A 127,190-nucleotide genomic window follows, 5' to 3' on the forward strand; every position below is an offset into this window, starting at 1 on the left:
AATGGGTTTGTGTTCATGAGCGTTGTTTTTCACGCATCACTTGTGCGTTGCGTGAAAATCGCAGCATGTTCTATATTCTGCGTTTTTCACGCAACGCTGGCCCCATAGAAGTGAATGGGGATGAGTGAAAATCGCAAGCAAGTGCGGATGCGATGCATTTTCACTGATGGTTGCTAAGAGATGGTGTTTGTAAACCTTCAGTTTTTTTATCACGTGTGTGAAAAACGCATCAATGCGGATTTCACCCGTGTGATAAAAACTGAACAACTGAACGCAATCACAGGTAAAACTGAATGAACTTGCTTGCGAAATCACGCATTTTTTACTGAACGCACCTGGAATGCATCCGTACCAAATCTGTATCGCTCATCTGCAAGGGGCCTTAAAGTGTATCTGTGCTTTTAAAAAAACGTTTGAGAAGTCATAGCGACATATTAAAGGTTTTGACCAGTGGAGACGCTGAGAGCCGTGCTAAACGAGAAGAGACAGAATCACTCACACAGAGCACTATCTCTTTGCTGCTGAAGATCCAGTCTATGAACCTATTTAAAGTTCTTCTCTAGCACCAAGGAGAGACAACACTGTGTAAGTGCTCCTTCCTCCTCAGTTTAATGATCGGTGAGGACACAGCACTCAGACTCCCACTGATCAAAACCTTTGTCACCATGAAATATCAAAATGTTTTTTAAAAGTACAGATACACTTTAACTTTTGCCATCCTTCAAACCTGGTTGCTGCATATAACAGGAATGTACGTTATAATATGCCTCTATTAGAGATGGGCGAATTTCATATTTTGAAATTCGTTCACACTAGTAAAAGGTGAATTGCGTTATGGATTCCGTTACCACGGACCATAACGCAATTCTATGACTGAAAGCATAACGGAATACCTTTAGAGGCATCCCGTTATTCATTCCGTCATAATAGACATCTATGGGCTGCAAAACGGATCCGTCCCGTTTCTGTTATGCAGGGGAGTCCTCTCCTGCGTTATGCAGCCCATAGACTTCTATTATGACGGAATGAATAACGGAATGCCTCTAAAGGCATTCCGTTATGCTTTCCATCATAGAATTGCGTTATGGTCCGTGGTAACGGAATCCATAACGCAATTCACCTTTTACCACCAAACGAAGTGTGAACGAATTTCATAAGAGGAAATTCACTCATCTCTAGCCTCTATATACTGTATGTAGATTTAGGATTTTCTTTCATTTTTCCTAGGGCACTTTGGTGTCGGTCTAAACCATTGTGATACAGTAGGTTAATATAAGCCTATAATAAAAAGTGAATGTGTGTTCTTATATGGCAGGCATCTCAAACTCGCGGCCCTCCAGCTGTTGCAAAACTACAACTCCCAGCATGCCCGGACAGCCTACAGGTATCAGCCTACAGCAGGGCATTGTGGGAGTTGTAGTTTTACAACAGCTGGAGAGCCGCGAGTTTGAGATGCGTGCTATATGGGAATAGATTATAACCATCACTACAATAGAAGCCTGTGTAGCTGGATCCAGTCTCTATATGGATTCATCTGCCTAATATTTGATCTCTGTAATGCATGTTGTCACATCATGAAATACCATGTCACTATGAATCAGAATCTGGAATCTGAAGAATTTTTTTAGGAGTTATTTATGCTGAAAATAAAATGATTACACTACGTTACACCAGCCCAGAAAGAAAGAAGGAATTAGAAGCGAACGCAGTAACACTGCGAGAGGAGGAGGCGAGTACTTGCAGCAGCTTTCATCATCTGTCAGACTGAAAAGGAAAGATGAATTGCTAACATTCCACACATGCCAATGGATCATTACATCAAAGCAAGCGGAGGCATTGTCACCCTCACATGAGTGTGAATACATTTACCACACACACTGCTCTGAAACTTAGGCTACTTTCACACTGGCGTTTTGAATTCCGTTTGTGAGATCCGTTTCAGGGATCTCACAAACTGTTATAAAACGGATCAGTTCAGCCCCAATGCATTCTGAATGGATAAGGATCCGCTCAGAATGCATCAGTTTGGCTCCGTTCAGCCTCTATTCCGCTCTGGAGGCTGACACCAAAACGCCTGTCATTGGGGCAGATCCATTTTCACTGACACAATATGGTGCAATTGAAAACGGATCCGTCCCCAATTGACTTTCAATATAAGTCAGGACGGATCCGTTTTGACTTTGTTCTTCATAATGCAAACGGATCAGTTCTGAACGGATACAATAGTTTGCATTATAGGTGCGGATCCATCTGTGCAGATACCAGACGGATCCGCACCTAACGCAGGTGTGAAAGTAGCCTTACATGACACAGATGATTAGGAAATACATTAGCCTCCTAGAAGCCACCATTAGCCTCATAGCAGCCCCCATTAGTCTCGTAACAGCCCCCAGTAGCCTCATAGCAGCCCCCAGTAGCCTTTTTAGCAGCCCCCAGTGCCTCTCATCAGCACCCAGTAGCTTCTCATCAGCCCCCAGCAGCCTCTCCATCAGCCCCTAGTGCCTCTCACCAGCCCCCAGAAGTGTCCACCAGCCTCATAAATATAAAATAAAAAAAAACACTTATCTCTCCTGCTCCTGCCCGCCGCTCCTCTTCTCCAGCCTCGATCTGCATCCTCCTGCTGTCGGCTGTGCTATGAAGGCGGCGCACAGCGTGATGTCACAGAGCGCCTCCCGCTTGGCAAAGCCCTGCACAACCGACAGCCGAGGACCAGGAAGCGGTGAGTACAAAGCCTTCACCGTTTTCCGGTACTAATGAGCGCTTCCATAATGGAAGCGACTCATTAGTATTTGCCCCATAAGACGCAGGGGCATTTCCCCCCCACTTTTGGGGGGGAAAATGCGTCTTATGGGGCGAAAAAGAGGCAGCTGCCTTGGACCCCCCAGGAGCAACTGGGCCTGGGGCAGCTGCCCCTTTTGCCCTGCGTTAAAAACGACCCTGTAGAGGGTGTAGTTACACCTGGTTATTGAGGGGTCCCAAAGAGATGAAGGAGGCATCTACTGTACCTCCTACCTTTTCTACAGAGGCTTCTTGCCATACACTACCAGTGTCAGACTGGGGTGCCTAGGGCTCACCAGTAAAATAATTCTGGGGGCCCACTGTATAACCACATGTGGCAGCAAGACGCTACAAGATGATTATGGATATTCCTGCAGTGACTTTGTGTGGGCAGGTCCCTGATGAAAGAGGATACTAGTTGGTCTGCCTCTATACCTACAAGTCATCTCAGCCACTGATGTATCTATAATAATAAACTATGTAATTTGTTATGTAACTACCCAATTTTTCATATGAACATAGACTGGTTGGAATGCTATGCACAACATATCTACAGTATATCTAGTGCTGTCAGTCTATTGTGCCATGTGCCACTTGTGCAGGCTATGGGGTCTACGGGCCTACCTTACTCAGGGGCTCAGTGGGGTATTCACCTGTTTACCAGTGGGCTATCCTATCTAGGGTGGCTCAGACCACCCTCAAAGGCCGGACTTTGTTATAAGGGAAAATAATAATGATCGGGTCCCCATCCCGATCATCACCTAGCAACCGTTCGTGAAAATCGCACCGCATCCGCACTTGCTTGCGGATGCTTGCGATTTTCATGCAACCCCATTCATTTCTATGGGGCCTGCGTTACGTGAAAAACGCACAAAGAGGAGCATGCTGCGATTTTCACGCAACGCACAAGTGATGCGTGAAAATCAGCGCTCATGTGCACAGCCCCATAGAAATTAATGGGTCCGGATTCAGTGCGGGTGCAATGTGTTCACCTCAAGCATTGCACCCGCGTGGAAATCTCGCCCGTGTGAAAGGGGCCTAAGAGATCAAAAAAGAGCAGGGAGACAGAATGATAAGAAAAGTAACTCACCGTCCTACATCTCCTCCCTTTCAGCGCCACTGCTCCTCTTCCATGGTGTAATGCTTTGGCTGCAGCAATGAGGTGCCCACACACTCACATGACCACTGCAGCCAATCACTGGCCTCAGCGGTGTATGGCACAAGACTGGCTGAGGCCAGTGATTGGCTGCAGTGGTCACATGTGGTATACAGGCACATCACAGCTGCTGTCAGGACAACAAAGTAGAAAGGGTCTAGTGACGCCATTGTTAATGGGGACAAAACTTAACAAACAGCATTCGGTTCCGTTTATTGCGTTCTCATGGCGGATGGGATACTGTCATGGGATACTGATCAAGACACGTCTTGTTCATTTTGGAGATACGTTCTGAACGGATGCAAACAGTTATTGACCGGATGCGTTTTTGCCTGACAAATCCAGCAAAAATGCAGATCTGAAAGTAGCCTAACACCTGTGCAGTTTGGATCAGATTTGGTGTGGAAATGCAGCTAAATTCACATGGAAATCTTTGCGGAAAATCCATATAGACTACACTGCCTTGTGCATGTAGTCTTAGGCCCCTTTCACATAGGCGAGTATTCCGCGCGGATGCAATGCGTAAGTTGAACACATTGCACCCGCACTGAATCATGACCCATTCATTTCTATGGGGCTGTGCACACGAGCGGTGATTTTCGCGCATCACTTGTGCGTTGCGTGAAAATCGCAGCATGCTCCTCTTTGTGCGTTTTTCACGTAACGCAGGCCCCATAGAAATGAATGGGGTTGCGTGAAAATCGCAAGCATCCGCAAGCAAGTGCGGATGCGGTGCGATTTTCACGCACGGTTGCTAGGAGACAATCGGGATGGAGACCCGATCATTATTATTTTCCCTTATAACATGGTTATAAGGGAAAATAATAGCATTCTGAATACAGAATGCATAGTAAAATAGCGCTGGAGGGGTTAAAAAATATATAATAATAATTAATCTCACCTTAGTCCACTTGATCGCGCAGCCGGCATCTCTTCTGTCTCCTTCTTTGCTGATTGCAGGAAAAGGACCTGTGGTGACGTCACTTTTACCATGGTGATGGATCATGTGATGACCGGAGTGACGTCACCACAGGTCCTTTTCCTGCAATCAGCAAAGAAGGAGACAGAAGAGATGCCGGCTGGGCGATCAATTGGACTAAGGTGAGATTAATTATTATTATATTTTTTTAACCCCTCCAGCGCTATTTTACTATGCATTCTCTATTCAGAATGCTATTATTTTCCCTTATAACCATGTTATAAGGGAAAATAATACAATCTACAGAACACCGATCCCAAGCCCGAACTTCTGTGAAGAAGTTCGGGTTTGGTTACCAAACATGTGCGATTTTTCTCACGCGAGTGCAAAACGCATTACAATGTTTTGCACTCACGCGGAAAAATCGTGCATGTTCCCGCAACGCACCCGCACTTTTTCCCGCAACGCCCATGTGAAAGGGGCCTTAGGGTAAATACACACGTTCAGAATTTATGTGCGGACAATCCACACTGAAGTTTGCAGGGAAATCCATGCAGTCAATCCGCATCAATTAGTGCGGATTTGGTGCAGATTTTCCGCATGCAGATTTTACTGTCCCTATTGAAGTGAATGGAGAAAATCCAGACAAGAAAAATAAAATGAATTGACATGCTGCGGATTTTAAAATCTTCACCGTAGGTCAATATCCGCACAGAAAAAAATGTCAAATTCTCATGTACATGACCTACGGTGCGGATTTCCACACGCAAATCCACGCAGAAAATCCACACACAATCATGATTATTTTTTTATGTGCTTTTATTGTATTGAAAGCTGGTCACAACTTGCTACAAATGCTGTAAGTCTCTCTAACGATGTTGTCATAGTAACAGCTCTGCACAATGGGCTTCTTATCTCACATTCCTGCCATTTACAATGGTAAATTACAGTTTCACTTCCTATCACTGTGTTGGCCTGGAAAAGCCCCAGGGTTAAATAAAATGTGACTAATGTTATTTGCCAGCCATGAGTCAGTCTGGGATAATAATAGAGGAGACGGTGCAGCGGAACCACATGTTTCCCTGCACTTTCAGTCTAAGATGATGTCGCTGCAGGATCAGCTCTTAGTACATGCCCCGTGTCACATACTCACATAATACACACACTGACTAGCACTATGCACATTGATAATACATACAGTACAGACCAAAAGTTTGGACACACCTTCTCATTCAAAGAGTTTTCTTTATTTTCATGACTATGAAGGCATCAAAACTATGAATTAACACATGTGGAATTATATACATAACAAACAAGTGTGAAACAACTGAAAATATGTCATATTCTAGGTTCTTCAAAGTAGCCACCTTTTGCTTTGATTACTGCTTTGCACACTCTTGGCATTCTCTTGATGAGCTTCAAGAGGTAGTCCCCTGAAATGGTCTTCCAACAGTCTTGAAGGAGTTCCCAGAGATGCTTAGCACTTGTTGGCCCCTTTGCCTTCACTCTGCGGCCCAGCTCACCCCAAACCATCTCGATTGGGTTCAGGTCCGGTGACTGTGGAGGCCAGGTCATCTGGCGCAGCACCCCATCACTCTCCTTCATGGTCAAATAGTCCTTACTTTCAAAGTTTTCCCAATTTTTCGGCTGACTGACTGACCTTCATTTCCTAAAGTAATGATGGCCACTAGTTTTTCTTTACTTAGCTGCTTTTTTCTTGCCATAATACAAATTCTAACAGTCTATTCAGTAGGACTATCAGCTGTGTATCCACCTGACTTCTCCTCAACGCAACTGATGGTCCCAACCCCATTTATAAGGCAAGAAATCCCACTTATTAAACCTGACAGGGCACACCTGTGAAGTGAAAACCATTTCAGGGGACTACCTCTTGAAGCTCATCAAGAGAATGCCAAGAGTGTGCAAAGCAGTAATCAAAGCAAAATGTGGCTACTTTGAAGAGCCTAGAATATGACATATTTTCAGTTGTTTCACACTTGTTTGTTATGTATATAATTCCACGTGTGTTAATTCATAGTTTTGATGCCTTCATAGTCATGAAAATAAAGAAAACTCTTTGAATGAGAAGGTGTGTCCAAACTTTTGGTCTGTACTGTACATGATGATGACAGCAAGCTAGCTCGTATTAGTGTAGAGCAGGCAGTGTTGAGCGAATCGAAGTGTCCGAAGTGGACTTCGATCCGATTTTCAGGAAAAATTTGATTCACCCGTGAAGCTGAATTTCCTCATGCTTTGTGGTAACAAATAGATTTTCCCTGAAATGGCGGTAAAAATGTAAAAAAAAAAAAATCATACCTCATCTATGTTAGCGCTGCGGCTATCTTGCTTGAAATCTCATGCGCGGTGATATATAACATCATCACGCACTTGCGCTGGATCTGCAAGCAAGATGGCCATGGTGCCATCTTTGCGCTCAAATGGATGAGGTAAGTATAATTTAAATGTTTTATTTTTATTTTTATGATCAACCCCTAAAATGCTTTAATATTGATCTCAAATGCCATGATCAGCAATGAACACGGCACATGAGGGGTACAATGACGACATTCGCCGTTCCCTGTCATTGCACCTGCTACTTACAAAAAAATGCACTTTGTGACAAAAAGTAATTTGTCACAAAGCTAAATTATTATTTTTTTTAATTCTCAGCGAAGCAGCCGAATCAAATTTTAGAGAACTTAACACTAATAGTAGGCAACTTTTGGCACTCCAGCTGTTGTGAAACTACAACTCCCAGCATGCATACTTGCCCTGCTCTTTTCAGAACTCATAAACATAAAAATCAATGGAGCATGCTGGGAATTGTAGTTTCACAACAGCTGGAGCGCCGAAGGTTGCTGATCCCTGTTGCATAGGATTTCATTATGCAATGAAAAAATTAGGATGCCTGTACAAATAATCTTGGTATAGCAAGTTATTATAAGAAAGTGGTTAAAGTAAGGCAAAAATCACACCACATTTTACTATAGCAACATACAGACATAGGCGTAGATTTATCAAAACTGGTGTAAAGTAGAACTGGCTTAGTTGCCCATAGCAACCAATCAGATCCCACCTTTCATTTTTTGTAGCTCCTTTGGAAAATGAAAGGTGTAATCTGATTGGTTGCTATGGGCAACTAAGCCAGTTTTCCTTCACATTAGTTTTGATAAATCTTCCCCATAGATTATATCGCAAAAATAAACTTCTTTTGAATGGAAGCAAGCCAAAAGAGTAAATGTTTTGTATAGTATAAAAAGGCAGGTTGCTAAACCCTACAAAAAGCATAGACTCTTCACCAGTTTTAGGTCCAATGCACACGACTGTATCTGCTTTGCGGGCCTCAAATACATATGCGGTTTGTGGGCTGACCGCATTTTATTTCCCAACCCATTTTGCGGACACAGTCTATTTTTATTTTTTTTGCTGAACAGACATACAGATGTGGAAAGACACAAAAAGACAGAACATGCCCTATACTTGTCCGCACAATGCAAACCACTGACCCATTGAAGTCAACGAGTCTGCCAAAAATCGGATACAATACGGACCACATTCATATATTTCAGATACGGTCGTGTGCATGGAGCCTTATGCCGCTGTATCTGAGGGCAGCATAAATGTGTGACTAAGAACGATTGGTTTTGAGAAAATCAGTGCTGAGAAGCTCTAACAGGATAGAGATGAAATCCTGATATTCACAAGCGGTGGCTCCTCTGTCCTATTGCAGATCAGTAGCAACCATTTTCCTATAATGTACATAGGGAGAAAGCTGCCAATCAGCAGGGGGGGTTCGGCTTATGAATATGAGAACTCCCATTGAGTGGACTCCAGCGCTCAGGACCCACTGGTGCTGTTCCCAGTGATTTGAGAAAAATGACTGACCAAAAGCTAGAAAGTGACCCAGTATTTTGGTCAGAGCCTAGGCGACAGGTAGGCGAGGGTAACCATAAGAGGTAAAAACAAAAAAGGAAACTCCGGGTGTCCCAAAAAAGAAGGAGGACAGTGCCCACCCAATGTAACCACAGAGGGCACCCGTAGGAGGTAACTCGGTACAAGCTCCGAGTACAATAACGAAGAAAGAGAAATGGAGCTCAAAGTACCGAAGAATAAATATTTTATTGAGTTATATCAAAAACATGATTAAAAGTACATGCAAATATAGCCATGGACAAGGTAGATGGGAGCAGGGAAAGGGAGAGAAAGGCGCCACCCTGGGAGAACACACAGGTCGCAATATCAGAAATACATATTGTATTGCATATTAAATGAAGATCATGGGGAAAAAAACTTGGTAAAATGACCAGCCTATACACCAAATGTACTAAAAAAATTAAAATGAGAGAGAAAGGTCAGCTAGAAACGAACCACGGCAATGATACATAGTATGCTGAAGCAAAAGGCTGGAGGGTAAAGAATGGTGGATAAACAGCAGCTAGAAGTAAGGACCAGGTGTGGAGTTCCAACACCAGTAACAAGAAGCCGTGGAGGTAATGGCTGTGATCTATGCTCACCTGAAATGGACCATGTGTGGAAAGTAACCCAGGATGGCGCTACCCCAACGCGCGTTTCGGCGTGCCTTCGTCAGGGGGTAATGCCATCACTGTGAACCAGATATTTAAAGTCTCCTTAAGCCAATAAGAAAGCAGTACTTACTTGTCCCCAGGTGTGTTTGCCGACTGGCGCGCAAGAATCCCACACAGACACATCTGGCTACCCCGCGGCCGGCAGCCCGCCGGTACGCCCACCACACGTGACAAAGTCACCTGATCGGGCGGCAATGGCGTGAGGACGCTCGGGCTCGGGGTGCCGGATGACGCGCGCACGCATCACAGAAGGGGAGGAGGAACAGGACCGTCAGTATGGCAGAATGCAATCCCCAGCCATGGACTAGATAATCTCCATCGAGAGCAAAATGAAATACAATATGGAGCGCGCCAGCATACATGTCTGTGACGGAGACACCAAAGATATACTTATCATATAATGTGAGATTATTAAATATAATAATAACCAAGTGTATAGATGATAAATAAGAATAAACAAATATATATATAAACAAACAGTGAAAATAGGGAAATACATAGAAACCACTGATCTATAGTTACCACAATCAATTAATCCATAATTAAAATAAAAACATGTCCTAATTAGAGATGATAATAAATCCGGAACATGATCGTGGTGATCAACAGATCAATGATTATATAGGAGAGATAACCAGTGATGGTGAAAACATAATATATGCATAATATGATATGAATAACATACCCTAATTATGAAACTACAATAAAAAATGCAGATAGGCATATAAGTGAAAATGTGAGAATTATAAAAACCACAAATCTATAATCACAATGATAGATAGATACATAATTGAAGTAATGGGACATACCATGACCATAAATAATGATCACTGCAATCAATAGATCCATGATTATAATGAGGGGGACATACAGTGATGGTGCAAATAGGTGAAAAAATAGTGGGAAACAATGACAAGAATAATGGTACTGGACTGGGGCCAGTAGTCCATGATTGGCATAGCCAAAGATAATAATTACAAAAGTGCGGTGGTAAATAAATATAAAGACATAGGCCTACAATGGTGTAAAAATCAGGAGACCATAATATCGGTAAAGTAAAATACACAGTTGCTGCACACAATGTGCATTATATTCATAATAGAGAATAAACAAATGACCAAGATAATGGACACCATGAAAGTATATATATGTAATGCACAAAATAATAAAAGAGTGAGGGTGAAGCAGAGGGGAAAAAGTAAGGAACGGACAAGAGAACAAATCGCAATAGGGGGAAAAAGAGGGGAGAGAAAAGAAAGGGGAGGGAGAAAAAAGGGGGGGAGGGAGGAAAAGGAAAAAAGGGGGGAAAAGGATAGAAAAGTGGTGAATAAAAAAGATGAACAAAAATAGTATGTCAGGCGCGTCATGACAATATGTCGCTATAAATGACGGCAATGTGACGGAGGCTCCCATGGTGAGAACACGACCAGGGGAAGAAAGTCCAATGCAGTAATGGATCAGATGGAAAATGAAAAGATGTGACGTCCTGCAAGAAAGTGATGAAGTGCTGGAAAAGGAGACAAAATTACAAGGAATCAATAAAAAATTGTAAATTGATAACACACAAACTGTTAAAAGAAATGATGGGATCCACAGTTGTGGGCCCAGCGGCTACAGAAAAGCAGAGAATCCCAAGTTGTCATTAAGACCCCTGGGACGTAGGGTCCCCAGGGTCCAGATCCAGCGGCTCTCCCGTTGGGCTAGCCTCTTGGATACATTGCCTGCACGTAAGTCCACCTGGATACAGTCAATCCCCCTCACCTAGAGGAGTCTCGGATTGCATTCAAGATGTCCCTCACGTGCTCCCTCACGTGCTCCCGCACGCGGACCCTCAACTCACGTGTTGTCAAGCCCACATAAATCTTGGGGCATGGGCACTGGGCATAATATACCACCCGCCTGCTGGAGCACGTGAGGGATTGATTAATCCTGAAAGATCTGGTTCCAGAGGAATCCATGAAATCAAAGGAGCGCTCCATATTGGGACATGCGGCACATCTGCCGCATGGTCTGAAACCAGTCTTAGGACCACCCTGTCCAGCAAACAAATGGGGGGAAACTGGTTGTAGATATCCTCTAACCAGATTGTCTCGAAGGGTGTTAGCCCTGCGCGCTGTAACCAGGGGTCGTGTGGGCAAAAGTTTTTCCAAGACTGGGTCAGTCAATAGAATGGGCCAGTGTGAGGCCAGACAATTTCTCATTTCATCCCAATAAGAATGGTACTTGCTTATGAATCTGATCTTTTTATCAGGCACCCTGTCTCCCTTGATTTGTAAAAGTTGGGACTGTCCCTGGGTCTTGGCCCGCCAGTAGGCCTTTTTGATAGACCGATGACTATAGCCTCTCCTGAGGTCCCTCAAATCACTGGCCTGTCTTTCAAAAGTCGCATCGTCGGAACATATCCGACGAATGCGAAGAAATTGACCAAGGGGGATGGCAGAGATAGTGTTCTTAGGATGTAGAGAGGTTGCATGCAAATAGGCATTGACAGCTGTCTCTTTGCGGAAAACATCAGTCCTGAGATGTCCGCCAATATCCCTAAACACAGATACATCCAGGAAATCCACCCTCTGTTTGTGATGTGTATAGGTTAGTTTGATATTTCTGGAGTTGGTGTTGAGTATCTTAAAGAAACCATGGAGTTGTTCCTCAGTTCCCTGCCAGATCAAGAAGACGTTGTCTATGTACCGTGCCCATAAAATGGCGCGGTCCATGACGACGTGTCTGTCTGACAGGAATAGGTCCCTTTCCCACAGCCCCAGGAACAGGTTGGCGTACGCAGGCGCACAGGCCGCCAGCATTGCTGTCCCCTGGAGCTGCAGGAAAAAGGACCCATTGAAGTAGAAAAAGTTCCTAGTGAGTACAAACTTGAGAAGTTGTAATAGAAACGTAGAAAAATCCCTGGGTAGGCTGAATCCCTGAAGCCTATGAATGAGTAGAGCAGCGCAAGAGGTAGCAATGACATCACTTCGACCTCCTGCACTGGGTCTCACATGATCGTGTCATTGTGTGAGACCCAGCGGAGGAGCGGGGATTTTAGCTGAATGGCCTGTGCTGGGATGCGGCAACACAGGCCACAGATCGGAACAGGTCTGCAGCGGGGGAACGGGAGTGTGGTGTTTTTTGTTTTTTTAAACTAAGCAGTGGCAATAGTAGTATTGAGGGCATGAAGGAGCATTATGTACTGGCACTAAGGGGGGAGCATTATATACTAGCACTAAGGGGGGGAGCATTAGTTATTAGCACTGGGATGGGGGAGCATTATATACTGGCACTAGGGGGGCAGCATTATAAACTGGCACTAGAGGGCGGATGGAGGACTATTATATACTGGTACTACAGGCGGAGATCATATACTGTATACTGACATTATAGGGGCATATATATGCTGACACTATGAGGGGCAGAGGAGCCTTATATACTGGTACTACAGGTGGCATATATATTTTGGCACTACAGAGGGGGGTGGAGGAGCATTATATACTGGATCTATGAGCATTGGTACTAATGGGGCATTCTTGGGGAGTATTTTCACTATTGGGAGTACTATTACTAATTAGGGCAGTCTGGAAGCACTATTACTATGGGGGACTATCTGTATGGCACTGGTATTTCTGACAGTATAGTGTTTGTGGGCATGGGGGAGCACAATGGGCACAGTATTGGGAGTAGCAGCAGGATGACAGTGGCCTGTAAAATTTTAGGGCCTGATTTGCAGAATCTTTAATAGTCTCTCGTGTGCAATAGAGTAATACTGGTGTCTTCTTATGTGGCAGAGGGGGCTGCACACAACTGACCAAAGATGTCTGGCACATGATGGTCTGGACCAAATGCAGATGGAAAAAAAAGTGAACAACTGAAATCTGTGAATATGTTATTTGTAAGTCACTGGATCTGCCCCTGACTGCTTCTTTTATATTTGTTGCAATCTCTTTATTAGGAGGAAATGTCACTTTAAATTGATTGGGGGGAGATGGGTGCACAATTTGAATGCTCCGCCTAGGGAGAGCCGAACAAACTCTTCCGGCCCTGCTTTAGATAGTATACCTTTTCTTAACTGTATGGATCAACATGGTGTGAACATCATAATTTGGAAGTACATTCAGGATCCATGAAACTTAAAAACCTCTGTGTTAAACCAGATGGATGCAGACATATCGTACAGGTCCACAGATTCCTATGGGCATCATACTCAGAACACTTGTGACATACCATAATATACCATATAATACAGCCAATGTGTACAGATAAATAGTATATAGCCTCATGCACACGACCGTTCCTTTTTTTGCGGTCCGCAAATTGCGGATCCACAAAACACGGAAGCCACCCGTGTGCCTTCCGCAATTTGCGGAATGGAACAGACGGCCCATTGTAGAAATGTCTATTCTTGTCCGCAAAACAGACAAGAATAGGACATAGAAAAAAATAAGGGGTTGGGTCAGCACAACCTGCCTGTAGGTGCAGATCACTATGGCGAAATACATATACAAACGGAAAATGCAAATGTGATCGCACACTACATCCAGCACTCTGCCCTCCATGCTGGATGAGACATTGGTTTATATTTTGGCCAAAGCATAGTAAGCCACTCACCGCGTCAAGGTTGTCTCATGAGTGGTCCCTAACTCTTGTTCCTACCTGTTCATGGGCCATGACAGCCACATAAAATCCAGGGAATGCAGGTCAGCATGCAAGCCAAGTACACTTTGCTTGTAACCCCGTCCGGTGCCATTACAGCTTTCATCGGATCCAGGGATGCAAGTACCAACATGCATGCTGAACCCACCATATACTTCTCCTGGAGCCAGATGGCTAATGGTAGGTTCTATACAAGCAGACTCAGTTTTATACTGACTTTAAAACCAGCCTCAAGGACAGATTAACTGGTCAGGTGTGCAATGACTCCAAGGAGATCGCCACGCCTCCAATATATACTACAAAGAAAAAAATAAGGGGTTGGGTCAGCACAACCTGCCTGTAGGTGCAGATCACTATGGCGAAATACATATACAAACGGAAAATGCAAATGTGATCGCACACTACATCCAGCACTCTGCCCTCCATGCTGGATGAGACATTGGTTTATATTTTGGCCAAAGCATAGTAAGCCACTCACCGCGTCAAGGTTGTCTCATGAGTGGTCCCTAACTCTTGTTCCTACCTGTTCATGGGCCATGACAGCCACATAAAATCCAGGGAATGCAGGTCAGCATGCAAGCCAAGTACACTTTGCTTGTAACCCCGTCCGGTGCCATTACAGCTTTCATCGGATCCAGGGATGCAAGTACCAACATGCATGCTGAACCCACCATATACTTCTCCTGGAGCCAGATGGCTAATGGTAGGTTCTATACAAGCAGACTCAGTTTTATACTGACTTTAAAACCAGCCTCAAGGACAGATTAACTGGTCAGGTGTGCAATGACTCCAAGGAGATCGCCACGCCTCCAATATATACTACAAAGAAAAAAATAAGGGGTTGGGTCAGCACAACCTGCCTGTAGGTGCAGATCACTATGGCGAAATACATATACAAACGGAAAATGCAAATGTGATCGCACACTACATCCAGCACTCTGCCCTCCATGCTGGATGAGACATTGGTTTATATTTTGGCCAAAGCATAGTAAGCCACTCACCGCGTCAAGGTTGTCTCATGAGTGGTCCCTAACTCTTGTTCCTACCTGTTCATGGGCCATGACAGCCACATAAAATCCAGGGAATGCAGGTCAGCATGCAAGCCAAGTACACTTTGCTTGTAACCCCGTCCGGTGCCATTACAGCTTTCATCGGATCCAGGGATGCAAGTACCAACATGCATGCTGAACCCACCATATACTTCTCCTGGAGCCAGATGGCTAATGGTAGGTTCTATACAAGCAGACTAAGTTTTATACTGACTTTAAAACCAGCCTCAAGGACAGATTAACTGGTCAGGTGTGCAATGACTCCAAGGAGATCGCCACGCCTCCAATATATACTACAAAGAAAAAAATAAGGGGTTGGGTCAGCACAACCTGCCTGTAGGTGCAGATCACTATGGCGAAATACATATACAAACGGAAAATGCAAATGTGATCGCACACTACATCCAGCACTCTGCCCTCCAGCACTCTGCCCTCCATGCTGGATGAGACATTGGTTTATATTTTGGCCAAAGCATAGTAAGCCACTCACCGCGTCAAGGTCGTCTCATGAGTGGTCCCTAACTCATGTTCCTACATGTTCATGGGCCATGACAGCCACATAAAATCCAGGGAATGCAGGTCAGCATGCAAGCCAAGTACACTTTGCTTGTAACCCCGTCCGGTGCCATTACAGCTTTCATCAGATCCAGGGATGCAAGTACCAACATGCATGCTGAACCCACCATATACCTCTCCTGGAGCCAGATGGCTAATGGTAGGTTCTATTCAAGCAGACTCAGTTTTATACTGACTTTAAAACCAGCCTCAAGGACAGATTAACTGGTCAGGTGTGCAATGACTCCAAGGAGATCGCCACGCCTCCAATATATACTACAAAGAAAAAAATAAGGGGTTGGGTCAGCACAACCTGCCTGTAGGTGCAGATCACTATGGCGAAATACATATACAAACGGAAAATGCAAATGTGATCGCACACTACATCCAGCACTCTGCCCTCCATGCTGGATGAGACATTGGTTTATATTTTGGCCAAAGCATAGTAAGCCACTCACCGCGTCAAGGTCGTCTCATGAGTGGTCCCTAACTCTTGTTCCTACCTGTTCATGGGCCATGACAGCCACATAAAATCCAGGAAATGCAGGTCAGCATGCAAGCCAAGTACACTTTGCTTGTAACCCCGTCCGGTGCCATTACAGCTTTCATCGGATCCAGGGATGCAAGTACCAACATGCATGCTGAACCCACCATATACCTCTCCTGGAGCCAGATGGCTAATGGTAGGTTCTATTCAAGCAGACTCAGTTTTATACTGACTTTAAAACCAGCCTCAAGGACAGATTAACTGGTCAGGTGTGCAATGACTCCAAGGAGATCGCCACGCCTCCAATATATACTACAAAGAAAAAAATAAGGGGTTGGGTCAGCACAACCTGCCTGTAGGTGCAGATCACTATGGCGAAATACATATACAAACGGAAAATGCAAATGTGATCGCACACTACATCCAGCACTCTGCCCTCCATGCTGGATGAGACATTGGTTTATATTTTGGCCAAAGCATAGTAAGCCACTCACCGCGTCAAGGTCGTCTCATGAGTGGTCCCTAACTCTTGTTCCTACCTGTTCATGGGCCATGACAGCCACATAAAATCCAGGGAATGCAGGTCAGCATGCAAGCCAAGTACACTTTGCTTGTAACCCCGTCCGGTGCCATTACAGCTTTCATCGGATCCAGGGATGCAAGTACCAACATGCATGCTGAACCCACCATATACCTCTCCTGGAGCCAGATGGCTAATGGTAGGTTCTATTCAAGCAGACTCAGTTTTATACTGACTTTAAAACCAGCCTCAAGGACAGATTAACTGGTCAGGTGTGCAATGACTCCAAGGAGATCGCCACGCCTCCAATATATACTACAAAGAAAAAAATAAGGGGTTGGGTCAGCACAACCTGCCTGTAGGTGCAGATCACTATGGCGAAATACATATACAAACGGAAAATGCAAATGTGATCGCACACTACATCCAGCACTCTGCCCTCCATGCTGGATGAGACATTGGTTTATATTTTGGCCAAAGCATAGTAAGCCACTCACCGCGTCAAGGTCGTCTCATGAGTGGTCCCTAACTCTTGTTCCTACCTGTTCATGGGCCATGACAGCCACATAAAATCCAGGGAATGCAGGTCAGCATGCAAGCCAAGTACACTTTGCTTGTAACCCCGTCCGGTGCCATTACAGCTTTCATCGGATCCAGGGATGCAAGTACCAACATGCATGCTGAACCCACCATATACTTCTCCTGGAGCCAGATGGCTAATGGTAGGTTCTATACAAGCAGACTCAGTTTTATACTGACTTTAAAACCAGCCTCAAGGACAGATTAACTGGTCAGGTGTGCAATGACTCCAAGGAGATCGCCACGCCTCCAATATATACTACAAAGAAAAAAATAAGGGGTTGGGTCAGCACAACCTGCCTGTAGGTGCAGATCACTATGGCGAAATACATTATACAAACGGAAAATGTATATGTATTTCGCCATAGTGATCTGCACCTACAGGCAGGTTGTGCTGACCCAACCCCTTATTTTTTTCTTGCACACCTGACCAGTTAATCTGTCCTTGAGGCTGGTTTTAAAGTCAGTATAAAACTGAGTCTGCTTGAATAGAACCTACCATTAGCCATCTGGCTCCAGGAGAGGTATATGGTGGGTTCAGCATGCATGTTGGTACTTGCATCCCTGGATCCGATGAAAGCTGTAATGGCACCGGACGGGGTTACAAGCAAAGTGTACTTGGCTTGCATGCTGACCTGCATTCCCTGGATTTTATGTGGCTGTCATGGCCCATGAACAGGTAGGAACAAGAGTTAGGGACCACTCATGAGACGACCTTGACGCGGTGAGTGGCTTACTATGCTTTGGCCAAAATATAAACCAATGTCTCATCCAGCATGGAGGGCAGAGTGCTGGATGTAGTGTGCGATCACATTTGCATTTTCCGTTTGTATATGTATTTCGCCATAGTGATCTGCACCTACAGGCAGGTTGTGCTGACCCAACCCCTTATTTTTTTCTTTGTAGTATATATTGGAGGCGTGGCGATCTCCTTGGAGTCATTGCACACCTGACCAGTTAATCTGTCCTTGAGGCTGGTTTTAAAGTCAGTATAAAACTGAGTCTGCTTGAATAGAACCTACCATTAGCCATCTGGCTCCAGGAGAGGTATATGGTGGGTTCAGCATGCATGTTGGTACTTGCATCCCTGGATCCGATGAAAGCTGTAATGGCACCGGACGGGGTTACAAGCAAAGTGTACTTGGCTTGCATGCTGACCTGCATTCCCTGGATTTTATGTGGCTGTCATGGCCCATGAACAGGTAGGAACAAGAGTTAGGGACCACTCATGAGACGACCTTGACGCGGTGAGTGGCTTACTATGCTTTGGCCAAAATATAAACCAATGTCTCATCCAGCATGGAGGGCAGAGTGCTGGATGTAGTGTGCGATCACATTTGCATTTTCCGTTTGTATATGTATTTCGCCATAGTGATCTGCACCTACAGGCAGGTTGTGCTGACCCAACCCCTTATTTTTTTCTTTGTAGTATATATTGGAGGCGTGGCGATCTCCTTGGAGTCATTGCACACCTGACCAGTTAATCTATCCTTGAGGCTGGTTTTAAAGTCAGTATAAAACTGAGTCTGCTTGAATAGAACCTACCATTAGCCATCTGGCTCCAGGAGAGGTATATGGTGGGTTCAGCATGCATGTTGGTACTTGCATCCCTGGATCCGATGAAAGCTGTAATGGCACCGGACGGGGTTACAAGCAAAGTGTACTTGGCTTGCATGCTGACCTGCATTCCCTGGATTTTATGTGGCTGTCATGGCCCATGAACAGGTAGGAACAAGAGTTAGGGACCACTCATGAGACGACCTTGACGCGGTGAGTGGCTTACTATGCTTTGGCCAAAATATAAACCAATGTCTCATCCAGCATGGAGGGCAGAGTGCTGGATGTAGTGTGCGATCACATTTGCATTTTCCGTTTGTATATGTATTTCGCCATAGTGATCTGCACCTACAGGCAGGTTGTGCTGACCCAACCCCTTATTTTTTTCTTTGTAGTATATATTGGAGGCGTGGCGATCTCCTTGGAGTCATTGCACACCTGACCAGTTAATCTGTCCTTGAGGCTGGTTTTAAAGTCAGTATAAAACTGAGTCTGCTTGAATAGAACCTACCATTAGCCATCTGGCTCCAGGAGAGGTATATGGTGGGTTCAGCATGCATGTTGGTACTTGCATCCCTGGATCCGATGAAAGCTGTAATGGCACCGGACGGGGTTACAAGCAAAGTGTACTTGGCTTGCATGCTGACCTGCATTCCCTGGATTTTATGTGGCTGTCATGGCCCATGAACAGGTAGGAACAAGAGTTAGGGACCACTCATGAGACGACCTTGACGCGGTGAGTGGCTTACTATGCTTTGGCCAAAATATAAACCAATGTCTCATCCAGCATGGAGGGCAGAGTGCTGGATGTAGTGTGCGATCACATTTGCATTTTCCGTTTGTATATGTATTTCGCCATAGTGATCTGCACCTACAGGCAGGTTGTGCTGACCCAACCCCTTATTTTTTTCTTTGTAGTATATATTGGAGGCGTGGCGATCTCCTTGGAGTCATTGCACACCTGACCAGTTAATCTGTCCTTGAGGCTGGTTTTAAAGTCAGTATAAAACTGAGTCTGCTTGAATAGAACCTACCATTAGCCATCTGGCTCCAGGAGAGGTATATGGTGGGTTCAGCATGCATGTTGGTACTTGCATCCCTGGATCCGATGAAAGCTGTATTGGCACCGGACGGGGTTACAAGCAAAGTGTACTTGGCTTGCATGCTGACCTGCATTCCCTGGATTTTATGTGGCTGTCATGGCCCATGAACAGGTAGGAACAAGAGTTAGGGACCACTCATGAGACGACCTTGACGCGGTGAGTGGCTTACTATGCTTTGGCCAAAATATAAACCAATGTCTCATCCAGCATGGAGGGCAGAGTGCTGGATGTAGTGTGCGATCACATTTGCATTTTCCGTAAGAATAGGACATGTTATATTTTTTTTGCAGGGCTACAGAACGGAGCAACGGATGCGGACAGCACATGGAGTGCTGTCCGCATCTTTTGCGGACCCATTGAAGTGAATGGATCCGCATCCGAGCCACAAAAACTGTGGCTCGGATGCGGACCAGAACAACGGTAGTGTGCATGAGCCCTATACAGCAGTGTACTGATATGTGTGATACGAGGTGTAATTTATATGTGACCTGTTACATCACACCTCCTTTTATCCACTCCATTCTATCTTCTATCAGACTAGAATGGATTGGTTAAAAGGAGGTCCTCTAGTAATCTAGTAGTCTGAACTGTAACCCGCTAAGACTACCCTAAACCCACTGATCCTAACCTGTTTACCCTTACCTTACCCATCTACCCTAATCCCTAACCCACACAGCCACATTCAGGCTAAAGGAAGCACTTATGTGCTCTACTTATATAGCCTAGAACCACCTGACCGTCAGCATGTGAACAGTGACATCCCACCTCCTTTTACCCACTCCATTCTAGCTTCTACCAGAACTTCAGGAAAAGCTCTTTCCCTCCAACTCCAGCCTCCAGCTCCTGTCCTGCAAGTCCTTAAGAGAGGGGAGACATATGGGGACAATACAGCTGCAGGTGGAGAAGGGCTTTCAGTGCACAATACTGCTGCCAATCTAGCATATTGGGTCTTCAGCTGTCAAGGACACGGAGGAGATAACAGAAGCGGTTTATTATCGCTTCTGTCTTCTTCATTGCTTAGTGCAGGGATGGGCAAACTGCGGCTCTCCAGCTGTTGTAAAACTACAACTCCCAGTATGCCCAGTTTGCCTTCAGCTATCAGCCTACAGCAGGGCATGATGGGATTTGTAGTTTTACAACAGCTGGAGAGCTGCAGTTTGCCCATCACTGGCTTAGTGCATAGAGCACAATGAGCTCAATGTGGAGAATGAAGGAAGCAGCTACACCATTTCCTTCAGTTGACCCAGCGATCACGTGTCACAGGTTAGCGACCATTCAGATTCAACCTTTCAGAGCTCCTTTGCAAAATGAAAGGTGGAATTGATTGGTTACTATCGGCAACTAAGCCAGTTTTCCTTACCGCCAGTTTTGATAAATCTCTGGACATCTATTACATCTTAAACACCTATTTATTCAAGTAAATACTGTCAGGGATTACACATAAAGTAGTCAGTCATATAAAATGTATGACATATTTTAAATTCCATCTAAGTGCCATTAGTCCTCTCTGACTTACCTTTGCCACCCGTCACAAGCTGTGTGTAGCCTATTTCTGAGTCATAGGTTCAAAGAGCAGCATGACGACGGCTACCTTTATATAACATGAAGAAGCAGGTTGATAAGTTATACAACTTTGGCGTCATTTCTATATTACTTCCTGTGTACACATACTAAGATCAGGAAGGCGCACACTACATTGGTGAATTGCTACCTGCTTATTAATAAAATATTCATTAATGTTTCTATTTTGGAACATTTGCTACATTTGTATCCAGTCTATGCAATCCTCTGTTAGTTCAATAGTCTGAACTCCACAAACTGATACGTTATAGGGTCAATGTATAATGTAAACGTACGCCAAAATGAAACACTAAATTCTATGGGCATGTTGGAGTACACATAAGAATATTTTCCTGATGTATATGCCAACAGTAGACCAGGCGAGTGGATTTAGCTTAACTTATACCATACTAGTGGGCATGCAATACAGAAATAAGTACTGGTTATTATGTTGAAAATTACTTGTGTGCATTTCACTTTTAAATACACTTGTAATACCGGTATATACAAAAGGAATTTGTGATATAAGAGATTTTTACTGCTGTACGTCCAGTGATGTGTGTACCTTATCCAGTGCAGTAAGTGTCTCTGAGGGCTGTGTACTGGACAGATATTTAATATTGTACACCAGTGGGACAACACTTCTCACAACTAGAGTTGTATTTAAAGGGGATCTGTCGGCAGATTTCTACCCATGAAACTGTTTAAATCACATTTTTATTTGAAATGTAAAAAAAATTATTTTCCATGTCATTTTCTATAGTTAAAAAATTTATATAATCCTGCAATTTTCACACTGGCCACTAGGTCTAATAGGTCATAAAGAGGCTCTGTTCTCTCTGCAACTGTAACATCACCACACCTGGCCCTGACTTCTCCTAAAAGTCAATCAAAGTAGAGAAGACGCAGCAGTTGCAGGGAAAGCAGATCCTCTAGGTGTAATGGCAATGCCCCCGTTGCTTCTAGAGGCTTATTTTCATGTATTAAAACATAATTTTTCCAAGCAATGTGGGCACATATTACATGGAACCAACACAGATGCCTTCAACTGCCAAGTGTACAAGCAGACGGTCAGCCTGACAGATGCCCTGTAAAAATAAGTCCAAAAAGTGAAGCCTTTAAAACAAAAATTTATGACTGATGTGGCACTAAAAATAGAGTCAATATTCATGGTGGCTTTTTAACTCATCATCAGAGCCATGTTTGAGTATGTTCAGCTCTTTGAGACTTCTATCATCAGTAAGCTCCTCTTCTTCCTTTTCTAGCTTTATGTCCTTGTGTGTCCTCACTCCTTCACTGATTGTTGACCTAGCATTGCTATGGTCTTAAAAGCTCTGGGACACAAGCCTGATTGTAGTATTTCATTTCGCTGTCTTCTCCAGACTTAGACTATGTTGAAGCCTTCATCCAGCTATGACACACATAGAATTGTGACCCCATAATGCCGATCAGAGTGCCCCAAACAATAGTCCTATGGCCTGAGGCACACCTTAGCTAACTTAAAGGGGTTCTCCGGGAATTAAGAAAATGAAAATACTGAAATATTACTTTATTATAAATATATTACCAAATACCTTTCATTTGTTATAATAGCTCATTTTCTGGGGAGCAATCATTAGGAGAAATAAAATGTCCGCCATCCTATTAGTACACACAATCCCACAGCAGGACAAGTTACTTCTACACCGAACTAAAGAGCTGCCTTATCCTCCTCTCTGCTCTACTTGTCAGGGATTATGATCCTGAATACAGATGATAAGATCTCCAGCTGAATCTCTGTAGGAATTGAGTTCATGAGGAGACATGAAGTACAGAGAGGATGGACAGGACAGACTGTATACAAGTGCTGCTGCTCACTGCACTTCATGTCTCCTCATGAACTCCATTCCTACAGAGATAAAATGAGCCATTATAACAAATGAAAGGTATTTGGGAATATATTTATAATAAAGTGATATTTACAGTCATGTGAAAAAATTAGGACACCCTTTGAAAGCATGTGGTTTTTTGTAACATTTTTAATAAATGGTTATTTCATCTCCGTTTCAACAATACAGAGAGATTAAAGTAATCCGACTAAACAAAGAAAACTGAAGAAAAGTCTTTTCAAGATCTTCTGTAAATGTCATTCTACAAAAATGCCTATTCTAACTGAGGAAAAAGATAGGACACCCTTGCCCCTTATAGCGAGTGTTACCTCCTTTGGCTGAAATAACTGCAGTGAGACGGTTCTTGTAGCCATCTACCAGTCTTCGACATCGGTCTGAGGAAATTTTACCCCACTCCTCAATGCAGAACTTTTTCAGCTGTGAGATGTTTGAGGGGTTTCTTGCACGTACAGCCCTTTTCAAGTCACCCCACAGCATCTCAATGGGATTCAAATCTGGACTTTGACTTGGCCATTCCAGGACTCTCCATTTCTTCTTTTTCAGCCAATCTTTGGTTGATTTACTAGTATGTTTTGGGTCATTGTCATGTTGCATGGTCCAGTTCCGCTTCAGCTTTAATTTTCTAACTGATGGTCTCACATGTTCTTCAAGCACCTTCTGATACACAGTAGAATTCATCGTGGATTCTATGATGGTGAGCTGACCAGGTCCTGCTGCAGCAAAGCAGCCCCAAACCATGACACTTCCACCTCCATGCTTCACAGTTGGTATGAGGTTCTTTTCTTGGAATGCTGTGTTTGGTTTACGCCAAACATGTCCTCTGCTGTTGTGTCCAAATAATTCAATTTTGGACTCATCTGTCCAAAGAACATTATTCCAGAAGTCCTGGTCTTTGTCAACTTTATCTCTGGCAAATGTCAGTCTGGCCTCGATGTTTCTCTTGGAAAGCAAAGGTTTCCTCCTTGCACACCTCCCATGCAAGTTAAACTTGTACAGTCTCTTTCTGATTGTAGAGGCATGTACTTCTACATCAACAGTAGCCAGAGCCTGCTGTAGTTCTCGAGATGACACTTTAGGGTTTTTGGAGACCTCTTTTAGCATCTTGCGGTCTGCTCTTGGGGTGAACTTGCTGGGGCGACCAGTCCTGGGCATGTTGGCAGTTGTTTTGAAAGCCCTCCACTTGTAGACTATCTTCCGGACAGTGGAATGGCTGATTTCAAAATCTTTTGAGATCTTTTTAAATCCCTTCCCAGACTCATAGGCTGCTACAATCTTTTTTCTGAAGTCCTCTGACAGCTCTTTTGCTCTCACCATGGTGCTCACTCTCACTTCAACAGTCAGGAGCACACCAAACTAAATGTCTGAGGTTTAAATAGGGCAAGCCTCATTCAACATGCAGAGTAACGATCTACTAATTATGTGCACCTGGTGTGATATACCTGTGTGAGATCTGAGCCAATTTAAGAGGGAATACATGTGAGGGTGTCCTATCTTTTTCCTCAGTTAGAATAGGCATTTTTGTAGAATGACATTTACAGAAGATCTTGAAAAGACTTTTCTTCAGTTTTCTTTGTTTAGTTGGATTACTTTAATCTCTCTGTATTGTTGAAACGGAGATGAAATAACCATTTATTAAAAATGTTACAAAAAACCACATGCTTTCAAAGGGTGTCCTAATTTTTTCACATGACTGTAAGTATTTTTATTTTCTTAATTCCAGGAGAACCCTTTTAAAGGAAGAAAGAGCAGAACATGTTAACTTCAGTTCGATGGTTCGATTCTAGTATAGTTCTCAAATACACTTAAAAGATGCACTTAAGGAAGCTGTACAGGCCGACCATAACCAGAGTACCTGTTGGCACATTACATGGGGCAATAATCAGGCATTAGTGTACCTAGAAATGAGCATTCCCAGAAACACTCATTTCTGATAATTGTCCCAATCCTCATCTCATGTTAAAGATGATTGCTACTAGGCCTAAAATATGTTAAGACTTCCTGTCTTTTGACAGCAGCTCTATGGGCCACAGACACAATAGACTGGAGCTGACCTCATTGACTTCAATGGCACAGTTTTCTAGCCATAACCTGTAACCTGTGCAGAGGTCAGGGTGAAGTAGATAAGCTGTGATATCACCTGTTGTGAATGGTGGATCCTGTATTATCTACAGTTGCAAGAATAAGTATGTGAACCCTTTGGAATTATATGGATTTCTGCACAAATTGGTCATAAAATGTGATCTGATCTTCATCTAAGTCACAACAATAGACAATCACGGTCTTCTTAAACTAATAACACACAAAGAATTAAATGTTACCATGTTTTTAAAGAACACACCATGTAAACATTCACAGTGCAGGTAGAAAAAGTATGTGAACCCCTAGAGTCCTAATGACATCTCCAAGAGCTAATTGGAATGAGGTGTCAGCCAACTGGAGTCCAATCAATGAGATGAGATTGGAGGTGTTGGTTACAGCTGCCCTGCCCTATAAAAACCACACACCAGTTCTGGGTTTGCTTTTCACAAGAAGCATTGCCTCATGTGAATGATGCCTCGCACAAAAGAGCTCTCAGAAGACCTACGATTAAGAATTGTTGACTTTCATAAATCTGGAAAGAGTTATAAAAGTATCCTCAAAAGCCTTGCTGTTCCTCAGTCCACGGTAAGACAAATTGTCTATAAATGGAGAAAGTTCAGCACTGCTGCTACTCTCCCTAGGAGTGGCCGTCCTGTAAAGATGACTGCAAGAGCACAGCGCAGACTGCTCAATGAGATGAAGAAGAATCCTAAAGTGTCCGCTAAAGACTTACAAAAGTCTCTGGCATATGCTAACATCTCTGTTAGCGAATCTACGATATGTAAAACACTAAACAAGAATGGATTTCATGGGAGGATACCACAGGAAGCCACTGCTGTCCAAAAAAAACATTGCTGCACGTTTACAGTTTGCACAAGAGCATCTGGATGTTCCACAGCAGTACTGGCAAAATATTCTGTGGACAGATGAAACCAAAGTTGAGTTGTTTGGAAGAAACACACAACACTATGTGTGGAGAAAAAGAGGCACAGCACACCAACATCAAAACCTCATCCCAACTGTGAAGTATGGTGGTGGGGGCAACATGGTTTGGGGCTGCTTTGCTGCGTCAGGGCCTGGACGGATTGCTATCATCGAAGGAAAAATGAATTCCCAAGTTTATCAAGACATTTTGCAGGAGAACTTAACGACATCTGTCCACCAGCTGAAGCTCAGCAGAAGATGGGTGTTGCAACAGGATAACGACCCAAAGCATAGAAGTAAATCAACAACAGAATGGCTTAAACAGAAGAAAATACGCCTTCTGGAGTGGCCCAGTCAGAGTCCTGACCTCAACCCGATTGAGATGCTGTGGCATGACCTCAAGAAAGCGATTTACACCAGACATCCCAAGAATATTGCTCAACTGAAACAGTTCTGTAAAGAGGAATGGTCAAGAATTACTCCTGACCGTTGTGCACATCTGATCTGCAACTACGGGAAACGTTTGGTTGAAGTTATTGCTGCCAAAGGAGGTTCAACCAGTTATTAAATCCAAGGGTTCACATACTTTTTCCACTTGCACTGTGAATGCTTACATGGTGTGTTCAATAAAAACATGGTAACATTTAATTCTTTGTGTGTTATTAGTTTAAGCAGACTGTGATTGTCTATTGTTGTGACTTAGATGAAGATCAGATCACATTTTATGACCAATTTGTGCAGAAATCCATATCATTCCAAAGGGTTCACATACTTTTTCTTGCAACTGTATATAGAGGTTTTACTTATCATTGTATTTCTGCCCGTGGTGATAACAATAAGGGCTAATGACGAGTTACCTGTAAAGGAAATCATGACCTAATATTAGACTTTGAAAGAAAACAGTCAGCACTCCGTGTTCCAACACGTGTCTCGAGTCGGTGTCTCCGGGACAAAATGTGAAGATAAGACCGGCACTCACTGGTAAGTTGCAATTTATTTTGTCTTTATTTGTCACATAATGATACAATAGTGATGCGTTTCGGCTCTATGTATGAGCCTTTTTCAAACTGAGTTTGAGAAAGGCTCATACATAGAGCCGAAACGCGTCACTATTGTATCATTATGTGACAAATAAAGACAAAAGAAATGCAACTTACCAGTGAGTGCCGGTCATATCTTCACTAATATTAGACTTAGCGGCCAGTGTAAAAATTGCAGAATTATATACATTTTTTAAATATGGAAATTACTTGGAAAATAAATAAAAAAAGTCACCAAAAATTCTAAAAGAAATTTAACATAAAAATGTGATTTAAAAATGTAATTTTTTGATTAAATATTGCCTTTAAAGAGGACCTGTCACCAGTGGCGTACCGCCAATATAGGCAGGCCACGCCGTTGCTATGGGGCCCGTGGCATAGGGGGGCCCGGAGCGCACGGAAGGCCCCGCCCCCTCTGTTTGCTTTGCAGTCTGCACACTTAGTTAATTAGTTAATATGAAGCGCAGCGGCACTTGTGTGTTCTTCCGAACCACTTCCCCCCCCTGTCAGAGCCACTGGCCAATCACTGACCTGAAGGAGCGAGACTCCGGGCTGCATTTCACACTGGCCAATCAGCGCAAAGAGGCTGCTGCTGATTGGCCAGTGTATTGCTGGCACAGGCAGCCATACATACAGTCCAGTGAGGCGATTCGGCGTATCATCCTCTGGAGTCCCTGCGCGCCGCTCATATGTGCTGCCCGCCTGAAGTTATCAGCCACTGTCAGTGCAGTGGCAGACACCCCACCCCCCTCTTCCCGGACTGAAGGACCGCTCCTGACCGGACCTGGGGCCGGTCTATATGGTTGGTTCATCATGTAGTATGCATCAAGGACTCATAGAGAGGAGGGAGGAGGGAGCAAGGAGGTGGAGGGGGGGGGGTTCTCATAAAGGACAGTGTGCTTTCCTCCTACTTCCCCATCCCCTGGGCATTTTGGGGGTCTCATAGAGGACTCAGGAGGGGGGGGGGAGGCTCATATATATGTACAGATGGTAATAGCAGCTGTACATATACAGGGAGTGCAGAATTATTAGGCAAGTTGTATTTTTGAGGATTAATTTTATTATTGAACAACAACCATGTTCTCAATAAACCCAAAAAACTCATTAATATCAAAGCTGAATATTTTTGGAAGTAGTTTTTAGTTTGTTTTTAGCTTTAGCTATTTTAGGGGGATATCTGTGTGTGCAGGTGACTATTACTGTGCATAATTATTAGGCAACTTAACAAAAAACAAATATATACCCATTTCAATTATTTATTTTTACCAGTGAAACCAATATAACATCTCAACATTCACAAATATACATTTCTGACATTCAAAAACAAAACAAAAACAAATCAGTGACCAATATAGCCACCTTTCTTTGCAAGGACACTCAAAAGCCTGCCATCCATGGATTCTGTCAGTGTTTTGATCTGTTCACCATCAACATTGCGTGCAGCAGCAACCACAGCCTCCCAGACACTGTTCAGAGAGGTGTACTGTTTTCCCTCCTTGTAAATCTCACATTTGATGATGGACCACAGGTTCTCAATGGGGCTCAGATCAGGTGAACAAGGAGGCCATGTCATTAGATTTTCTTCTTTTATACCCTTTCTTGCCAGCCACGCCGTGGAGTACTTGGACGCGTGTGATGGAGCATTGTCCTGCATGAAAATCATGTTTTTCTTGAAGGATGCAGACTTCTTCCTGTACCACTCCTTGAAGAAGGTGTCTTCCAGAAACTGGCAGTAGGACTGGGAGTTGAGCTTGACTCCATCCTCAACCCGAAAAGGCCCCACAAGCTCATCTTTGATGATACCAGCCCAAACCAGTACTCCACCTCCACCTTGCTGGCGTCTGAGTCGGACTGGAGCTCTCTGCCCTTTACCAATCCAGCCACGGGCCCATCCATCTGGCCCATCAAGACACTCTCTCATTTCATCAGTCCATAAAACCTTAGAAAAATCAGTCTTGAGATATTTCTTGGCCCAGTCTTGACGTTTCAGCTTGTGTGTCTTGTTCAGTGGTGGTCGTCTTTCAGCCTTTCTTACCTTGGCCATGTCTCTGAGTATTGCACACCTTGTGCTTTTGGGCACTCCAGTGATGTTGCAGCTCTGAAATATGGCCAAACTGGTGGCAAGTGGCATCTTGGCAGCTGCACGCTTGACTTTTCTCAGTTCATGGGCAGTTATTTTGCGCCTTGGTTTTTCCACACGCTTCTTGCGACCCTGTTGACTATTTTGAATGAAACGCTTGATTGTTCGATGATCACGCTTCAGAAGCTTTGCAATTTTAAGAGTGCTGCATCCCTCTGCAAGATATCTCACTATTTTTGACTTTTCTGAGCCTGTCAAGTCCTTCTTTTGACCCATTTTGCCAAAGGAAAGGAAGTTGCCTAATAATTATGCACACCTGATATAGGGTGTTGATGTCATTAGACCACACCCCTTCTCATTACAGAGATGCACATCACCTAATATGCTTAATTGGTAGTAGGCTTTCGAGCCTATACAGCTTGGAGTAAGACAACATGCATAAAGAGGATGATGTGGTCAAAATACTAATTTGCCTAATAATTCTGCACGCAGTGTATAATTATATACAGGAGATGCCCAGGTTACACAAACATGGCCCATATCACTATATACAATAATATGTATACGGTATAACATCTTCTTGTATATAGTGATATGGAGCATGGTGGTATAACATGGGGATCTGCTGTATATAATTATATATGTACATATTGTAACGTATATGGTATAAGTTACACATCTTCTGGTATATTATATACCAGAAGATGTATAACTTATACCAGCTGTACATATATAATTATATACAGGAGATGCCCAGGTTATACCAGCATGCTCCATATCACTATATACAAGAAGATGCAATACTGTATACATCTTCTTGTATATAGTGATATGGAGCATGCTGGTATAATCTGGGTATCTCCTCCTGTATATAATTATATATGTACAGCTGGTATAAGTATTGCCCAGGCCAATGCACTACAGCCTTTCTCGCACTGGCTGCTCTATTGCGCCCCCATCTGCCTGCAGTTCTTCACCCTGTGTCTCCTCAACCTCTATTTTTCACAGGGGCGTCTGACTGCTGACTTTTATCATCCGGGGAAATGCTGTTCTGCTTGTGGCTTTCAGGGGGGCGTATTGTCGTCTTCCCCCTTCCTGTGATTCCAGTTTTCAGAAACGTTTTTGTTTTGCAGAAGGAGGTGACGTCACTGCTTTAACTCTTTATTCTCTGGGGCTGTGTGTAAGCTTGTACCACCTGTGGCCTGCATGCTGAACGTGGGGTACAGGGATGGGCCAAGGGTTGGCTAGTGGGCGGAGTTAGGGGGCCCAATTCAGATTCTTGCTATGGGGCCCAATGATTTATATGTACGCCCCTGTCTGTCACCACAAAATGTTATCAGTGAAAAATATTCTCTGTGTAGGTTTGTATACAGAGATAGCTGTCAGTCACTGATAGTTGTACACAGAGGAGGTGTTATCAATGATTGATAGTATTCTCTGTGTAAGTGTGTATACACAGATAGATGTCAGTCACTGACAGATGTACATAGGGGAGGTGTTATCAGTGATTGATAGTATTCTCTGTGTAAGTGTGTATACACAGATAGATGTCAGTCACTGACAGATGTACATAGGGGAGGTGTTATCAGTGATTGATAGTATTCTCTGTGTAAGTGTGTATACACAGATAGATGTCAGTCACTGATAGTTGTACACAGAGGAGGTGTTATCAATGATTGATAGTATTCTCTGTGTAAGTGTGTATACACAGATAGATGTCAGTCACTGACAGATGTACACGGGGGAGGTGTTAGCAGTGATTGATAGTATTCTCTGTGTAAGTGTGTATACACAGATAGATGTCAGTCACTGATAGTTGTACACAGGGAGGTGTTATCAGTGATTGATAGTATTCTCTGTGTAAGTGTGTATACACAGATAGATGTCAGTCACTGATAGTTGTACACAGGGGAGGTGTTATCAGTGATTGTATACACACTTACACAGAGAATACTATCAGAGAAAGCTGTCAGTCACTGATAGTTGTACACGGGGGAGGTGTTATCAGTGATTGATATATTTTCTGTGTAAGTGTGTATACACAGATAGCTGTCAGTCACTGATAGCTGTATACAGGGGAGGTGTTATCAGTGATTGATAGCATTCTCTGTGTAAGTGTGTATACATAGATAGCTGTCAGTCACTGATAGTTGTACACAGGGGAGGTGTTATCAGTGATTGATAGTATTCTCTGTGTAAGTGTGTATACAGAGATAGCTGTCAGTCACTGATAGTTGTACACAGAGGAGGTGTTATCAATGATTGATAGTATTCTCTGTGTAAGTGTGTATACACAAATAGATGTCAGTCACTGATAACACCTCCGCTGTGAACAATGAAGTCAGAAAAAACAGATGTAAATGTATAAATTAAATTTTACTGAACCTTTTCCCACAAAACTATATATCAATCTGCTCAGCTCATCCTGCTCTATAACATGCTGGCTGCAGATTGTACTGCATTTTTTGGTTATAGGTCTTCATTAAAGGGGTATTTCCGAATTTTGTTGTTGATCGCCTATTCTCAGTCCAACACTTCACATCCCCACCGACTGTTGGGGCTGGTAACTGCAGTGCTTTGGTACCAGCTTTTGGTGCCGGAGCAACATAGAACCCCACCAATGAGATGTTAATGGCCCAAGGATAGGTCATCATAACAAAATCCTGGGACACCCATTTAAAAGAGTTTCCTTACTTCATATTGCTAGGATATGTACTCGCTTTCTTATTATTTATCTGCTGTTGGGACCCCTGCCAATCCTAAGAACTGAGGGACTGCAGCACTGGTTTAGCACTGTGTCACGTGTAAGTCCTTCCTAACATGTGCACAGAACTGCAGCATGGCTGCAAGTAATTTCAGACTCAAACCTCAGCTGTTTTTTTTTCTTTCTTTACACCAAGCATTAGTCTAATATGTATAGCCAAAATAAGCATTAATTTATAAAGGCTTTTAGCATACATGTACAATATATAGCAAACAAGGGCCTCTGTCTGCAGATAAGAAAACCAGCGCGACATATGGCTTCAGATAGAATAACACCACCAAAAATCCAGCCCAGCTGAGCTCACAGGGAGGTGTGTTAATTGCCAGGAGCCTGTTTGCCCAGTCACATAGTGTAGTTCTCCTCCTCTTGGAAGGCGAGAACTGATGTAATGTTTAGTTAAGGCTGAACCTGACTGTAGTCACATAGGCACTTTCTGCAGAAAAAAAATTAATCCACGCTGGCCACAGGCTGCCAGCTGAACTTCAGAATTTCTTAGCAATGCCTAGCTGAACGGTAATGATTTGTATGAAAGCTATTTACCCTTTCTCCTAGAGAACTACTGTATAGTATGTCCACCCATCTCTAACAACTTTTAATATAAAACTCCCTTCCTCAATTTTTTTCAATATATTGGTTTGATATTACTCAAATAAAAGGGCCACAGGGGCCAATTCTCTACTCCTGCACAATCTGCAGTGCACAGATTGCTGCTTCCTACATCATCTTATAGAAACCTTAGAAAAGACTAGGTTGCCCTTATAGTATCTCTCTTCCCACTGACTGCTGATTTTTAACCACATCTACTGGAAGTATTGTTCCAAAGATTTGCTTCTCTTTCCATAAAATAATATTTCTGATATCGCTGCTGATCTCTCCCCCCCCCCCCTTATTATGCCTCCTTGTTCTTGTGTTCTTATTATTAACACTTTCCTCCTGATCTTTATTTAACCCCTTAAGGACACGGCCATATTTCACCTTAAAGGGAACCTGTCACCAGTTTTATGGTGTCCTAACTAAGGGCAACATAAATAAGTGACTGAATCTCTTAGCAAAATGCTGGCTCACTTTCTTTAATTGACCCAGTCAATCTGCCAACATCTTGTATTGAAAAGCTCCAGCTGATAATGATGAGTCCTGAATATCCAAGAGCTCCTGACTCTCCCTCAGTGCGCCTGCGCCGATGACATCACCGAAATAGAAGACGTCATCGGCGCAGGCGCACTGAGGGAGTTCTGAGGAGACGAGCCTCCTCATCTCAGAGCGCCTGCGCCGAATCAACACAGGCGCGTGATTTTTGAAATACTGACAGGGCCGGCCGGAGGAGGAGATCACGGCTGGCCCTGTCAATCAACACGACGAGGGGGCGGATTTCTGCAGCAGCTACCAGCAAGTAGCCGCCCTACTTGCCGGTAGAGACCGAATTTGCATATTATAAAACTTCGTTTTTTTAATAAACTGCTGGATCAAAGTAAGGAACACAATTATATTTTCATATATCGCTATATAACTAATTTAACTAGCCCCCCAAAAAAAAAAAATCACTTTAGTGGGGTGACAGAAGCCCTTTAAGGAAAAGAAGCCACAGCCAAAAGGTAAGAGCCCTATATAGGGAAGTGTCGTTAAATAAGGATTTTAACAAGCCCAAAAAAATGTGTTTTGGGGGTGACAGAAGCCCTTTAAGTTTGTCTCTGCTTTGTAATGTTGTGCCAAATTTATGAAATAGTGCACAGTAATAAAATATTGGGCAAGTGCAATGTGGTGTACACCTATATCTTTAAAAGTATACCAGCGGCATTAGGTGGTTGCCTGGCATAAAGATGTGACTTTTTAAAATGCTCCATGTGAGGGTGTTTGTTATCATACACCCCGATAAGAGTGAATATTTCCAGCAATACCCCGGTTGTCATTATTTTTATACGTTTTCTGGTTTAATGAGGGTCAATCCTTTCTATTATTTTATTTTTAAGTGGATATTTAATAAAGATTTAGGCTGGGTTCACACTTGAGCGCATTTTATATGCGCGTTTAACGCGCGTTTTTGTCGCGCGTTTTTATGCGCGTTTTTTGCAATAGTAAACGCGCGTTTGTGTGATTGACTGCAGTGTCCTATGGCCACAAACGCGCGTCAAAACGCCCCAAAGAAGCTCAAGAACTTGTTTGAGCGTAGGGCGTTTTTCAGCGCGTTCAAACGCGCTGTAAAACGCTCAAGTGAGAACCAGGACCATAGGGAAGCATTGGTTTTCATGTGTTGAGCGTTTTACAGCGCGTTCAAACGCGCTGTAAAACGCTCAAGTGTGAACCCAGCCTAAGAGTTTTAGATTTCAAACGTTCTTGTTGGCAGGGATAGTGACTTTTTAAAAAGTTGCATATCATATATTATATACACACACATTAACATGCATGTGCAGCAGCTCCTGTCCCAGCCACCTGGTATATGCGCAGCAGCAGTTTCCATAACCCCTGATACAAGCCGTGTATAATGTGATGGAAAAAAGAAATCCAGCCAGCAAAGGAGGCAATCAAAATTACATTAGTAAGTGGCTTGCATTAACTTTCTTTTTATGATAAATGTCATTTGCTGAAATGAGATAACCCCTTTAAGATGGGTATTTTGGTGTAATAATTTTAGATAAAAATGGGATCCATTCCAGATGCCTCTCCACTTCCTCTTCTCGGGCTCCAACCACCAGAAACGGTTTAGACTGGCCAATGTTTTTCCATGTCTCCAACCCGATTTTTATTTAACATTATTGCACTGGAATACTGCTTTAAGGTCTTTCCGGATGAGTAATATGTTTTATACCCACCCCCATTTTTTGTAGCCAGTCTTTGGACCGGTTTGATTTTATTAATGTATTTTGTAGGTGAGGTATTTAGAACTGTTTTCCAGAGGTGGTCTTACTAGAGTGCTATACAGTGGGAACACTAGCTCCCTTATTTATTAGTTATATGGTACTTCTAGCTATGAACCAACCATCCTATGTGTCTTCTCTGCCTGTGGTGAGCAAGCAGAACTGCAGGAAAAGGGTGAGGGAGCAGAAGGACCATCATGGTTGCCATAATATCACATTGAAAAGATGTCATACTCCACGACAGCATTGCTCCCTACTGCTGATGTGCTGAACGTGCTGACCTTGCATAGCATGACCATCAGAGTTGTTCTGTGTACAGGATGGGTGAATCCCAGGGCACCAATTAAAAGCAGGGAGGAAGGAGGCAGAGCGGTAGATTGCACTGAGTGCACCTGCACTCCCAAGACCTGCTAGAGTTTAGTCCCACCCAAGGCACTGGCGGATCCGGGACTGCTCAGAGGTGGGGGCGGCGGCCGCAGGGCACAGGGAGATGAGCGCTTCCATTGTGGAAGCGCTCATCTCTATAGCCATCTGTATCGCCGTCCTCAGGACAGCGATACAGATGGCTGTGCTGCAAATGTGAACGGGCAGGGGAGGGAGAGGAGTGTCCCCTTCCCCTGATAAGCTGCCGGCCTAGTGCCTGTAGCCTATCAGAGGCCGGCGCAAGCGGCACGATGACGTCATCGCGCCGCCTGAGCCATACAGCGCGGGACACAGGCCGGAAGAGACATGCATCGCATCGTTGCCATGGAGGTAAGTATAAGTGTTTATTTTTATTTTTTATATGTACAATAGTGTTACTGGCACATGATGGGGGAGGCCCTCTTGTTACTGGCACATGATGGGGGAGGCCCTCTTGTTACTGGCACATGATGGGGGGGGGCCCCTCTTGTTACTGGCACATGATGGGGGAGGCCCTCTTGTTACTGGCACATGATTGGGGGAGGCCCTCTTGTTACTGGCACATGATTGGGGGAGGCCCTCTTGTTACTGGCACATGATTGGGGGAGGCCCTCTTGTTACTGGCACATGATTGGGGGAGGCCCTCTTGTTACTGGCACATGATGGGGGGGCATCTATGGGGGCACATTTTACTGGCACATTATTGGTGGGCACTATAGGGGCATCTACTGAGGCCACAAAGAAGGGGTATTTTATATGGGGGGCTCTGTACAGTAGCATTTTATACTGGGACACATTATGGTGGGTACTATGGGGAAGGGGTAGAGTACTATGGGGTCATCTACATGGGGCCCTAATAAGGGGTATTTAATACTTGCAAATTATGAGGGACACTGAGGGCATCTACTGGGGCACTATATATGGGCCTTTTTATACCGGTACATTATGGGGGCACTAGGAGGAAGGGGGGAGAGGAGCACTATATAGGGGTATTTTATACTGGCACTATGGGGACATTAGCTCAACTTGGGGCATTACAAGGGGGTATTTTTTGCACTGTCTATTATAAGGAGAATTATTACTACTGGGGGGGGGCATTATGGTGGGCTTTATTACTCCTCTATGGTATGACCCCCTAGTAGCAGCACCAGCCCCTCCCTGCTCTGCCCCTTCTCAAAATCCTTTAGGAAATCTTTTTCATTAGGCTAAAACACAACATCAGCTCCATCGAGCCCCCCAGCCAAGTGTTGAAGTGGTGTCCGAGATCCCCAAGGGCCAAGCAATTGTACGTTTTCATGTAAAATATGTTTATGTTATACACATATAGCATACACTGTGCCACACAATATACAGTATACCGCTACACTGTGCCACACATACAGTATACCGCTACACTGTCTAATCTTGTGGCGGCGGACAGAAAATAATCTGGAATGCCCCTCCCAAGACCAGGCTCTGGATCCGCCACGGAACACTGCTCTGTGAGAAAACCCGTGTAAGAAAGGTCCTCAGGGGAGAGCTAAGGAGAGTTTAGAATGGAACACTGCTGGGAAACTGGATGGTTTTTTGGAATGTAGATTGCCTTTGTATTCCCATCATGCTGCCCGACACTGCCATTAGGAATATTGCATAGGGCTCAATGGTTCATATTTATGAAAACTGTTTAACAGGAAGACTGTCTTAGTTGCCAACAGCAACCAATCAGAGCTCACCTTTCATTTCTTTTCAGAACACTAATAAAAGACAAGCTCTTATTGGTTGCTATAGGAAACTAAGACAGTTTTCCTTTTAGACAGTTTTGATAAATGAGGCCCAGTACCCATTACATGAAGAATAGTTACAAGTTCTTCCAGGTGACACTCTTGTATCTGGGGTGTGCTGCAGAGGACAAGCTGTATGAAAGGTGCGGTAAATTCCTAACAGTGGACTTGGCGCTGCACCAGACTACAAAGCCCAATGTAGAGTGTTAATCTGCACTAAAAAACATGCTTAAAAGGGGTTGTGCAAGTGGTTTATATTGATGACCTATCCTCAGGATTGGCCATCAATATCAGATCCCCCGCAGATGAGCAGTTTGAAGGAGGCGGCGCTCATACAAGTCGGACCGCCGTTGATCTGATATTGATGGCCTATCCCGAGGATAGGCCATTAAATACAAAAATCCCCTGCAAAATCCCTTCAAGTCTTAGTTCTACTCACCATAAACTTGGAGACTAGCCAAAATTTGACAAATTGTCATTTCACAAAAGGCGAAACATAAAAATACATTATTCTAAGTGTTTTAATTTTATTGGTCCAGCAACTGCAAAATATACAAATATCTGAAAGACATGTCTTGTATCAGCAGACATAGTTTCTCTTAGGCAATCGTACCAGACAAATACACACACAAAGATATAATTAACATGTCACAAATGTAATGGGAGCATAAGCTGAACTTACAACATTAAATAAATAAATAGCATACCTAAAACAGAATAAAAAAAACTGAGTCTTAATAACAAAACAATTTAAAAAAAATTGTTGGTCTCCTGTAACATTAATGCATTCCAGTACTAGAAATACATAGTTATTTAAAGCCAAGAGCACCTAGAAACTGAGGAATGACCAGCATAAAACACAATAAATGTTAAACCCCCCTGATGGGGGTAATTTAGTTTACTGTGCTGGTCAGACGTCAATACAATGCCACTAACCATTACATGACCCATGTACCCATGGGTGCATTTAAAAGAAAGGTGGACCCAGAGATCACTGGATTATATGTAGAACATTTGCAGATCTATGGATATGGGTAAACAACACCCAACATTAACAAAATCCTTGTGTATGCACATGCACTATCCAGTGGCCTCTGGTGACATTGAGAGTGATCTCCTTATATTTCTATATAACTGAAGAATTTAAATTATCTTAAAGAGGATTTGTCACCAGATTTCACAATGCAAACGGCATACATAGATCCCCTAGACCTGACGAGGCTGGTGTACTTGCTTTGAATATCCACGTCAGAATGGCTGCATAATTTATTTATTTTATTTTTTTACAATTTTTATGACCTGAACTCCTAAAACATTTAATTTTCAAAAACAACTATTAGACAACACATCTGACATGGACTTTCAAAGCAAGTACACCAGCTTCATCAGCTCCAAGATCGGTTTAACAATGTATGCCATTTGCATTGTGACTCCTGGTGACATATCCTCTTTAAAACAAAACATCAAAAAAGTAAAAAAACAATTTTCCAGTCAAACATTATTATTACGCACAGAAAATTCCACACAAACGTGTTATTGCAGGCCACAGTCAACTGTCGTGGACCTGCAAAACTGCAAGTTCCACACTTTTCTATTGGATGACTATATAATCCAAATATGCAGTCCAATAAATCATTCCCAGTGCAACCGCAATGGTGGCTCTCGTAGCAATTTGGATCAACATATGAAAAACACTTTGCCATTGTATTTCTAGGCGTCTGATGGAATATTGGACTTCATCTAAGGCAGGGATGCCCAACCTGTGGCCTTCCAGCTGTTGCAAAACTACAGCTCCCAGCTTGCCTAGACAGCCTACAGCTACTAGGGCATGCTGGGAGTTGTAGTTTTGCAACAGCTGGAGGTCCGCAGATTGAGCATCCCTGATTAAAAGGAGTCAGTCCCGGCACATTTGTCCACGCCATGAATTCTAAGCATCATCTGAAACTCACTACCCTGTCAAACATTAAAGTGCAAATATGCATCTTTGAGATAAAGTCAAACCGTACAAAAATATAATCCTCCCTCCAAACTATTTAGATCATTTTGCTCTTCAAGGATTCAGCCAGAAGAGCACAACGATATGGCTGATCCTGGTGCCACATTTATAAAGTGTGTGTGTGCCTAGAAGTGAAGGCTTTAGCAGTAGAAGCAGCTCCAGAAAGCTCGGGCTATAGAAAGCAGTCAATGAATACGGTTCTCTACTAGCAGCTTTTGGGGAGACATATAAGAGTCTCCATTCTTTTTACCATAGAATATGATAATATTCCCATTGAGGCACATGGAGACATGATATATGGCTCAAAAGGCTGACCACTTCTGCCTATGCATGCATCAATACAGCAAGCTAGACTACCTGGGATAGGGCTGCAAGAGCAGGAAGAGTCCATTTAAGCTTCATGTAAGAGCAATCTGGAGCTGCACCCTGTACCACAGTGTGAATGTCACACATAGGATAGTAGGGTAAAGCATACTCAATATATCAGAATGTTTCAGGGCATTCACAATGGGGAAGGAAGGGTGTTAAGCTTTTTATTCGTTTTTAAGTAATTACTCACTACTCATCTAAAACCGTATAAAATAAAAATCAACTGGGCAATAACTACAAAATGGAACATTAATAAAAACAGAAGTAAAACATAATTACACAAGACGAGATTTGTCGGCGTACAAGCAGCTCCAGCTGTGCACCCCATAACTGAAATGACTCGGAGGCTCCATGCCCAACTCTTGGTAGGAGAAGGAACTAAGAACAAAACAAAACCCTTTGGTGTTTATCTGCTTTTCCAGTTTGATTTAATGCGTTCAGACATAAGCAGCTGCAGGCTCGAACACTTGAGTCCAAAGAGAAGAAATCTGCAGACAAGCTTTAGTAATGGAGCACGGAACGCAGAAAGGGACAAGATGATCACTTGTTGACTTGACAGGTCTTAAACTGTCCGTGAAGATCAGGTTCACTTATGCCCTGCAATAAAAAGGTAAATGCATCATTTCACATATTAATGTTACTTATTTTATGCACAAAGCATGCAACAAGAATTACAGCACACTAGAGCAACAGTCATATACACGTGAACAACGGTGCACCTACGACCATTGTGCAGTATTTATTATAATCCACTTCTGGGTTCTTTATGTGACAGTTACAGTGTCAGCGTGATCTGCAATGGAGGAGGCTAATAGTAACTTGTTTGAAATTTAAAGTTGGATTCACATCTCCTATTGAAGGGGTATTCCCGTTTGGGACATTGATGGCATAATAATAGAATAAGCCATGTGTCAGATAGGTGTGGGTCCCAGCTCTGGGCCCCTGAAGTAAGAGATGCACGACTTGCTCTCCATTCACTGGTAGCGTGGCCACCTCTCCGAGCGGTCAATGGAGGTTGGTTGCACATGACCGACTGCTCCCCTTTCCCTGGAGATAGGAGTGGTTTCCAGAGGATGGGACCTGCACCTTTCTGACATGGATTGCATATCCTAGCGATATGCTATCAATTTCCCATACGGGAATAGCCCTTTAAAATCAAATATATATGTTAAAGGACATATCCACCCAAATATTTATACAAATTTAAATCTAGACCGCAGCCAATGCCAATCTTCTACTCCTTTCAGATTCACAAAAGAACTAAAACATTGCCTGTTGTGTTCAGGGTCATATGATCTACACAAACAACCTTGGTCTTTTTTAGGCTTGGTTCACACTGCCTGTGGCAGACTACTCTACTCAGTCTGGCAAAAATGAATGGGAAGCAGGTCCAAATGAGTCTAAAGATGAATGCTTGGGACTCAGTTTGCCTCTCTGAACAGATCCATTGCTTCAATACAGTTTTGGGGGGAAGCCCAGCAGAAGGCAAAAGGTGGTGTAAACCCAACATTACAGGGTCTACCAGCCAATATAGATTTCCTGGCTAAAATAATATCCAGGCACCCATAATAGTATACTGTGACATATAGAGAATAATGAATAATGGTAATAGTTGCATTTTAATGCAGAACACAATAATGACATGCATGTCTATGCAAAATGTGTGGGTCTATTATACGCAGACACGACAGAACATCTAGCAATGTGCCCTACTATGGAGGAAACACCAAGCATGCCAAAGATTTAGAAATGGAGAGGATTTAACAAGGGTACAAAACTCAGACTTAAGTGTGCTCAATAAGTCCTCCTCTATCAGGAGGAGAAACTTTTCAGAGGGTTCACTTTACATGAGAAGAATGGCCAACATGCTCTCAATCAATTACCTTCTAAATAAAAATAAGGTAGCCAATGTGAAGTAATGACAAAGTGAGAGCCTTAAAAACGAGGGGAGAGGAACGCAGATTAAAGTCTGTGGGTGCTCACCCATCCTAAAAGGTCGACTGCATTGGCCTTTCGACCAATTATTATGTAAAGGATATTTTGTAATTTCGAGAACATTTGTGCTATTCTAGTAATAGGGTAAGGTAGCGGTAGAATGGGATCTAATCTAGCCAGGATCACACAAGCAGGTTATGCATCTTATAAGGAGGTTAGTTAAAAAGGTCTTGCACTTGGAAATATGTTAATCAAATGGCAGAAAAGAATGGAAATGAAGGAAATACTTACAGGCAAGCCTTCCCTAGCAAAGGCTGTAGGGAGAAAAAGGATCACTTTAAGTATAGCTCAAAATTAAGAAGTTTGGAAATCACATTAAAAGCAAGCAGAGAAAGGAGCAGGCAACACGGTTTCCAATTTCTGGGAGCACAATAACGCCCTATTCCACTTGTGACTGTAAGGCTAGACAGGGACTTGAAGATATTAGAAGACAATTCTAACCTGTGTAGTTTGCACAGTAGATGGTTCCTGAGATGCACAACCTGCCAGGGCAGATGCAAGATCCTCAAAGCTGTTGATCCGTTGTTTCTTGTTTGGTTCAGGACTTGCAAGAGGTGTGACACTATTGCGTCTCATCAGTGGAGCGGGACCTTTCTTACAATCCTGCAAACGAACACATAATGAGTAATGAAAAGTTATCTTCACATAAAAAATATCCAAGAACAAAAATCAGCAAAAACTGTGCTTATTCATTTGGTGCAAAGCATATGATTACTGGTATCTCTTATACCCTACAAAGATCAGACAAAATAACTCACCTCTGGTCTGTCCACATGGGTGTTGACGGCATCAATGCTGAAAGTGACTGTCTCAATGCGGCATCCTAAAGACATAATTATTAATTAGATCCACCATTACAGGAAAGGTGTCACCAAAAATGTTATCTGCCAGTAAAACCAGACAGCAATGCATATCCTTTTTTTTTCTAATCTGGTTTTTATTTTCGGATTACAGATTTTTAATTTTTTTTTATTCCAATTACTGAAGAGTATTATGGGGGCGGCCATCTTGCCTCAGCATTTACAAAGCATTAAAAAATAGCTTTATGGCAGCCCGATGGTCCATAGAAACAATGGTCAGGAGAGGACCTCATTGGCTTCTATGGGAAAGTTTTCTAGGCATGCTCTGTGACCTGTGCAGAGGTGATTGTACAAAGGACAGAATTGTGAATGGTGGATCCAGACTTATCTAGACGCAAAGGTGATATCTCCGTCTCATTACAGGCAAGTTTAGAATAATATATAAGTGCAGTAAAGTGATCTGTACCGACCAAGAAGTGGCACCTATTAGTGGCCAGTGTGAAAACTGCAGGAATTTATATTTTTTGTTTAACTATAGATAGTGACATGGAAAGTTTAAAAATAAAAAATTTTAAAAATATGTTAAACATAAAAACGTGATTAAACAGGTCATTTTCTGATACTTTTAAGTGAGTCTTGCTACAATTAACACCAAAACCTTCATGCCTCAGTTCCAAAGCAACCTGTTCCTGGGTTCTAGAGTACCCTGACAACTTCCATATCTGACCCATGGTCTCCCGCTTGGTCCTCAAACCCACTGCACAATTCCCCAGTCTGATGTATGCAACAACAATGAAAGACACTTACCATATGCAAGTGGGGTCAATTTAAGCATTGAATGCAGTGGACACTTGAGATACGGCATTTCATCTGGGAAGGAAGGGAATTTTTTTTTTAATAAGATTGAGCCCAAAACAAGCAAAATCTGTAAAACAGTATGGAGCATATATCATGCTGAATGTCCTCCTACCTGCAGATTTATCCAGAAAATAAGACAGGAGGCATCTCATAACAGCCTGATGACAAATAACTAGGACATTCCCTTGTCTCTCCAGCTCCATGATCACTGGCTCCAGACGCTGCACTAGATCTTGGTAGGACTACAGCAAATAGAAATATAAGCCGTTAAGTTCTGCAATATCTAACAATTGCTATTCTGATATATGGGTTTGACAGCTACATCAATTAATGTGCACAGTGGCAGACCCCGAGTATTAATAACTCACCTCCCCTGATGGGTAGCGGTAGTGATATTTATCCTGCGCACGTAATGCATATTCCTCTGGAAACTGCTCTTTTATCTCTTCATAGGTCTTTTCTTCACACACACCCTGTAGATAAAAGGGAATCAGCAGTGACTTTCTCTACTTTTATAAATATGGAACAAGAGGTTAAAAAATGCTAAAGGTGCATATAATAAAAACAGGCCTACATAAGGTAAGCTTTTACTTGTCCTGACAAATACAGAAACTACTGTTGGACACCGTCTTCAAAGTAAAGGAGGTCTACAAAGTAAAACTTTTGATCGTTGGGGGTCTGAGTGCTGAGACCCCACTAATTACTAGAACAAGGAGAGAGAAGTGCTCATATACTGCAGGAGATTGAATATAAACAGGCTCATAGACTTTCTATTGCCACAGCAAGGACAGAGTGTGCGTTATGTGAGCCCTTCTCTCCTTGCTCTAGCGATTGGTGGAGATCTCAGCACTAGGAACCCCACAGATCAAAAGTTTTGTGAAAGCACAGTGACCCTTTAACAGTGCGAGTACAATAATACCCCCATACTAACTTACCGCATCCAACTCATTTAATGCCTTCCACTGCTCATAGGGTACATTCAGAGCTTCAGCTGTTTGAATGGTTCTCTTCAGCTGACTAGTCCAGACTTTCAGCTCTTTTAAGTTCTGGTCCTCAATGTATTTCTTCAGTGCAAATGAAAACTGTGATATGAAAGAATAAAATTAACATCACTCGCAATGAAAGATTCTTTAAAGCAAGTGTTCATTGTAAGAAAAACTTCCAGGTTCAGAATGCAGCATAAGGATAGGATTAGAATACGGTTCCTCACCTTTTTCCCCCGTTGTGATAAACCAGAATCGCAACCAATTTTTCCCTGGACGTTGCTCTCACTTTCACCAGCTCTACATAAGTATATACAGCGGGGCTGGACATGAATATTCATGAGATAGTAAACTATCTTGCTTTGAATGTGATCCTGTACTCTGTTCACCAAAAATCTTCGGCCAACATCAATGACAATGATCATAGAGAGATCTCTGAAGAAAAGAGAGGGACGCGTCATACAAACGGCACGAGACAGTGCCCTAGTGATATTACATTCCTTCAATTACCAAGACTAGATGTGAGTAATTTATGAAAGTGTCAATGACATTAAATCTGCCATGACGTTAGTGTGTTCACATAAAAAAAAATGACTAGAAAACAGGTTTATTTGTAAAATAATAATAATAATAATAATAATAATAATAATAATAATAATAAAAGCCTGGACAGGACCCAAATGCTACCTGTCATGATTATCTGGATCAAGAGGTTCATACATGTTCTTGTAGCAATTTATCCTTTTCATGAAGTCATCTAGTGCTTCTTTTGATGAGCAACCTTTGTAGTCTGGGCTGGACAATTTAACTTCCTGCAACAAAGCAAGATGCTATATTTAATGACAACATTGTAGATAGTTGGAAGACTTCATAGATATGCAAACTAAAGAAGGCTAAACAGTTAAGCCTACTTTCACACTACCGTTCAGAGCGGGTCCGTCTGATGTCTGCTCAGACGGATCCGCTCCTATAATGCAGACGTTTGTATCCGTTCAGACTAAAAATTCAAAGTGTGAAAGTAGCCTGAACGGATCCGTCCAGACTTTACATTGAAAGTCAATGGGGGACGGATCCGTTTAAAGATTGAGCCATATTGTGTCATCTTCAAACGGATCCGTCCCCATTGACTTACATTGTAAGTCTGGACGGATCCGCTTGCCTCCGCACGGCCAGGCAGACACCCGAACGCTGCAAGCAGCGTTCAGGTGTCCGCTCGCTGAGCGGAGCGGAGGCTGAACGCTGCCAGACTGATGCATTCTGAGCGGATCCGCGTCCACTCAGAATGCATTAGGGCAGGACGGATGCGTTCGGGGCCGCTTGTGAGCCCCTTCAAACGGAGCTCACAAGCGGACACCCGAACGCAGGTGTGAAAGTAGCCTTAGCCAGCCATCACCTGAAAGAGCGTTCAGTGAACAGCTATACTGATCTACCCAAACACAATCAAGGCCTGGAGAAGGAAAGAAGCCACTGCCAGACATCTCTGGCACATGTTTATCTCCAAGAACAAAAGGATTGGCCATGGGTAAAGTCAGCACAACCCCTGTATGGTCTTTAGGCCCCACCAAAAGTTAATCTAATGTATATGGCCAGCTTAACTGCCAAAGATGAGATGCAGGTCAACTAGAGGCCACAACACAGAAACTGGCAAGATACCTGATGGAGTAAATGTCTAGTGACACTTACCATAACATTGCTGGCAATAACAGATGGATCATCACATACAGACTCAATAAAGAACACCTGAAAAAATAAAATAATTTAGCAATACAGATCAATGAATGTCAACTCAGCTACCGGTTCATAAAAATCATAATTTAATCAAAGCTGTGAAGTAATAAGCCACTATACTGTAATACAAGTGCTTTTACGGTGTAGGTTCACAAAATGATTGCTAATGCTCAATTGACCAACTAAAAATATGAAACAGACAGCCCACTTCAGTTCATTGCACATGGTTCAGGATGCTGTTCTTGTGACAACTAACCTTAAAGTCGTTTTCTTTGGCAAAGTCGATTATCATTGATCTTCTATCTCTTGTTGTATTTGTGGCATCAAACACCTACAAGACACAAGAAGTTAAGTTTAGCCTCAAAAATCCAAGGTTTAACAATCATGAAGCCAAGCACCATAAAAGAATAGAGACTTACGGCGATTTGTCCACCTTCCTGGGTTAAGTAAGACTTCACATCTGCTAAAGCAACTAAGGCACATTGTCTGGAGGAAAAAAAAAAAAAAGCACTGTATAAATTCACAGAAAGATTGGAATCTCATTCTAGAAAGTCAACATTACTCAATCTTGGTAAAAATGGTTTATATAAAAATAAAAAAAAAAAAAAAAAGTCTTCGAAGACAGTTGCAGTGAAGCAATATATATATATATATATAATTTTGTAACCCACAGGACACTGGAATAACACACAATGATGAATGTAGATAGACAAACCTTCTGACTTTCATGGCTTCCTGGTTGTCTATACGGAAGAAGTCAAAGGAGCTAAAGTCTTTAACAGCTTCTCGTCTGTACTCCCCAACATTAAACACTGTGGAAAAATAGACAACATTCAAGTCTGCAGTAAAAGATCACCCTTAAAACTGGCCATATTCTCTTGATATCACCATATACAAGCATGCTTGGCTGTGCAAGCCCATGTTCTGAATAAAGAGAGGAGAGTAAGCTGCTGCCAGATCCTTCTGTCATTGGGGGGAGACCCATACATACATTAAATTGTTATATGGTCCCACTGCAATTGTGGGTTTAGACAAGGCTAATCTAATGTGTATGGCCAGCTCAACGCAAGACATCTCCAAGTCCCACAGATAAATACTTCTCAACAGCATAATCAGGCCTATTTCTAAAATGTGAAAGGCTATAGAGCATTTTTAGTTAGTCTGTCTAGATAAAGGAGATAAAGGTTTGGAAAATGTAGCCAAGGGGGAACAGGATTACAATTCATGAGATTCTAAAAGGTGTCTCCCAGTCATGTATGATCCAACAGCTTGAAGATAACAAGGGCAGATCTTTTTCTTACCTTTTGTAGGAACTCCACTCCAGTTGAGGTAACGAGTCAGTTTCTTAGAAATGTAGGTCTTTCCACGAGCAGGCAATCCCACCATTACAATCACAGTAGGAGAGTTAGCAAGTTGGGGTCCACCTACTGAAGAAAGAAAAAAGAAAAGTCAATTAAACACCACTATTTCTAAATTTAAAAAAAAACCTCCCACATGAAATAGACCTATTTTCAGTCTGCAGATACTAAATGTAGGTCAGATATTTATCCAGTAGGACAATGAACTATGCCTCCTCTACAGGAATACGCCGACTAATCTTCCTGCAGGATATAAAAGAAATGTCAGCACTATTAACACAGCTATTGGGTTAGATCATTTGTTTATCCCAGCCAGCACATACCCTCTACTCTGTGCCAGGAACTTGGCACTGATCAACATTACTAACACATTTGGAAAAAACAAACGTGAGGGAGTTTTGGGAGCAAGAAGGGAATATATCTTATTTTCTTGACAATTACATTCTTGTAAAAAAGATCAAATGTTATAAGAGACAGTGATCAACAAATGTCTGAGAAATCATTTCCCTTCATTTGTGAGCCAATTTTTGTTAAATAATGTATTGACTACAGGGACATTAGGAATCCCTTTGGGATGTGACCTTTTGCTCTTCCTTTTGTGTGCTAATTACTTATGTCCAGCTAAATACAGTAGAAAGCACAACTGTCCCACCCAGAGCCCAAGGCAAATACAGTAAACAGCAGGTGCAAAATGTTAATGTCCGGCACCTACACAACTTGAAACAAGTACATTGCAACTTTTGTGTAGGCACACAATACAACCAATGCAACCCTCCCCCCAACTAAACCTAGCCTTGATTCTTCAACAAAGCTGCTCAACAAGACCAAAATACTGGAGTTAGAACCAGATATTACTAAAAGTGTGGTAAAGCAGACTCACGTTTTTTAAAACTGATCATTTCCAAAAGGACAAGCAATAGAAGGAGTAAGCTGAAGTGAGAATGGCTGAGAATGAGAGCCTCCTACCTCGTGTAGGTCATTATATTAATAAGCATCATTACCATGTAATCCGTTAATAAGATCATGGACATTAGATCCCACCTCGAGACACAGGAATGATAAACTAAGGATTCTTCAGGTACCAATGGACTAAAATATCAGCCACTACTAAAGAGCATTAACAATTCAAAAAGGGAATTTTAAGGAAAAACATGAATCTAAATTCCAAACAGCACCCTCCCAAGCTAGATGTTTCCCACTATTAACATAATTCTGCTTACATATCAAAGACTATTCATTTGCAAGACACCAGCTGCTGACTTTGTTTGAACACAATACCTAGAACTCACTTCTCTGCCCCAAGGGACACAGCTGTCAATGTCTTCTCACTTCAGGCCATTTTCTAGCCAGCCATATTAGAATTCATCACACCTTAATTATCCATTCTGTTTGCAGAAGGAAGTTAATCCAATCCAGCCTGTGATTTCCAGACATTTCATTTCACCAAGTCAGAACCAGAAAGCTGGGTTTACACTTTAAAGGTTTTCAAATGCAGTTTTTGAAGGAATAGATTAAATTGAGGTAGTAGACCAGGAGTAGGTTCAAAAAAGGTAGGTAGTATCTGTCCTTTAAAAGCACTCTCCCTCTATGATCCACATCTGGTTTTGGCTTTAAAACCGGAATCAGAAAACCCGATTGTGGAAACCCAGTCGAAGACTAGTGAAGAAGAACCAAACGAAACTCAACAGCCATTGCCACATATTTCAAAACGTGTCTTAAAGGCTATGTTTCTGATGATTCACTCAATTTTTGATAACCTGGACTCCACTCGATCACATTTTTGGATTAATATCTTCATTCAAGTCTATCACTGTATAGGAAATAATTTGATGTACGCCTCATTTTTATGTGGTAAGCAGACAACATGGCTATGACAAAGAAGAAGTGCAGGTGTCAACATAGCCATGTGCCTTGGACATTGGCTTATCTCTAGAGAAACCAGAAGAGACTGGCAGTGGGACGACTGTCCAATGCCTCTGCCTGTCAAACAGAAAGAAAGCGATTGCATCAAACAGAAAAAGCTGGCATGCTCCGTCACGAGACGTGGAACGAGGAGAAATATCTGACACAGCAATTTATACAGGTAAACCATGCAAGCTGGACTGCCATGAAGAAGACAACAGGAGGTCACTACTGCATGTCAAATGCACTGAACTGTTGGGAACTCTAGAAGACAGTCATTATTTTATAAAAGGTATTTAGGAACCCTATATTATAAAATAAACACCAGTCATCAAAGTTGTTCTGACCAAAGCTGAAAATCCAGTCAAACTGGAAAGTTAGAAAGGATGAATGTTAATCCTAACTAACCCTCTGCAGAGGGCACACACTAAACTTTTTTTTAGCTCCGTAATCCGGATATCACGTCTACATGCCTGATCCAACATCATTCAATTACATGTGATGGGGGGGGGGTTAGTAAACTGTCTCGTCGCTTCAAGACTTTCACCAAGCTAGAGACCTGTGATTGAGACAGGAGCAAATCTTTGTCTCCTTCACAATGATTATGATGATTTTTTTTATTGTGTTTTTAAATGTTATTTATCTGGTGATTTTCAAGTTCTATAGAAGTCTATGATGCTAATGTCTGTAAAGCAACGAGGAATATAGCAGTACTAAGTAAGTGTGTGTAAAATAAACTACATACAAGTCTATGAGAGAAAGGTCAGAAAAAATAAAAAAAATATAAATATAAAAAAGTTAAATTAAGTCACTGACCCAAAAATGGGCAAAATACAAAGAGCCATCAGGACTTTCAAAGAAAATCTCACTGCCCTACATTTAATATTGTGTCTGCGGCTAAATTCGGACTTATCTTGTGCCAAAATGTAGACATTATTGAAGCAAATGTGCGGTGCCCAATGCACGTGCGCGGCTGGGACGGATCGAGACCCATTCAACTTGAATGGGTCCATGATCCGTCCGCACCGCAAAAAAAATAGAACATGTTCTATTTTTTTGCGGTGCGGAGGCATGGACAGAAACACCACGGAAGCACTCCGTAGTTCTTCCATGCCTCCGTTCAGCACCGCAGCTCTGGATTGCGGACCCATTCAAGTGAATGGGTTCCGCATACGTGATGCGGGGAGCACACGGCGGGTGCCCGCATATTGCGGACCCGCTGTTTGCGGGCCGCAATACGACCACGGTCGGGCAACGGCCATGTGCATGAGGCCTAAAAGGTAAATTTACACAAGGCAACTGCCTGGCTGATTATCAGAAATGAACTTTAGTACGAATGCTGGTTCCCAATAATTGGGCTGTGTAAAGGTGCCGCAGATCACCCAATGAATGAGCAGAACAACCATTCATCAAGAGAAACGAGATCTGCTGCCCAGAAACAATAAATCTGCAGGAGCCATCGCTCGTCCCCATACAGTAAATGCAGATCTTTCCTCCACTAACGAGCAGGCAATTATCAGGATTATCTGTCAGTGCATATAAATGCGCCCTTAGCCAGCCTTCACACTGCCTTGCACGGTCTACCTTTTAGACAGGATTAGTACATCTGCCCCACTGTGTACTGCATTTACTATTTCACCCTCTGTATAAATAGCAAGAAAAAAAATGTGGCATTTTTAAAATAAAAATACCCTTAAAAGAAGATTCTCTATTGATTCTTTCATTGATTTTCTAACATCCAAATCATCCAGAACGTCTGCACATCTCAAATCTGCTCAATCAATTCTACTGCCTTTACTTTTAGGCCCCCCTCACACGGGGGTCGCGGGTGAGGGCCGGATGCGATGCAGGCGTGTTCAAGGAAAATCGTGCGAGTGGGCACGCAATTTCAGTCAGGACTGCGATTGCGTTCAGTTGTTTCCACGCGAGTGCAAAAAAACTGAATGTGGTCTTTCTATCTTCATTCAGCAGGACCTGCGCTGACATCACCGCGCTCGATGACGTCAGCGAAGGTCCTTTTGCAGGTCCTTCAAGAAGAAAGAAGAGGATGCTGGCTGCGCGATGAAGTGGATGAGGCGAGTAATGTTTTTATTATTTTTTTAACCCTCAATTGACATTATACTTAGCATTCTGTATTAAAGAATGCTTTTATTTACCATGATAACCCTGTTATAATGGAAAATAAAAATCAGTGAAGAAGTCCGGGTTCGGGTCTGGGTACCACATTCAGTCTTTTCTCACGCGCGTGCAAAACGCATTGCACTCGTGCGGAAAAAAAACAATGGAACGCAATCGCAGTCAAAACTGACAGAAATTGCGTGCTTACTCGCACGATTTTCCCTGAACGCACCTGCATTGCATCCGGCCCTCACCCGCGACGCCCGTGTGAGGGGGGCCTTACTGTTCCAGTTGCACTGACCACACGCGGAGTGTTTCTTAATGGCCCAATGCGAAAACAGGGAATGACAAGGAGGTTAGCTAGAGTGCTTCCGGTGGTCAAAAGTGTTCCACCTGACAAATCTCTCAGAAAATGAGGTAGGACATTAAGGCTAGGGCTACACGACGACATGTGTCGCGCGACAATTTTTATAATGATAGTCTATGGTGTCTCGCACTGTGACATGCTGCGACACGACAGTAGCAAAAAATCCATCCAAGAAGGCTTTTTCTGCGACTGTCGCGTTGCAGTCGCAGCATGTCACATGTCCCAGTGCAACACCATAGACTATTATTATAAAAATTGTCGTACGATAAAATGTCGCAGTGTAGCTGTGCCCTATGTGCCGTGCGACTAACCCTAGCCTAAGTGCTACTATATAGTTCAGAGCTGCAGTGATAATTCTACTGGATGTCAATAGAAACCGTCAACAAGCATGTAATCAGACACACCCCTACCCGAACACCGCGTACAGTCACTGTAATATCAGGACTGTGGAGCGCTTACACAGCTAAGCTACTTGTTATATACTCTGTGCGGAACCTCAGATTTATTTTACAGGCGGCCATTCACTATAAATGAACAGCATTATAATATAAGGCTTTGTCATTAATGTACAGGGGTGTGCACAAGTCTGAATTTTAGGAGACACTTGGATCACTCCACAAGGCAAATTTTAGTTGCCAAGATATTAAAATATTAGATGGTGGTCTCAAATTCTAAGCGCCTTGCCTAACAAGCTCCTGGGACTTGTCAGAGAGACTCTGCTGACTCAAAAAACACAAAACTACAGTAATAAAAAAATAAAAAAACACGACATGTATTCCCCTCATTGTGCTGCATGCACCCGGACTCCTAAGCTTGCGCGATATAATGGACAGGACTTCTAGCACACAGACGCTCTATGGGTGCACCGCGCAGGAATTACAGGTTCTCATCGTCTTTCTACCACCACAAAAACCACACACCTTTATAAAGCGCCCATATTCTTACTATTAGATAAGTTGCACCAGAAGACTTGGGCCATAGATAAGAATATTGGCAGGACCAGTACCTGGACTGGAGAAGAAAAGCTGTCTGGCTGCAGGGACTTATTTTCATAAGCAAACCAGTTGCTATTTCTGAGTCCCTGCTCACATACAGGAGTGATGCTGATGGACGGGCGCCTCATAGCTACACAGCACAGTCAACCGCCACGCACCAGCCGCAGGCAACCCCCTACGCATCAGGCAACCCCCCTACGCATCAGGCGCAGCAGGCAACCCCCCTACGCATCAGGCGCAGCAGGCAACCCCCCTACGCATCAGGCGCAGCAGGCAACCCCCCTACGCATCAGGCGCAGCAGGCAACCCCCCTACGCATCAGGCGCAGCAGGCAACCCCCCTACGCATCAGGCGCAGCAGGCAACCCCCCTACGCATCAGGCGCAGCAGGCAACCCCCCTACGCATCAGGCGCAGCAGGCAACCCCCCTACGCATCAGGCGCAGCAGGCAACCCCCCTACGCATCAGGCGCAGCAGGCAACCCCCCTACGCATCAGGCGCAGCAGGCAACCCCCCTACGCATCAGGCGCAGCAGGCAACCCCCCTACGCATCAGGCGCAGCAGGCAACCCCCCTACGCATCAGGCGCAGCAGGCAACCCCCCTACGCATCAGGCGCAGCAGGCAACCCCCCTACGCATCAGGCGCAGCAGGCAACCCCCCTACGCATCAGGCGCAGCAGGCAACCCCCCTACGCATCAGGCGCAGCAGGCAACCCCCCTACGCATCAGGCGCAGCAGACAACCCCCCTACGCATCAGGCGCAGCAGACAACCCCCCTACGCATCAGGCGCAGCAGACAACCCCCCTACGCATCAGGCGCAGCAGACAACCCCCCTACGCATCAGGCGCAGCAGACAACCCCCCTACGCATCAGGCGCAGCAGACAACCCCCCTACGCATCAGGCGCAGCAGGCAACCCCCCTACGCATCAGGCGCAGGCATGGCCAGCACAAGCAAACGCTATGCACTACTGGCTCCCCCCCATGAATGAATGAGTAATCCCCAGGGGCTTCTGATACAGGGAGACAATGGATGATGGGAGTCTCCTGATCATCTTCCAGTGCAGGGAAAGGAATCCCTGAGTCAGCTGGTGGCAGGAGTGATGCTCACAGCCCCCCTCCCCCAGGGAGGAAGCCCCGTACGTGCCAGGTTAATCACCCTCCAGATTCCAGACACTGGTAAGGGTGCCAGAAACTGGTAAGGGTGGCACTAATAATGTCCCAGCTCCATCCCTACAGAGGCGATGCCCCCATGTGCTGGAATGCCAGCAGACACTAGCGATCACATCAGGACCATGCTGCTATCGGCCGCCCCCGCACCCACGTCAGAGCGGCATCCCCGGCACCTTACCATTGATGGGCACCTCGGGCATCTCATCCCTGGGCAGCCAGATCTTCTTGATCCTGTTCTGCATAAGCTCCATAGGCATAGTAGCGATCCTTCAGGTGCCACTCAGTTCCACAGTCTACAGTAAAGCGGCCAGGTGCTCTCCTAGATAATCCAGCAAGGCTCGGGGCACTAGGGAGAAGACATGGCACCGACCACGGGGTGGAAGAACTGAAAATCCTAAATGTACTGCGGCAACCGCACTCTCCTGCGCTGAATATACAGTGCCGGTACCGCAGCTCCTACTCTACTGCGTCTCCTCTCTGATCTGAACGATCCCAAATCTCTGCGTGCTGTGAAAAACCCGGCCGGCATAAAAAGCAACGTGACACCCGTGACGTCACCGCAGAATCCCCACCCCCTCACGCCTGCTTTCTCTCTGCTGCCACCTAGCGCTCGCCCAGCCCAACTGCGGGAATGGTACGGCAATCGGCACGTACGATTTAACCCCTGACAAGCCGGCTCTTCTGAAGTATCACATGTGAAAGAACGGCGACAAATTCCATTTTTGCATTAAACTTTTATAGATATTCCGGTTGAATAATGGGATTTAACGGCATGTCTTTCCAATATTACTAATTACAGAGTTGTCATGATCTGTAGGCATATTTTATCATGCAGAAATATTATATATATATATATATATATATATATATACACACACACACACATATATATATATATATAAATCTATATAGTGTGTGCAAATACGGTATTGCCCAATAGGATGCGTAAGTAAGCAGACATGTATAACATGTATATAGTAGAGGAAATGTATATAGAACTATCTTCTACATAGGTCTGCCATGATAATGGGTGCTGAGGGCTGCCGGTGGAGGATGGGCAGCTGCCCGCTGCTCTCTGTGCACGTCCCTCACGTTCCCCCATCCGGGGAAGCCTGTGTGTCCTCCCCTCCCCCTCCCCCCTGCCAGCCGCGGTTATTCAGCATCCTCACATCCCAGGGAGCCCTCCAAGGCTGGGGCACTGTGCCCTCACCTGTGCACTTCCTCCCATAGACAGCACACACCTTCCACCTCATGTGGGGCTGCACTTCTGCCTAGTTTCTGTGAAACATCTTTCAACATGAGTCCTTACCCCAGAAATTGGTGTAAAAAAAAGTGGCAATTTGCAGCTTTTTAAACTAAATCACGCCTAAACGTAGGAAATTCTACACCGTCCTTTCCACTTTCTGAAAGGGGGGAGTAGCAAGGGCAGGGGAGTGGTGCCACCCTGGCACATTCGCCATCTTTTAACTGGGGTAACTGATATCTATGAGCTAGGGTGGATTTCAATCTAAACACACAGGGGGAGATTTATCAGACCCGCTGTAAGGTAGAACGGGCTTAGTTGCCCGTATCAACCAATCAGATTCCACCTTTAATTTTTTTTTTTTTTAGAGCTTCTTTAGAATCTGATTGGTTGCTAGGGGCAACTAAGCCCGTTCTACTTTACACCAGTTTTGATAAATCTCCCCGAAAGACTCCTGGAGGATGCGCATAATTTATGACGAGGCCTTTGCTGTCTCATCTTTTGCATTAAAAAGGGTGAAATCCATACTAAAAATCCACAGAAACAATTGGCACGCTGCAGATTTCAAAATCACCACGGCAGGTCAATTTGTGCATGTACGTGAGACTTGGCAAAGCCCATTCATTCACTTTGCAGGTAGAGTATTACGCTGCTGTTTCTCCCACAGGAAAATCCACATGGACAATACCGTGTACAGGTAGCCTAAGGCCTCATGCACATGGCCGTTGTTTGGGTCCGCATCCGAGACGCCGTTTTGGCGGCTCGGATGCGGACCCATTTACTTCAATGGGGCTGCAAAAGATGCGGACAGCACTCCGTGTGCTGTCCGCATCCGTGGCTCCGTTCCGCGGCCCCGTTAAAAAATTTTTTACATGTCCTATTCTTGTCTGCGCTTTGCGGACAAGAATAGGCATTTACATTGCTGGCGCCCGTTCCGTTCCGCAAATTGCGGAAGGCAACACGGACGGCTTCCGTTTTTTGCGGATCCGCGGTTTGCGGACCTCAAAAAACGGCACGGCCGTGTGCATGAGGCCTAAAGGTAAGGCCCGATGCTGCGGCTGGGTGTGTGTGGTCAAGCCACGCCCACAGGTGACAACCAATAGCCACACAATTTTACTGCAAAATCATGTGACTATTGGTTGTCCTGGCAGGGCGTGCCAGAGCATCGGGCAATACCTTTAAGGGCTTGTTCATGCAAACGTTTTTTTGCATTCCGTATACGTTCCGTTTTTTTTTGCGTTCCGTATACGGAACCATTCATTTCAATAGTACCGCAAAACAAAACCGGAATGTACTCCGTATGCATTCCTTTTCCGTATTATCTGTTTTTCCGTTCTGTTCAAAGATAGAACATGTCCTATTATTGCCCGCAAATAATGTTCCGTGGCTCCATTCAAGTCAATGGGTCCGCAAAAAAAAAACGGAACACATACGGAATGTACTCCGTATGTCTTCCGTATACGTGCCGTTTTTACGGAACCATCTATTGAAAATTTTCTGCCCAGCCCAATTTTTTCTATGTTATTACTGTATATGCCATACGGAAAAACGGATCGGACCGTATACGGAACACAAAAAACGGCCCGTAAACGGAAAAAAAAACGTTTGTGTGCAGGAGGCCAAAGCCATACAGTCGTGTGAACGAGCCCTTAATAAAACGTGTGCTTTGTGGGGGCAACTAGGAAAAATAGCTATGAGGAAATTGTGTTCCCTGCACCCGCTCTCCCCTATTACACTGCAATTACATGAGACTTTTTCTAGTGGTTTTTTTTTTTTTTAGGGAATGCAGTTTTTTTCACAGTTATGACTCACTGAAAAATGTGCCTCATGTCATTGCCCTCTGAGGGATGACTCCGGTAGTGTTCCTAGAGCCTGCGATAGATAAGATGTCATCACTGAAAAGCATAAGGCTAAAGTGATAAGGTTAGGAGCAGAGAAATATCAGACCTGTAGAAGAGAGTATGCCAATCAGCTCTCCTCCAGAAGGGGAACTAAAGCCACTTCTAGGCTGGTGTTTTAGGGGTTTTGCTGGTGTTTTTTTTTTGTTTTTTTTTAAATTGCAGCTGGGGGTGGCGTTGTATTCCTTCATTGTCTGGTGTATTTTCTCATGTGCAATGTGTTGGTGTTTTTTTAATGTTTTTTTTCTCCCCCATATAGCTCTATAGCATGCAAAAAATGCTATTAAAAATGCCAGGTGGTAGAACACACTATATGAGCAATAACCCCTCAAAAAATGCTGATAATGCCAGGTGTTTTTTGAGGCATTTTTGTTGAGCCAAAGAAAACGTCAGGGCAAAAACTATGGGGGAGATTTATCAAACTGGTGTAAAGTAGAACTGGCTAAGTTGCCCAGAGCAACCAATCAGATTCCACCTTTCATTTTCCAAAGGAGCTGTGAAAAAGGAAAAGTGAAATCTGATTGGTTGCTATGGGCAACTAATCCAGTTCTACTTTACACCAGTTTGATAAATCTCCCCCTATGTGTAAAGGAGCCCATAGACCGTTTCTTCTGGAGGAGCACTAATTTGCATACTTTCTCCCTGCACCATTGTGCAGTCTCTGCAAGGAAAAACAATGGGCAGATTTGTAAGACTGTGTAAAGCCTCTTGCACACGACTGTATGGCTTTTTCAGTATTTTGCGGTCCGCAAAAAACAGATCCTCAAAAAATACGGATGACGTCCGTGTGCATTCAGTTTTTTTGTGGAACGGAACAGCTGGCCGCCTATAGAACAGTACTATCCTTGTCCGTTATGCGGAACGGAAAAACTGAAATACGGAAACGAAAGGCATACAGAGTACCTTAATTTTTTTAAAAATTGAAATAAATGGTTCCATATATGGTTCGTATACGGAACGCAAAAAAACGGAACGGAAACGGAAAAAAGAAACGTTCGTGTCCAAGAGGCCGCAGAATGGCCACACACACTTAATAGCTGTCAGCTGATACCCGACAGCTAAAGTATCTCTTCTGACTCCCCTATACACATACATGTATGTGTATTCTATCAGGAGAGTGGTCAGATATGTCTGGTGGCAGTTCATCTCCTGGGAGATCAAAACGATGGGGCAAAAATATATTCATCATTGTGTTGAGCGCGAATATTCGAATTATGAATATTTTTTGCGAATATCAGAACTTCGAGAATTCGCGAATATTTCAAATATAGTGCTATATATTCGTTATATCAAATATTCGTAATTTTTTTCTATCTGAAAGTATGATTCCTCCCTGCTTCTTGCTTGTGGACCAATGAGTCATTGGTCCACAAGCAAGAAGCAGGGAGGAATCATACTTTCAGATAGAAAAAAATTACGAATATTCGATATAACGAATATATAGCACTATATTTCAAATATTCGCGAATTCTCGAAGTTCTGATATTCGCAAAAAAAAATTCTAAAACTTAAGCAGGGAGGAATCATGACTTCATATGGAAAAAAATGACAAATATTCTTAAAAACTAATATATAGCACTATATTCTATAGTGCTATATATTCGTTTTTGACCCACTTTGCATTACGCGATTTTTACATTGCAGATTTTTCAGAATCACAAAAATAATCTTACGCGATTTTTACATTGCAGATTTAATCTCGAATACGAATATTCGCGAATATATGACGAATATTCTACCACATATTCGCGAATTCGAATATTGCCCCTGCCGCTCATCACTCTTCATCATCTGTCAGGGGACAGTCAGAAGCTCTCTACACATTAGACTGCCGCCCGAACCTGATGTACTCAGCGGGTTCATCCAACAATACACTAATGTGCAGTCTTAATACTCGACAGATTTATGATTAAGATGCACGGGCCTTTATAAATTTGGTGTATCAAAAATCCTGTGCCAGATTTACACCAAAATTCTGTCTGTACCAGAATTCGTGTTGTGCACCCAAATTTTCTCCGGGTTTCAGAACCGTAGTATGTTTGCCACTAACTGAGGAGACAGCGGGAGGTGTCATGACATGGCGAAGCACCTGGAGCCTAATGCTCGCACTGTAAACATGGCGGCAAATGTGTCTATTTTATATGAGGAGTTTATTAGGGGTAAAGTTAAGTCCATAAAGAGTTAAAGGGATTATCCGCTTTTTTTTATATTGATGATCTATCCTCAGATAGGTCATCAATATCAGATCAGTGGGGGGTCTGATTCCTAGCACCCCTGCCAATCAGCTGTTTGAAGAGAAAGCAGCGCTTGTACGAGCCTTCTCTTCACTGTTTACCTGCTCGCCGTCCCAACTGCAGTGTAATTACAAGTATGGCGTCCCATTCACATCTATAGGGCTCCTTCCTATTCCCTTGAACAGATGTAATTACCCTGCTCAGTGCTGAAGTTGTGATGGCGAGCAAGTAAACAGTAAAGAGAAAACAGTGCTAATACGAGGGCCGATTCCTCTCCAAAGAGCTGATCAGTGGGGGTTGCGGATGTCGGACCCCACCAATCTGATATTCATGTCATGACTTATCCTGAGGAGGTCATCAAAGTAAAAAACAGTCGGACAACCCACTTAATGTGTTTCAACATGTGAGAAATCAATAGTGCATCCAAAGCAGCGCTGTCAGATGAGCCCTAATACATTCAGCCTTTTTACTTACATCAGTGTGCAAATACCCAGAACCATTAGGCTATATTTACACGGGTTTTCTGGTGTTGTGCTCATCTTGTAGAATGGCTCTTCCTAAAGTGGAGCTATTTCCCTATTTTTGGTCAATAAAAATATAACAGGTTTTCTAGAGTATCTAAGGGTATGACCACAGGGTGTGGTCGTGCTGCAGCTGGTTCTGGTTAACTAATGAAGACCACACTGTTTAGTCGGTCCGCATTGTTAATGGCCACACGGCACTGAAGCTGCGGCATGGCCATTAACAATGCAGACCGACTAAACAATGCAGTCTCAGTTTAACAACAGCCAGCTGCAGTTTGTATAGCCTTGCGGTACTTGACTGCAGTGCTGCGGTGTCGCAACCAGGACATGATCACAGTGTTGTCATACCCTAAGGCCTCTTTCACAGGGGCGTCGCGTGTGATGGCCAAATAGGATGCGGGTGCGTGCAAAGCGTTTTAATGCGATTTGCACGCGTGTGAGAAAAATTGGCATGTTTGGTACCCAAACCTGAACCCGGACTTCTTCACAGAAGTTCGGGTTTGGGTTAGGTGTTGTGTAGATTTTATTATTTTCCCTTATAACATGGTTATAAGGGAAAATAATAGCATTTTTAATACAGAATGCTTAGTAAAATAGGGATGGAGGGGTTAAAAAATAAAATAAATTAAACTCACCTCATCCACTTGTTCGTGCAGCCCGTCTTGTCTTCTTTCTTTTTCTTTGATGACCTGGGAGGAAAAGGACCTTTGATGACATCACTGCACTCATCACATGGTCCATCACATGACGTCACCAAAGGTCCTTTTCCTCCCAGGTCATCAAAGAAGAAGAAAGAAGACGAGTCGGGCAGCGCGAACAAGTGGATGAGGTGAGTTTAATTAGAATTTTTTTTTTTAACCCCTCCATCCCTTTTTTACTAAGCACTCTGTATTAAGAATGCTATTAATAATGATCGGGTCCCCAAAACGCGGAGGCACACAAGATTGTCATCCGCGTCCGTTTTTTTCCTATCATTTGCATGGCAAACTTGACTTAGACTTTTTTTTACTTTCCTTCTTGTCTGGTGATCCTCCAAAAATAAAGGAAGACACACGGAAACAAAAACGGAAACGGATCACGGAACAACGGAACCCCATTTTGCGGAACGGAACACAACAACGGTCGTGTGCATGAGGATTTATGTTGAACATCTTGCAGTGATAATGAACAAGGACATGGGACTCCCACGCTAGTGACCGGTGGGGTCACTGCAGGAAAATCCCTAAGATAACTGCTGTTCTACCAAAGTTCAGCTTTAGGCCTCCTGCACGCGAACGTGTGCGTCCTGTGGCCGTATTGCGGACCGCATTTGCGGATCCGCAATACACGGGCGCTGCTCTGTGGGCATTCCGCATCACGGATGCGGACCCATTCACATCAATGGGTCTGCAAATCCGGAGATGCGGAATGGTGTGGAGCGGAAGCACGGAACTGAAACCCATGGAAGCACTACGGAGTGCTTCCGTGGGGTTTCGTCCCATACTTCCGTTCCGCAAAAAAATAGAACATGTCCTATCTTTAAAGTGACCCGCAATTTGCAGGCCGCAGCACGGCCACGGGGCGCACACGTTCGTGTGCAGGAGGTCTTAGCTGCATCTCAAGTTCACTGAAGGACACAGAAAGTTAGCCTTTAAAATCTCAAAACTTCAGGTAAAGCACCTGAGCTCCATTGTCCCTTTAACTTTTGCAATCTTCTGTGTAAATGTACAACACATGACAATCTGCACAGAGATCACAGTTATCAGACCAGTCACAAGTTTCTTTGGCAACTAATTCTTTATAAACAAAGCAAGTTCTAGACCCAACAGGAAACAAAGAGACACAGATCTTAACTTTCACACCTTGAAGGTTCCTCCTAGACCCTTCAAAGGAAGTCTAACAGTCAGTATCTCCATTTTGGTTTCTGCTAATTACAAACGGGAGGTCTTCCACAGAAAGCAGGAAAGCGTACAATCAATTAGTAATCAATCAGCAAATATTTCTTTTTGTTTGTTAAGATGATGAGATGATCAGTCCGTTATCATTAATGATCTGGTCTCATCCAGTCACTAACGGGTGTGTCTCATTACCATACAGCGACCCAGGCAAAGCGACCGATCATGGATTCAAAGTCCATGCATATCCTGTAACCCACACGCATATCATAGTGAGGAGACACTCACCCAAGGCAAAGTTGTCAAATTCCCTATACTTGTTAGAATACTCATGTGATGTGGCAGAGCAGTGATAACACATGGCTATCAATGAGTATAAGCCAATGAAAAATCTGCATTTATTTTATATAAAAAGCATCTTCTGCCAGCCTGGAAATATACAAAAAATACCCAATAAAGGACCTCTGCATCCATAGTGGCTGTTTACTGCTTACATCTCTGTACTTCAGTCGGTGAGGGTCACAGAGGTGAGATCCACACCTATTGAGGATTTGTGGCATATGTTGTGCATACTCCAAAAAAAAAGGCTATGGACACCTTTGGTGGTATTATTATTATTATCATCATTATTGCATTCTAATCATTTTAGGCAAAAAAAAATATAATTCAAGATACCCCATATACAATCTTCAGACTTTATTGGAGGCCATGAGAAAACACCTATCTCTAAAGTAGGAATGATCCTGCCTTTATGAAGAGAACCTGCTACAAGGTTAAAAAAATAAATAAGTAAACCAGGCAGTGAATGCTCCATGGGTCCAGAAAGATGAAATAAACACTGGAGTATTCATGGGATCAGAGACCATTAAAGGGGTTTTCAGCACTCTGCGGGCCACACAACCCACTGTAATCACTGATATCTTGCCTGACTCTACCTTAGCTGAGCATGTGCCAGGGAGAGAAATAATTCTGGCCCAGTCCATCAACCAGACTGGTAAAGGACTCCCGAGCGGCCAATCCATGCAACTTTGAGACGCTAACTATATTATAATCTCTTTCTTCTATAAGCAAGATATGAGTAAATAAGGTGGGTTTTTAAGGCAAGTGCCTGGTTTATACTTTTTTTTTATGGTGACAGGTCCTCTTTAAACTGGTGTCCACAGGGGCGTAGCTTTAGGGGGTGCAGGAGCCTGAGGGGGCCCAAAGACCCTTGTGCAACACAAAAATACATCCGTATTATAGAAATTGCATGCTGGTCAGGTTACACTTCTGGCTGGATGGAAGGGGTTATGTCAAAAATTTGGCATGGTGTGGGCGGAGGTGCCGTTTAAATTTTTGCCTCAGGCAGCATAAATGCTATGTGCCTGCCCGCTCCTGGCCACTGAGGGAAGGGGGCCCAGGCTGAACTCGTGCACCAGGGCCCATGAGACTTTAGCTACACCCCTGAGCGTCAATATAACCTGTATATGTTGATTGTATATGAGCCATAGTCCAACTGGTGGAATCTAGTTATATCAATACAGTCTTATCATATTTAGTTTGACAATTCATTATCCTATTTGGATAATCCCTTCACTAAAAATAAGACTGATGGTGAACAGCTTTTATCTTTGGGGAGAAACTACAAAATGTGATAGTGGGTGGCCATGTAATACACGGTGGTACTGAACTCTCCAGAGTGGGAGCGACTCTCTGACTTGGCTAATAAACAGGGTCCCCTGGACCCTAGTAGGGGAAATGGATACAGGTTGTCCATAAGTGTGTCGTGAAAAGTGATAACCTCATCCTGCTTTTTGTAAATCCACTCTGATTTCTTAAAGCAGCCATGCACCATATCTCCTATGACTGTTGCTAGGCCACAAGTGTGTTTAAACATTTGTAATGGGCAATGTAAGATGAATTTATCCTCTTGTATGCTGGAAAATATGATTACAGTAAACAATAAGATATTTTCCGGTGCTGAAAAATTCAGCAATTGTACCCATTCCAGCTTTGTTGTACAACTGTGCATTAGTTTGTGGCTGAAATGCTAATTCAATACTGTGGTTTTTAGTCTGCTCTGCTCCTCCTGCTCTATAACAAGCTGCCTGTAGATTGCACTGCATTTCATGGTGACAGGTTCTGTTTAAGTCTCTTCTTTTTCTGAGCTCAGTTATACATCGGGAGGAATTGTATCAGTGACTGACAGTTATCTCTGTATACACACACAAAGAATACTACCAACCACTGATAACAACCAAATGGGCAATCTTAAACTCAGAAAGAGCAGATATTTAAATGCATAATGTTGAATATTTTCCCATAAAACTATATATCAATCTGCTCAGCTCCTTCTGCTCTAAGCATGCTGCATGCAGGTTGTATTGCATTTCGTGGTGACTGGCTCTCTTTAAAGGGGTTATCCAACGTCTCCAACAGCCCCCTTCCCATGTGCCGGGCCCCTCACAACCGGAACGTGAACTTGATTATTTTTTTCCCTTACACTTGAAGCACTTGTGCACCTAGCCAAACCCAAAAGCCAGATAGAAGAGGGCTGGGGAAGAACATGCAGTGCTTCCAGAAGATTTATACATATGAACAAGGCAATGTTGTTATTCAAGAAAGTAGTCAAGGAAAGTTAGTGAATTGCTAAAAACATGGCATTCCTCTTCAAAATTGCTTCTCTTGAATGTTACACTACAATTCGACTAAACTAAACTATGCAACAGCAGAAAACTATGGCACATGTGCCATCTAAGACATCAATGGCATATCGCTGGTATATGCCATTAATGTCAGATAGGTGTAAGCACCACTTCTGGGTCCAGCTCCTACCTCCAGAAGAGGACCCCTCATGTTCACTGCTATGGTGCTATGGGATTTGCTATTTCTGGCAGTCCCATGGAATGGACAGTACGTATGTTCGCTACTTTTTGGGACTTCCATTGCTATGGAGCATGCCGCCATGTGTGATGTGCTTTCCTTCATTTCTGAGCCCCATTCTCTCGATAGGAGAGGTTTGCAAAGATAGGACCTGCACCTATCTGACATTGATATATACTCTAGCCATATGCCACCAATGTCCCACATGGATCAACCCCTATAATTATGTTCATTTACTTCTGGAGAAAAATCCAGCACTGCACGGGGATCCAGATAAAATCTCTTTATTCCATAAAATAAAACATCTAACAGACCAGTACCGGTTGCTTACATTTTTCAGACAAAAAGGTCCTTACTCATAACATAACCATGTACGGTGTATGGTGAACGCGAGCGCCAATGGATGAGAACACATCCATCAGCGCTAGTTTGCAACGGCCTGGTTACACAGGCTGATGCAAACATAATGCTGTCACAGTCGTGCCTCCCTCATTGTCTTCTATAGATGATCCTCAGTGCATTCCAGATTACACAGGGAGATGTACTGCCAATAATTGGGCATTCTTCATCCTGATAAAAGATGCCTATCAGCCGATAAGAAGCAAATTCATTGGCTTATTGGTGGCTTGATTATGTGAGCCAATATCGCGAACAAGAGTTCCTATGAACACTTTTGCACAGTAATTTGCTGATAATCAAGCAGTCTAATAGGTCCTTTAGATAAGGGTACAGCTCGGCTGTTCTGAGAAGTAACATAGAAGTAAAAGGAGGATGCTGGGAGTTGTAGTTTCACAACAGTTGGAGTGCCAGAGGCTGCTGACGCTTGTCTTAGACCTGTCAGAACACTACTCTGCCAGCAGACACCAGGCTGTATGAAACTTCAAGGCAACTTTTGGGAATTTTTTAGATACCATTATAAGATAATTAAACATATTTACATAAATCTTTGCAACTCGCTTACATTATTTTTTTTGAGCAAGGCAGATGTTACATAGTGAAATGGAATTACAATTGTTATAAAGCAACATCACATTCATCTAGAGATAAAGCACTCATGTCTGTGAACAAGTGATATGGTATGGGACTGTTTCATGGTCCTGAGTATACATAATAGGTGTGAATAAAATCTAGGCGTCATAGGCAGCATACTGCAGATGTTACAAGTATTCTGAGCCTAAAGTACTGGAACTGCTGTGGGACAGATGCATCTAGTATTGGGAATGCCTTTCCTGCTGAGGGCTGTATGTGGCCCGTAGGCCATGGCTGTGGAGTATGCAAGCCAAAGTTCTGACTCCTACTCCCACTCCTGCATTTTTATCAAACCTTGCCTCCAGCTCCAACGCCTTCATAGATGGTCAATAATTTAGTAATAACAAGTTTACTGTAGTAAAATGGTAACATCTGGCTTTTTCTTCCTATTATGTACAGTACAGACCAAAAGTTTGGACACACCTTCTCATTCAAAGAGTTTTCTTTATTTTCATGACTATGAAGGCATCAAAACTATGAATTAACACATGTGGAATTATATACATAACAAACAAGTGTGAAACAACTGAAAATATGTCATATTCTAGGTTCTTTAAAGTAGCCACCTTTTGCTTTGATTACTGCTTTGCACACTCTTGGCATTCTCTTGATGAGCTTCAAGAGGTAGTCCCCTGAAATGGTCTTCCAACAGTCTTGAAGGAGTTCCCATAGATGCTTAGCACTTGTTGGCCCTTTTGCCTTCACTCTGCGGTCCAGCTCACCCCAAACCATCTCGATTGGGTTCAGGTCCGGTGACTGTGGAGGCCAGGTCATCTGGCGCAGCACCCCATCACTCTCCTTCATGGTCAAATAGCCCTTACTTTCAAAGTTTTCCCAATTTTTCGGCTGACTGACTGACCTTCATTTCTTAAAGTAATGATAGCCACTCGTTTTTCTTTACTTAGCTGCTTTTTTCTTGCCATAATACAAATTCTAACAGTCTATTCAGTAGGACTATCAGCTGTGTATCCACCTGACTTCTCCTCAACGCAACTGATGGTCCCAACACCATTTATAAGGCAATAAATCCCACTTATTAAACCTGACAGGGCACACCTGTGAAGTGAAAACCATTTCAGGGGACTACCTCTTGAAGCTCATCAAGAGAATGCCAAGAGTGTGCAAAGCAGTAATCAAAGCAAAAGGTGGCTACTTTGAAGAACCTAGAATATGACATATTTTTTGTTGTTTCACACTTGTTTGTTATGTATATAATTCCATAATTCCACATGTGTTAATTCATAGTTTTGATGCCTTCATAGTCATGAAAATAAAGAAAACTCTTTGAATGAGAAGGTGTGTCCAAACTTTTGGTCTGTACTGTAAGTAATCAGGCTTCTTGGATAGAACATAGCAGATATTTATTAAAATACAATTTCAAAAATTCTTGAAATGTTCTAAATTCCTGTAAGTAAATATGTAATGCGCTATGTATTTAATAACTATAACTGGAAAACACTATTATACTGTTAATAATTGTAAGAATTTATAAATGTATCCTCAGAAAACGTTAGAAAGCTATAGACTGTATGTCCTGGAAATGCAGAGAATCATGTGTCAGTCTAAATAGGGCTACAAGAAACATGTAAATATTGGAGCTGCTATATTCAGTGCTCGCCATGAAAGGGATGTCTGGGAACAAATAAGTGCCCCCAGCCTGCCTCCGCTATGCAAAGATTTATGTTATCCACATCTCCAGTCTTGCGCGCTGACTCCCATGTGTCTGTCTTCTGCTCTGCAGCTTGTTTACTTCCTCCTGGCACAGTGTCCACAAGAGATGTATCACCACTGAAGCCAGTTATTGGCTGCAGAGGAGCAGATGATCATGCCCGTACCAGAGACGACTTAAACAAGACTGAAAGATAGACAAACAGAGCCGGCACGCAGGACTAGAGTGGTGAGGAGTAAGTATGATTCTTCCCATGTCTTCTGGTTCTGTCTAGTTCTGAGATGACTGTCAGGCCCAGTGATGGACTTCCTACTGAGCATGTGCAGCACAGTTTTAGGCATTGTAACTTAGGGCCTTGGAGCAGCATGAAGATACCTAGTATAAGGGGCAGGGGAGAACACCGGAGAGGTGAGAGCTGATTTTCTGTCACCAGCAGAACACCCGGATTATCACTGTGGTGGATAAATAAGGGCCTTAGATTGAAGGAACATAAAATATATTTTTGATTAACATTTCTAAACGTTTGACAATATATATGAAAGTTAATAAATTGATAATACAGTATCAGAGATTGGTACATTTCTACCGACTCCAAATCCGATGCTTCCTGTACCCAAAATTAGCTTTGACTCTGACTCCACAGCCCTGTTTTAGACCACAGGTTGTGTATGTGTAAGCTAAACTCACATGAAACATGTTCTACTTCTTCAAGATATTGTCTTGCTAAGATAAACTTTCTCTAAAGAAAAGGGCACTCGAAACAGGGGCGGTCTGGGAACTTAAAGCCTAAAAGTGTCCCAATGAGTCCAAATTGACAGAAGGCAGGGAAACACAAGTAGGCATGGACAACAGAAGTAGGGTGGCAGCAATACAAAAGCATCAGCAATGCAGCTCAAAATATCATTCCAGCAAAACCAAATACCACAGTGCAGTAAAAAATACTGCCCTATCACCATGTCGAGGACGGTAATACAGTTGAATTCAGCAGGACACCTGCAGCTGCAAGTACCTGATGCTGCTAGCGTTAATTAATGCTGAGAGCATTAGATCATTATGTACCTGGCCAGTGGCCATGTGGAGGACCCGGGCGGCGCCTTGAGTATTGGCCCACTGGGAAATTTCCCTGTGGGGTCTATGGCCAGTCCGCACCTGCCCAGAAATCAGCTAATTGCCACAGGTCAGCAGTAGTAGGCAAAATTTTTATATTCCATTCAGATCATGTAATACATGGATGGGACGGGTCTGGTAGAGCAGGATAACTTTTATGTAATGGTTCCCCACTCTGTGATACTTTGTGATTTCCAAATGAGACAAAAACTATTACTGGAACAAATGAAGGTAAGAAATATAATGAGAATAACTTTAGAAATACTTCAATCCAAATTCTTTAACTCAACTCAGATTACGTAACTGGGAAAATTCCAATGCCAAAAACAAGCTGAGCGCAGAAGGGGGTTTCACATGAGTAGAGTGTAGACAGTTCCTGAAAACCTTAACCACTAGGAATCCTCAGCAAAATCTGTGTCATGTGTCACTCAGGAACAACCACTTTATAATTATCCATGTATGCTTGGGCTCAAAAGGAAAAATCAAGGGAAATCCTGCTTCCATGCAATAAATGTATAAGGCTACTTTCACACTTGCGGCAGGACGGATCCAAAAGACTGTTCACCCTGTCGGATCCGTCCTTCCGCTATTTCGCCGTGCCGCCGGACCGCCGCTCCGTCCCCATTGACTATAATGGGGACGGGGGCGGAGCTCCGGTGCAGCACGGCAAAAGGGCGCCGGACTAAAAGTCCTGCATGTCCGACTTTTTAGTCTGGCGGCCTCTCACCGCGAACTGCGCCGGAGCTCCGCCCCGTCCCCATTATAGTCAAAGGGGACGGAGCGGCGGTCCGGCGGCACAGCAAAATAGCGGAAGGACGGATCCGACAGGGTGAACAGCCTGTCGGATCCGTTCTGCCGCAAGTGTGAAAGTAGCCTAATAATAATCAACATCAACTGTTCAGGCATAAAATTGCTGAAAAATTCTTTTTAAAGGGGTGGCCCTCAGGGATACATTTTTTGAAGTGAAAGATTGAGTTAAAAAAAAACTTGAACCATTACTCACTGTCACTGATCCACCAGCACCAGCACAGAACAAATCAAGACTGGCATAAACAACACTGATAGTAATAAATCAAATAACCACTACTATATATGTATTTTCCATACGCTTCCATCAGCATTGGACGGATTTGTGGAGCAAACAATTGTAGAAATTGTAGCATATAAAGCTATGCCAATTGTGGACATCCTCTCTAGATTAAAGGGGCTCTCCAGAACTATAACAGATTGCCAGTGAAATGAGGTAATGCACATTTATCGAAATCAATGTATATCTGTGTAATGCATGGGCAAATGTGATCCTCTCTTTCTTAATTTTTTTTATAAAAATGGTGGTTCCAGCCTCAATTATAGGAATCCAAATGCACATCATTCTTATAGTGCCGCATGTACACTAACACCATCTTTGATTATTGATCTCTATAATCCTAAATATAAATCACTGGCCAAAGGAACGTTGTGAAGGAATTAGTAAAACTACGTCTTTATTTAAACTCGATTAAAATATGAACAGGGGAAAGAACTCTAACCTAATATAAAAAAATAAAAAAAAAATCCTAATTGACAAACATATGTCCACACCACTGCAGGCGACAGATGACGCGGCACCAGCTGGTCTAATGCAGTTGCGCAAGACCCGGCCTGCCCTGTCGCTCAGGTGTGAACACAGGTCAATTTGGGAACCACGTGAATGGACCACTTACAACTGTGTGTTGGTCCACGAATACATCCCACAGCAGTGTGACACTAGGCAGTGACACCGCTCAATGGTCCCGAGCAGTATCAACCCGCTACCGTGCACACAAGGCCGCGGTATATATGCCAACAAATGCCAATGCTCTCCTATCCGGCAGTGCCACTAATAGCTTGTCCTAGAAATATGTTGACCCCTTGATAAACATCTGCCCATGCAAAGCAGTTACATTGGTGATCAAACGCACATGCCCACTGTGACGTGTGGTGCAAGTGCTGTCATCCACTGCCGCATGAGCACGAATGAAGGGAACTAGGCAGCCCTATGACACTAATGATGCCTGGATGTAAACACACTCATCAGACGGCTGAACTTGCAGACCGCTACTGCGGTGCGAACACGAATCAAACAGGCTGAACCTGGCTGTATGTAACATCAGTTTGTCCCCAACGTTTCGCCATTTTTAGGCTCATCAGGAGCAGATTAGAAGTGGGGATAGACAAACAAGAAAGCCGCCAGCCTCCATCATAGCGCTGTTGCCGCTGCTTCTAGACGGAGGCTGGCAGCTTTCTTGTTGTTTGTCTATCCCACTGATGGCTAACCTCCGGCACTCCAGCTGTGGTGAAACTACAACTCCCAGCATGCTCAATTCATTTCTATGGAGTTCTGAGAACAGCCAAGCAAGTGTGCATCTTGGGAGTTGTAGTTTTACCACAGCTGGAGTGCCGGAGGTTAGCCATCACTGGTCTATCCCCACTTCTAATCTGCTCCTGATGAGCCTAAAAATGGCGAAACGTTGGGGACAAACTGATGTTACATACAGCCAGGTTCAGTCTGTTTGATTCGTGTTGGCACTAAAACTAAAGGGAATGAGATCTTGTAAAATACAGTATGATCACAAACACTGAAAAATCATCAGGAGAAGTGTATCAGGAAATGTCACTGTATGCTTTACCTGCAAGATAACGGGAAAGTGATGTCGTCAGAAACAAAGGCAACTTTACATTGCTTAACATTTATCACACAATCACACAGCATTTTCAGAGAAGGAAACAAGTTGCACAAGTGACAGCAACGTGCCAGATAACCAGTATTCAGAAGCAACACTATCTGACAACGTGGGGACGGAAAGAGATGTCACAGTTATACAAGCTTCCTGTGTAACATAGCCATAACTGCTAATGACGTAGGGAGCTCATCATCAGAAATCAGAACCTGAAATGTATGGTAACTTCATGTTGTGATTTAAAGAAAAAAAAAAAGCATGTAGGTGGACATTTAAGACCAGTGTTTTATGCATCAGCCTTAATCTGTGTTCCACTGTCTTCAGATGCCCCACACTTATTAAAGTGTCACTGAGCTTTCACCAAACGTTTGATATGTCATAGCGACATATCTATGGTTTTCATTGGTATGTGCTTCTGAGTGCTGACCCTCACTGATCACTAGAATGAGATGAGAGAAGCCGTCAGATAGTGTCCTCTCTCTACTTGCTGCAGAAGATAGAAGTAGGGTCCATAGATTTTCTATTGAGTTTGACCCGCTTCCTCTCCTGCAGCGAGGCGAGAGAGTACCCTATTGTAGCGTAGGACTATGGACATTTGTGGACATATGTTGACAAATCCATCATCTCACTACTTTATTACACTTTGAAGGGTTGACTTGCACTGTGATTTATGCTGTTGTGTGCACTTATACTGTTTCATATGGTTGAACTGCAGTTATATGTTTAGTGTAATATATACTGTTCATTTGCTGTTATTACGCCATAGCTGCACTACACTGTGAAAAGGGTTAATGCACAGCCAGCTAATAATAAGAGACTTTTTGACTTCCTGCCTATGCAAAGTTTTGGAGGGAAAAAAACAGACACACTGTCCTTCTGACTAAAAGCTACTTAGTCATTCCCATATACTTGCATTAAAGCTCATTACAAGTCTATTACAGACAGAATCTGTAACAATGTTTCTGTTTAGGCTGTGATTCTCCACTCTATCCATCCCATTAGAAAGTTCTAGTTAGAAAATGTACACTGCTCAAAAAAATAAAGGGAACACTTAAACAACACAATGTAACTCCAAGTCAATCACACTTCTGTGAAATCAAACTGTCCACTTAGGAAGCAACACTGAGTGACAATCAATTTCACATGCTGTTGTGCAAATGGGATAGACAACAGGTGGAAATTATAGGCAATTATCAAGACACCCCCAATAAAGGAGTGGTTCTGCAGGTGGTGAACACAGACCACTTCTCAGTTCCTATGCTTCCTGGCTGATGTTTTGGTCACTTTTGAATGCTGGCGGTGCTTTCACTCTAGTGGTAGCATGAGACGGAGTCTACAACCCACACAAGTGGCTCAGATAGTGCAGCTTATCCAGGATGGCACATCAATGCGAGCTGTGGCAAGAAGGTTTGCTGTGTCTGTCAGCGTAGTGTCCAGAGCATGGAGGCGCTACCAGGAGACAGGCCAGTACATCAGGAGACGTGGAGGAGGCCGTAGGAGGGCAACAACCCAGCAGCAGGACCGCTACCTCCGCCTTTGTGCAAGGAGTAACAGGAGGAGCACTGCCAGAGCCCTGCAAAATGACCTCCAGCAGGCCACAAATGTGCATGTGTCTGCTCAAACGGTCAGAAACAGACTCCATGAGGGTGATATGAGGACCCGACGTCCACAGGTGGGGGTTGTGCTTACAGCCCAACACCATGCAGGACGGTTGGCATTTGCCAGAGAACACCAAGATTGGCAAATTTGCCACTGGCGCCCTGTGCTCTTCACAGATGAAAGCAGGTTCACACTGAGCACATGTGACAGACGTGACAGAGTCTGGAGACGCCGTGGAGAACATTCTGCTGCCTGCAACATCCTCCAGCATGACCGGTTTGGCATTGGGTCAGTAATGGTGTGGGGTGGCATTTCTTTGGAGGGCCACACAGCCCTCCATGTGCTCGCCAGAGGTAGCCTGACTGCCATTAGGTACCGAGATGAGATCCTCAGACCCCTTGTGAGACCATATGCTGGTGCGGTTGGCCCTGGGTTCCTCCTAATGCAAGACAATGCTAGACCTCATGTGGCTGGAGTGTGTCAGCACTTCCTGCAAGACGAAGGCATTGATGCTATGGACTGGCCCGCCCGTTCCCCAGACTTGAATCCAATTGAGCACATCTGGGACATCATGTCTCGCTCTATCCACCAACGTCACGTTGCACCACAGACTGTCCAGGAGTTGGCAGATGCTTTAGTCCAGGTCTGGGAGGAGATCCCTCAGGAGACCATCCGCCACCTCATCAGGAGCATGCACAGGCGTTGTAGGGAGGTCATACAGGCACGTGGAGGCCACACACACTACTGAGCCTCATTTTGACTTGTTTTAAGGACATTACATCAAAGTTGGATCAGCCTGTAATGTGTTTTTCCACTTTAATTTTGAGTGTGACTCCGAATCCAGACCTCCATGGGTTAAAAAATTTGATTTCCATTTTTTTATTTTTGTGTGATTTTGTTGTCAGCACATTCAACTATGTAAAGAACAAAGTATTTCAGAAGAATATTTAATTAATTCAGATCTAGTATGTGTTATTTTTGTGTTCCCTTTATTTTTTTGAGCAGTGTATATATGGAGAGCAGTCAGAGCCCCTACTTGTCTTGCAGATAGGGACCTATGCTTAGTAGGAGAGACTCTGACAGACTGCATGAATGACCAGAAGATGCTGAGACTAAGATACTCTGCCATGGATCCTAGGTCCTGTTACCAGGGAGTCAGCCAGACGAGGAGCCACAGACCCTGGGCCTTTGGACAGGGGGCTAGCCTTCTGAGAGAGAGAGAGAGAGAGAGAGGGGAAGCTAGCTCAGGCCTTTTCTCAACATGCAACCTTCTTATTCCCGGGAGGAGACTGGAGAAGCCAGCTGAGTGCCTTGCCTGTATCGTTTTGCACTTGAGTTCATCCAGTAAAGAAGCCCACTGGTTTACTGCAAACCCTGACTCTCTGGACTTATTTCCTATTGGGGTGCACTATGCCTTACCATGCCTTCTGAAGAGAAGCAATATGTGATGACATCTCGACGGTGTCAGAGGAGGACCCAGTGTAGCATTGAGAGCACCCCAAACCTGGCCACTGCACTATGTAAGCATTTCTCTCGCCTCATTCTAGTGATTGGTAGCCGTCTTAGAACTCCGATCCCCACCGATCAAAACTTTTGATATGTTGCTAAGACAAGTTTTGGAAAAGCTCATTGACACCTTCTTAATAATTGTGGTGCATCTTGAGCAGTCCATGTCCAGAACTGAAATCAACACCAGCTGAGAACTGGCATAGATTTATATAACTATGATGAATACGTCATGCTCTCTTGACACTGCTTTGTGCCTCCCATGCATTGCTCCGTCTACTTTTTTAAAAGTGAAAATGCGCACAAAACCCTTAAAAAGTAGTATATTTTTATGCAAGTGGAGCCCAGTGTTGTCTGCATGTTAGCAATGCTCAATAAGGGTACAACTATTCTAAGTGACTGCAGCATCATGACATTTATCTTTTTTTTTCTGTGCCTTATTAAGACCTGGCACTGTTTGAAGCAAATGACATATTCCTCAACGGGACATGTCTCATGTAACAGGCTGATCTACCTCTCAGACAGCGCACCTGTGTTAGTAATTCTTATCTTCTGTATTTCTTTTTCTTGGGACATGTTATGATGATGTTGATGCTCAACCGCTGACACCAGTTCAGCTTCCATTGGAAAAGATATTGATGACCTATCCTCAGGATAAGTCATCAATATCAGATCTGTGGGGGTCCGACACCTGGGACCCCTGACGATAAGCTGTTAGAAGAGGCCAGGTGCCTCGTGAGTGCAGCAGCCTTTTCCTAAGCCACAGTATATCGGCCATGTAGCCTAATTGCAGCTCAGCCTCATTCAAGTCAATAGGGCAGAGTTGCAATACCAAGCACTGCCACTATAAGATGTACGGTGCTGTGCTTGCAAAGCTGCTGGGAGTCTGCAGCGCTCACCAGAGCTCCAGTGAGCATAGCTGGCTCCCTGAAACAGCTGATCAGATGTGGCGCCAGGACTCGGACCCCTGCCGATGTGATAGGTCATCATTATCTTTTCCAGGATAACTTTAATCTTTCCTGTGTCCTCATAGTCGACATAATACATTGTATTAATATAATAAATTCATGTCTAACCATTTAAAGTACAAAAAGAATCCAATTAGAGTTGAGCATTTCACCAAAAGAAAACATTTATTTACAGAGCCCCCTTTTGCCTTCAATATGGAATGGAGATCGAAATGCTGTCTTTCAGATTATTATTTTACCTTTCATTATCTTATAGAATACAAATTAAAGGGGTTCTGCAGTTTGTTTAAACTGATGATCTATCCTCTGGATAGATCGTCAGCATCTGATCGGCGGGGTCCAACACTCGGGACCCCCGCTGATCAGCTGTTTGAGAAGGCAGCGGCAGAAGGCAGAGGCGCTCCTTCTCACTGTTTACCACTGGCCCAGTGACGTCACGACTAGTATCAACTTGCCTGGGCGCGGCTAAGCTCTGTTCACTTGAATGGAGCTTAGCCCCGCCCAGGCAAGTTGATATTAGTCCTGACGTCACTGGGCCAGCGGTAAACAGTGACAAGGTCGCGGCTGGAGCGCCGCTGCCTTCTCAAACAGCTGATCGGCGGGGGTCCCGGGCGTCGGACCCCCGCCGATCAGATGCTGATGATCTATCCAGAGGATAGATCATCAGTTTAAACAAACTGCAGAACCCCTTTAAGTTTTGCAATAGGAAATGAATCCTTCTTGTGAAATTTACACCATCCGCTCATCTCTGTTTACAATGCTATGATAAATTAAAGGGGTTGTCCAGCTTTTAAAGGCCATCACTAGCTGAACGACGGGGATCTGACACCCTGAACCAACGCCAATCAGCTGTTCGAGTGCAGCTTTGTCACTGGAAGTTGGTGCCTAAACGACAGCACCATCAACCTTGCAGTGGAAGGAGTTAAAGTCCATGGGAGCAACACTGCAATGATGAGCATTGTCCAGTACAATGTTGACAATGCTGTGAAGTAGTTGAGCTACACCCGAACAGCAGACTGGCGGGGGTTTGGTGTGTCAGACCTCCATCGATCAGCTACTGATGACCTATCCTAAGGCTAGGTCATCACTTAGTAAAAGCTGGACAACCCCTTTAAGTACAGATTGAAATCAATATTTTTCTCCATACTTTGTCCTAATAACATATCAGTTCTTAGAATTAATCTTCAAACATGTTGGGATTGAATTGCTGACTGACTTTCTGAACTCCTGCAGGATCATAATATTTGTCCTCTAATATGTCCTCTCCTTCTAAGCCCTTAGCATTCTTCTTACAATTCCAAGAACGATATGCTAAATGAGGCTGGGTAAGATGAAAACATGTTTTCTTCCCAGTGAGTAGTGTCCTGAACTTGTTTTGACTCATTAGCTGCTATGAAAGTTACTAACTCTAGGCAAACTTGTGCAGTGCACGAGGAACTGGTTCTGCTTTACATGGGGTGTCCATGCACTGAGCACGGGGAGGAACAGCTGCATTTCCAGCACTTGACAGATTGGATACACGTTGTGTTCATGCATCTACTCTGAATAACTCGCTGATAGCACTATGTACAACTGTGTGCACCCCAGCACTAGTACAAAACAGCTGTGCACCTAATAAGAGGAGCAGTCAACCTTTTAGAAATATGTTCTCCTTAGAAAGAGACCAGAAAATATGTAAATTTCTTATACTGCTATTTGAGTTTTTTTTTACCTTGTATATATTGAAATAAATTTTCACTCATGCTCACATAACGAGAAGATACTAAGTGAACACAGGATATAAATAATACACTCATTATAGGTATGTAATACAATAAAAATGTCAAAAATGTTAATAAATCCCTACGCCTTTCAAGCCCTGATCATATCAAAGAAATCTTTGGCTATCACTGCAGTTAACTTCATTACCCTTAATGCAATATTTGTAACAGGTCCTTACCTACCACCTAAAATCAATTTGTGTGGCAGAAGGGGCTTTGTTTTCCCATAGACACCAAAGCATGGGTGCAATTGTTAAATCTACACCTGTCACGGATGGTGTACAGGAAACAAGACAATGCAATATCATCAATGACTCACTGGATCCACAACTAAGGAACAAAAGGGAGACCCCTGCATGAGACCTGCCACTCTCCCTGACTGCTCAGCCTATGCGAACACCCCAAAGGTGGATGGGCGCATATCCACGTACCTCGGCTATCTAATACCTGAAGACCCTACAATAGTGAGGGGACACGACCACCGGCTCCCTACACTAGACACGGAGGGAGTCAGGGTCTCCTGAAATCACAAATAAAGGAACAGTACTTATCTTGCAGAGGACTGAGAAATAGGAACAGCATGCACACACACTCCAGGAAGTTGTATCAGCCGCACACTACTGCATTATGGGGAGGAACTTAAAGGGAAGCAATAAGTCCAACTTCATGACAGCTGAGATAGACTAACGAGATGAGGAACTGAAACCAAAACAAAGAAACTCAAGGAGGAGGATCTGGAAGGCTCCTGTCAGAGCTTCTCAGCTGTCTGGTTGTGACAGTACCCCTCCCTCTACGAGTGGACTCCGGACACTCAGAGCCCACCTTCTCAGGATGGGACCTATGGAAAGCCCTGATGAGACGAGTGGCCTTAATGTCCGTCACTGGGACCCACATCCTCTCCTCAGGACCATAACCCTCCCAATGAATGAGGTACTGGAGGGAACCGCGGACAAGACGAGAATCCACAATCCTAGAGACCTGAAATTCAAGATTTCCATCAACCATAATCGGAGGAGGAGGCAAAGGCGATGGTACAATAGGTTGAACATAAGGTTTCAATAAGGACTTATGAAAAACATTATGGATCTTCCAAGTCTGAGGAAGATCAAGACGGTAGGCAACAGGATTGATGACAGACAGGATCTTGTAAGGCCCAATAAACCTAGGACCCAACTTCCAGGAGGGAACCTTCAATTTGATATTTTTGGTAGACAACCACACCAGATCACCAACATTCAGGTCCGGACCAGGCACACGTCTCTTATCTGCCACACGCTTATATCTCTCACTCATGCTCTTTAGATTATCCTGAATCTTTTGCCAAATAGATGACAAAGACGAGGAGAATCTGTCCTCATCAGGTAAACCAGAAGACCCCTCTCCCGAGAAAGTCCCAAACTGCGGATGAAACCCATATGCACCAAAAAATGGTGACTTATCCGAGGACTCCTGACGACGGTTATTTAAAGCAAACTCAGCAAGGGACAAAAAAGAACACCAATCCTCCTGATTCTCCGCCACAAAACAGCGCAGATATGTCTCCAGATTCTGATTGACGCGCTCTGTCTGGCCATTCGACTGCGGGTGGAAAGCAGAAGAGAATGACAACCGAACCCCCAACAAGCGAGAACAGAAAGCCTTCCAGAATCTGGAAACAAACTGCGTGCCCCTATCAGAGACTATGTCTGAAGGAATACCATGCAATTTGACAATGTGGTCAATAAATGCCTGCGCCAGCGTCTTAGCATTGGGCAACCAGGAAAAGGGATGAAATGCACCATTTTGCTAAAACGGTCCGCCACCACCAGAATCACAGTCTTCCCCGAGGAACGAGGCAAGTCCGTTATGAAGTCCATGGACAGATGTGTCCAAGGACGGGAAGGAATGGGTAAAGGAAGGAGAGGACCTGATGGCCGTGAATGAGGGACTTTGGCACGAGCGCAAGTCTCGCAAGCTGCACACTACTGCATTATGGGGAGGAACTTAAAGGGAAGCAATCAGTCCAACTGCATGACAGCTGAGATAGACTAACGAGATGAGGAACTGAAACCAAAACAAAGAAACTCAAGGAGGAGGATCTGGAAGGCTCCTGTCAGAGCTTCTCAGCTGTCTGGTTGTGACAACACCCCTATAGTTACTCCCTGATTCTTTCACCATATCACATATAAAGATGTCCAGGACAACAAGATGGGGAGTTGCCTGGTAGGGTGGTGTCAATGAAAAACTGCCTCTATGGTATGTATGCCATCGGTGGCTAGCCTTGCTTTATAGATAAATAAATTTATTTAATGAATAAGTCACAGGACCAGAATATAGGAAGAACAAAAATTCCACCATATAGGGGTCTCCACCACAGTCCACAGCTGGGTATACCAACCATCTTGTTCTTGAAACTCTAGGACATGTACATTCATACTAAGAAAGTATATGACAATGTTAATAAGATAGTGTATGGGATTATTAGGTAGGCATAGTCATGGTCTGTTATTTGGGCGTTTTGGAAGAGTATTATGGGCACTAAAAATGGATGGACACCTAGAGCTGGTCTTTATAGCGGCTCTTTTCTCTAGGTAATAGAAGGGTGTACAGATAGGTGCACTCTCATCTATGACATCCATATTCCCTAATGAATCATATGGAAAGGTGCTGTTCTGGTGCCATAACCAGTTTACTGGAAACATGGGATATAATGCTTTCACATAGTAGCCACTGATGTAGAGGCCAAACACACAGTCACATCTATCTTCAAACAGGTGAAATGCAATGTGGTTGCCACATCAAAGGACATTGTAGTCATACTTCAATGCCCATGAAGGGACAAGAGAAAACAACATGGTGGCATGACATTCTGGATGGTACATTGTGGCTATATCTACACTCACCTAAAGAATTATTAGGAACACCTGTCCTATTTATCATTAATGCAATTATCTAGTCAACCAATAACATGGCAGTTGCTTCAATGCATTTAGGGGGGTGGTCCTGGTCAAGACAATCTCCTGAACTCAAAACTGAATGCCAGAATGGGAAAGAAAGGTGATTTAAGCAATTTTGAGCGTGGCATGGTTGTTGGTGCCAGGCGGGCCGGTCTGAGTATTTCACAATCTGCTCAGTTACTGGGATTTTCACGCACAACCATTTCTAGGGTTTACAAAGAATGGTGTGAAAAGGGAAAAACATCCAGTATGCGGCAGTCCTGTGGGCAAAAATGCCTTGTGGATGATAGAGGTCAGAGGAGAATGGGCCGACTGATTCAAGCTGATAGAAGAGCAACGTTGACTGAAATAACCACTCGTTACAACCGAGGTATGCAGCAAAGCATTTGTGAAGCTACAACACGCACAACCTTGAGGCGGATGGGCTACAACAGCAGAAGACCCCACCGGGTACCACTCATCTCCACTACAAATAGGAAAAAGAGGCTACAATTTGCACGAGCTCACCAAAATTAGACTGTTGAAGACTGGAAAAATGTTGCCTGGTCTGATGAGTCTCGATTTCTGTTGAGACATTCAAATGGTAGAGTCCGAATTTGGCGTAAACAGAATGAGAACATGTATCCATCCGCTGATGGCTACTTCCAGCAGGATAATGCACCATGTCACAAAGCTCGAATCATTTCAAATTGGTTTCTTGAACATGACAATGAGTTCACTGTATTAAAATTGCCCCCACAGTCACCAGATCTCAACCCAATAGAGCATCTTTGGGATGTGGTGGAACGGGAGCTTCGTGCCCTGGATGTGCATCCCTCAAATCTCCATCAACTGCAAGATGCTATTCTATCAATATGGGCCAACATTTCTAAAGAATGCTATCAGCACCTTGTTGAATCAATGCCACGTAGAATTAAGGCAGTTCTGAAGGCAAAAGGGGGTCCAACACCGTATTAGTATGGTGTTCCTAATAATTCTTTAGGTGAGTGTATGTGTCCACGTGTGTAGGTGTATATTACACTAAATGGATTGTTGCTTTAAACATACCAAGTCTAATTTATTACAGTAGCTTAGAAGATGCAGAGTACATGAAACTAATATAAATCATGCCAGGTTCCTCCTCTCCACCTCGTGGTGATCACATGCACAGTTTAAGGAACTGCTCGTGTTTAGCCAAGCAAATATCTTAGTCCTAGCTCCATCTGTCTAGTAAAAAATTTACTTATCAGAAAAGGTTGGGTACAACCTAAATAAATGTTTGCGAGTCATGTAGAAAGTATATTAAATCTGATTTAAGATGATAAATAATTACTACACATTTGATAAGAAACCCTTTCAATGTGCGGCTGATTTCCACTGGAAGCAAAACATACAGCAATGAGGAAGGTTTAAATTGACCATGATGTCGATATCAACCTAGATCAATGATAGGAGTGATTGTACCACTACTACTGAATGCATTACTTGTTTGCAGTATCAAATATTAACCAGAAAAAGACATACATACCTAGAGCTTGTTCCATTCCTGAGGTGACTACTTGGTTAACCCGATCAGGAAACTTTATGTTATGTAAAAAAAATGACATTCAAGAGAAATACAATAAAAATCACAAAAAGTGTAACACAAAACGTTCATCATGCCCCTTTGCCAAAAAACTGACTTATAAAAGTAGCAGACCATTCGGTTCGTGACTTTTTAAACACCATTTGTGCCAAACTTTTTGTGCAAATAGCGTTTTTACGTCACCCTTCCCACTTTTTAAAAAAAGTGGCATAGCACGGACATGGTGTGTCGGGTTCATCGTCCCCAGCAGATTTATCATTATTTACGCCAGTTTTCTGACATAAATGATGGGTGAAATTTACACCAGCATTTTAGCTGGAGTAGATCTCATTCTAGGCTCACAGACTCCAGGAGGATGAGCTTCATTTATTACAAGGCACCCACCTCTACATAAATTAAGAGCATCCTCCGGTGAAGCAGGGAGTTATCAAAACCAGCCTAGAACATACTGGTCTTGATAAATAACCCCCTGCGAGTGCAAAAAAAAATAAAAAATGGGGGATGTTTTTGTTTTAACAGGTATGAAGCATATGTTCAGGAGTTGACTACAGCAACCAAAAAGTCTGTACAAAATAAGGCTGGAATCTTTACTCTCTTCATATGTAACTATGAAACCTAATACAATGTGCACAAAGAGTCCAGGGCCCCGCCAGATAGCACCATGTACAACTAAAGACGTTTCTTCCTGTCCTAGTACACACTTTACAGTAAATGAATGTAAACAACTGCGAGGAATCTCCTCGATTATGTAAGAGATTCCATTTCCTCTGTGCTATGTCAGCTGAAGGCTCAGTGAGAAACAGCTGATCAGACCCTGGTGGGAGCATTAGTAATAGCTTCTATGGCTGTCAGAATGTGCCATTATCACAAACACACCTCATCAATCAAAACCATCTAAAAGAACAAAATGTCTTAGTTGCCCATAGAAACTAGTCATATACACTGAACAAAAATATTAATTCAACACTTTCGGTTTTGCTCCCATTATGCATGAGCTGAACTCAAAGATCTGGATTTTCTACATACACAAAAGACCCATTACTCTCAAATGTTGTTCTCAAATCTGTCTAAATCTGTGTTAGTGAGCACTTCTCCTTTGCCGAGATAATCCATCCCACCTCACAGGTGTGGCATATCAAGGTTCTGATTAGACATGAATATTGCACAGGTGTGCCTTAGACTGCCCGGCTTATCTTCTGTCTCCTTCTTTGTTGATTGCAGGAAAAGGACCTGTGGTGACGTGACTCCGGTCATCACATGATCCATCACATGATCCATCACCATGGTAAAAGATCATGTGATGGACCATGTGATGACCGGAATGACGTCACCACAGGTCCTTTTCCTGTACACAGCAAAAAAGAAGACAGAAGAGATGCCGGGCTGCGGGAGCAAGTGGATTAAGGTGAGTTTAATTATTTTATTATTTTTTTTAACCCCTCCAGCCCTATTTTACTATGCATTCTGTATTCAGAATGCTATTATTTTCCCTTATAACCATGTTATAAGGGAAAATAATACAATCTACAGAACACCGATCCCAAATGATCCCAAACATGCGCGATTTTTCTCACGCGAGTGCAAAACGCATTACAATGTTTTGCACTTGCGTGGAAAAATCGCACATGTTCCCGCAACGCACCCGGACCTTTTCCCGCAACGCCCGTGTGAAAGAGGCCTTAGGGAATAGTGCTGGTCAGCTTACAATGCTTCAGTAGACTGTATCTTTTTAAAGTAACATCCACATGAATAATAGGACCCAACGTTTCCCAGAAGATCTTGCCCAATGTATTCTGGTGTCACCTCGTCTCCAGGTAAGTGACTCACATGCACCCATCTGTCCAAGTAAAAGAAAAACATGACTCATCAAAAAGGCAGCCTTCTTTCATTGCTCCGTGGTCCACAAAGCAATGGGCAGGAGTCAGCATGGGCACTTTGACCAGTCTATGGCTACAAAGCCCCATACACAGCAAGTTGCAACGCAAAGTGTCTATTAAAGGGGTTGTCCGGGTTCAGAGCTGAACACGCAAAGTGTCTATTAAAGGGGTTGTCCGGGTTCAGAGCTGGACATACCTCCATTTTTACCCCGGCAGCCCCCCTGACTTGAGCATTGGAGCAGTTCATGCTCCGATGCTCTCCTTTGCCCTGCGCTAAATTGCGCAGGGCAAAGGCATTTTTTGGAGATCTGGTGACATACCGGGCTCTTCATGGGGCTGCCAGGAAGCCCGGTGACATCACCGGCACTGATGGGCGGGATTTAGTGCTGCCCTAGCCAGTATAGCGGCTAGGGGAGCGCTAAAGCCCGCCCATCGGAGCCGGTGATGTCACCGAACACACTTCCGGGCGGAGGTTTCCACCTGGCAGTGTGTTATGATAAACAAAAGAGCCCTTGCCCTGTGCGATCTAGCGCAGGGCAAGGGAGCGCATTGGAGCATGAGATGCTAGCCTCAGGGGGGCTGCCTGGGTGAAAATAAGGGTATGTCCGTATTCAGCTCTAAACCCGGACAACCCCTTTAACAATTTCCTATCATAGTCAGGACTTACTTTTATTAGTCAGGACAGACAGCTGTATGTGCTACAGTAGCTCTTCTGAGAGGCTAGTCCTCGCACCCCAGGCACATTAATACGTTTGAATGCCCATGAACATGTCACCAGCTTGGTTATGTGTCCTATAGGTTTATTTCCTTTTTTTTTTAAAAGGTGTTCAGGCGGATAGCGGTGGAAACTAGTGGTTTAGCGCCATTCACTGGGGATAAACGATAAGCAGGTCCGTGCCACTGACAGGCTGCGGATTTTGCCTTTGCTTTAGGGTAGAAGTTGCAACATATATATGTTGTACATACTGTATATATTCTTTGCTGATTACACCCGCATTCATTTGTTAAAGGAAAACGGAGAAGACTGTATGCAGTTCCATAGACCCTGTATTACTCCCCAGTTAACTACAAAAATAGTGTTCATTCGAACTTCTTGCTGTTTCTGACTAAAATATTTTTAAGTTTCCTGGAAATGCAGATACTTTTCTCATATGGTCAATTTGACCTACAAGTCAACAAAACTTCCTGTGAAAACATGATGGGAATGTGCCATTAGAAAATGACCTATTGTTTAAATCACGTTTGTAAGTTTAAGATATTTTGAAAGGATTTTTGGTGATGTTATTTTTTTACTAGCTATATTAAAACAAAAACCATAAACGTCTGCGGTTTTTGCACTGGCCACTAACCCTAATAATAGGTGCCACTTCTTGGTCTCTATTGCAGTTACCTGCTTATCTATACACAGTGGTGATATCATTACAGGCAGGATTAGAATGACAGATAAGGTTTCTTTCACAATTGCGTTTTTGTCTGATCTGGCAGGGTTCAGTAAAAACGCTTCCGTTACTTATAATACAACTATCTGCACCCATTATTAACAGATCCGGTTGTATTATCTTTAAAATAGCAATGACGGATCAGTTTTTCCATTGAAAGTTTTCTATTGTCTCTGAGAAAACAGATCCGGCATGACACACAATGGAAGTCAATGGTGCCGTTTTCTCATTTTGCTCCGCCTCCCATGACGGAAAGAAAACCGCCGCTTGCTGCGGTTTGCTGTCCGGTATGGGAACGCAACCAAACAGAACAGAATGAATTAACCCCACCAGAGCGTTTAGCTTGGGGGGAAGCATGGGGGCAAGGACACCATAGGTATTTAATTAGGGTTCTGTAGGATCCATGTTCTTTCCCCTGTTTGTCTTTTCCCCCCTTTTTTTTCTATTACAGGGAATTTACCTCAGAATTTGTCTTACCTGCGGTCTAGAAGATTCTAACTGTACAAGTGAAGAGCGCAGCTGATTGGTTGCTGCCCGTTGCTGGGGGAGATTTCCAGCCCTCTGATTTGTTGTTGGTTTAGTGGCGGGAATCTGTTCCCCTTTATATTTACAGGTTCGGCGGAGCTGGCTCAGATTTGCCTGAAGAACTGACCAGCGTGGGACATGGAAGAGCTCCTGCAGCAGCTGATGGAGAGAGCGGGGTCCGCCGGCGGAGAAGAGTGGCTTCGGAGCTGTCTGAAGATGCCGGCGCCGTTCCTACCAAGCCCACCTGAATTGCTGACATCACCGCCGAGTTCATCTGTACCGCCGCTGGGGTCCCTGATGTTGCCGCCGCCGTCGCTGGAGTCGCCGCCAGCTGTAGAAGAAGGGCCGGTGCCAGCAAGTGGAAGCCGTCCGGAGCAGCGCACCACCAGAAGATCCGGCGGCCGTTTCCGGGAGGAGAAGGCTGCAGCGCTACCCAGCAAAAGAGCTAAGAGAACAGGGAGCGCTTGTACTCCTCCCCCGGGGGCGGGGCGTCGGCGCAGCACTAACAGAAGAAGAGCGGCTTCACAGAGTGGCCGGCAGTCCTCCAGGATCAGAGAGTCTGGAGGGCAGAGCGGCAGTTCAGCCTATACAGGAGGTGCTCTCACTGGTGGGGAGCGTCATCAGGATGCTGCCAGTGAGGTGCTGGAGCAGGAAGTGGAGCAGCGGATCTTACAGGATGATTTACAGGGGCTGCCTGTTGAGAGGCTCCCACCCCTGCTGGTTGAGCCATCTCCAGGCCCCCTGGGAAGATTACCACACCTATCGTCTGCTGCCTATGGTCCACGCCAGGAAGGGCAGCCAGTGGGTGAGAACATCAATGTTGTCCCTTTGTCTGATTCGTCTGTATTAAATAGTCTGGTTAAGCTGCTAGCTGAGTTTTCTAGCAGGCATATGGTTCATGCGGCTTCAGATGTCTGGAGCAGTGGTCAAAGTACAGCGGTTATTCCGTCTGGTGTTAGTAATTCTAGTATTGTGGCGCCTGTGTTGGAGAGAGGTGCAGGGGTTAAGGAGACTTGTTTAAAGGAAGCACTAGCTTGTGAAGTGTCTCCTTTAGGTTATCATCTTAGTGCGATTATGAAAGAGCGTATTTGGCGGATGGAATACGTGGAATTAATGGCGTTATTACCATCCGCCAAAGATAGTGCGTTTAAGAAGGATGAGAAAATGGAAGATGATAAGAAACGCTTTCCCCCGAGATCATTTAATAATTGGCTCCAAGCTTTTTGTGTTTATGCTGCGGTTTTGGGGGAGAAGCACTCTGAGCTTTGTTCAGGTCTTTTCCAACATTTAGATATTGTTATTGAAGCCTACAGGAATTTTGGCGGGATGGCTTGGTTTCAATACGATGAGACATTCCGCCAAAAGTTAGCCGTCCATCCATCCCTTAAATGGGGTGTGAAAGACATTGGGCTATGGGTAAATTTAATGTTGCCGCAGAAAGCTATACCGGCGAAGCCGCCGGCGTCGGCTCAGACAGTTATGAGGAAAGGTGTTTGCTTTGCTTATAATGAGGCTACCTGTAAATGGTTGAATAATTGCCGTTTTAAACATGAATGTTCCTTTTGTGGGGGATCCCATCCTATGTCCCGTTGCTTTAAAAGGAACTCCCAGTCAGGCCAGCAGCAGCCAAACGTCAGGGAACAAGTGGCGAAAAGCGTTGAGTCCAGTGAAGTTAGCAGAAATGCAACCATGGCTCGCTCTGTATCCAGACCGTCAGAAAGCTGATTTAATTTTGAATGGTTTTTTATATGGTTTTGAAGTTCCACCTTTTTCTGGTATTGGCTGCTGTTGGGTTGAGAACTTAAAATCTGTGAGCTTGCATAAAGAGGTAGTTCGTAATAAAATTCAGAAGGAGCTTGTTTTGGGGAGGATTGAGGGCCCCTTTTTAGAGCCGCCGTTTGCTAATTTTAGGCTTTCTCCTTTGGGCGTTGTGCCAAAGAAGGAGCCTGGAGATTTCAGGTTGATTCATCACCTGTCGTTCCCAGAGAAAAGCTCTTTGAACGATATGGTGGATAAATCTAAGGCCTCTGTTTCATACGCCTCTTTTGATAACGCACTAGCTTTAGTTAGGTCTTTTGGTAAGGATGCCCTGTTAGCTAAGGCTGATATTAAGTCTGCATTTCGTTTATTGCCTGTTTGTCCAGATGGCTTCAACTCACTAGGTTTTAACTTTGACGGTTATTTTTATTTTGATAAATGCCTGCCAATGGGTTTTTCGTTGTCCTGTTTTTACTTTGAAGCATTTTCTTCTTTTATTCAGTGGGTTGTTGAGTGTGATTTAAGTTTTAATGGTGTGCTTCATTATTTAGATGATTTTTTTATTTGTTGGTTCTTCTCATTCTAGTGCTTGTTCAGATTTGTTAAGTAGGTTTTTGGATATTTGTTCTTGTTTTGGGATTCCAGTAGCGGAGGAGAAGACGGTTGGTCCTTGTTGTTGTTTAGAGTTTCTTGGGATAGTTATCGACTCTAGTCGCATGGAATTTCGACTGTCGGAGGCGAAATTAGAAAAAATTCGGATGTTACTTTTGCTTTTGTTAAGTAAGAAAAAATGTACTCTTAGAGAAATGCAATCTCTTCTTGGGTCTCTTAATTTTGCTTGCAGGGTTATCCCCATAGGTAGAGTTTTTTCTAGTAGATTATATTTTTCAACTAGGGGTCTTAAGTCTCCTAATTCCCATATTCGGTTGACTAAATGTTTGAAGGAGGATATGGGTGTTTGGTTAGAATTCCTCCAGGAATTTAATGGTTCTAGTTGTTGGCAGGAGGAATTTTTGAGTTCAGACGCTCTGGGTTTATTTACGGATGCGGCCGGTAGCTGTGGATATGGGGCTTTCTGGAATGGTAAATGGTCGGCTGAGAGGTGGCCTGCTTCTTGGGTTGATAATGGACTTACAAGGAATATTGTTCTATTAGAGCTTTTTCCCGTGATTGTTGCTGTTGTTCTTTGGGGCTATGATTTTAAGGATAAGAGGATCTTATTGCACACGGATAACAAAGGGGTTTGTTTTGCGGTCAATACTCTTTCGTCCAAATGTGATGTAGTTGTGAAATTATTAAGGCATTTAGTTCTGTTTTGTATGAAATTTAATATATGGATCAAAGCGAAATATATTGTAGGGTCATCTAATGTGTTGGCTGATTCTTTGTCTCGTTCACAGTTCTTGAGATTCCGGGAATTAGCTCCGGAGGCGGACCTGGAGGGGAGCCCGTGTCCTCAACATCTGTGGGGTTTGATTTGGGACTGATGTCTGAAGCTATTGAGAGGTCCTTAGCCCCGAGAACATGGGCAGCTTACTCTGCCGCATGGCGGGATTGGTGGTATTTTTTAAATGCTTGCTCAATAGATATTAAAGGGGATGTTTTAAGTTGCGGTGTATTGTTTGTTACTAGCTTATTTAATAGAAAATTGGCAGCTTCATCTGTTGCGAAAGTAGTGGCTGGTGTTTCATTTTTTCAGAAACTGCGGGGTGAGAGGCCGTTATCGTCCTTTTTTCAGATTAAGCAGGCATTGAAGGGTTACAAGAAAGGTGTTTGTAAGTTGGATGATAGGAGGCCAATTTCTATCTCTTTACTTGGGGATCTTTGTAAAGTTTTGTGTGACGTGTGTAAGGACCAGGGTGAAGTATTGCTTTTTCGTACAGCTTTTGTGTTAGCCTTTTTTGGGGCTTTTAGGGTTAGTGAGTTGGTTGCGGCGAGCCGTAATAGTGTGTCGGGTTTGGAGTTTTCTGATGTTGGGGTAATTAACGATAAAATTGAGATTTTTGTTAGGAGGTCAAAAACTGATCAGTATGGTAGGGGTCAGGTAGTTAGATTACATTCTTGGGTGGGTTCTGAATTTTGTCCGGTTAAATTGGTAAGGTGTCTGTATGAGATTCATCCCGCTAAGTGTGGTTCCTTTTTAATGCATCAGGATTCGTCCCCTGTCACTAAATTTCAGTTTAACGCAATTTTGAAAAAATGTTTGGGGAAGTTGGGGCTTAGTTCTGCTAAATTCTCGTCGCATTCATTTAGGATAGGTGCTGCGACGGAGGCTGCCAGGTTTGGGTTAGATGATTCAGTAGTGAAAAGAATTGGGAGATGGGAATCTAATAGGTTTAAAATTTATGTTAGACCGGATTTAATGCTACCAGTCTGAATGTTTTTCTATTTTTGCAGGGAGTCAGTTTGTGATTTGGATTGTGGGACATTCATTTGTTTTTTGGGCTCAGAAGCGAGCTGAAAAATGAATATACTCAGAGAATCTGTCTTTTAATACATCTGAAGTTCTTATTCTTTGGCAGGGTATTAGAGGGATGTGTTGGAAAGGGTTAATGAATGAAATTAATAAGCTCATTAAAAAATGGCCTGTTCCTCATTTGATCATTATTCATCTTGGGGGGAATGATTTAGGTAGGATAAGGACCTGTGAGTTATTATGGGTCATGAAGAGGGACCTGGCCCTATTACATCATAGTCTTCCTAGTACTAATTTAGTTTTTTCAGAGATTGTCCCTCGCTTAGTTTGGGCTGGGAGGGATGGTAAATTTATGGAGAAAATCCGAAAAAGAGTGAATAGGGCCCTTGAAAAATTTCTCCCTTTAGTGGGTGGGTTTAGCTATAGGCATTCAGACTTGGAGGGTTTTTTGCCTGGCCTTTTTAGATCTGATAATGTTCATCTTTCTGAGGTAGGGATAGATATTTTTAACTTGGGCTTTCAGAATGTAGTGGAGAAATGGCTGCTGTGCTGTGGGGGGCCTCGCCTATGTTAGGCGTGGCTTGTGGGGTAGTGTCGCTCAGCTCATGCTGAGTGGATCTTGGTCTTTATATGGTTAATTTATTATTGGTCTTTTGGTATTGGTTATGATGGTATTTTAAAATTTATTTATTTATTTATGGTTGTAAATTATTTTAAGTGACCCTTAATAAAGCTCAGCGGCCATTTCCTCCACTATATTTGTTGGTGTCAATTATTTATTAGCAATAAGTTAGTATTAAAGTGTGTCATTTGCCCCCATGCATTTTGGAGCATTACGTTCAGTTCCGTTTTGTCCCCATTGACAATGAATGGGGACAAAACGGAAGCATTTTCCTCTGGTATTGAGATCCTATTGCGGATCTCAATACTGGAAAAGTAAAACGCAAGTGTGAAAGTAGTCTAAGACAAGTTCCACCATTCCCAATAGGTGGTTGTCAAAGCTTGTATCTATCCCTACCTCTGCACAAGGCACAGAGCATGGCTAGAAAACTCCCATAGAAGTCACTGAGGTCCCCTCCTGACCATTGGGTCTATGAACCATGGGGCTGCTGTAATTTTCTTAATGCTTTCTAAATTCTGATAAGAAAAACTCCATAAAATCCTGATAGGTTGTCACAAGTATCTGGAGCCATGCTGACTGCAGTGCATCCCACAGCTGGTGGAGGATCCGTAGAGGAAACATGACGATCGAGGTGGTCCCATAGATGCTCAATTGGTTTCAAGTCTGGGGAATTAGGGGGTCAGTGTAGTACCTAGAAGACTTGGTCATGATCTTCCAACCATTTCTGGCCGTGTGACATGTCCATCATTTGATAAATTTGTCTTATTCTTAAACCTAACACTTTTGTCTAGAGAAGCTACTCAAGTTTTTCTACTTCACCCTCCTACTAGAGGGCGATTGCGACTTTTTTTGCAACTTTTTAAAAAAAAAGTCTCAGTGATAAATCTGGAGTGAAACTCATGAACATACCGTAGCTAACCATGCCCACAAAAGCCCCATTTTGCGACTTTTTGAAGCCAGAATTCTGGAGTGAAGGCATGATAAATCAGGGCCAATATGTCTACATTTTGTGTATGGAAAATTGAACGGCCACCTGAATCCTGCCTTTTTACCTGCTTTGTGCGATACATGTACGAGCATGCCTCATGTGCAGCTAACATCTCACTGCAAGAAACTGTGATCTTAGCTTTTAATCCTTTACATGCCACAGTGAAGAGCCCAAAGCCAATAAACAGCATTGTCTTGGCCGTCACAGCCCTTTTGACTAGCTAAGGGTACGGCCACATGTGGCAGGTTCACTACGGATTTGCTAGGGAATACGCAGCCACAACAGTGTCTGGATGTGATTTCTGAAATCTCATCAGCTTCACTGCTACAGTAAGTTCTGCCCAGAATCTTCTGCATTTACATAAAGTATGGCTGTATCCAGGGGCGGTCTGGGAACTTAAAGTGGCCCTGGAAAAATAAACTGAAAGTGGCCCCATGTGGTAGGCAGGTCCAATTGACAGAAGGCGGCGCAAAGGAAGTAGGCGTGGCTAACAATACCACAGTGCAGCACAAAATACTACCTCCGCAGAACCAGATACCACAGTGCAGCACAAAATACTACCTCACCACAACCAGATACCACAGTGCAGCACAAAATACTACCTCCGCAGAACCAGATACCACAGTGCAGCACAAAATACTACCTCCACAGAACCAGATACCACATTGCAGCACAAAATACCGCTCCAGAAGAACCAGATACCACAGTGCAGCACAAAATACTACCTCCGCAGAACCAGATACCACAGTGCAGCACAAAATACTACCTCCAAAGAACCAGATACCACAGTGCAGCACAAAATACTACCTCCGCAGAACCAGATACCACAGTGCAGCACAAAATACTACCTCCGCAGAACCAGATACCACAGTGCAGCACAAAATACTACCTCCGTAGAACCAGATACCACAGTGCAGCACAAAATACTACCTCCGCAGAACCAGATACCACAGTGCAGCACAAAATACTACCTCCGCAGAACCAGATACCACAGTGCAGCACAAAATACTACCTCCGCAGAACCAGATACCACAGTGCAGCACAAAATACTACCTCCGCAGAACCAGATACCACAGTGCAGCACAAAATACTACCTCCGCAGAACCAGATACCACAGTGCAGCACAAAATACTACCTCCGCAGAACCAGATACCACAGTGCAGCACAAAATACTACCTCCGCAGAACCAGATACCACAGTGCAGCACAAAATACTACCTCCGCAGAACCAGATACCACAGTGCAGCACAAAATACTACCTCCGCAGAACCAGATACCACAGTGCAGCACAAAATACTACCTCCGCAGAACCAGATACCACAGTGCAGCACAAAATACTACCTCCGCAGAACCAGATACCACAGTGCAGCACAAAATACTACCTCCGCAGAACCAGATACCACATTGCAGCACAAAATACCGCTCCAGAAGAACCAGATACCACAGGGCAGAACAAAATACTACCTCTGCAGAGCCAGATACCATAGCGCAGCACAAAATACTACCTCTGCAGAAACAGATACCACAGTGCAGGACAAAATACTACCTAAATTAATTAATGCTGAGAGCATCATATCTTTATTTTCCCTTTCTCACAGCCAGGAGGAGGGCTTGGGTGGCCTACCCTCCAGGACATTTCCCTGTAGGGTCTATGGCCAGTCTGCCCATGGCCATATCCTTAGAGGAGTTATTAAGGGACAGAATGTCACATTACAATATAGAGAAGTCTTCATTTTGATCTCTTTGACAGGCATAATTTTGTGAGTGTGATCTAAACTTTATGATACATCTTATGTCGGCATCAAAGTGTTACATAGATCAGGAATTTTGTGCACTAGACATGGAATAATAATGTAATTATTTTCTTACAACCTTTTGCAATGGTGACAACTAGAGGCCAAAACATGTACTAGAAGAACACAGAAAAGGCTGTGACAATCAGTAATATCTGCTGTGAACACTTAGTTACCCATTTGTACACATATGTTATACCAAATGGCTATAACAGATAAAACTAAGTGTACCTATAAATAAAAGGACAATTAGTGATTGAGATGATAGAGTTTGCCTCCCTCTTCCACTACTTTGTCTTTATTCACGCTGATAGGGACAGACAGAAAGAAGGAAATAGCAGATTTGTACAATCTCTGATGAATTTCGCAGGTGTCATATGGAAGTCTGCTGTTCAAACACAAGGTTTTCCGGAGATGAACCTTTCATTTAAAGGAAATGTGTTTCTTATAAAGGACTGCATCCTCTTTGCTGACATATTACTGCATTACTTTTATCTTTATTGTCTTTAACCCAGACAGGGAGTGGTGTACCATATTGCAGCATATATCCTGGTCTAAAGTGTATTGCAAAGTGTTGTCTATGAGTCTTTTTTTCTTTATGGAAGTTATCTCACAAAAACTATTACTATACGATGAATAGGGCATTTCAAGTTATTATTATTGCATTATACATGCAATAAACATATTGTAATGGTTTTTTATGTACATTTTCCTCTCTGGTAGCGCCCCCTGCTGTTTTCTACTTTTGGTCCATCTTCTCCTGTATTCAGTGGTGGACTGACATACTCAGCAGCTTCCCTGCTTCCCTCAGTGCTGGCATAGTGATCTCATAGAGAAGCAGCCCAGACATCCTTCATTTATTAATTCATCACTACTTCTAAATTCATAGAAACTATGGGGCACATTTATTAAGACCGGCGTTTTAGCCGCCGGTCTTAATAAAGCCCTAAACTGGTGGTGGATCTGCTGAAGTTAGGAAGAAGTGCAGGCCTCTACATAACTGTGGCACATCTAAATGTAAGCCTGCTTCCTTGCTGTACTTTCACACTAGCGTTTTTGTTTTCCGGTATTGAGTTCTGTCCTAGTGGCTCAATACCGGAAAAAAACTGATCAGTTTTATCCTAATGCATTCTGAATGGAGAGCATTCCGCTCAGTGTAAATCAGGATGCATGAGTTCAGTCCCTCTTACGTTTTTTTGGCTGGAGAAAATACCGCTGCATGCTGCAGTTTTCTCTCCGGCCAAAAATCCTGAACACCTGCCGGAATGCCGGATCCGGCAATAATTTCCATTGAAATGCATTAATGCCGGACCTGGCCGCAAGTGTGTCCGGCAAAACGGATCCGTTCTTTCCGTCTGCCCGGACGGAAAGAACGGACCCGTTTTGCCGGAACACTTGCGGCCGGATCCGGCATTTATTTTTTTCACAGATTTAATGGTCTGCATATGCCCATATGCAGACCATTAAATCTGTGAAAAAAATAAATGCCGGATCCGGCCGCAAGTGTTCCGGTAAAACGGATCCGTTCTTTCCTTCCGGGCATATGCAGACCATTAAATCTGTGAAAAAAATAAATACCGGATCCGTTTTCCGGATGACAATCGCGTATTGCAATGCATTTGTGTCCAGATTGCCGGATCCGGCAGGCAGTTCCGGCGAAGGAACTGCCTGCCGGAATCCTCTGTCGCAAGTGTGAAAGTACCCTTACATTTAGACCATTTTCTACACCTAAAACAGGCCTGCCGACCCGTCCCCGCCCACGTCACGCCCACTTTTTTAGACCTGGCGTGAGCAGGGAAAAGTCGCAGATTGCTACGCGAATAACCGTTGTGCCGCAATCTGCGCCAGAAATAATATAGGCGTATTTCTGGATCATAAATGACCCTCTATATCTCTCTCTAGACAGCGGAAAAAAAGATTGTGGAGTGGGGATTACATACCATAGTGCTATTTATTAATGGAAGTGCTGGGGCGGTGTACGGGACAATTTTCTATGCGGGGAGAAAAGACTAGAGAAGGAGTAAGAGCTGACTGCAATGCACTCCTGGGAGATGCAGGTGCTTGATATTAACATGTGACAAGTTTCTGCTCACCTACAGAATGTGAATAATTAGAGATGCAGAGAGGTGAGAAAATTTACACTAGGGGGCAATGCTTTCTCATTGATATAGTTGAAGTAATGGTGAGCATTAGGCCAAATATTTTTTTAATTTGTTGGATAACCCATTTAGAGAGCAAGTGATACAAAATACCTAATAACTTGAAGGTTATCTGTGATATTGTTAGATAAAGGTGAATTTCCAAGCAGATTATTGGCAACTCCAATTACAAAATGTCCCTGATTTATATTCACTGTCCCAAATACATGCATTACATCACATATATTTACATAGGGTGGTTTTTTGGTTAGTGATAATATTTCTGGTGGTGCAGACAGGAGAGTAACTAGAGAGTAGGCCTCATGCCAAGCTTTCGGATAGGCTACCTCCTTCCTGAGCATGGCCCCCTGAACAGACATTTATGAATCATTTTGGTGTCTACATGCCCCAACAGATTTAACCCTATGCCATATAAAAGGCATAAAGAACACCATATAGCAAATGGCATAATTTCTTTTCTTGGTGCACATGGACCCCCCCCAAGATGCACCAAATTATTAGTAGGTGTACACCTCTTATAAAAATTGGTTCATATTATTAGGCTATTTTCACACTCGCGTTTTGGGCGGATCTGTCATGGACTCCATTGAAAGTCAATGGGAGACGGATCCGTTTTCTATTGTGCCAGAGAAAACAGATCCGTCCCCATTGACTTACATTGTGTGCCAGAACGAATCCATTTGGCTCCGTTTCGTCAAGCGGACAGCAAAATGCTGCAGGCAGCGTTTTGGTGTCCGCCTCCAGAGCGGAATGGAGACTGATCGGAGGCAAACTGATGCATTCTGAACGGATCCTTATCCATTCAGAATGCATTGGGGCTGAACTGATCCGTTTTGGACCGCTTGTGAGATCCCTGAACGCATCTCAGAAACGGAAAGCCAAAACACGAGTTTACCCCTCCTTCCTGATCAGACACATTTTCATTTTTTTAGAACAAGGGTCTTCGAAATCCATAAATTATTTTTCATTGGGTTATTTTAATTCGGATTCTCCCTTTCATGACTCCATATGGTTCACACTAAATGTACCCCTAGAGGGTCATCACCTGTGAGTCCAATGTATCTTTATGATGTTTTATTTACTTCCAGTTATCACCAGAAATGCTGATACATCACCCCATTATACTAGGTTCACATATTCGGCGCAAGTTTTGGTAGGAGCCTATGTCACAGATTCTGGCAAAAAGTAGAATCATGGAAACCCAACGGACCCCATTATAGTCAATTGGATCCATCAATTGCATATGATAGTATTATTTATAAGTGGAAGTGCTGGGGGTGAGTGTGAGGGACTATTTTCTATGCAGGGGAGGGAATTAGCAAGAGCTGACTGCAATGGGGTACATCATGCACTGTTGGTGTTCGTCATATGTTGGATCCAGTTCAACCTCTTTTTTTTTTTTTCTGTTCCTACAGTCGGAAACATAAAATGGAAAACCAGCGGTGAAATGAACCTAGCCTTAATTTAATTTTTATTGCCTTCAATGCAGAGAGGAAATGGCATGTAATGGACTTTGCATCCTAGAGTATTGCAGAACACTTACATTATCTCAAGTATATTGCAAGGTGTTGAATATGTAAGTTTCTGAAGAGCAGAAACTATTCGGTAGTGCAGCTCTGACGCAGTTCAAACAATGCACACAATGTCGGACTATATGAGGACACACTACGTTATGGAATGATAAGGCTGCCTTCACACCACGATTTTGTCCCATGTTTATAACGCATGCACATAGGAGCTGTTTAATGTATACCCTTTCTTACTGGGCTCCACTGGATGGAAAAGTGCAGTATACTATATATAAAATACTCAATGCCAAGCGCCAGGGGCGCATTGGCCATAGTACTTACAGGCAAATTTCCCAGAGGGCGGTTGCCCAGGGAGCCGCTCAAACCCTCCTCACGGCTGGCCAGTGGAATGTATTTTGTGATGGACTGTGGTATTTGCCTTTGTTGGGGTGGTATAATGTGCCACAATATGGTATTGCTGGCCCTGCCTTCCATCAATTTGGGCCCAACTACAAAACGGGGCCACTTTTAGTATTTTTCCAGGACCACTTTAAGTCCCAGTCCGCCTCTGCCAAGCAGAAATGGGCATAGGTAGATCTAAATTATACTGATACCAGTAGAGTAAAAGGGTGCAACAGTCACAGGCTGAAGGAAGGTGTTGCACCTAACCTCGTTAAGGTGGTACCCGTACCCCACAAATGAAACCTACTGAATGCAAGACAAATGTACAGTGGCACTGCCAAAACATAGCACCCAGCCTCTCAAGAAAGTGAACCGCACGCCATAATATGCTTAAATATTCTTTATCTCATACATAGCGGAGTCACTCGTGTAGCTCTGACGTCTGATGACTGGGACTCTCCAGTCCAACACATTTCATAGAAAAAAGTCCTCCTCCTTCCTCTCCTTTTTTTCTCTGAAACGTGTTGGATTGGAGTGTCCAAGGCATGGGACATCAGAGCTACACGAGTCGTGCCACTCCGCTCAGCCAGATAGTCCGTGTTCCATCTCTCTTTCTTCATAGATCGCCTGTGTGTTGTCGTTCACAGGATTACCTTCCAGCAGTGGAGAATATACTCTTTTGGGGGACTTGCATTTATGTCAATTCATCTATTCAGGATTTACACGGTTCATCATCCATAGTCACCTTTCTTTGGACTGCATTCAAGCCCTAGTTGAACTGTAGGGCTGGATACCAGTAAGTCTCTGTGCGGCAAAGTGTAGGTTAGTGGTGAATCGAGCACTATCTAATATTTCTTCAACCAGGTTACAACCCACCCAGGACCTCCAGGTGGCTGCCTGTTCATCTTAGGGCTCATGCACACGAACATAGTTTTTCCCCGTGTCCATTCTATATATATTTTTTGCAGTCCGTATGCGGAATCATTCACCATTTACTTCAATGGGTCCACCAAAAAAACTGAAATGACTCTGTGTGCATTTCATGTCCATATGTCCACATGGCCATTCCTCAAAAAATAGAACATGTCCTATTATTGTCCGCATTACAGACAAGAACAGGACTGTTCTATTAGGGGGCTGCCAAAATACGGATTACACACGGCCAATATCCGTGATTTGCGGATCCCCAATTTATGGTTGTGTGAATGTACCCTTAACAGCAAAAGGCAGTGCATACAGTCGTGTGTTTTGAGAGGCGGCTGCTACATTTTTGCAGCAAGACAGTGCATTTGTGTCCTGCACGCGGTATACTATGCTTTTCCATTCTGTTTTTCCCAATATATACAGTCGTGGCCAAAAGTTTTGAGAATTACATAAATATTGGAAATTGGAAAAGTTGCTGCTTAAGTTTTTATAATAGCAATTTGCATATTCTCCAGAATGTTATGAAGAGTGATCAGATGAATTGCATAGTCCTTCTTTGCCATGAAAATTAACTTAATCCCAAAAAAACCTTTCCACTGTATTTCATTGCTGTCATTAAAGGACCTGCTGAGATCATTTCAGTAATCGTCTTGTTAACTCAGGTGAGAATGTTGACGAGCACAAGGCTGGAGATCATTATGTCAGGCTGATTGGGTTAAAATGGCAGACTTGACATGTTAAAAGGAGGGTGATGCTTGAAATCATTGTTCTTCCATTGTTAACCATGGTGACCTGCAAAGAAACGCGTGCAGCCATCATTGAATTGCATAAAAATGGCTTCACAGGCAAGGATATTGTGGCTACTAAGATTGCACCTCAATCAACAATTTATAGGATCATCAAGAACTTCAAGGAAAGAGGTTCAATTCTTGTTAAGAAGGCTTCAGGGCATCCAAGAAAGTCCAGCAAGCGCCAGGATCGTCTCCTAAAGAGGATTCAGCTGCAGGATCGGAGTGCCACCAGTGCAGAGCTTGCTCAGGAATGGCAGCAGGCAGGTGTGAGCGCATCTGCATGCACAGTGAGGCGAAGACTTTTGTAAGATGGCCTGGCGTCAAGAAGGGCAGCAAAGAAGCCACTTCTCTCCAAAAAAAACATCAGGGACAGATTGATCTTCAGCAGAAAGTATGGTGAATGGACTGCTGAGGACTGGGGCAAAGTCATATTCTCCGATGAAGCCTCTTTCCGATTGTTTGGGGCATCTGGAAAAAGGCTTGTCCGGAGAAGAAAAGGTAAGCGCTACCATCAGTCCTGTGTCATGCCAACAGTAAAGCATCCTGAGACCATTCATGTGTGGGGTTGCTTCTCATCCAAGGGAGTGGGCAAAAACACAGTGATGAATAAAGAATGGTACCAAAACACCCTCCAACAGCAACTTCTTCCAACAATCCAACAACAGTTTGGTGAAGAACAATGCATTTTCCAGCACGATGGAGCACCGTGCCATAAGGCAAAAGTGATAACTAAGTGGCTCGGGGACCAAAACGTTGACATTTTGGGTCCATGGCCTGGAAAGTCCCCAGGTCTTAATCCCATTGAGAACTTGTGGTCAATCCTCAAGAGGCGGGTGGACAAACAAAAACCCACTAATTCTGACAAACTCCAAGAAGTGATTATGAAAGAATGGGTTGCTATCAGTCAGGAATTGGCCCGGAAGTTGATTGAGAGCATGCCCAGTCGAATTGCAGAGGTCCTGAAAAAGAAGGGCCAACACTGCAAATACTGACTCTTTGCATAAATGTCATGTAATTGTCGACAAAAGCCTTTGAAACGTATGAAGTGCGTGTAATTATATTTCACTACATCACAGAAACAACTGAAACAAAGATCTAAAAGCAGTTTAGCAGCAAACTTTGTGAAAACTAATATTTGTGTCATTCTCAAAACTATTGGCCACGACTGTACTTTAAACCTAGAACAAAAATGTGACGTGAACACAACCCAGTTGTCAATTTAGGTATACATTTCCAGGTGGAATAACAGAGAAAGCGTACAATGTAGTTTTGCAATACGAGATGTTTTAGAATTATTTCATGTGGAATGTAAACATTTATTGGTCATATCAGGATTGGTGCTGGATGCAAACTTGTTTGACTAACGGCGGTTTGTTTGACTAATCTCATTTTTCATGCACATGACCGTTGTTTTGGCCCGCATCTGAGCCGCAGTTTTTGTGGCTCGGATGCGGACCCATTCGCATCCGTTGCTCCGTTCCGTGGCCCCGCAAAAAAAATATAGCAAGTCCTATTCTTGTCCGTTTTGCGGACAAGAATAGGCATTTCTACAATGGGCCGTCTGTTCTGTTCCGAAAATTGCAGAAGGCACACGGGTGGCTTCCTGTGTTTTGCGGATCTGCAATAAACGGAATGGTCATGTGCATGTAGTCTAAGGCCTCATGCACACGGCCGTTGTTTTGCTCCGCATCCGAGCCGCAGGTTGGCGGTTAAGATGCAGACCCATTCACTTCAATGGGGCCGCAAAGGATGCGGACAGCACTACGTGTGCTGTCCGCATCCGTTGCTCCGTTCCGTAGCCCTGCAAAAAAAATATAACATGTCCTATTCTTGTCTGTTTTGTGGACAAGAATTGGCATTTCTACAATGGGCCGCCTGTTCCGTTCTGCAAATTGTGGACGGCTTCCGTGTTTTGCGGATCCGCAATTTACGGACCGCAAAGAACAGAACCGTCGTCTGCATGTAGCCTAAGAATGGTGAAAAAAAATGTTCATGTGGGGTTCATTAACAGACATGACACAGATGCCAGGCAGTCTCACATGGTTATTACACAGCTCCTGTGGGAAGAGCGTCGGTCGACATGCATGGTGGCTGATTTTAGTACAGCGAGCTCAGGAAATATTCTAGAAGGTATAGTTGTAAGAAGGTTCTGCTCTCTATAATGTACATTCCTGCATAGACAATGCTTAAGGCTAGAAATCCCTCCTAGGCAGCGCCTGTGTTATAGCAGCTGGAGCAGTGAGAGCACCCTCTCCCTGATACTACTATCTCAGGCGTGACGCCTGCTGTGCTCCTGCACTTCCCAGCAAACAGTGTGGGGTGTGGAGTTTTTTTTTGTGTGTGCTTACCTCTTCGTTGTGCCATGGCGGAGGTCAGGGGTCAGGCTCTAGCCTTGTAGATAACCACTAGTGCAGGAACTCTGCTGCAGTCTGGACGGTAGGACTCAGAGAGAGCAGGAAATTGTCATATATGGACATGGTAAGCCACTGATACGTCACTTCAAGGAAGAAGCTCAGCCAGACACAAGGAAGTGAAGACTTTGGACTGCAGGTTACACATCATCACGCTGGTACCTCAGCTGCACCTTAAAGGGGCTGTCTGAGTTCAGAGCTGAACATGGCTACTTGTACATGGGTGTGGGCTGTCTTGCAGAAATACCGCATAAATGCGTTATTTGCGGATTTTGGTCAGAATTTGATGCGGTTTTGCTGTAGATCTCACCCTTAAATTTAAAAGGGTGAAAACCGCACAATATAACTGTACAAAGAATTTACATGCTGAGCATTTCAAAATCCACACGGCAAGTCAATTTTCATCAAATCTCATTCACTTTGCTGGAACTTTACTAAGCTGCAGTTTTACCGCACAGTTTCCGTAACGTGTGTAGGTAGCTTAAAGGGATTCTCTAGTAACAGGGAATTCTGCGATAGAGATGGAAATGCGTAGCGTGCCACTGCAAATTTTATAATACTAAACCACGCCTCTAACTCCGCCTATACACACCCAATCCCGCTGGATCCGGGACATTTGAGAGGTATGTGTCTGTGGTCACTGGAGCCAGAACCTACCTGTAATATCATGGGACTGTCTGTTTTAGGCTACATTTACACGACCGTATGTATGAGTCCACATCCGTTCCGTAATTTTGCGGAACGGGTGCGGACCCATTCATTTCTATGGGGCCGCAAAAGATGCGGCAAGCACACTGTGCCGCGGCCCTGCAAATAGAACATGTCCTGCAATTGCAGACAAGAATAGGCATTTTCTATGGCGTACAGCTTCTGGAAACCCTAAAATCACAATCTCAGGTACCCTTTGCTCAGGGGGTATGGATTAATTAGCTTACCAGAGTGTGACACTTTGAGCCTAGAATATTGAATCTTTTCACAATATTCAAATTTTAAGTTGCATTACTGAAATAAATGAACTTTTGCACGATATTCAAATTTTTCAAGTTTCACCTGTAGATAGGCACTGGGCTGAGTTAGAGGTGTGGCTTAATATTTTTTTTAAATCACACTTCGTAATTATAAAAAGTTGAGAGGTATGCAGTACCTTCTCTTGTGGTATCCCAGCTGGCATTTCACAGCAATATAAGACACACAGAGCACATATGTAACACATTATATTGCACATCCAACATGGCATATAATACACTGCTCAAAAAAATAAAGGGAACACTTAAACAACACAATGTAACTCCAAGTCAATCACACTTCTGTGAAATCAAACTGTCCACTTAGGAAGCAACACTGAGTGACAATCAATTTCACATGCTGTTGTGCAAATGGGATAGACAACAGGTGGAAATTATAGGCAATTAGCAAGACACCCCCAATAAAGGAGTGGTTCTGCAGGTGGTGACCACAGGCCACTTCTCAGTTCCTATGCTTCCTGGCTGATGTTTTGGTCACTTTTGAATGCTGGCGGTGCTTTCACTCTAGTGGTAGCATGAGACGGAGTCTACAACCCACACAAGTGGCTCAGGTAGTGCAGCTTATCCAGGATGGCACATCAATGCGAGCTGTGGCAAGAAGGTTTGCTGTGTCTGTCAGCGTAGTGTCCAGAGCATGGAGGCGCTACCAGGAGACAAGCCAGTACATCAGGAGACGTGGAGGAGGCCGTAGGAGGGCAACAACCCAGCAGCAGGACCGCTACCTCCGCCTTTGTGCAAGGAGGAACAGGAGGAGCACTGCCAGAGCCTTGCAAAATGACCTCCAGCAGGCCACAAATGTGCATGTGTCTGCTCAAATAGTCAGAAACAGACTCCATGAGGGCCCGACGTCCACAGGTGGGGGTTGTGCTTACAGCCCAACACCGTGCAGGACGTTTGGCATTTGCCAGAGAACACCAAGATTGGCAAATTCGCCACTGGCACCCTGTGCTCTTCACAGATTAAAGCAGGTTCACACTGAGCACATGTGACAGACGTGACAGAGTCTGGAGACGCCGTGGAGAACGTTCTGCTGCCTGCAACATCCTCCAGCATGAGGTTTGGCATTGGGTCAGTAATGGTGTGGGGTGGCATTTCTTTGGAGGGCCGCACAGCCCTCCATGTGCTCGCCAGAGGTAGCCTGACTGCCATTAGGTACCGAGATGAGATCCTCAGACCCCTTGTGAGACCATATGCTGGTGCGGTTGGCCCTGGGTTCCTCCTAATGCAAGACAATGCTAGACCTCATGTGGCTGGAGTGTGTCAGCAGTTCCTGCAAGACGAAGGCATTGATGCTATGGCCTGGCCCGCCCGTTCCCCAGACCTGAATCCAATTGAGCACATCTGGGACATCATATCTCGCTCTATCCACCAACGTCACGTTGCACCACAGACTGTCCAGGAGTTGGCAGATGCTTTAGTCCAGTTCTGGGAGGAGATCCCTCAGGAGACCGTCCGCCACCTCATCAGGAGCATGAACAGGCGTTGTAGGGAGGTCATACAAGCACGTGGAGGCCACACACACTACTGAGCCTCATTTTGACTTGTTTTAAGGACATTACATCAAAGTTGGATCAGCCTGTAGTGTGTTTTTCCACTTTAATTTTGAGTGTGACTCCAAATCCAGACCTCCATGGGTTGAAAAATTTGATTTCCATTTTTTAATTTTTGTGTGATTTTGTTGTCAGCACATTCAACTATGTAAAGAACAAAGTATTTCAGAAGAATATTTAATTAACTCAGATCTAGGATGTGTTATTTTTGTGTTCCCTTTATTTTTTTGAGCAGTGTATATGAATGCAAAGGCAGCATGTTATAGAGCAGGAGAAGCTGATCAGATTGATATATTTCTGTGGGAAAAGATTCAGTAAAATATGTAATTTATATATTTAAATCACTGCTTTTCTTGACTTCAGTTGTACATAGGGGGCCATCTTATCAGTGATTGGTAAAATGTACACAAGTGAGGTGTTTTTAGTAATTGATAGCATTCTCTGTGCATGTGTGTACACATAGATAGCTGTCAGTCACTGATAGCACCTCCTCCGTGTACAGCTATCAGTGATTAATAGCATTCTCTGTGTAAGACCTCTTTAACACAAACGTTTTTTTCTTCCGTTTCCGTTCCGTTTTTTGCGTTCCGTATACGGAACCATTCATTTCAATGGATCAACAAAAAAAATGGAATGTACTCCGTATGCCTTCTGTTTCCGTATTTCCGTTCAAAGATAGAACATGTCCTATTATTGTCTGCATAAGACCTAATGCACACGGCCATGTTCCGCGGCCGAGAGCGGTCCGTGGTAACACGGCCTGGATTCCTGTTGAGAATACACTATACGAGTGTATTACTGTAGTGCAGCGGCGGCATGAAGCTCACGGCGTCATAGCAACCAATGACGCTGTGCGCTCCTGCTCTCAACAGGAATCCAGGCCGTGTTACCACGGACCGCTCTCGGCCGCGGAACATTGTGCATTCGGCCTTACGGACAAGGATAGTACTGTTCTATCAGGGGCCAACTGTTCCGTTTTGCAAAAAAGGAATGCACACGGACGTCATCCATATTTTTTGCGGATCCGTTTTTTGCGGACCGCTAAATACTGAAAAAGCCATACGGTCGTGTGCAAGAGGCCTAAGTGTGTATCAGAGAGATCTTTCAATCACTGATAGTTGTACACGGGGAGGTCTGATCAGTGATTGATAACATTCTCTGTGTAAGTGTGTATACATAGATAGCTGTCAGTCACTGATCGTTGTACACAGGGAAGATGTTATCAGTGACTCATAGTATTCTCTGTGTATGTTCGTATACATAGTGTGGGGGATTAGCTCTTTTCCGGGGGTCATTCTCACAGATATCTTTGCCAGACACCAATTTTAATGTCCAAACATTGTGCTTTATTGCGGCACATCCGTGTAAACATAAACAATTATTTTAAGATAGGTTTAAAGTTTAGACCGGCACTCTAATATCTGGGGTACAGTGAAAAGCAAGAGAACAAGGAGCCAGAACAAGGAGCCAGTCAGACCTAAAGCACCTTGCATGATATTAGACACGTGAGCACCCACACAACTTATTGCCTAGAATAAACAATTATACAAAATAATAAACACTCTTATAGGCCCATTTCGCTTTTAAATACCGACGTGAAACTATGGGCCAAAATACTTAGCCTTAGGATAGCCAAATATCTTCCCCAGCTCCTCAAGGAAGAGCAGGTGGGATTCGTGGGAGGCAGAGAGGGTAGACATAATGTTAGTAGGATTTTCCATGCCATCCATTATGCCAGAAAAGAGAGGGTTCCTTTAATACTTGTAGGGACGGACGCGGAGAAGGCCTTTGATAGGGTAAGCTGGTCTTTTATGAAGAGTGCACTTTTGCATTTTGGCTTTCCTCCCGCGTTCGTTGCTGCAATTTTCACCCTCTATGGAAATCCTTCAGCGAGGGTTTTGGCTAACGGATACCTCTCTGCCCCCTTCGGAATCTCCAATGGGACGCGTCAAGGCTGCCCCTTATCCCCCACACTTTTTGTGCTAGCTCTAGAGATCTTTCTAAATAAAATTAGAACCTCTGACAAAATAAAAGGGCTACGGATAGGAAGATACACGCACACAGTAGCGGCTTTCGCCGACGACCTCTTATTGCTGGTCACCAATCCGGCAGAAGCCTTGCCAGAATTTATGAAATTACTGAAAGATTATGGAGAAGTCTCGAATTTCAAGATTAACTTTGAGAAATCCGAAATACTTAATATCTCCATAGAAAAGAAAAAAGTAGATACCCTAGTTTCACTCTCGCCATTCCAATGGCCAAACCGGGCCATAAAGTTCCTGGGAATTCAAGTTCCTTCAGATCCCCAGCAATTCTATAGCCTAAACTATCCTCCCCTGTTTGCCAAAATCAAGTCCTACCTTAATTCCATAAAAATCCCCTTCTTATCTTGGCTTGGTAGAAAAAATGTACTGACAACGTATGCCCTCCCACAGATCCTTTACATTTTGAGGTGTTTACCTATAAAAATCCCAGATAAACTCTTTGCTGATTTCAGGAAGCTTTTTACCACATTTTTGTGGGCCAGTGGGAAACCACGTCTATCCTATACTCTCCTCATTAAGAAGAGAGGGGCAGGAGGTCTTTCTTTCCCCGATATAAGAACTTACCACCACGCTTTACACTTAGAAAGATGGACTGAACTGGCAGACATGTCCAATAACAAATTACATGTAGACATTGAGCGTAGCCTCATGGGCACTAATGCCACAAGATATATGTGGGTGGCATACAAAGATAGGGAGAAGCCTTTGTTCCTTTCGGATATGACTAATACTATGCTGTCTTATTGTCAGAAAACAGTAGGTCTCCTGATGCATCATAATAAGCTTAACCCACTTGCCCCGCTCTCGGTACTGCCTTATTTCATGAGGGGTAGGGGAAATGTAAGTCAGCAGTGCTGGTACAAGCTCACGGAGATGAGAATCTCGAACTTGCGGAAGGCTGTTGACCTGGACTCCTTTATTGGAGGTATATTAGAGAAACTCCCGAGAACCCTGGGAAACTCTTTGGCAATAAGAGACCTGACTATTACATGTGGAGAATACAAAAAGAAGTATACTAGTGAAGCTTTGGACCCAACATGGTTAGAGAACTTATCGTTGTCCTCCAATAAACCCCCACCGAAATTCTTGTCCTATTTGTACTCCCAACTGCTCCTCACACCACCTTGTGAGAAGACCTTGTATTTAAAGGCATGGGAAAATGAGCTTGGAATACTCATACCAGACTTAGAAGTCAAAACTATCCTGGCTAACTCGCATGGCTTCTCAAGAAGCATTCGTTTGCAAGAGAACTCTTTTAAAATTCTCACAAGGTGGTATAGGACTCCAGACTTCTTGTACAAAATAAATTTACTCCCCCATGACAGGTGCTGGAGATGTCTGGTTGATAAAGGTACGATTTCCCACATATGGTGGTCTTGTTCCTCCTTGAACCATTTCTGGAGAGAAATTGGGAGACAAATAAACACGATATGTAACAAGAGCATTATACTAACTCCAGAGTTAGTGTTGTTGTGGAAGCCCCAGTCGGATTTCGTGCCCTCGTCTAAAAATCTACCCACACACCTGATAGCAGCTGCAAAAATTCTAATACCAAGGAGATGGAGGGATAGGGAGCCTCCAGGGATGGAAGAATGGTTGGAGGAAGTTCATAATATATGCCTAATGGAAGAACAGGTGGGGTGGAGTACAGGAAATAGGGGGGCATTCCTTAAGATCTGGAATCCTTGGCTAAATTTTCACGCAAAGAGAATACAAACCACTAACCCATAATAACTCACACTTAACCTACTTCTGATAGTATGGTCAAGATTTGGCCTTTGGTGGTACTGAGTAGTGGTGTATGCCTACCTCTTGTTGCTAATTAGTCTGCCCATTGCAGTGAGATTTCACATTGATCCTCTGAATATGGTCTACTAATAGAACAGCTATTCCATTGAAATATCCGCTTAGTTATTCGCTGAGACAGGGTGTGTGTTTGTTTTATGTTATAACTCAACATTATTTTCCTTTCTTTTTATTACTTTAAAAATGTTTTATACATATAGATATATTATTTGAGAGAATGCATTTGCATTGGAACTCGTATACAAGAAAAATCTCCAAGGGTACAACACTTTCATAAGATTAATGACAATGTAATTTTGGATATTTATTGTACATGCATAATTCCTTATTGTACAATGTGAATGCCAATTACTCTGCCTACAAAAATAAAGAATTGTTAAAAAAAATAATAATAAACACTCGCCCAGCTGGGCTCTAACTAAACATAACATATCCCTGACTCACCTAAAGCACCGTTCACACACGGTCAAACCATGTGGCTTTCCCAGCCCAATGTCCATCAGCCTCCTGGCTGTACAGAGCACCGTTCACACACGGTCTCAAGTCCACTACCTTTATGGGGGAGTGTGGCCCAGTAGTCCTCTCGATTCCGGCCTCGTGAACCTTGCGCCCAGGCGTCATAGCGTCCCCCAATGTTCCGGCTAGCTCCTAGCCCCGTGGCCTCTCAGCCAGCCCGGCTGAGACCACTCGTACAGAGCCTCCAGCAGGACTCTGTTTCACAAAGACTCTCTTACCTTGACTGAGAATCTCCCCTAGCAGCCATGAGGCCTGTCACTACCTCACAATAGATAGCTGTCAGTCAGTCACTGATAACTGTACACAGGGGAGGTATTATCAGTGATGGATAGCATTCTCTGTGTAAGTGTGTATACAGAGATAGCTGTCAGTCAATGATAGTTGTACACAGGGAAGGTGTTATCAGTGATTGATAGTATTCTCTGTGTAAGTGTATATATAGAGATGCTGTCAGTCACTGATAACACCTCCCCTGTGTACTGATTAGTGATGGCCGAGCATCTCGATGCTCGGCACATGGCGGTATTCGGCCGAAATAGAGTCTCCGCCCGCACGTTTCTTGGGTGCTACGCAGCCAATAAACGTGCAGGTAAGTGCTGCCCTCACTGTAATGCCGTAGCCATGTTGGCTGCTGGCATTACAGTGATTGGCTGGCCGGAATGCGTTATCGGGTGCTATATAGCACCCGATGACGCATGTTCGGCTCATTCTTAGTCAGGGAGAGCTGTGCTGAGGAAGGGACAGACAGTGTAGGGAGTGATTTAAGAATATTTTTACCTGCGCTAAATTGCTAAAACTTTACAGACCCAAAAGTCCTTCTAAGGACTATTGTGTGGCAGCAATAACTATTTTTGGCGCATCCTGCGCTAAATAGCGTACAATAGTTAGGCCGCTGCAGACAGTGACATTATCTGCGCTACATCTCCTGTGTAACGTGTGCGCATCCCAAAAAAAATCTGTGACATCCAGTGTACTTTTTTCGTAGATGGTGTCCGCTGCGGACAGTGACATTAGCTGCGCCACATCTCCTGTGTAAAGTGGGCACATCAAAAAAATATCTGTGACATACAGTGTACTTTTTCAATAGATGGTGTCTGCTTCTGATAGTGACATAACCAGTGCCACATCTGCAGTGTAACGTGCACGCTGACAAAAATGTATCTGTGACATACAGGGCACTTTTTCCGTAGATGGTGTCCGCTTCTGACAGTGACATTACCAGAGCCACATCTGCAGTGTAACGTGTGCGCTTCCAAAATGTATCTGTGACATACAGTGTACTTTTTCCGTAGACGGTGTCCACTTCTGACAGTGACATTACCAGTGCCACATCTCCAGTGTAACGTGTGCGCTTAGAAAATGTATCTGTGACATACAGTGTACTTTTTTGCGTAGACACTGCGGACAGTGATATTACCGGTGGTACCTCTCCTGTATAACGTTTCCTCATCCGAAACTCTTGTGACATTCCTTGTCATTTTTCATTAGCCGCTGTTGACAGCATTGACATTATTATCTGCGGGATATCTCCTATGTGACGTTTCCACATCCCAAATACCTTTTTAAATTTGTTTGCGCATACCCTTCCAAATCCTACTCTACTGTACGTGTGACAGACTTGCAATCATATATAACATTTAATATGGAGAAGGTGAGCAGTAAGGGACCAGGCAGTGGCCGTGATGCTGATGGTGCACGCAGAAGCCGTGGCCCTGGGCGCGGTGAAACTGTGCCTGCTGCCCGAGCACAAGAAAAACAATCATCCACGATACCTAGCTTCATCCTATTTTGCAGGACACCACTCTTAGGCTCCATTCACACGTCCGCAACGTGTTTTGTGGATCCATGGATCCGCAAAACACTGAAAGCGGCAATATGCTTTCCGCATTTTGCGGACCACACATTGCTGGTACTAATAGAATATGCCTGTTCTTGTCCGCAATTGCGGACAAGAATAGGACATGTTCTATTTTTTTCGGGAAAGGAATTGCGGACCCGGAAGTGCGGGTCCGCAATTCCGTGTCCGGGCAGCACATCGTGCTGCCCCATAGAAATGAATGGGTCCGCAAAATGTGGAACAAAATTGCAGACGTGTGAATGGAGCCTTAAAGTCAGACCAGTGCGACCAGGTGGTCGGTTGGATTGCAGCAGATAATGCTTCCAGTGGGTTAAGCACCACCCTGTCTTCCACCAAGTCCAGTTTCAGTAGCAAAGAGTCTGCTCAACCCAATCCTCACCCTGATCCTCCTTCCTCCCACCATGGAAAGTCTGGGCAAACAAGTGATCCCACACTTGGATATTCCGAGGAGCTCTTTTCAGCGCCATTCCTTGATTTGGCCCTCTCGCCAAGCACGCTTGAAGAGGGACAGATCTTGTGCCCTGATTCCCAAACTCTTGAGCTTCCACAATCACAAGAAGATGACGGTGGGGAACGGAAATTACTGTTTAATGAGGTGGATGATGATGAGACAGAGTGAGGAAGTGGAAGAGGAGGTGGTGGACGATGAAGTCACTGACCCAACCTGGTTAGGTGAAAAGCCAAGCGAGGACAGCAGTACAGAGGGGGAGGGATCTGCTGCACCGCAACAGGTTGGAAGAGGCAGTGGGGTGGCAAAAGGGAGAAGGTGGGCCACACCAAACAGGCCCGCAACTGGTCCCCGGAGCACCCCCTTGCGGAAATATCCCTTGCCAAGGGGAAGGTGTTCCGCAGTCTGCCGCTTTTTGAGGAAAGTGCAGACGACAAAAGAATTGTAATTCAACCTGTGCCATACAAAAATGAGCAGGGCCGTGAACACTAGCAACCCTACCACCACCAGCATGATCCGCTACATGGCATCAAAGCACCGTAATAGGTGGGCTGAATACCTGGGTCCACAATCTGTGTCTGCGGGTCACACCACTGCCTCCTCTTCCTCTGTGTTACGTGCTGGCCAATCCCCTGTCGAAGGTGCAGGCCCGGATGCCTCCCACCCTGCACTTGGACCTTCGCAAGCACCATCAGCAACCACATCCACTTCCGGGTCCCAGCGCAGCGTACAAATGTCCTTACCCCAGGAATTTGAACGCAAGCACAAATACCCAGCCACCCACAGGCCATAGCACTAAATGCGCAGCTTTCCAAATTACTGGCCCTGGAAATGTTGCCATTTAGACTTGTGGACACTGAGGCTTTCCGCAGCCTGATGTCGGCGGCCGTCCCGCGTTACGCAGTACCCAGCCGCCACTATTTTTCAAGGTGTACCATGCCCGCCTTACACCAACATGTGTCCCGTAACATCACACGTGTCCTGACCAACGCAGTTACTGGGAAGGTCCACTTAACCACGAACACATGGACAAGTGCATTCGGCCAGGGACGCTACATTTCCCCGACGGCACACTGGGTGAATTTTGTGTAGGTCGGGAGAGAGTCGTACCCTGGGATGGCACAGGTGCTACCGACGCCAAGGATTGCGGGCCCTACGTCGATCAGGGTTTCCGCCAGCACCTACGTTAGTGGCTCCAGCCCCCACTTCTCCTCCTCCTCCACTTCCACCTCCACCTCCGAATTATCCGCGTGCAGCACCAGTCAGTCATCAGTCGGTAGCTGGAACAGACTGAGCTGTGGCTCTCGCCACTCAACCTAGAACCAGGCATGGTTGTGTCTGATAATGGTCGGAACTTGGTGGCGGCTTTGGAGCTCGGCAAGCTCACACACATCCCATGCCTAGCCCATGTATTTAACTTAGTGGTTCAGCGGTTTCTCAAAACCTACCCCAATTTGCCTGAGCTACTGGTGAAGGTGCGTCGCGTGTGTGCCCATTTCAGCCATCGACAGCTTCAGCCGGTCTGTCAGCGCTGCAGCAGCACTTGAAATTGTTGTGCGACGTGAGCACGAGCTGGAACTGGACGTTCCACATGTTGGTCAGGTTTTGTGAGCAGCAGAGGGCAGTAGTGGAATACCAGCTGCAACATGGTGGTCGCTTTTCAAGTCAGCTTTCGCTATTCACAAGCGAGGAGTGGGCATGAATGACTGACCTCTGTGAGGTTTTAAGAAACTTTGAGGAATCAACACAGATGGTGAGCGGCGATAACGCTATTATCAGCGTAACTGCTCACAATTAAGGACGACGCTTTGCATGTTGAAGAGGTGGAAATGGTGAAAGACATTACACAGGGTGATAGCCAGACCACCCTTAGTTTGTCTTCTCAGCACGAATTGGATGATGAAGAGGAGGAGCAGGAGACGGTTGCCTCCACTACAAAGGGTAGTACCCATGAAAGTTTAATTCCATCTGTTCAGCGTGGGTGGGCAGAAGAGGAGGAGGAGATTGAGAGTGATCCTCCTGAGGACGACAGTGAAGTCTTGCCTGTTGGTACTCTGGCACACATGACTGACTTCATGTTAGGCTCCTTTCCTGCGCCCCACACGTTGTTTACCCTTCTCGATCCCCGCTACAAAGAGAACTTCTCATCTATCATTCCTCTGGTTGAGCAGACGAGCAAAATGCAATACCAGAACATCCTTGTTAAAAAATTGCTCCAAAAATTTCCATCTGACAACGCTGGCGGCAGAATCCGTAGTTCCTTGGCCAACCGAGGAGGGGAGACAAGGGGAACACACAGCAGTTCCAACAGAAGCAGGGCAACACTCTCCAAAGCCTGGGACAGTTTCATGACACCCCACCAGGACCCTCACCCTTAAATTTTGGAAGATGGTGAAGGAGTACATGGCAGACTGTGTCAGCATCCTCAATAATCCCTCAAGCCTTACAACTACTGGGTGTCCATGCTGGACAAGTGGCACGAACTGGCGCTCTACGCTTTGGAGGTGCTGGCCTGCCCTGCCGCCAGCATTTTGTCTGAGTGGGTATTTAGTGCTGCTGGTGGCATTATAACAGATAAGTGTATCCGCCTGTCAACTGAAAATGCTGACAGGTTGACTCTTATAAAAATGAACAAGGCCTGGATTGACCATGACTTCTCGACTCCACCAGAGGAAAGCTGATCAACATAAAGGCACTTTAAATGTGTTGTTTATAATGTACTGAATACACTGTATTCCCATGCACCCTTTCCACTACAAACAAGGGTATATGGTTGAATCTTCCTTCTCTCATCCTCCTCCTCCTCCTCTTCCATCATATCAACATGCTTATTCGTCACATATATGCCCTTCGCATAAAATGTTTTACATGGTCAGCTCAGCTGCAGGCCCTCGCATATAATTCTTTAGAGGTCAGCTCACCATAGGCCCTCACCTACAATCTTTTACAGGGTCAGCTCACCAGCAGGCCCGCACCTACAACCTTTTAGAGGGTCAGCTCACCAGCAGGCCCTCACCTACAATCTTTTACAGGGTCAGCTCACCTGCAGGCCCACACCTAAAATCTTTTACAGGGTCAGCTCACCAGCAGGGCCTTGCATATAATGTTTTACAGGGTCAGCTCACCAGCAGGCCCCCATCTACAACCTTTTAGATGGTTAACTCACCAGCAGGCCCTCACCTACAACCTTTTACAGAGTCAGCTCACCTGCAGGCCCTGGCATATAATTTTTTTAGAGGGTCAGCTCAGCAGCAGGCCCTCGCCCCTAATGTTTTAGATGGTCAGATCAGCAGGCCCTTGCTCCAAATATTTTAGAGGGTCACCAGCAGGCGATCAATTATAATATATCACGGGTGTGTATGATGCCCTCCTTTATGGTAACAAAGGGTGTATTTGCGTGCCGGTTCCTTGTCATTTTTGGCAGCCCTTTTACTTAGTGCATATATGGGCTTAATGAGTGTAGGAGTCTCACTACCTGAACAATTGTACCACAATGTGAATGAGGCCCTCCTTTATGTGATATACAGGTTGTATCGGAGTGCCTCTTGCTTGTAATTTTTGGCAGCACTTGCGCTTTATATACAAGTAAATATACAGGAAAGACTGTTTCCTAACAATTTTTTCTCTAAAAAAATCAATTTTATCTTTGGTTTTGTGCGTATTATGGTCAGTCTGTAAAAGTGGCGTACTACTCGGACAACATCATTCCCAGCAGCGACCTGGGAGTCCAAGATGCATCCAGACATCCTCCCCATGCTGTTCCAGAACCATTTCGGTGGTGTTTCCATAAATTTCTGATCTTTTCCTATCAACCAGGCACCCTCCTCTCTTCAGATCAGGGGGTGCCTGGTTTAATGCCCGGGTTCTCCCATTGACTTCCATTATACTCGGGTGCTCGATCAACACTAGTACTGATATTTGTACACTGGGGTGGTCCTTAGTATAGATATATCAGAGTTTTAAATGTATAAAGTTTTACCGAATCCTTTCCCACAGAACCATATATCAATTTGCTCAGCTTCTCCTGCTCTATTACATGCTGCCTGCGTATTTTAGTGTATTTTGTGGCAAACAGGTCCTTTTTAAGTGCAGGAAGATATAGTATGTAAATAACAAGCACTTAAAAAGGTTGTCAGGTAATTTATATCGATGACCTATCCTCTGAATGGATCATCAAGATCTGTGGGTGTTTGACCCCTGGGACCCTTGCTGATCAGCTGTTAAAAGAAGCTCCATGAGTGCAGCAGCCTCTTTGTAGGCCATGTGACCGTTATATGGTGACGTCACATGGCCTAGGAATGGCCTGCGGCGCTCATAGAGCCTTTAACAGCTGATCAGCGAGGGTCCCACAGATCTGTTATTGATGATTTGAGCTGCAAAACCAAGCACAGCCGCTGAACAATATACTGTGTTGTGGTGTTGTGTTGGGAAAGCTGCCAGGGGCCGACTGCGCTAACCAGATCTCCAGTGAGAGTGGCAGCTCCCTGTAACAGCTGATCGGCGCGGGTGCCAGGACTTGGACCCCTGCCGATGTGATAATGATGACCTATACTAAGGATAGGTCATAGAGATATCTATCTATATATATATATATATATATATATATATATATATATATATATATATATATATATATATATATATATATATATATATATATATATAAAGAAAAAAGGGGGATGGCAGCACCGTCACAATAGAACTTGGAAGAGAAGGGTGCACAGGCCCAAATGTGGATATAAGCCAATCCAACAAATATAAAAAAAGAAAAAAGAAAAGAAAAAAGAAAAAAAGAAAAAAGGGCAGCACTCCACTGGATAAAAATAAAATAAACTTTATTTACCCAAAGGCTGTAGCGACGTTTCTTACACAGGAGCCTTCCATATATATAATCTCTTTTTAGCAGCTCTCCTTTCCTACTGTCGTGGAATTGGTGCTGTGACTGATGTGACTCACCCAGTCACTAATGATTCAAAAGGTTTTTATTATATAGAAAACAGTAGACAGGCACTCAGCTTCTGGTCCAACATATATAATTTAAGCAATTAAAGTAATTAATAAAATCCACATTTATTCTAATATATAAGTTAAAAAAGTCAGCTGAAAACCCAAAACAAAATAATTTCAGGAAATGTATATAAGAATAATTAAAAATTAAAAAAATTAAAAATAAAGACAAGTCCCAATTGGCGCTTCCTGTAATATAGTTTGAGATTAATATGTTCAATTCCAAAAGTTATTGCTGTAGCTTTTAAACACTAATATTTAAACAAGCATATGATGAATTTCTCCATGTATTTAAAACAGATAAAAAGAAGTATAGAATTGTGGGAATGTTTAAGTCTCTCAGTATGTGTGTATCGCTCTGTTAATTCATCTATATATACACCACTCTGATTTATATATGTATACCGCCTTCGTTTGGGTGGTTTATCTCCAAGGTAAGTAAATAGTTAAAATATTAGTAGTTCATCCACACAGGTAAGTAGCCGATAAACATTTGAATGGTTAATATCTCATTCATGTGAAAGCTTCCATGTAAAAACTTGATACAGTAATTAATATTTCATAATGTTCATCATGGAGAGCTTGTTTACTATGGAAACAACATTAATGTAGCCAACGGGTTATGAGGTATAGACGGTGAGTCTCTTCGTATATTACTCAGTGTTTGGTGATCTGTTGTTAGCTGATACTGGTGGCGTCCCACCCGGTAATCAGCTTCCCTCACCCTGCTTGTTGGTAGCTTTAAATTTCGGACGCTTTGACTGCGTAGTCAATGCGCTTACGTGGCTTCTTCCCATGGTGTGCTACTTAGTTCGAGGTGCTCTGACCTCTTCCTCAGATGGCCATTGAGAAAGAGGTCAGAGCACCTCGAAACACATCTGGCGATACAGAGACCACCCACCAAGACCCAATTCGTCCCACTTCAAAAGGCATCACAACTTTTTAAAACTACGCCTCGACAACAGAAGCAGAGGAGCAATAACACAGATACACAGTAACGTCCAATCTAAGAGCACGTGACGTGAGGTACAACACGTGGGATGCCGACCTCGGCGCATGGCTTATACGGCCAAAACTACGTAGCACAACATGGGAAGAAGCAATTTCAGCGCATTGACAACGCGGTCAAAGCGTCCGAAATCTCAAGCTACCAGCAAGCAGGGTGAGGGAAGCTGATTACAGGGTGGGACGCCACCAGTATCAGCTAACAACAGATCACCAAACAGTGAGTAATATACTAAGAGACTCACCGTCTATACCTCATAACCCGTTGGCTACATTAAAGTTGTTTCCAGGGTAAACAAGCTCTCCATGATGAACATTATGAAATATTAATTACTGTATCAAGTTTTTACATGGAAGCTTTCACATGGATGAGATATTAACCATTCAAATGTTTACCGGCTACTTACCTGTGTGGATGAACGACTAATATTTTAACTATTTACTTACCTTGGAGATAAACCACCCAAACGAAGGCGGTATACATATATAAATCAGAGTGGTGTATATATAGATGAATTAACAGAGCGATACACACATACTGAGAGACTTAAACATTCCCACAATTATATACTTCTTTTTATCTGTTTTAAATACCTGGAGCAATGTGAACAAAGTTCAATACATTTCATCATATGCTTGTTTAAATATTAGTGTTTGAAAGCTACAGCAATAATTTTTGGAATTGAACATATTCCTCTCAAACTATATTACAGGAAGCTCCAATTGGGACTTGTCTTTTTTTTTTTTCATTTTTAATTATCCTTATATACATTTCCTGAAATTATTTTTGTTTTGGGTTTTCAGCTGACTTTTTAACATATATTTGAATAAATGTGGATTTTATTAATTACTTTTATTAATTGTTTAAATTATATATGTTGGACCAGATGCTGAGTGCCTGTCTGTTTTCTATATGATAAAAACCTTAGGTCATCAATATATTACCCTGCATAACCCCTTTAAATTCATAGCAACAGTAATGTAACTAAAGGTGAGCTAGGTGGAGTGATAGCCTGTAGCACTAGTACTTTATGCAAAGAATTAGGGTTGTTTCGATACTAAAATTTTGATTCGGTTTCGATACCATAAAAAAGTATTGCGATACAATAAAAAAAAAAAACACCAAAAAAAGCCGCGTGCATTCCGCATTTTATGGAACGTCCGGCCCATAATAGAACAGTCTGATCCTATTTTTGGGGGGGGACAAGGTGACTAAAAAAAAATTGTGAATCGTGCAGTTTTTATTTTTTCTGTTATGGTGCTCACCGCATAGGACATTTTTTTTTATATTTTAATAGTTTAGACTTTTCAGACGTGGCGATATGTGATATGTTTATTTATCTATTGTTTATATATTTTATATGTAAAATTGGGAAAGGGGGTGATTTATACTTTATATTTAGGTGTTTTTTTTTTACACTTTTTATTTAATAACTATTTCCCCCCCTTATGGGCTAGAACCTGGGATCTCTTGTCCTATTCACCCTGATAGTTCTCTATTAGGCCTCCTTCACACAACCATATGGCCATTTTTTCCGGATCCGTTGTTCCGTTTTTGGTTTCCGTTGTGTTTCCGTTTTTCTGTATGGCATATACAGTATACAGTAATTACATAGAAAAAATTGGGCTGAGCATAACATTTTCAATAGATGGTTCCACAAAAAACGGAACGGATACGGAAGACATACGGATGAATTTCCGTATGTGTTCCGTTTTTTTTTGCGGACCCATTGACTAGAATGGAGCCACGGAACGTGATTTGCGAGCAATAGGACATGTTCTATCTTTCAACGGAACGGAAACGGAATGCATACGGAGTACATTCCGTTCTTTTTGCGGAACCATTGAAATGAATGGTTCTGTATACGGACCCTATATGGAACGCAAAAAACGGGGAAAAAAAAACGGTTGTGTGAAAGAGGTCTTAGGGTAAATAGGATCTCACACTCTCCCTGCTGCCCTGTGCATAGTACACACAGCAGCAGGGAGCTGACTCGCTTCCTGGCTGCCATGGTAACCGATCGGAGCCCCATGATTACACTGCTGGGGCTCCGATCAGAACTGCCACTGCCACCAATGAGGAGGAGGAGACCCTGTGGCCACTGCCACCAATGATTTTAATACTGAGGATGAGGGGGGCGGGGGGGAGGGCGCACTGTGCCACCAATGATAATATAATTAACATTTAATGCAGGAGGTGGGTGCGGCACCTGAGGGTTTAACTGCCATCGCCTCCGGGATTTGTATTAAACATTTACTTTCATTGGTGGCGCAGTGCGCCGCCCCTCATCATTGATGGCAGCCGCACAGGGGGAAAGGAGAGACTGCTTCCTTCTCCCCTGTGCTGCTGAGGAGAACACGGAGCACGCCAAGAGCAGTGCACTCCTTGTTCTCTGATACTAGACTGTGCAATAGCGAAGCCTAGTATTGAAAAAAGGCAAATCCTGGTATCGAGGTCGATACCAGGCAAAAGTATCGATTGGGTATCGAAAAATCAATACCCAAAACAACCCTACAAAGAATGCATATGTCTTTGTGTAAGTGCGGGTGCACTTTGTTTCAACCCTTTTATAATCTGACTGGAAAAAAAAACTAACATAAGTATCTTCATCACACAATTTTAAGGCACATTTATTGTACACTTACTGGCACTTCACTCTAATGTTTACTACTCCAACAGACGTTTTGGACCATGTCACATGTACAGGTAAACTGACGTCTATTCATGACAGTGTATCCATAGAATGTCTTTATGTGAATTAACAGTAAATCCGGCAACCATTAAACATGGTCCTAATTACAAAATTACAGGAATAGTCATAGCATGGTCATAGTATAGTCATGGGAGCCTGTAAGCAGCCAAACTATTATCATTTCACTCTTGCTATGTAAAGGGAAGCAAGGGTTTGGCCTGTATCAGAAAACCCACCAGGGATATAAGGTATTAACCTAGAGCTTGACTGATACCACCATTAACGCCTTTTCATTAAAGACCACCTTGATGATCAAATTTTCAAGCATAAAATTGGATCAAGTCATGTAGGATGATTGTGTGATGCCTCCTGTTTGACATGCCAGTTATTGTCACCTGTTGCAAACTGAAATGGAAAGAATCTCAGATCTGAGAGACTTTGGTTTATTACTCCAGAAGATTCCTACATGCCTAAGGTGAGATGCCAGCACTATTCAACAATGTCTGTCCCAGTGGTTGGGAGAACAATGAACTGTAATGGCAGCAACATCTACATCAGGCATGACCAACCTGCGGCTCTCCAGCTATTGTAAAAAGGAGATTTTTTGTGAAACTCACCTGTAAAATCTTTTTCGCGTCTGTTCCATTGGGGGACACAGACCATGGGTATAGCTTAGAGGTATTAGTAGGAGGGACACTATGCAAATATAAAAGAGAGCTCCTCCTCGGGCTATACCCCCAGGCTCCACCAGGAGGAACTCAGACGTTGCAAAAGCAGTAGGAGAAGGTGACAAGAAAAAATAATGGAAGCCATCGGACCAAAGCCCATGAGGTCCAACCACAAACAGAACTGAACTGAAAACCCTCCTGCAACAGGCAGAATGGGTGGGAGCTGTGTCCCCCAATGGAAAAGACGAGAAAAAGATTTTACAGGTGAGTTTCACAAAAAATCTCCTTTTCTCGTACTTTTTTCCATTGGGGGACACAGACCATGGGACGTCCCAAAGCAGTCCATGGGGTGGAAAAAATATCAACACCGCCAGGAGGAACGTCCAACGGTCAAACAGGAACCACAGCCTGCAAAACCCTGCGGCCAAAGACAGCATCACCCGAAGCCAGCGAATGCAACTGATAAAACTTCGTAAAAGTACGAGCGGATCCACCGAGCGGATCCATCACGCCACAGTGACCTTGGAGGCCGCCAGACCCTTACGAGGTCCCTCGGGGATCACAAAGAGGGAGTCTGAAAGGCGGACGGATGCGGTAGCCGTCAGATACACCTTCAGGGCCCGGACGACATGCAGGGAATGGAGAGCGCGTTCCTTGGAGTTTGCCGGAGAAGGACAAAAGGAGGGCAGGACAAGATCCTCGTTAAGGTGGAAGGGAGAGACCACCTTGGGCAAAAAGGAGGGAACCAGACGGAGCACCACCTTATCCTGGTGAAAAACCAGAAAAGGCTCCTGGCAGGAAAGTGCGGCCAGCTCCGAGACCCGCCTGATGGAAGTTATGGCCACAAGGAAGACCACTTTCTAGGTGAGAAAATTCAGGGAAACCTTCCTCAGAGGCTCGAAGGGGGCCGTCTGGAGGGCGCCCAGGACTAAGTTGAGATCCCAAGGAGGTAAAGGGGGTACGTACGGAGGGACCGAATGCGCCATTCCCTGAAGAAAAGTCCTCACAGGACCCAGAAGAGCAAGGGATTTCTGAAAAAAGATGGCCAGAGCTGAAACTTGACCCTTCAGGGAGCTCAGCGACAGTCCCATCTCGAGTCCGGACTGAAGAAACGAGAGCACCATCGGGATGGAAAAACGAAGGGGAAGGAAACCCGAGTTCTCACAAAAGGTAAGGAAGGCCTTCCAGGTACGATAGTAAATCCAGGAGGAAGCCGGCTTCCTCGCTTTGATCATGGTTCTAACCACTGAATCCGAGAACCGCCTCTTCTTCAGGATGGCGGTTTCAACAGCCACACCGTTAAACGAAGAGACTGTAAACTCCGGTGGAAGAGCGGGTCCTGAGACAGTAGATCTGCTCTGTCGGGAAGAGGCCATGGGGCGTCCGCCAGCATCCGAGCCACGTCCGAGAACCATGCGTGGCGAGGCCAATCCGGGGCGATGAGAACGGTCGGAATCCCTTCCGCTTCGATCTTGCGTAGAACCTTCGGCAGCAGAGGAAGTGGAGGGAAGACATAGAGGAGGTTGAAGTCCTGCCACGGAGACACCAGCGAGTCCACCCCGTACGCCTTCGGATCCCGGGCGCGAGCCAGGAACACCGGGAGCTTTTTGTTGAGCCTGGAAGCCATCAAGTCCACATCCGGACGGCCCCACCTGCGGCAGACGTCTTCGAATACATCCGGATGCAGAGACCACTTGCCTGGATCCACCTTGTTGCGGCTTAGAAAGTCCGCTGTCTAGTTGTCTACTCCTGGAATGTATACCGCTGACAACACCGGAACATGCGACTTCGCCCACAGCAGAATTCTCCTCACCTCCTGCATTACCGCCCGGCTACGGGTCCCGCCTTGATGGTTGATGTAAGCCACAGCCGTGGCATTGTCCGACTGAATCCTCACCGGGCGGCCGGCCAGGAGAGGAGTTCAAAAATCGCTCTCAGCTCCAGGATGTTGATCGGGAGGCAAGATTCCGTCGCCGACCAAACCCCTTGAACCGTGCTGGACCGGAGAACGCCGCCCCAACCAAGGAGGCTGGCATCGGTGGTGACGATCGTCCAGGAGAACGGGAGGAAAGGTCTTCCCGACGTCAGGTTCATAGGGGACAGCCACCAAGGAAGAGCTGCCCGAACCCGCAGAGACAGGCGGATGCGAGCGTCCAGACCACGAGAGGTCTTGTCCCAAAGGGAAAGGATCTCCTGTTGCAGCGAGCGAGTGTGAAACTGGGCATATGGTACGGCCTCGAAAGAGGCTACCATTAGACCCAGGACCTGCATGCACTCCCGGATGGAGAGACACGGGGAGCGCAGCAGGTGCGACACTGCCCCCTGGATCTGGGAGGACTTGGAGACCGGAATAAACACTTTGGCAGCCGAGGTATCCAAAACCATCCCCAGGAAGGAGAGCTTCTGGGACTGGAGGAGAGGATTTTTGGAAGCTGATCAGCCAGCCGAACTGTTCCAGAGTCTGAACAGTGATCCGGATGCTGTCCTCGGCCTGCGGAAAAGACAGGGCCTTTATCAGGATGTCGTCTAGGTAGGGCAGCAAAGGAATACCCCTGGTGCGAAGAAGAGCCATGAGCGGCGCTAGGTTCTTGGTAAAGACCCGAGGGGCGGTCGCTAACCCGAAAGGAAGAGCGACAAACTGATAGTGCCGGCCACCAATGGCGAAGCGCAGGAATCGTTGGTGAGATTCTGCGATAGGGACATGCAGATAGGCGTCCTGGATGTCTACGGACGCGAGGAACTCCCCTGGAAGAAGAGAAACAATAACGGAGCGGAGGGATTCCATTCGGAACCTCCGCACCCGCAGAAACTTGTTAAGCAGCTTCAGATCCAGGATCGGACGCACCGACCCCTCCTTCTTTGGGACCACGAACAGGTTTGAATAGAAACCTGTGCCCTGTTCCTCTGGGGGAACTGGGGTAATAACCCCCCTGGTCCAGAAGGGAAGAAACTGCCATCAAGAGATCCGAGGCTCGGGCCTGATCCCCCGGAACGCGAGAAGGGAGAAAACGTTCCGGCAGTCTGGACGCAAATTCTATCTTGTAACCTGATGTTACAATTTCTAGAGCCCAGGCGTCCTGAACATGAGCCCTCCAAAACTGCTGATAAGAGAGCAGGCGGCCCCCCACCACGAGGGGTGGGGGCGTCCCTTCATGCAGAAGACTGCTTGGGAGCAGCAGGGCGGGCCGACTGTGCCCTCGGGCGCCAGGAAGGCTGGGGCTTGAAGGAGGGCTTCTTGCGGGAGTCCTGTGACCCCCCTGCGGAGGAAGCAGACGACGTCCTGTTAGAAGAGAAGCGGCGAAAGGACTGGTACCGGGAACCGGAAGACCTGGTCCGAAAGGGGTGCTTGGCCCTAGGCTGTGGAAGATGAGTGCTCTTGCCCCCTGTAGCAGCAGAGATGAACTCGTCCAGTTGAGCCCCAAAAAGTCTGGAACCCTCAAAGGGGAGGTTAGCAAGGGAACGCTTGGAAGAAGCGTCGGCGTCCCACACCTTCAACCAGACCTCTCTGCGCTGAATGACCGAGAGGGCTGAAATGCGGGCAAAGAGGGAACCAATGTCCATGGAAGCCTCGCAAAGGAATTTGGAAGCCTGAGACATCTGGAGAACCAAATCCAGTGTGTCAGCAGACGCATCTTGTTCCGCGCAGGTCTTGGTGGTGTCGCTGCAACCACACCGAGAGAGCTTTGGCCACCCTTGCCGAGGCAAAGGCAGGTCGCAGGGACATGCCCGCCAGTGAGAAAATGGATTTGGAAAGAGAATCTAGGCGCCTGTCCACAGAGTCCTGCAGAGAGGAGCCGTCTAGAACAGGGAGGGCCGTGTTTTTGGCTAACCTGGCCACCGGGGGATCCACCTTAGGGGGAGAAGACAACTTCTCCACACTGTCAGTCGGAAAAGGATAAAGCGTATCCATGCGTTTGGTGGCAGAACTTTTGATTAGCCTCCAGTTTTTTGGAGGGAAAAAGGGCGAACTCCCTCCTAGTGGAAGGAGGAGAATTCCCTTGGAGATTAAAAGGTGTCACGGACAGCCTTTACTAAGTCAGCCACCATGGTGGAGGGTCCCGCTCCATGACCTTGTCCAAGCCGGACAATTCCCCTTCAGACTTGCGCTCCCTAGGGGGGGGGAAGAGTCGTCCGAACACGCCTCTAGAAGCGGGGGGGAAGCGGAGTCATCCGAGGAGGGATGCTGCTGCTCACGCTGCCTCTTAGTAGTCAGGCGTCCTCTGTGGGAACCACTGCGAGGAGACGGAGTGGTTGGCGCCACAGGATTGGGAACTGCCACACGTTCCATAAAGGACATGGCTGCCTTGGCGACTAAGGCCAAATCAGCGGCCGCACTGGACATGGCGGATGCCCAAGCGGGAACCGCAGACTCCGCAGGGACAGGGGAGGGGGCTGGGCTGGGCAAGAGAAGGGGAAGAAGGGTGATACTGTCCAGGGGTAGGGCAGGAGGCACTCTGAGAACAGACATGCTGCCTGGAAAAAACTTCAATGGGAGCCGAGAAGGCTGCCAGCAGGGAAGATGCCCTTAGTAAAGTGCCTCCAGATGCCCCAGCACCCCAGACAGAAATACACCCAATTCCCCAGTTCACCCAGGCGGCCCATAGGTATCAGGCAGGGAGAAAGGGGAGGGGGGGGAGCAGAGAAGATTGTAGTATACTTATCTGCTCCTGAAGTCTTCTCCCTCTGTTCAATACCAGCAGGGCTCACCTCTTCAGACATCTGACTCACCTGAAAACAGTGCTCTGGATGGAGGGCAGCAGCAGGTGACCCACGGGGGAGCTAACAGGTCGAGTCCGGATCCACTTGTCTTCTTGGGGGAAAATGGAGGCAGCCAGGCAGCGTCCAAAAGACGGCGGCGGGCACTCCACGGGGGACCAGGAAAGCGCTATGCCGACCTGTGTCCCCATCTAGAAGAAAATAACAAAAAGGAGTAGAATCAATAAGTGTCATCCTCCTTCACCAGACACTAAGCAAAGACTGAGTTCCTCCTGGTGGAGCCTGGGGGTATAGCCCGAGGAGGAGGAGCTCTCCTTTATATTTGCATAGTGTCCCTCCTACTAATACCTCTAAGCTATACCCATGGTCTGTGTCCCCCAATGGAAAAAAGTACGAGAAACTACAACTCCCACCATGCTCTGCTGTAGCCTGATAGCTGTAGGCAGTCTGGGCATGCTGGGAGTTGTAGTTTTTCAACAGCTGGAGAGCCTCAGGTTGGCCATCCCTGATTTATATGGATGGATCTTCAGATTAGAAGAATGGCATATAGAAATTCATTCGCCTTCAGTGATGAGTTCCACTTTAGTGATCCCACGCAGTGATAGCCGACGACTGGTCTGGAGCCCAGGTGGGCAACCTCATGAAGAGGCCTTCACAAGGGAACATCACATCGCTCCTACTCTCGTAATTATGGTGTGGGTTTGAATAATGTACGGTAGCCTGACCCCCCCCTAGTTTTCACTTCAGTTACACTGACACAAGTGTTACATTGATTTGGTCGTGGATTGGTACCATACCAGAGTGTTCCAAGAACAATTTTTCAACAGGACAATATCAGCCTGCACGTCGCTCATGCCACTGTGAGCAGCCTGCGTGGCCTAAATATCCTACCATGCCTGTAGAGTCCCCAGATTCTTCTCTCATTGAGCACATTTGGGATGTTATTTGTCGGCAACTGCAGGGGAGCAGCAGATTATTTGCGTGCCCAAGTGCATTCAGAGTGGCAGAATACCTCAGACAACTATTAATAACCTCATTGATAGCAGCATATTTTGCTTATGTTTTTTAATCGTTTGCATATCATTGATTGGTCTATAGACCCTGTGACTTACATAATTCCATGACTTTTCCTTCTTGGTGTTGCAATTTCACTGTTGAGGAGTGTATTATCAATATCCCTAAACCACCCTATATGAGGAACATGTGAGATACAGAACATGTAGAATGTTTTCAAAGCAAATACAGTTTTCTGATTCTAGAACAGTAACAAGCTATAATGAAGATATACTAAACTGCTGGGACCTGAACACAATGTTCTATCATTATTTTTAGCTAGAAATACACCTCTGGGAACAAGTGTATTAACAGAAAATAAATGGCAGAGGAGTAAGGCTAATTAATGTCTTTCTTCCAGCACTGAAGCGATCACACCTAGAAAATGTTCTATTCCCATTTTACTGTGATGGCACCAGCTGAACGTTGGGTGCATTAACAACTAGTGGGTGAAAATATTCAGAAATCCAAGTTTTTTTTCTTCTATCACTGTAATCGTACTTGTGCACAGAATAAGCTCATCAATTCATTTTTAGCACACAGTAAATGAATGTCGTAAAAATAAAACTCCAAAAACCATGGTGGAATTGCATTTTTTTTTTTCAATTTCGCCAAACAGAGAATTTTCCCCCCAATTTTCAATACAAGATGTGATAAATAAGTAGTGCCATTAAAGGAGTTGTCAGCTTATTTATTTTTTTACTATTGATGACCTATCGGTCATCAATATCAGATTGGCGGGGGTATGACACCCCCACCGATCAACTGTTTACCTGCTCACCGTCACAACTGCAGCGGCGAGCAGTGTAAGTACAAGTATGGCGTCCCATTCACTTCTATGAGACAGCTCCAGCCCGTCTGTTCAAGTGAATACTACAGAGAAGTGTATGGGGACGCCATTGTTGTAATTACACCTGCTCACCACTGTAAGTGCAGCAGTGAGCAGGTAAACAGAGAAGGACGAGGACATTCTAGTGGGCTTGGTCACCAGAGAGGCTGGCACCTTTTCCTACAGTGTACAAGTACGGCCATCGCTGCTAGATTGCAGGGTGATCATTACCCCTGATACGAGACGCTTATAATGTGATGGAAAAATTAAAGGGATCCTGCAGTTCTTTTTAACTGATGATCTATCCTCCGGATAGATCTTCAGCATCTGATCGGCTATTTGAGAAGGCAAGAGCGCCACGGCCTTCTCTCTGTATCCCTCAAGCCAGTGACATCACGACTAGTATCACTGGGCTGGGCTAAGCTCTATTCACTTGAGCGATAGTAAGTGTCTTGTATTGACTTTGTCTACATGATAAATGCCATTTGCACACAACCCCTATAATAAAATCACAATTGTTCACTTTATTTCAATTTCAATAAAACAAATTATCTACAGGACATTGTATCGGCAGCCCCACAAGCAGTGCCTAGATATGTTCAACACCCATGGTATAGACCAAGATATAATAATAATAATACAGGTGCTTAATGGAGGTGGAGCGTTCAGCTATTTCTGGGAATTCACATTTTTTAGTAGCCATGAGTAAGAAAAGCGGTTAGCGTTTGAAACGCATAGGTTAAGCTTGTGAGGCTGCCAATACAATGCCATGTGGATGAATTGTTTTATTGAAGATGAAATAAAGTGTAGAATTGTGATTTTATCAAGTGCTGGATCGACTCTTGATGTTTGATATAGTATGATTTGAACACTACGATATAAACTTTGCTGACCTGTAAGATCACTTGCTGCCTAAATTGGCCTCAGTTCCAGAACAATATTACAACCAAATTTCTTATCGTTAGAG

General features: G+C 44.2%; 1 protein-coding gene across 3 annotated transcripts; it reads right to left on the reverse strand.

Moving 5' to 3' along the window:
• Positions 1 to 37,777: 37,777 nt before the first annotated feature.
• Positions 37,778 to 101,076, reverse strand: PFKFB3 (6-phosphofructo-2-kinase/fructose-2,6-biphosphatase 3). Of its 3 annotated transcripts, XM_040413329.1 has the most exons (16): positions 54,099 to 54,439; positions 47,311 to 47,436; positions 46,725 to 46,821; positions 46,429 to 46,495; positions 46,266 to 46,340; positions 45,965 to 46,021; positions 44,969 to 45,093; positions 44,509 to 44,716; positions 44,234 to 44,380; positions 43,667 to 43,771; positions 43,411 to 43,540; positions 43,248 to 43,310; positions 42,399 to 42,463; positions 42,082 to 42,243; positions 41,872 to 41,894; positions 37,778 to 40,242 (listed from the first exon to the last, which is right to left on the reverse strand). In XM_040413329.1, the coding sequence occupies exons 1-16, from the start codon at positions 54,175 to 54,177 to the stop codon at positions 40,236 to 40,238; spliced, it is 1,536 nt and encodes a 511-aa protein (XP_040269263.1). In that variant the 5' UTR covers positions 54,178 to 54,439; the 3' UTR covers positions 37,778 to 40,235. The 3 variants fall into 3 exon arrangements, with proteins under 3 accessions (XP_040269263.1, XP_040269264.1, XP_040269262.1); XM_040413330.1 differs by lacking the exons at positions 41,872 to 41,894; positions 54,099 to 54,439 and adding an exon at positions 100,942 to 101,076; XM_040413328.1 differs by lacking the exon at positions 41,872 to 41,894.
• Positions 101,077 to 127,190: the final 26,114 nt, after the last annotated feature.

This window comes from Bufo bufo, chromosome 1 (genome assembly GCF_905171765.1).
Source record: "Bufo bufo chromosome 1, aBufBuf1.1, whole genome shotgun sequence".
Taxonomy (NCBI): Eukaryota; Metazoa; Chordata; class Amphibia; order Anura; family Bufonidae; genus Bufo; species Bufo bufo.

Excerpts from the sequence above, each read along its gene's own strand:
- PFKFB3 (XM_040413328.1), bottom strand. The coding sequence starts at position 54,177 with ATGCCTATGGAGCTTATGCAGAACAGGATCAAGAAGATCTGGCTGCCC. Across the intron at positions 43,772-44,233 it reads CATTAAATGAGTTGGATGCG|GGTGTGTGTGAAGAAAAGAC; the intron begins GTAAGTTAGTAT and ends TTTTATCTACAG. Across the intron at positions 43,311-43,410 it reads TTTTCTGGATAAATCTGCAG|ATGAAATGCCGTATCTCAAG; the intron begins GTAGGAGGACAT and ends CTTCCTTCCCAG.